This window comes from Manihot esculenta, chromosome 5 (assembly GCF_001659605.2).
Source record: "Manihot esculenta cultivar AM560-2 chromosome 5, M.esculenta_v8, whole genome shotgun sequence".
NCBI lineage: Eukaryota > Viridiplantae > Streptophyta > Magnoliopsida > Malpighiales > Euphorbiaceae > Manihot > Manihot esculenta.
Window position 1 is genome coordinate 30,975,608 of NC_035165.2, and position 144,179 is coordinate 31,119,786.

The window sequence follows — 144,179 nt, forward strand, 5'->3', positions numbered from 1 at the left end:
ACGTTAGGCCCCCGAAAGCATGAGTTAGGGAAGTCCAGGTTCGGCCGCCGAAAGTCAAGTTCGGCCGCCGAACATTGCATGGATGCGGAGGCACTTTCGGCCCCCGAACGTGGCCTGGCCAGCCACCTATAAATGGGGCACTTAGCCGAAATGGGCGAGCTTTCTCCCATTTTCGGCCACAGCAAGCTTCCGACCTTCCCTTTGCAACTCTTATGTTCTTCTTCCAAATCTCTTCCATTTTTCTTGAGTTTTAAACTCATATTTGCAAGTTTGAGCATTTAAACCAAGTTTTGGAGCTTTGGGAACTCAGGAGCTCATTTTCGTGGATCTCCAAGTTTAGGTCGTCTCCCTCTCGATCTTCAAGAGGTAAGAGCCGATCTTAAGCTCCTTATGTGTTTTAAATAAGTTTTATGCAAGATCTATGGGTAGAAATGCATGTTAGGGTATATGTTGAGTTTATGGGTTAATATTGATGTTTTGAACAATGTGGCTTGCTTGAGTATGTTTGAAGTGTTGTAGTTGGGGTATTTGATGTTTTGAGGCCCCTAGGAACTTGTATGCATGTTTTAGTTGAGATTTATGCATGATTTGAGGTTTTGGGAGGCAAGAGGTTCATGTGAACCAAGTTTCTGCCCTTCTGGCAGAAACCAGGTTCGGCCGCCGAAGGGAGTTTCGGCCGCCGAACCCCCTTGTGGAGGCAGCATTCGGCTGCCGAAGCTTGCCCCCGAAAGAAGACTTTCGGATCTGTCTGGGAGGTTTGGCCGCCGAAGGTGCCGCCGAACCTGCCTGACTTTCGGCTCTGGAGGGACTTTCGGCCGCCGAACCTGCCGCCGAAAGTGCCCTGTTCAGCCACTTCTTGCATGTTTTTATGTGATGTTTTCAGGATGTTTTAGGGGGTTTTTGGGGAGTATATTAGAGTTGTATTTAGGTATGTTTGGTCCCTCATTTGAGTCCACCTGTGTAGGTTCGGACCCGAGGAACCGAGGACCCCAGCAGTGAGTTCAGCTGCTTCGGTGTTGTCAGAGTCAGCCAGAGGTGAGTGGAACTAAACTCAATCTTTTAAATTAAATGTTTTATCATGTTTCATGCATCATGATTATGCAATAGGATGATTGCATTAGTTTTCACGAATATGCCGCATTGCATAAATGGTTGTTGTTGTGGGTGAATGTCGGATGACCCAGTTAGTCCATGACAGGAAGACCAGGCCCCATGCTACAGGCCTGGCACAGAGTAAGAAAGACCAGGCCCCATTCTACAGGCCTGGCACAGAGTAAGAAAGACCAGGCCCCATTCTACAGGCCTGGCACAGAGTAAGGAAAGACCAGGATCCCATCCTATGGTCTAGCATGGTTACGGGACTCGAAGACCAGGAGCTCAGAGGAGGCCCTGGGAAAATGGTAAGTAATGTATGTTCTGACAGGAAAGACCAGGACCCCATTCTACAGGCCTGGCACAGAGTTAACTTGGACTAATTGGTGACAAGTTCACCCAACCCTTATGTGAATTGTTTGTGTTATGATGCATTTCATAGAGCATAGTGTTAATGTGTTTTAATAGCTCTACTCACTGGGCTTTTAGCTCACCCCTCTCCCTTTACCCCCAGGCTTACAGGTACAGGATACAGCAGGAGTCCGGATAGAGTAAAGAAGTCATGTTTATGTAATAGCTAGCAATGGACATGATCAAATTACAATGTAAAAGTACAGTATAGTTATGTAATGAGTTTTATGGATGTTAGTGTGTGCTTGACCATAGATTGTTGTTATCCCTTGTTAATTACATGATCTTAGAGATTTTTGTGATGTTTATGTAAACCAACTCAACAGATGTTATGTCACCATTGGGGACACAGATGAGATCCCACAGAGGGATCAAAGTTATGTTATGTTTATACACAGGTTGAGTTTGGTTGATGTTCATGGAATAAAAAGTTTTAATTTTTATGCATGTTGTTGATCATGTATGGGATTATACAGGTTTACAGGTTTCATGTCAGGCTTGCTACGGGTCCCGGCGGCCTTAAGCCGATCTGGATCCTAGCGCCGGTAGCGGTCCGATTTTCGGGTCGTTACATATATCATCACCCTTATGACTTATAATGGGACGAAAATTCAAAACTTTTTTATGCAGTGTCCAATCATCATCAATGTAATGTGAGTGATACACATATAATTTATTTTTTGCAACGAAGACTATGTATCTGTTGTAATACAAATCCTTTGACTAGACTTATTAAAAATATTCTTTAATTTTTTTCTCTAATCTAAGTACAAGTCATAACAATCCCTTGAAACTATTCAACGAGATGAAATTCAAACATTGGTTGTATACACTCAACCCATTGTGTAACGACCCGGAAATCGGACCGCTACCGGCACTAGGATCCAGGTCGGCTTAAGGCCGCCGGAACCCGTAGCAAGCCTGACATAAAACCTGTAAACCTGTTTAATCCCATACATGATCAAGAACATACATAAAAATTAAAACTTTTCTTTCATACACCGAACTCAACCTGTGCATGCACTGAACATAAACATTAACTCCTCTGTGGAGTCTCATCATTTCCCCAAAGGGGGACATAACATGTGTTGAGTTGGTTTACATAAACATCATAAAACATATGAGATCATGTATTAAAAGGGATAACAACATTCTATGGTCAAACACACCTCTAACATCCATAAACATCATTACATATCTATACTGTACTTTTACATTACATCATATTCATTTATCATGTCCACACTAACTATTACATGATCGAGACTTCATTACTCTTGCTGATCTCCTGGTCTACCCTGTACCTGCAAGCCTGGGGGTAAGGGAGAGGGGTGAGCTATAAAGCCCAGTGAGCAGAATAATAAAACGTTTAAAACATATGATAACATGGAATGCATCACATTACAATCATATCACAACAAGGATGAAGTTGTCACCAATAGTCCTCTACATGGTCCAACTGTGCCAGGGGCATAGAATGGGCCTCACTGGTCTTTCCCTTACATAACATAGCATAACATAACAGTCCAACTGTGCCAGGGGCGTAGAATGGGCCTCACTGGTCTTTCTCTTACATAACATAGCATAACATAACAGTCCAACTGTGCCAGGGGCGTAGAATGGGCCTCACTGGTCTTTCTCTTACATGGTGCAAGGGGCGTAGAATGGGCCTCACTGGTCTTCCGTACCGTATCATCATCATCATAACATACGAGGACTAAAGGATCATTCAACATTCATTCGCATCATCAACATATTATGCAATGCAACATATTCGTGAGTTCTAATGCAAACACCCTATTATATCTCATGGCATTCATGATGCGTGAATCATGCTAAAACTGATTTATTTACTTTAAAACATAAAGAGTTATTCCACTCACCTCTGGTTAGCTCTGACAGACACAGAAGCAGCTGAACCCATTGCTGAGGTCCTCGGGTCCTCGGGTCCGAACCTACACAGGTGGACTCAAATGAGGAACCAACCATACATGAACATGACTCTGGAATACTCCCCAAAAACCCCCCTTAAAACTCCTCAAAACATTCATGGAATACATGCAAAGGAAGGCTGAACAGGGCACTTTCAGCGGCAGGTTCGGCGGCCGAAAGTCCCTCCAGAGCCGAAAGTCAGGCAGGTTCGGCGGCACCTTCGGCGACCGAAACTCCCAGACAGAGACGAAACTCATGCATGTTCGGCGGCCGAAACTGCCCTCCAGAGACGAAAGTCCTCTTTCGGGGGTAGGCTTCGGCAGCCGAAGGCTGCTTCCACAAGCGGGTTCGGAAGCCGAAAGTTCCTTCGGATGCCGAACCTGAGTTTCTCCAAAGTGGCAGAAACTCAGCTTCACATGCACAAAACGCCTCCCAAACTTTTCAACATGCATAAACCTATTCTACAACACCCCCAATCATACAACATCAAGCATACAAGCTCCTAGGGGCTTCAAACCATCAAAAATCCCAACTACAACACATCAAACAACTCACATTGTTCAAAAACATACATAAACCCATAAACCTAACAATAACCTAAACATGCATTTCTACCCCATAGATCTACTTAAAACTACTTAAAACATGCAATGAGCTTAAGATCGGCTCTTACCTCTTGAAGATCGAGAGGAAAACGACCCTAGCTCGGAGATGGGAGAGATTTGAGTTTCTTGAACCTCAAAGCTCCAAAACTTGCTTTATACTTGAAAATCTTCAAAACAAGGTGAAAACTCATGAAAATCTTGAAAGATCTGAAAGAAGAACTCAAAGATTGGTGAGGGACGGCGGAGAACTCACCTTGGCCGAAAATGGGGAGAAAAGCTCGCCCATTTCGGCTAAGGGACCCCTTTATAGATGGCTGGCCAGGCCACATTCGGGAGCCGAACGTGCCTCCGCATGCATGCCATGTTTGGCGGCCGAACCTGGACTTCCCTCACTTATGCTTTCGGGGGCCTAAAGCACTCCCGAAGTGCATGCATGTTCGGCGGCCGAACTTAAGGTTCGACGGCCGAACCTGGGTCTTCCTCCAAGATTGTTTTCATGCAAAAATTCATTTCCTTTTTACTTAAAACCATGAAATACATTGAAACATTTTATGAAAACATGTTTCTACCCTACTAGAGGCTTCCGACATCCGAGATTCCACCGGACGGTAGAAATTCCGATACCGGAGTCTAGCCGGGTATTACACATTGTCTAAATCATTCCCCTTCAACAAATATAAACGGAAACTCATCAATAAAAATTATTTTAGCTAATTTTGGTTGCAACCTCTTGATTAAAACGCCAAGTACTTAATGTACCTAATTGGGGATTCTTCCCTCCATCTTGTGCATTAGAAGTTGTTTGCAAAGACAATTTGGATTATTTTATACTCACTATGAGGGATTTTCATGCATCTAGACAGGATTTGTAAGTGAAGTATTGCCTTTTTTTTGAATCACAATAAAATTCTCCATTATAATAATTGCACTTGCCTTTTTGAGCACCAACATTATCAAAAAACTTAGTAAAATGATCCCAAACCGCCGATCTTGGCTTCATGCTCTTCCTTATCATTTTGGAAGTTGCTTCTCTAGCTCTCATTTGGCTTGAAGCAATAGGAGGAGCTACATCGGTTGATCGGTTGACGTCGAATGAGGATTACTTGGTACTCCTTATTGAGACTCTGCCATCTTTAAATAAAGAATGTCCTGTATAAATTGAAATCATAAATAGGTAAATATAAGTTGTATATACCAAAAAAATGTATCTAATATATCAATTCAACATTTTAGCTCCAACCCCCTTGACTAGGAAAATAAGTTCAAGCGTAAAATTATTATATATCACTCTTATCAATGACAACAATTTAAGATATGAAAAAAGTAAATAAAGTAAAATATAAGAAAAAAGTAGCCAAAATGACATAATATAATAGATATAATTAGCCCTATTATATGTCACCAACATGATATATGCATTATTAATTGTCATTGTAAATGCATTATGGCCTAGTTTCTTTCATTGCAATGAAGAGCTTACTCACAAAACATTATGGCTCAATAATATTAGCACTATTGTTTCTTCCAATCTAGAATTCAAAATCAACAACCAATACTAGTCAAACTAAATAAATAACTTCATCAATTACATCACATTCACAGTATTGATAAGCGGTTGTCGAAGCTGTCAAAAATAAACCTATTAAACAATCAACAATAAACTTGTAGATAGTGGCAATAGGGTCGAACCACAGGGAATTGACACCAATGATTTTCCTAATAATAACTAGGTCAAGTAAATAACAAGTAATTAAAAGAGGGGGGTTTTGATTTGATGATTAAAATTAAATAGCAAAAGAAAGCAATAATTTAAATAGATGAGAATTTCAATGAGAAAGAGATTCTAGCTGAAGTGTGAGTCTAATTCAGTTTGTTCAGAATTGATCATTGATTATTAAAGACTCCTATTTGATTTCAATAAATCAGTTTTGGTTGTGGAAGACGCTTCTCACAATCCAAATTCTTCCTTAGTTCTAGTTTGATTAGGAAACGTTCGCTAATCAAACACTAATCAACAAGTTGCCAAGGAACGTCCTTGGGGCATTGTAGCATCGAACAACTGTTGACTGCATTAAGACTTAGAAAAATCCAATTCTATCCTTGCCAACCGCGTGGTCAAGTTTAGATTATGCAACTTGATTAAATGTGTATTTGAACAACCTAAATCATTCAAACAATATTACTTAAGCAATTTAAAAGCAATGGGCCCTTATTGATTCTAAAAGCAAAGTAATAATTATGGAAAAGATCAGTTTGCATAAATATTGAAACAAACAAGAGTTCAACAATGGAGTATTAAACCTCCCAATTCATCACAAATCTGAATATTCTCAACTTCAACTAGAAAAGGAAGGAAATTAGCCACTCATGGTGGACAAAATACACAAAGAAAAGATGAAAAGAAGAAAAGAGAATTTCTGCCGAGTTTCTGGTGCTGAGAGATGATGCTGAGTTGCTGACCAGATGATGCCTTTGCTGGTTTGGAGGCTCTCCTTTTATAGCTGCAGAATTTCTCTCCATCTAGGGTTTTAATATCCCTCTTTGATTTGGTGTTTGACTCCTCTTTTGATGTTGATTTTAATTGCAATTGGAATTCCTTGGATGAGAGACTCTTTCGTGGCTCTTGGTTTTGTGTTGGAAGTGATTGGATTGGATTTGGACTTCTGAAAATTCGGATTTCTGTTTTCTGCCCATTTTCCCGCTCTGCTGTAAGTTTCTGCTGTCAAAGTGATTTGCCCGGTGATTTGAGTATTTTGGGCAAATCACTGCCGCAATCACTTCTCTGTGAGTCAGTCCCCTATGTCTCTGCGAGTGATTTGGCCAGTGATCTTCGAGTGTCTTGGGCAAATCACTTGCCATATCACTACTGCCTGTTGCCTCCGGGTTTCTACTTCAGCTTGATCTGGGCAGTGATTGGAGCAGATTATCTGGTGATCTTGGGCAAATCATCCTTTTGTAAATTTTCTGCACTTTTTCTCCCATTTTCCAATTTCTTCCTTTTCTGTAAAAACAAGATAAAAACCATAAATTAAACTGAAAAATGTGTAAATAAGCAATAATAATTATGATAAAAATGTGGCTAAATTATGCTTGATCAAGTATTTACATAAATCACACACTCGAGTACTAAGCTAAAGATAATAGATTGATAATGATAACCACAAAAAGGAAACCATAGTCACATAACTCATTCACAGACTCTTTAGTGAAATGTTTTTTTAAACAACCAGTACTCTAGAAGTGATTTAATGCAAACTCTATACTACAATCTTATTAGCCGATGCATGGCCATATTTATAGGCAGCGACTTATAATGCATAAAATGAAAATAAAAATACAATTCTTGTTGCTAGGAAAATTCTAAAAAAATAGATAAGAGATTTGAACCACCCAATGTGAGGGATTTGTTATCCTTGGATAGCTTGTTACCAACACAGGATTTTAGGTTTGAAATTGCTAAATTTGATATCAACCTTATCACTCCAATGCTAAGTGCTAAATTTGATTTCAACCTTATCACTCCAATGCTAAGTGCTAAATTTGATATCAAATTTATCACTCTAAGATAGGGGCTCCTTATCACTCCATGAATCAATATTGTAATCATCCCCCTACAAACTAAGGCTGAAGGCACAGTTTGCTTCGAAAGAATGGAAGGCTTGCTTTAGAAATAGACTTAGTAAAAGTATTAGCCACTTATAAATTCGTAGGCACATGCTTAGTAACTAGAAACCTAAAAGCAACTCATTCTTGCACATAATGGTAGTCCAATTCTATATGTTTACTCTGTGCATAAAAAACAGGATTGATAGTCATAAACAAAGCACCGGTATTATCACCATATAAAACTAATGTAGTAACCATAGGAAGCTGAAGATCATTCAAAATATATGAAAGCCAAGTAATTTCTGCAGCAACATGCACCATTGTTCAATATTCTGCTTTTGTGCTAGGACGAGAGACAATTTGTTGCTTCTTGGCACACGATGAAAAGATATTTGATCCAAGAAAAGTGCAATAACTGGAATGGCGCGTAGTTGGACATCCTGCCCAATCAGTATCTGAAAAAACTGACAAATCAAAAGACGTATTAGAACGGAGATATAAACCAAAATGAGTTGTTTCTTTTAGATTCCGAAGAATTTGATGAATAATCTTAAGATGAGCCATTGTAGGAGAATTCATAAACTGAGAAACATAATTAACATTGTAGAAGAGGTCCGGATGAGTGAGATTGAGATATTGAAGGGCACCAATAATCCCTCGAAAATGGCTAGGATCACTAACAGGAGTAGAATCCTTCTCAATTGTAGAGCAGGCTTCGAGAGTTGTGGGCATAGGCTGACAATGAAGGATATGAGATTGTTCAAGTATGGTATGGGCATAATGGGATTGAGATAAATGTAAACTATCGAAATGAGATTGTATCTCTACTCCTAAAAAATGATGTACTGGGCCAAGATCTTTTATAGAAAATTCACTGCTCAAACCCTCAACAAAAGAGCTAACAAGATCCAAAGAAGAACTTGTGAGAAACATATCATCAATATATAACAACAAAACAAGTATCCCATTAGTTCAATGATAAATAAATAAGGACAGATCATCCAAGCCACAAAAAAAAAAAAACAAAGGAAATAAGGAACTTGCCAGCCTATCAAACTAAGCTCGTGGTGCTTGCTTGAGCCCATAGAATGCATGTTGAAATTTACTCACATGTGAAGGAAATTGAGGGTCAATCATACTTGGAGGTTGATTCATATATATAGTCTTCTGTAATATAATCATGTAAGACATTTTTAACGTCAAGCTATCGTATAGGCCAATTTTTAACAAGAGCAGCAGAAAAGATCAAACATATGGTACTTGGCTTAATAACAGGAGAAAATTTTTTTGTGTAATCAACACCATCAAGCTGATGGAAAACTTTAACTACCGACCAAGCTTTAAGACGATCTAAAGTTTTATTAGCCTTAAGTTTAGCTTTACATACCCATTTAGACCCTATGATATGTAAATTAGAAGTGCGAGGAACTAATCTCCAAGTGTTATTTTGATGCAATTTAGCTAGCTCCTCTAGCATAGCTGCCTTCCAACTAGAATGCGAAAGTACAGTTTTAACAAATTTTGGCTCATAAGGAATCATGGATGAGACTGAAATAGTTAACCCATAGCGAGGATTTGGCTTTACACCCCAAGTTCGGACCGAGTAGTCATATGATGACCTCAATGCAGAGTAACATTTGAATTATTTGAAGAAGAATTTAGCGGTGAGAAATCATCATTCATAGCTAGAACCAAAGGCAATATACTATTATCAAATACTGTAGTTGAAGATGCAGACAGTTCAACAACCGTTGGTTTTTTTCTTAAGCCAGATTCTGCTAGAACACCATCAACAATTGATAATGTTGAAGAAACAAATAATTCAGTAGCTACTGGACCTGTTTCTGAACCAGTTGCAGCTAAAAAAACCTTCAAAAATTCCAGCTGAAGAAAAACTCGTATCTGCTATTGGTTCTGCTGCTGACGTAACTTCCATTGGCTGACCACTAGTAGAATCATCCGGCTCTGTCACAGCCGCTTCTCTAGATGAAGCGAAACTAGTTTGCAAATCAGCAGCAGCAGGTAAAGGAATTGAAATGTTCATCTCATATTGATGTTGGGCAGAACCTGGGACGCGATGATCATTTAAATTTGATAATTAAGAATCAAATATTATTAAAACATATGAGTTTCCAATAGAAATTGATTTAGGCTTAAAAGGAAAAATTATTTCATCAATGCTAACATGGTGAGAAACAAAAAACATCTTAGTCGATGGGTGGAAACATTTGTACTCTTTATGCTTCTTAATATATCCTACAAAGACACTTTATAGTTTTAGGATAAAACTTATGGCTTTGTATATCCCACGTATAAGGAAAACAGTTTGAGCCAAAGACCTGAAGTGATTTATAATCAGGATGTGAACTAAACAACTTAAAATAAGGCGTATCAAAGTTAAGCGACGAAGATGGCAACCTGTTTATAACAAACACAACAGTAGAAAATGCCTCAACCCATAAATACAGTGGCACATAGCTATGAAACAATGTTGTCATACCCAATTCACGTATTATATGATGTCGCCTCTCAATTATACTTGTCTATTTTGGTGTATAAGGACATGAAAATTGATGAACAATTCCTGATGTAAGAAAATGTGCAGATAATCTAGAACTAATAAATTCGCCTCCTCCATCAGAATGAAAAATCTTAATTTTTTTACCAAATTGTCTATCTAACATAATGCGTAAATGCTAAATAAGCTGGAAAAAAAATATGATTTATGCTTCAAATGAATAATTCAAGTATATTTAGAGAAATCATCTACTAAACATGCATAAAATTTAAACCTTATAATAGATAGAATAGGAGCAGGAGCCCATAAATCATAATGAATTTTATCAAAAACAGCAGAGCTAGAATATTCAGAAAGACTAAATGAAAATTTACTGAGTTTTTCTAACGAACAACTATCACATAAATGCTTAGGTTGCAAAGAATCAATAACATCAATTAATTTTTTATCACTTAATAATTGTACTGTTGAAGCCTGAGGATGTCCCAGTCCCTGATGCCAAATATCTACTGTACCAAACTTAAAACGATGTGAAAAGTGTGCTTTCGAAACATGAGACAAAACATACAAGTTATACTTCCTTGATCTTGTCAGCAACAATTGTCATATTTTTCGTTCCTTAACACAAACGCCAACATTAGAGAACTCACAATTAACAGGATATTTTGAGGTTAATTGACTTATTGAAAGCATTTTTTTTCATATTAGGAACCAACTTCACCATGTAACGGTAGTAAACTTTTCTGTTTAATAATTGAATTACCTACATCTGTTATAGGAAGAACCGTTCCACCTCCTATAATTATAGAATTAGAACCATAACATTGATGAACATCATTTAGCATATCAATCTTACCTTTCATGTGACTAGAGGCACCTGTATTAGTAGTCCACTATGTATCAACAATTGAGTTGTCCAAGGAAAGAGCAACAAGTGCTTGTGGAATTGAATCTTGTGAATTCGATTGTTTTTGAATCCACCAAAAAATCTTTGCTATATGGCCAAGTTTTTCGCTGAGCTATCATGTTCCGATGCAGTACATATCTCGCTCATTAGCCGTCATATAACGCTGTCCAAGAGGCGGTGGTCGCCTCTGTTGAGTAGTTGGGGCAATATTGTTCTGGTTTGGGCTTCGAGATTGTTGAGCCTGAAATCCCCACCCTAAAGAGCTAAAGGAATTATTCCACTTGCAGATAGAATTTTGAGCCGACTGTTTACTATGTTAACTATAAAAGGCTAAGTGTGATGAGAGCTGTGATAACGACACATCTGCTTAATTTGTATTCCAGCTGCGTTATTGATTATGATTCTGTAATTGTGAAACTAATTCGGAATAAGAATGTAACGACCCCAAAATGGACCGTCACCGGCGCTAGGATTCAGGTCGGCTTAAGGCCGCCAGAACCCGTAGCAAGCCTACTAAACTCTCTGTGTACCTGGAATACATACTCATACATGATCATACATTTTCTGTGAAAATAAAAAAAAAACTCTTTTCTGAACCAAGGCTTAACCTGTGCATGCACTATCTCTGTACGCTGTACTCTGTACTCTGTACCCCTGACTAGAGCTTCCTCTAGATGGGTGATCTCATACCTGGTAAGCCTGGTTTTCACATACAGGAAAACATATACATAGACAGATCATGTACAAAACATACATCATTAGGTCAAGCACATTTCTAACTTTATACACAACTATTACATCTCTTTCATATGACATGTCCACTCTAAGCTATTACAGATCTCTTTACTCTTCCTGTACTCTGCTGGACTGTCCCTGTACACTGTACACTGAACCTGCAAAACTGGGGTTAAGGGAGTGGGATGAGCTCTATAGCCCAGTGAGTAGAACAGTAAAACATCTCAGTAAAATATGATCTCATGGAATGCACCATATCACAGACAAGCCACATCAAGAGTAAACCTGTCACCACATAGTCCCAGTAACTCTGTGCCAGGGCGTAGAATCGAGCACCTGGTCTTCCTGTCATATATGTATATGTGTATATAACACCTCTGTACTTACCATTGCCAGGGCGTAGTCAAAGGCTCCTGGACTTTGCTATACCTGCCAGGGCGTAGTCAAAGGCTCCTGGACTTCGCTATACCTGCCAGGGCGTAGTCAAAGGCTCCTGGACTTCCTGTCTGAGACTATTGGATCATTCAGCATTTACCCACATCAACAAAGAACTATGCAATGCACCATATTCGTGGTTACTAATGCACTCAACCTAAGGCATAATCATGATGCATGAGATATGCTAAAACATTCCATTGTGTGCAAGTAAAAGAGTTAAGTTTAGTTCCACTCACCTCTGGCTATCTGGACTGACTGACTCTGCAGGCTCTGAACCTCTGGAGCAGTACTCACTGCTGCTCTCTCTGGTTCCTCTGGTCTGTACCTATACAGATGGACTCAAATGAGGGACCAAACAAGCATAGGAATAACTCGCTTAACCTCCCCAAGAATCCCCGTAAACTCACTCAACTATCCATGCAAAGCATGCAAAAGAAAGCTGGATAGGACACTTTCGGCGGCAGGTTCGGCGACCGAAAGTCCTCGCCAGAGACGAAACTCAAGCACCTTCGGCGGCCGAATCTCAAGCTTCGGCGGCCGAACCCTTTCGGGGGCAAGTTTCGGGGGCCAAAAGGCACTCCAGAGACGAAAGTCGCTAACCTTCGGCGGCACCTTCGGCGGCCGAATCTCCCAAACAGAGCCGAACATGCAAAACTCGCGGGGGCAAGCTGTGGCAGCCTAAGCCACCATGCAAGAGGTTCGGCGGCCGAATGAACCTTCGGCTGCCGAACCTGAGTTCATCCAGAACTCAGCCCCGACGGAAAACAAGCTCCTGAATGCCCTTCAATCTCGTAAAACATGCAAACTCAACTTCTCAACACACCTATACTCATATATATGTCCAAAGGGGTCCAAAACTACCTAAAAAACCCCAACAAACACATCAAACAGAACACATAATCATGCCATCAAACACACCCTTTGTCACCTAAGCATGCATCTCTACCCAACCCTGCATAACACTTCTGTAACACAGTAAAACATGTTCAAGATCTTCACGTACCTCCTGTAAACACGAAGATGAACGGTCTGAACCAAGAAAATGGATCACCTTCTCTTCACACTCATAAACACTCAAAACTAAGTTTGTTTTCACTTCAAAACTTTCCACACCTGTGAAAACCTTAGCCTGAGCAGCTAAAAGCGTGCAGATAAAGCATGGGAGATGTGACCAACTTCTGGACATGATCTGGTGATAACACCTGTCCAAAATGCTGACTAAGGGATACAAAACTGCTGGCTAAGCAACTCAGCTTCGGCTGCCGAATCGCATGCAAAACCATGCAACATTCGGGGGCCGAACCTGAATTCGGAAGCCGAACATTGGGCACTTTCGGCGGCCGAACTTACCTTCGGCGGCCGAACTTGGCTCCTCTGCCTTGGTTCATTTCAACTCAAAACTTGGTTCCATTTACCTGTAACACAGTAAACCACACAACATTTCTTGAGAAACTCATATCTCCTACCCTCTAGAGGATTCCGACATCCCGGAGTCCACCGGACGACAAGAATTCCGGTGCCGGACTCTAGCCGGGTATTATATTCTCCCCCCTTAAGAACATTCGTCCTCGAAGGTTCCTAAAACACACAATTAACACATGAAACGGAGAAAACTAACCTCAAAACAAATATGGATACTGCTGGAGCATAGACTCCCGCGTCTCCCAGGTGCACTCTTCTAGATTATGGTGGTTCCATAGAACTTTCACCATCGGAATCTCCTTGTTCCTTAGCTGTCTGATCTGCGTGTCCAAAATCCGCACTGGCTGCTCGATATAGGTGAGATCCGTATGAATCTCCACCTCAGGCTCACTCAGAACCTGATTCGGATCTGATACAAACTGCCGTAGCATAGAAACATGAAATACCGGGTGAATTCTCTCCATAGAAGCAGGTAAATCCAGCTTATACGACACATTTCCGATCCTCTGCAACACCTCAAAGGGTCCAATGTACCGTGGAGCCAATTTACCTTTCTTCCCAAAACGAACCACTCCTTTCATTGGAGACACTTTCAGCAATACCCAATTACCCTCCTGGAACTCTAACTACTTTCTGCGAACGTTTGCATAACTTTTCTGTCTGCTCTGCGCTGTTCTGATTCTCTCTCTGATCATGGGCACCATTCTACTGGTAATGTCTACTAACTCTGGCCCTGCAAGAGCCTTCTCTCCTACCTCTTCCCAGCAAACAGGGGATCTGCACTTCCTCCCATACAAAGCTTCATAAGGAGCCATCCTTATGCTAGCATGATGGCTGTTATTGTAAGCAAACTCCACCAAAGGTAGATGCTGCCTCCAAGAACCGCCAAAATCTAACACACATAATCGAAGCATATCCTCTATGGTCTGGATGGTCCTTTCTGATTGTCCATCAGTCTGTGGGTGGAAAGCAGTACTAAAATCCAATCGCGTGCCCATCGCACTCTGCAGACTCCGCCAAAAGCGGGAGGTAAACTGAGGTCCTCTGTCTGAAACTATAGACACTGGAACTCCATGTAATCTCACGATCTCATCCAGATAGACCTGTGCCAACTTATCCACAGAATAGTTACTCCGTACTGGAAGAAAATGAGCAGATTTCGTGAGTCTGTCCACAATCACCCATTAAGAGTCTATCCTGTTGGACGTAGCTGGTAAACCCACTACAAAATCCATAGCTATGTTCTCCCATTTCCACTCTGGAATCGGTAATGGGTTAAGCATTCCGGCTGGTTTCTGATGCTCTAGTTTCACCCTCTGGCAAACCTCACAGGCTGTCACGAACTGCGCCACTTCCTTCTTCATGGCTGGCCACTAATAGACCCTTTTTAGATCCTGATACATCTTGGTGGCTCCTGGGTGAACACTATATCTTGCATTATGAGCTTCCCTCATAATGTCTTCCTTTATACTGCTCCTATCTGGCACACAAAGTCGATTCCCATAGCGAAGGATCCCTTTACTGTCAAATCTGAATTCTGCACTGTTGCCTGACGGAACAGTCCTGGCAATTTTCATCAACTCAGGGTCCTCATGCTGTCTCTGAGCTATCTGCTCTAGAAACACAGGTGTCACTCTCATCTGTGCTATCAACGCACCTGTACCAGACAACTCTAGCTGTAATCCCTCGTCAAAGAGCTTATAAAGCTCCATCACAACTGGTCTCCGCTCTGCTGCTATATGGGATAAACTGCCTAGTGACTTCCGGCTTAGGGCGTCTGCGACCACATTCGCCTTACCCGGATGATACTGGATTTTACAATCATAATCACTGAGCAATTCTACCCATCTCCGCTGCCTCAAATTCAGCTCTCTCTGACTCAAGATGTACTGTAAACTCTTGTGATCAGTGAAGATCTCGCATTTAACCCCGTAGAGGTAATGCCGCCACATCTTAAGTGCAAAGATAACTGCTGCCATCTCTAGGTCATGGGTAAGGTAATTCAACTCGTGCTTCTTCAACTGTCTAGAAGCATAAGCTATCACTCTATCACTCTGCATCAATACACAACCCAATCCCACTCGAGATGCATCACAGAACACTGTGAACTCTTCATTACTGACAGGCAGAGCTAACACTGGTGTTGTTGTCAATCTCCTCTTGAGCTCCTCAAAGCTCTCTTGACACTGATCTGACCAGATAAACTTCTGGTTCTTCTGAGTCAATTTGGTCATAGGAGCTGCTATCTTTGAGAAGTTCTGAACGAACCTCCTGTAGTAACCTGCCAGTCCCAGAAAGCTTTTAATCTCAGTCACTGTCGTGGGTCTAGGCCAGTTAGCTACAGTCTCTATCTTCTTGGGATCAACCTCAATACCCTCTGCTGATACCACATGTCCCAAGAAAGCAATGCTCCTCAACCAAAACTCACACTTTGAGAACTTGGCATACAAACCATGCTCTCTCAGTGTCTGCAGAACGATCCTCAGATGCTGGGCATGCTCCTCTGCATCTCTGGAATACACTAAGATATCATCGATAAACACAATGACAAAGTGATCCAGAAACTCACTGAATACCCTGTTCATGAGATCCATAAATGCTGCAGGGGCGTTAGTCAACCCGAACGGCATCACTAAGAACTCATAATGCCCATATCTGGTCCGAAAAGCTGTCTTAGGCACATCTGCCTCTCTGACTCTCAACTGATGATACCCGGATCTCAGATCTATTTTCGAGAAACAACCTGCTCTAGCTAGCTGGTCAAACAGATCATCAATCCGAGGTAAGGGATATCTATTCTTGGTAGTGACCTTGTTCAACTGTCTGTAGTCGATACAAAGTCGGAGGGATCCATCCTTCTTTCTAACAAAGAGCACTGGAGCACCCCAAGGTGAGGTACTAGGGCGGATGAAACCCTTATCTACCAAGTCCTGCAACTGTTCTTTCAACTCTTTTAACTCTGCTGGCGCCATCCTGTAGGGAGGAATAGAGATAGGTCTAGTACCTGGCAGTAATTCAATTTCAAACCCTATCTCCCTATCAGGTGGTAGTCCTGGCAAATCGTCTGGGAACACATCGAGAAACTCTCGGACTACTGGTACTGTGGCTGGTTCCCTCACCTGACTGTCTAGCTCTCTCACATGAGCTAGAAACCCCTGACAACCCCTCCTAAGCAAACGGCGAGCCTGAAGGGCTGAAATCATACCTCTGGGTGTACCTCTCCTGTCTCCTCTGAAGACACACGCTGACCCATCCTGGTCTCTGAGACTCACTAGCTTCTCTCGACAGTCCAACGTAGCACTATATGTAGATAACCAATCCATCCCTAGAATGACATCAAAATCCGTCAAATCTAGAACCACAAGGTCAGTTGGAAGGTATCTACCCTCTATAAACACTGGACTGAAACGACAGACTGACACTGCCACTGATGGGTCACATCTAGGTCCACTGACCCAGAGAGGATACTCTAACTCAGAACTGATCAAACCCAATCTCTCTATGGCTCTCGAAGCAATAAAGGAATGAGAAGCACCGGGGTCCATCAAAGCATACACATCTGAACACCCAATGATGAGATTACCTGACACCACTGTGTTCGACGTGTTAGCCTCCTCCTGTGTCACTGTAAAAATCCGTGCTGGGGCTACCGGATTTCCACCTCGGGAACCTGCTGCTGAAGTAGAGGCTGCCCCTCTCCCTCTACCTCTGCCACTAGTCTGAGGCATGACTGGAGCTGCTGGCCGTACAACTGGCTGTACCACACTGCCTGAACTCATCTGCTGAGATGGTGCAAATGTCACCTGCGGACAATGCCGAGCGATATGCCCTTCCTGTCCACAGCGAAAACAAGCTGTAGATCCCAACTGACAAACTCCTCCATGTGGTTTTCCGCATCGTCTGCATACTGGAGCTGTGCCAGAGCTTGAGCCACTACCTATTCCCAGACCTGACTTGACTTTACTCCAGAACTTACTCTTTGTTCCTTTTGCTCTATCCCATCTTTTACTGCTTGGAGTGGGGGCTTTCGAACCCGACGCCTGTGCCTTTGACTGTTTCTGAATATTGGCACTAGCTTCCATTTTCCTGGCTGCGTCTACGATGGTATGGAAACTCTCCTTTTCTGCTGGAAGAATCAAGGAAGCATACCTGGGATGCAGTCTCATAGTATATCTCCTTGCTTTCTTCTGATCAGTATCATAGGCTTGACCCACGTACTGAAGCAGATCCAGGAACTTATCTGTGAATTCATCAACACTCATCTCATCTGTCTGTCTCAACTGTTCAAATTCAATGACTTTCATCTCTCTGGAACTATCAGGAAAAGCCCACCCTGCAAACTCATTGGCGAACTCTCCCCATGACATACTGTCCATTCTAGGCTCCACATAATTCTTAAACCATTCTCTGGCTTTCTTGCATTTTAATGTGAAACCTGCCATCTCAATGGCTCTCCTATCATCTGCTCCCAATTCACTGGTTATCATCCTAACTGCTCTGAGGTAATCAAATGGATCATCTCCCGTGTTGTATTTCGGAGCATCCAATTTCAAGTACTCCGTCATTTGGACTTTACCTCCAGATGAGCTAGGTTCATGTCTGTCAACAACAGGGGCTACTGGTTCTGGTGGTAGTACTGGTTCATTTGGCTCTAGGTGTGCTGCACTTGGATGGATAGGGGAAGAGGGATACATAGGATATGGTGGATAGTAAGGATAAGGCATATAAGGCATGTAAGGAGGATATGGCACAAAACTCGAGTACTCTGACATACCTCCCATCGGATACTCTGGATAGCCAAAACCTGAGGTCTGAGCACCTCCCTGCGACTCTCCCATACCTTCCTCAAAGCTGCCAATACCCATGCTGTCATCTCTAGACTGATCAATCTCCATAGCTTCCCTCCTTTCCTCTGATCCTCCTCCCCTAGCTGTTCCTCTTCTGCTCTCGTCAACAGACCTTCGAGGGTCTATTGACATACCTTCCCTGCTAGATCTCTGAGACCTTGCCCTTGGCAATGCAGGAGGACGAGCAGCTGGTCTCTCATTCTCTGGTGGGACTCCAGTCAATCGAGCTGATCGACGAGTTCCTCGCATCTTTACTCTGGAAACACAACATATAAATAGCACATAAACATCACATATCAATAATACACATGCAACACTCATGGCATATCATAGCAGATAGGACTCAAGACCCTATCCTAGTGGACATGATTTCCTATTGTGCTTGACCACTTCTAACCTGTCTGAGCCCAACACTGTCTCTATAGGTCCGATCATGTGAACCTAGGGCTCTGATACCAATCTGTAACGACCCCAAAATGGACCGTCACCGGCGCTAGGATTCAGGTCGGCTTAAGGCCGCCAAAACCCGTAGCAAGCCTGCTAAACTCTCTGTGTACCTGGAATACATACTCATACATGATCATACATTTTCTGTGAAAATAAAAAAAAACTCTTTTCTGAACCAAGGCTTAACCTGTGCATGCACTATCTCTGTACGCTGTACTCTGTACTCTGTACCCCTGACTAGAGCTTCCTCTAGATGGGTGATCTCATACCTGGTAAGCCTGGTTTTCACATACAGGAAAACATATACATAGACAGATCATGTACAAAACATACATCACTAGGTCAAGCACATTTCTAACTTTATACACAACTATTACATCTCTTTCATATTACATGTCCACTCTAAACTATTACAGATCTCTTTACTCTTCCTGTACTCTGCTGGACTGTCCCTGTACACTGTACACTGAACCTGCAAAACTGGGGTTAAGGGAGTGGGATGAGCTCTATAGCCCAGTGAGTAGAACAGTAAAATATCTCAGTAAAATATGATATCATGGAATGCACCATATCACAGACAAGCCACATCAAGAGTAAACCTGTCACCACATAGTCCCAGTAACTCTGTGCCAGGGCGTAGAATCGAGCACCTGGTCTTCCTGTCATATATGTATATGTGTATATAACACCTCTGTACTTACCATTGCCAGGGCGTAGTCAAAGGCTCCTGGACTTTGCTATACCTGCCAGGGCATAGTCAAAGGCTCCTGGACTTCGCTATACCTGCCAGGGCGTAGTCAAAGGCTCCTGGACTTCCTGTCTGAGACTATTGGATCATTCAGCATTTACCCACATCAACAAAGAACTATGCAATGCACCATATTCGTGGTTACTAATGCACTCAACCTAAGGCATAATCATGATGCATGAGATATGCTAAAACATTCCATTGTGTGCAAGTAAAAGAGTTAAGTTTAGTTCCACTCACCTCTGGCTATCTGGACTGACTGACTCTGCAGGCTCTGAACCTCTGGAGCAGTACTCACTGCTGCTCTCTCTGGTTCCTCTGGTCTGTACCTATACAGATGGACTCAAATGAGGGACCAAACAAGCATAGGAATAACTCTCTTAACCTCCCCAAGAATCCCCGTAAACTCACTCAACTATCCATGCAAAGCATGCAAAAGAAAGCTGGACAGGGACTTTCGGCGGCAGGTTCGGCGACCGAAAGTCCTCGCCAGAGACGAAACTCAAGCACCTTCGGCGGCCGAATCTCAAGCTTCGGCGGCCGAACCCTTTCGGGGGCAAGTTTCGGGGGCCAAAAGGCACTCCAGAGACGAAAGTCGCTAACCTTCGGCGGCACCTTCGGCGGCCGAATCTCCCAAACAGAGCCGAACATGCAAAACTCGCGGGGGCAAGCTGTGGCAGCCTAAGCCACCATGCAAGAGGTTCGGCGGCCGAATGAACCTTCGGCTGCCGAACCTGAGTTCATCCAGAACTCAGTCCCGACGGAAAACAAGCTCCTGAATGCCCTTCAATCTCGCAAAACATGCAAACTCAACTTCTCAACACACCTATACTCATATATATGTCCAAAGGGGTCCAAAACTACCTAAAAAACCCCAACAAACACATTAAACAGAACACATAATCATGCCATCAAACACACCCTTTGTCACCTAAGCATGCATCTCTACCCAACCCTGCATAACACTTCTGTAACACAGTAAAACATGTTCAAGATCTTCACGTACCTCCTGTAAACACGAAGATGAACGGTCTGAACCAAGAAAATGGATCACCTTCTCTTCACACTCATAAACACTCAAAACTAAGTTTGTTTTCACTTCAAAACTTTCCACACCTGTGAAAACCTTAGCCTGAGCAGCTAAAAGCGTGTAGATAAAGCATGGGAGATGTGACCAACTTCTGGACATGATCTGGTGATAACACCTGTCCAAAATGCTGACTAAGGGATACAAAACTGCTGGCTAAGCAACTCAGCTTCGGCTGCCGAATCGCATGCAAAACCATGCAACATTCGGGGGCCGAACCTGAATTCGGAAGCCGAACATTGGGCACTTTCGGCGGCCGAACTTACCTTCGGCGGCCGAACTTGGCTCCTCTGCCTTGGTTCATTTCAACTCAAAACTTGGTTCCATTTACCTGTAACACAGTAAACCACACAACATTTCTTGAGAAACTCATATCTCCTACCCTCTAGAGGATTCCGACATCCCGGAGTCCACCGGACGACAAGAATTCCGGTGCCGGACTCTAGCCGGGTATTACAAAGAAGGTCTTGGTGGTTTCAACATTGTTGTTGGAAGGTCTCATATTGAGGTCCAAGACTTGTAAGAAGGTAGAAGACTTTCTCCTTATCTGGAACTGGTTTGCCGATTGTTGCTAAATTGTTGCACAATCCTTTAAAACCACAAATATGCTCTGTCATGGTCTTGTTGTCATCTTTATGCAAGTAACTCAACTGTTGACGTAGCGTGAACTCTCTCTCTTGTGAGTGCTACGCATATGCATCTTTCAAGGCTTCCCAAACCACACAAGCTATGTCAAGTTCAATAACAAGACCAAGTGTTTCTTCATAGAGGGTATCAATGATCCACCCTCGAACAAGACGATTAGATTTCTGCCAAGCTATGAAATCTTTTATGAGTTGTGAAGTGGAATCTTCTTCTGTTGTGGAAGTTGGAATAACAAATTTCTGTGGAACTAATGATTCATTCATTATATGATCAATTAGACCTTGACTCTTTGCTAAACTTAGAATTTGTTCTCTCCATAATGGATAACTCATTTGGGTGAGTTTCAAGGTAACAAAATTACCAACATTCAAGGATAGATTAAACGTTATCATAGGAGCTTCCTGCTCTGATACCAAGAAAGAAATTGGAAAATGAAAGAAAAACTGAAACATGTTTTAGTGAAACGTTTTTGAAACAACTAGCACTCTAGAAGTGATTTAAAGGAAATTTTATACTACAATCTTATTAGTCGATACATGGCCATATATATAGGCAGCAACTTATGGTGCATAAAATGAAAACAAAAATACAATCCTTATTGCTACGGAAATTCTTAAAAAAAAATAAGATAAGAAGAGATTTGAACCACCAGATATGAGGAATTTGTTATCCTTAGATAGCTTGTTACCAACACAGGATTTTAGGTTTGAAATTGTTGAATTTGATATCAACCTTATCACTCCAATGCTAAGCCTTAACAACCTTATCACTCTAAGAAGAGGGTCCTTATCACTCCATGAATCGATATTGTTATTAACTATTACATACATCATATATAATTTCACAAAATGACAATTAAAAAATTTGCACAATTAGTCTATTACTAATTTACTATATTACAACATACATAATTTATAAAATTTAGCAAATGAAAATTTAAAAAATCATACACTGTTACTTCATGGCAACAATTCTCAATTTGTGTTATACCATTACATCACAAACTCTTTTAGTGTATAACCATGGGCTTGGGCACGCACAGGTGAAGGAAAAGAGAAGTAGAAGGAGAAGAAGGAATATCGAATAGCGCCAGTGTAGCTTGGTGGCGCAGAGTAGCTGCAGAGGGATTGAAGTTTGAAATCTGAATGTCACAATCTGCAATTTGGGGCTGGCTGGCTGGATATTGAATCTATTGAGGACATGCAGTGCAACAATATAGGTTATAGACTGATTGAATCTCCACTCTGCAGCAATAGATATTAGAGTTGCCGCGACAGATTACAAAGGAGGGCTGGAGGGAGAAGGGTTGAGATTGAATATCGTTGTCGGGAATTTTTTCTACCATTCTGGGGAGCCGAGAGATTGTCGTCTGTTGATTGTTGATTGTCGAACTATGATCGAAGGAGAATGATTGAATTTGAAGTCAAAATAAAGACTTAATTTCAAAGACAAAGACTAGGGTATAACCGTATAAGTAATAGCATCTAAAACGTAGCATTTATGAAACAACGGTTCAACCGATATTTTTCTTCTCTAGAACTGAATCGAACCGATTTAATCGAAAATTCAAAAAATAAAAACTGAACTGAACTGAACCGAACCATTTTATTTTCAAAACTGAACCAAATTACCGAATTACATTCCTTTAGTCGGTTTATTCGATTTGAACCAAATAGTGTTCACTCCTAGCCTACACCACCCTTCCCCTCTCCCAGCTGAACCCCCCAACTTCACTGTTGAGTGTTGACAGTCCCTTCTCCCTCTTCCCAGCCGGCAACAACCTTTCCCCTCTCTCCTCATCGACAGCGACAATATTTCAGTCACCCAATATTAGCTTTTCCTCCACTCCCTAGCAAAAGCTTTTCCAAACCCGCGACAGCCCTTTCCCCTTTCTCCCTCACTCAAATATTGACTTACTTTATATATTGCCTTTAGATATTGTCTTTAATTCAATTCTTCTATAGTCTTAATTTATTTACTTTAGATATTGTTAGATTTAAAGGAATTGATTAAGCTTGCGGTTGTGTATTAACTTAAAAAGTTTGATTTGTTGATTAAGCTTGTGGTTGTATATTGACTTAAGAAACTAATTTGTTGAGCTTGTGTTGTGAATAAGTGTATTGACTTGAAGAAATATATAGTATTGCTCCTGCATATAGTTACTGCTTGCTAAAATAAGTTATTATTCTTCATGTTTTGAACTGAGTTCGGGTGGCATGTGATATTGTTAAACATGTTCAGGACATGTATTAAAATTAAAATATTAAATGGTTTTGAGACGAATTTAAAAATTATATTTATAATCGGATTCAGGTTTAAGTACTCTCAATTTTATAAATATCGTGTCTATTTACATATTTAGTTTACTTTAGATATCATAAGATATAAATAATGCTTGACCGTGCAAAACTTCACTTTATTTTTCATTTTATTCTCTCGTATCAATAACTGTTTAATTTTATATTTAAAATTTATGTGTGAATCTTTGTTTATAATAAAAAGAATAACCCAATGCATAAAGCAATCCAATAATTTTATGAGTTTCGGTATGTAAAATATTTATTGGCGCTTGTATAAATAAAATATTTATTTGTCAATTTAGATGATTTAAGGAATTTTAAATAAAACATTTTTGTTATTTTTAGAATTTTTTAATAGTAAAATTAAGTTTTCATTTGTTTATAAAAAATAATTTATATTTTATATTTAAAAAATATTTTTTATATAAAAAACATTCTTCATGAAATTTTTTTTAAATAAAATAATTTATTTTTTATTATTTAATTTTAATATAAAAATAAAATATATTAAAAAAATTTATATATAAAAATTAATAAACATCTCAAAATACAAAAATAATTTTTTCTTTTAAAGAGAAAAAATAAATTAAAAAAATATTTTTTATTAACTAATTTTTTTGAATACCTTAAACACTAATAAACAGAAAAATATTTCTCAAAAAGCAAAAAAACCTAAAATTTGAATAAAATGATCTACAAATAATAAAAAAGCTATGATTTTTTATTAAAAAAATAAACTTATTAATAAGCAAATATTCAACAACATAACTTCATTCAAAAAAGAGAACAAAAAGAAATGTAACTGTGATTTATCCATATTAATTTTTTAACCCTTTTTCGTTTGCAGGATAAATTATTACCACATTTTTATATTTTATTAAAATTAATTATTAATTGTTATCTTTTTTTACAGCCCAATTAAATCAATAATTTTGTTAAGGGCATATTAATTAATTTATTTTAGTTTTTAATATTTATAGTTTTTAATCTATTGTAATTTTAAGAATCATATTATTTCATATCTATAATTTTATTATATATTATATTTTTAAATAAAAAATTAGGGATATAAAATTCAGTTTAGAACTCTCAGATATATTATTTGTGTAGTCAAGATTAAAATAAGTTGATTATCTCTTCCTTTATTATAGAACAATCGAAGAACTAAAGATTTTGAATTTAGTATATAAACGTTTTAATTATTTTTTTTAAAAATATGTATTGTGCAATTCATTTTGATAAACTATAGAGATCTGCGAGTAATTTGCCCTGCAAATTATTCAAAACAAAATATCTATTTGGTTCAGATTTAAAAAAAAAAAAAAAAATCTATTTGGTTAGAAAAATAGGACTTATTTTGCCTCTTGGCTGAAATCGTTCTAGGGTTTTACTTCTCTCCAATTCAACTTTCTCTTCGCCCCCGGAATCCTCCAGAGCTCATCAACATGGCTAGTACCAAGGTCCAGAGGATTATGACCCAACCCATTGTACGTGTAACATTTATGCTTCTTTCTGCTTTTAGAATTTGCTTCTTGTTGTCTTTAATCCCCATTTTTCGTTTTTTTGTTTTTTTTTTTTTTATTCTTTTTCCTTCTTCTTGTTCGTCTCATTTGTTGCTTTACTTTGCTCTTACTGGGATATGCTGCATCAGAACCTGATTTTCAGGTTTCTTCAAAGTGTAAGTCAGTTCTTCGCTTATTCCATTCTTTTACTCATTTGGGTTTTGCTTAAATTAGCTTGTTCTTAATGGGAAGCTTAATATTTGCTTCTTCTTCTTCTTTCTCTCTCTTTTTTGTCATAGAAAGCTCGCATTCAGATATGGCTTTTTGAGCAGAAGGATCAGAGAATTGAAGGCCGAATCATTGTAAGTTTTGCGCCTAATTTTAGTTGTTTTATTTTTTATTTTCCCCTTTGAAAACTATTGTTATGACTATTGGTTAACTTCAAAGTTATTCGTATTTTTCTAGTTTGGTTTCATGGGATAAACTTTCAATATGTGTGCTAATTAAAGAAAAAATGTTGAAGGTTTTTGGAGGATGTACTCCATGCAATTCTATTTACATTATTGCACTGCTTCATTAGTCTTAATTTGAGTTCTTCATTCACTTGTATTGAAATTCAGTATGCAGGCACCTGCAAATTGTCTTAATTGCTGCTAATAAACTCAGTGACGTTATATTGTAATTGATTCCAGAATTATCAAGAATAGTACTTTCTATTATCTTCTAACGAATTCTCATCTTTTCTCTAACTAAACTCTCTCTATTCTTCTTTTTCCTCTGTGCATTGTCTGGTTGGGTTTCTGAAACCCTAATGTATTCTCGGCATAGTATTTGAGTTGGAAGGTTTCTTGATTAAGAGTATCTAGAACGAACTAAGTTAAGTTTCTATAATTTGGGAAATGGTGGTTGATCTCGTTGTTAATAGAATTCCATAAAGCCTATGGAATTTTACTTTTTTTTTTTTTTTTTTCGTTTTCTTTCTGGTTTGTTGTACTTGTACTCTTCTTATTTACACTATGCCTTGCCTTCTTGGGTTTGCATTTGTCATTCCATTGGCATCATTCAGTTGCTTGGGAGTATTGGAATCTAAAGCCTTCTCTTGTCTACATCTGTTCCTGCATTATCTGTCTGTTGAGGATTTAAGCCAAAAATAAAAATGTAATGAAAGGAAAAGGAAGTTGTATGAAGACACATGTAGTTTTTCTATTTAGTCATTTTCTTATCTTAATTAATGCCATGTTTGTCTAAGGTGAAAGGTGCTAAATTGCCCACAGCAGTAGTTAGAAAAAAATAATTGTTAAATCAATAAACATCATCATAATATTAATATTTCATTCATAAGCATAATATCAATATTTCATTCAAAAAAAAAAAGGGAAGAAAAAGAAGAAAAGTTGCTGATCATGATTGTGCATCCTGTTTAGGAAAAATAATATTATGTAATAAAGTATTGAACACAAAAGAATAAAACATCACGCACCTAATCTACTCAAGTTTCTAGCTTGAAATAACCTATGTTATGTCACCCTTCTTCTACTAATGTGCTTCCACTGCCCTCCCTTTACTTTTCTCTTTTGTCTGTAAAAGCTGGATGCCTTATGCTCTAACAGAAAATTATGGAGCAAATAGATGCTATCTTTTTTTATTTTACTACTTGTATCTCATGCTTTGACACCCTTGCGTCCAAAGCCCATGATGTAGAAATAATTAATCATTTAGCATGCATTTTTAAGTTGAAGAAGCTTCATTTTTTTGGGATTTGTTAACTGTTATAATCCTTGTTGTAGTCGAGTTTGTTAGCTTCTTAATGGTGAGGATTAAATTGAGTCACGGAGCTTGATTGCTTTCTTATTTTATCCATTTTTCTCTTTTCCATAATATTTGAGGATCTTTTCTCTCTCTGTCTAGCTTCTGATGTTTCTTATTACTGCTTGACTTGAATGTAATCTTGATGCCACTTTGCTGCTTGGCTTTTTCACTTTGCCTTGTGCCTAATGACCAAATCTGACAGAAGCTTTACCTCATTTAATTGTTTAGTGCTGTTACAATAGGTGTTACATTATTCATTTGGTGCCTCCTTTAGCATTATCCTTTCTTGTTTTCAGTTGGTAATTTTATAGGGAGAGTCTCTTTGGTTTAAAGTAGTTTAGATTTTTTTTTTCTTTTTTCCAAAGGTAAACGGTACCTTTTTAAATTTATATGGAAAGAGATATAAGAGTAATGATGGCTTTTGCAGCAAAAGATTTCATTTACGATGAGGTGTCTCTTTTAAGCAATGTATTTGATGTCTTAATGCCTATTTGATGTTCTGATATGATATTTTTTGCTTTTGAATTTGTAATAATGGGAGAGTCCAAGATGTTACAATATTTGATCTGGTGAAGTGAGTAAAAGAGAGATTTTTGGAAACTAAAGAGGGAAGAACTGACTGTATCGATGAGCAACAATATCTACACAGCAGGTTTAGAATCAGGTTCCTCCAGTTAGGGAAGGAAAATAACGTGGCAAGAAAACTCTCAATACTCAGATAAAAAAAAATGAAAAGAAAATGACAGGAAATATACAGCCCCCAGGAATAACTTTCCTGTGCAGATGACACCACTCTGCCCTCCCTATTCCAGAGAATGTACTGAATGCCAAAAGATGTCCTCTCCCTCTGCCCATTCCATCTGTAAATGCTGGGAAGGAATCTTTTGTTGCAACTAATTCCTGCCATGTGTCTTTTTTCCATAATTCAGGGGGGGCTGTTATGTGTGTTAAGTGCCATCTGTCCATTCTCTTTCTTCCTCCTTCTGAAGTACACCTCATAACTTCTTGGTTTTGAGCCTTCGTCCTTGTCAGAATTGAACTGTAAAGTGAGCAACATGCAGGCCTGAAATTTTTACTTAATGTTCCTATCCATAGTTCTCTCTTTCCTCTTAGTGATTATAGATGTGATTATTTTGGGACCATGACTCCTCTCATGTAGAAGAGGTTCTAGTTCATTAGGTTGAACAAGTTCCTCACATGCTTGGTTTTAAATAACAGTGCAATGACCTTTATTTGCATTTTCTTTTTTGCGCGGGGGGAGGGGGTGGTGGGGTTAATGATACCCGTTTCAAATAATGGAGGGAAAAAAATTTATAATGGATAATACAATGGTGACAAAGTGGGAATGGCGTTCCCTTAATTGGTAATGGCCATTATCCACATATGTAGATGGGGATTCTTTTAGTTGTGGTGCAGAGAGGCAAAGAACTCATTTTGTTTGTGATGTCTACAATTTCCATCTGTTAACTCTCAAATTTCCCATCTCAACTTTCAGATCTTCATTTCTTGAGTTAAGATCGTCAAACAGTGGAAGTTTATTTGAAGTGAAGGAGAACAATTAATCTACATTTCTATGTCCATCTCGGTGTCCCATCCCAATGTTCCTAGTTATTTTAGTTTTAAATTAATTATATTAATGATGTTTAAGAATGATAGATTTAGTGTTTTTAATTTATATATTTATACTTATTATTTAGTTGTGTTCTTAGTTATAATTATTTATTTAAATATCTATTTATTTCATGATCTGTATATATTTTTAGAAGAATTTGCTTTGCAATAGGCCATTTTCATTATGTTATGGCTGCTAGTGGCTTGTTCCGTTGCCTGCAGCCCATGCTTGCATGTAACCTTTCATCTATCCAACACACTCGTGGTTGGCTTTCTCTTTTGTTTTATTACTAATTAATACAGGATGAGAACTACTTTTGCTTGTTAATATTTTCACTGTTTGCGTGACTTGCATGAATAAGCATATAGATGCCTATGTGGTATTTTTAGTTAAATAATTAGCATCTTTAATGTATTTGGTGTTCATATTAATTGACAGGGCTTTGATGAGTACATGAACTTGGTTCTTGATGATGCTGAGGAAGTCAATGTCAAGAAGAAAACCAGAAAGTCCTTAGGTAAATCACCATGTTCAACTTAACTCCTCCCTCGTTTGTGCATGATCTAAATTTTATCTTTTACTTGCTCAGGAAGGATTCTTCTTAAAGGAGACAATATTACTCTGATGATGAACACGTGAGTTAAACACCACTATCCATGGTCCCTGTACTTTCATCAGTTCCCCATGCTCTTTCTTCCCTCCTTCCTTCTCTCTCTCTCTCTGATCATTATTGCCTTGTGTATTGCAGAGGGAAATGATGTCACCCGGCAATTATCGAGGCCGCGTTGCGTTTCAATCTGGGAGGCCTTGTTTTGAGCTATGTAGTGTGTAGTGCTACATTAAACACTAAAACATGCTTTTTTGGACCGACTGTAGGGTTAAATGTAGTTAGATATGAATGTTGAAGTTCAAATGGTGATTTGTCTTTTTCAACTTGGCAATATCCCCAAGTGTTGCATTAATATTGCAATGCTTGGTTGGATAAGACATGGACAATTTGTACAATTTGATGCATCTTTTTGGAGGCTGGATGAAATATGCTGCTCCTAATTGCTTTGCATAGGTGCTGTAGATTTCATGTGTGCATGCGTACGTGTTGCAGACTTGTCTATCATGTGAAGATAGATTTTTTTTTAAAAAAAAAAAAAAACAAAAAGGAGAGAGTCGCTCATGAGAAAGCAAAGATTGTCTCGACAATTATAAGAGAAGAACGAAATAGGTGGAAGAGAGAAGAAGATATGAAAGAAATAGGGGAGAGACAATTCTATAAACAAGGGAAAGCCGGAACCTTTCACTCCTACGCATAAAATGGCTCCAAAGTTTAAATTGCTGCCATATACAAATAGCCTATAAGCCATAAGACAGACTTCTCTCCTTCCATTTTTTTTTTTCACCCTTCTCTTGCTCTAAATTCGCTTGCTCTGCCGCCTCTACGTGTAGCCGTACTCTGCTTCTTTCTAGGCAGGGGACGACCAATTGTCTTCTCCTCTATCTAGAGATGTGGATTGTCCCTCCCACCTCTCTGCGAAATTGTGCGCAAATAATTGTTGTGTTTTTTGTTGGCTTCTTTCATAGATCTGTGCTTCAAGGGAGAAACTTTCTTTTTAGATCTATGGTTTTCTGTGTTTTGTGTGCTTCTGTACTCGTGTTTCTTACATGCATGTGTTTTCCCCCCTTGGGTTCATCTTCAACGGCGTCGCTTACATGCGGGTGAGAATATGGTCTCCCTCAATAGGACGATCGACTTTCTTCTATATCTCACCCTCTTTGTCTTCTGTGCTTCAGTCGGTAGTTCATTTTTTCTAGTTGTGTGAAGAGCTTCAAATTGCTACTTGATATTGAGATTCTCGGGATCCTTGTCCCTCGTCTTTCTTGGTTGAGCGGCTGATCCTCTAAGCAAGACAATATTCATTGATGTGTCCTCTTCCATGACTCTAACGAAAGAAGGCGATGCTTCATGGTTTTGGCTTCGGTGGTCTTCTTTCTTTTGGGAATTGTTGGCTTTCGATGCTAGTGTTTCATCTATGTTTCTTGGTTTGTCAGCGAAGCCTTGGTTCCCCTGTGAGCGTCTCTCCCAAGCAACGTGTCACGGGCTTAATGATTCCAACCCCGAAAATCGCTTAAGCCGTGCGGCACTCAGCTCAGTCCGTCGAGCTAAGTCAGCCTTAACCTCACTTGACACAGCGGAAGACAAATAAAGGGGCTGATTCCAGCAATCAATAGATTGCAAGTGCACACAGTGGTCACAAGCACAACCTTGGGCAATTGGGACCTCAAGGTGTTGTGGAAGCCAATCACACACACAAGAAAGGAAGCAAGGTAAATAAACAAGCAAGCAAGATTGGGAAGAGTATTTGGGGCTAAGAGAATCCACTAAGTGATGGAAAAATACAATGGAGGTTACAACAATGCCTAGCTGAATATTGGCTCTCTCTCTAACCAGTCCTAAATGAACCTCTTAAGGGGTATTTATAGGGCTGCCACATCCCCCATTTGTGGCTGAGATTGGAAGCTTGTTGGGGAAGCTTTTACAATAAAATAACAATTAGAAATCTCCAGAATTTGTGCTCCCCAAGCTGCTCCTTGGAGAAGCTTCCTTTGTCTCCATTTTGGCCCCATTCTGCTGCCCTGGACGTTTCCCAGCAAATCTGGGACGTTCTGGAATTTTCTGCCCAGTTTGAACCTCTTCTGGGCTTGTCTGGCGAGTCTGGCAGGCCTGGGGGCGCGCCAGCCCAGTTTGCTGCGCGCCTGCCTGCTGCGGGCCCGTTGCTGGTCGCCTCCTGTGCGCTACAGTGCCTCCGTGAACCTCGTTTGGGCTCTGGGCTGCACGTCCGCGAACCTCTTCTGCCTGTTGGGCTGCTCGTCTTCCAGCATGCTGGGCCAAGCGCCTCCAATCCTCATTTGGGCGCTGGGCCGCGTGCGCTGCAACTCCCACGGGCCCGACGCATGCTGCACCACCACTGCAGCCATGAACCTCTTTTCTGCAGTGCTGGGCCCGTGCCCGTTTCTTCCCAGCGGCCTGCCATGTCCCAGTTGGCCTTGCCTCCAGCGGCCTACCACTGCTCCAGCGGCCTATCAACACGTCCAGCAGCTTTGCCAACTCCTGGCAACTCCCCCAGTGAACCTCATTTCCCTGCTGGCCTGCCATGCGCCCCAGCCTCCTGCCAGTCCCAGCGCAACTCCCTCTTGGCAGCCTAGCAGCTCCATCACCAGTCAGCGATCTACCCAGCCGCTGAACCTCATTAGCCCCGGGCTGAACCTCATTCAGCCTACTGCCAGCTTGCGACACCAAATCTGCCCCCGTTGCAGAATTGGCCCGTTGGCCCACCAATTGGCTGCCGCATGTACCGCTAGCAATACTTCGCCGATTTCGCCTCCGCGACCTCCTCGGCTCATATTTCCTCGAGTTGTGGGGTTTCTCGGTCTCACTACTCTTGGACCGTGACAAACGACGACGATTTCTAGAAGTCTCTTTCTGCAAGCTAGAGTTTTTTTAATTGGGCTTGGGCCTTTTCCCTTTAGAGGTTTGGATATACATGTTTTGGCTGGCTTGTATTATTTTATTTTTGTTGTCGTACCATAATTAAATAAATAATTTACTCTTTTTTTTATTTTTTTTTAAAAAAAAGCAATGTATTAAAATATGTTGGTACATTTGAAAAAATAATTTTTTTTGTAACACTTTTAAATTTTTTGCCATATTATTTATTTTAATAATATTAAAATAATAATTTTACACTTACTATTAAAATATCGCTATAGTGTTTTATAATTCTAGGCGATGTAAAAATATTTTTAAACATTTCATTATTTAAACTAATTTTGGAGTTTATATAATTATCAATTTTTAATCCCCTTTGTCCTTGAATATTACTCTAAATTATAATTCTAAGTCAAGTTCTATACAAAATATGTGAAATAATTATTAAAAAAAATCATAATTTTACTTAAAAGCATTACTTTCAATTAAAAAAGTTGAAACCCATTTTTATAAAAAATCTTAAATACTTAATTTTTTAACTTTCATTGCCTTTATTCTATATATTAATGAATAAAATAAATTATATACTTATTTATTTATTATTTATTAAATTATATAATTGAAAAAATAGCATTTCTTTAATCGATATGTAACATCAAATTATAACTTGAATATATGTCCATAATTAATTTATAATTATGAATCCAATCTCTCATAACTAAGACATCTTTCAGAGAAACTTTTTCATGGTTAGAACCATTAACTATTAAAAAATAGATTTAAAATAATCATAATAAATTATTATTTTATATACTTTAATAATAATTATAGATCATTGATATCAATATCAATGATTTGATAATAGCTGCATTTGTTTTAATTTTTTAAATTTAAGATAATAATTTATTTATTTATTTATAATAAATAAAAAATATGTTTAAAAATTTTAATTTTATTAAATAAAAAATAAATTTATTATAAAAATATATTATTATATATAATAAAAAATATTTTTTATATAATAATTTTTAAACTATTACTTTATTAATATTAAAATAATAATAATTTTACGGCCGCTGTTAAGATATACTTGTCTATTTTAAGTGACTAATAGTTGCATGAATTATACAAGTAATGACGCATTATTAGCCTTACCAAAAATGACTTCAAAGCAGCGAAAGGGACTAGGAACCGGAGGAAAACTACCTGTTGCACTATTTACTTGCTCAGGCGAGTGGGTCCAATTATTGAATATTTGACTTCTGCCAGTATCAACATGGAAACTTGCTTGGTTCCTTAATGTGGAGGTCAAGTTTCGTGGACAAAAAGTAGAAACCCACATGAAAGATATAAAAGAAAAAAGAGAGAGAGAGAGAGAGGAGCACATTCAAACTAACCAATGAAATGTTTACAATTAGATGGCAACATGCCAACAAATTACTACCTTTCAAATCATAAATTTTTAGCTGAACTTGATTCATCTTACATTCAAAATCTGAGTCTATTTATTTATTTAATGAACAATTAATCTATTTATATTTTAAAAAATTTTATTTCACGATGAATCAAATTTAAATAAATATTATTTTATTTAATATAATAATATAGAAAATATTTGTATAAATTCAATTCATTATAAATTAAAATACAAACAATTGAGTCTATAAAAAAATTGAGGTTACATGTTTAACATAATTAACATCCAATATAACTCTAAAAATGTGAAATTAATGAAGTTCAATTATTTCAATATATATGTGAAGCATATGATATTTAGGTCAAAATATATAGCTATTATCCATCTTGCAAATTAATCTCAATTGCCTTGGCTGAAGCTATATTGCCATTCTTTTACGCTTTCATCCAGCCCACCAAACTGTAGTAGTGGCGAGTGGCGACGAAGTAAAGAGATTACAAAGAGAATAATAGAGCAAACAATGCTTTATCTCCAGTTTAAGGAAGCTATAGCCTAAAGCCCAAACACGTCCTTTGCAGGAGAAACACATATACATATATATTTTTTCACATTCTCTTCAAATTTCTTTCTCAACGTGATATTAAGATTTGATCAATTGCTTACAAATTACAAAATACTACAGTAAGAAGGGCATCATATCATCATGCCACCTCGAGGGGTGCAGCTCATTATTCAAGATCGTCATGTAAATGAAGTTTGCTTGGTCTTCTAATTGGCAGCTTTATATAATTTTTTAACTTTGATTTCTCGTGCAGGTGATGATTGATAATGGAATACTGCAAGTCACTCTTTCGAATCCAGAAGGAATCGTCACTGGCATACGTTATAATGGAATCGACAATTTGCTTGAAGTTCTTAATGAAGAATCTAATAGAGGGTAACACCATGTTCTTTTTCTTGTGCTCTTGTTTCCTTAAGAGAGAGAGAGAGATGAGTTTGTTTTATATGGATAATAATTAATAGTTAGATAGTTGATTTAATGAGCTTTAATTAATTCTATAATTTGGAAAAATTGTTAGGTATTGGGACCTCGTTTGGAGCACACAAGGAACTACGGGAACGACTGGGATTTTTGATGTGTATGGTTCTGTCTTGTTTTTCTTGCTCTAATTCTTTAACCCTCCGCTCCGCCAAGTAAATTGTCTGATCTATGTTGAACGGAAGTGTGATGAAAAAGCTTTTTCTTTTAAAAAAAAAAACATTTGCTGAAAGCTGAAGGAAAATGGTGGAACAAAAGGAAAATGGGCAAGTTTTATATGTTATGCATAAAATAAAGTTGGCCAATAATGAAGTGTTGATCCAATCCCCTAAGCCTAACCCGATAAAACCTAACAAATTAGCATGGGCAGGATTAAAGGAACAAGTTTAAAGGTGATAGTAGAAAGTGAAGAACAAGTGGAGCTCTCATTCACTCGATCATGGGATCCCTCTCTGGAGGGCAAGCTCGTTCCTTTGAACATAGACAAAAGGTCATCACTTCTTCTCCTATAGTTTATTATTTCAATAAAAATAAATACCATTTTAATTTTTGTTTGAAAAAAAATTTATCTGGACCGGATCTACCTATAGAATCATAGTGTAGATATATGTGTTTCATGTGGATCCATTATCATTTTATACTAAGGATTACATGGACTCAGTGTAAGGAAGAAATTCAGATTTGACAAGATAGAAAATGATTTCCCTCTACCCTTATAGGTTTGTAATGCTTCGTGGCTCCTCAGGCTTCTACTCGTACTCCATCTATGAGCACTTACAAGAATGGCCTGGTTTCAATCTTGGCGAGACCAGAATTGCTTTCAAGCTTAGAAAAGACAAGTAATAATAATAATAATAATAATAATAATAATTTATCCTCTTTTTGTTTCCTTTCAAATTGATAAAAATTAATTCTTAGCCTGGTTGAGTTTGGTTACATAGGTTTCATTACATGGCCGTAGCAGACAACAGACAAAGGTACATGCCCTTACCCGATGATCGTTTGCCGCCGAGAGGGCAAGCTCTGGCCTATCCTGAGGCAGTGTTACTTGTGAATCCTGTTGAGCCTGACTTAAAAGGAGAGGTTGATGACAAGTACCAATATTCATCCGAAAACAAAGACAATCGTGTGCATGGCTGGATTTGCATGGACCCACCTGTGGGGTTCTGGCAAATCACACCTAGCAACGAGTTTAGATCTGGTGGACCCCTCAAGCAGAACTTGACCTCCCATGTTGGTCCCACCACCCTCGCAGTAAGTGCTTAATTTGCATATTAATAAGCCCAATTTTCACGGTATATAATTTGATGTTGGGTTGTAAATGTGATGATCAGATGTTTCTCAGTGCTCATTATTCCGGCGAAGATTTGGTTCCAAAATTTCAAGCTGGTGAAGCCTGGAAGAAAGTGTTTGGTCCCGTTTTCATGTATGTTAATTCTGCCATGCTTGGAGATGATCCGCTTTCACTTTGGGAGGATGCTAAAGAGCAGGTTACGCATACATATATATAAATTTTATGGGTAACTTTTCCTTAGACGCAATCCATCGTGAATTAAAGAAACAAAGATATTTTCCATCCATATAAAAATTATATTACCGCACAAATATAAATTTAAGAATTAAAAACGTGAATCTCTTTATATAAATATTTCATGAGATCTACAAATTTATGCTTTAAGTTTTTATACCGTGTTTGGATTTTTTTTTTTCTCTGTAATTAACTAATGTCACCATTACAAGAGAACTAAGAAATCGAGAATGATTAATTTAGATGGAGATTGAAGTCCAAAGTTGGCCCTATTGTTTCCCAGCCTCTGAAGATTTCCAAAAGTCAGATCAACGAGGCAATGTTAGTGGCAGACTGCTAGTGAAAGATAGGTAGCCATACTTTTCTTTTTTAATATATATATTATAAAGATTTGCTTTGATGGTCTCACAAGTTAATTAACATAAAACGACAATGGTGTAGGTTTCTTAGTGATGACTACATATCAGCAAATGGGGCTTACGTTGGATTGGGTCCACCAGGTGATGTTGGCTCGTGGCAAAGGGAATGCAAGGTGATCATCCATAATTACATGTTCGTTATAGCATTTGATGTAGTGGTAAATCAATAATAGGTTAATAATTTGGCCTTTTTCTTTGCAAATTACACTGACGAGCATGGACTGTTTCTAGGACTACCAATTCTGGAGTAAAGCAGATGAGAATGGGTATTTTTCAATTAATGACATACGAACTGGCGACTACAATCTTTACGCCTGGGTTCCTGATTTTATCGGTGATTATCGATATGAAGTTGTTATTACCATAACTACTGGTATTTTTTAATGATCATTACTGTTCATATAATTAGTTATAATTTTCATTTTGAAAGTATAAGTTTATTAGACATAGGATTTTATAATTAATTTAATTAACATAATGGATGATATAGGTTGCGATATTGACATGGGTGATTTGGTGTTTGAGCCTCCAAGAGATGGCCCCACATTGTGGGAAATAGGAATTCCTGATCGTTCTGCTGCAGAGTTCTATGTTCCTGATCCAAATCCTTCGTACATCAATAAACTCTATGTTAATCATCCTGACAGGTTTGCAAATATTTAATTTATTCTATAAAAATCATTTTGTGTTGACATCAACTTTATAATAAATGCATTTAGTTATTATGATTTTCTATTTAATTATGCCAAATTTCACGATTTTTGGATTAATAATCATTAATGGCATTGGCTCATGGTTCTATTATTGAAATGCAGGTTTAGGCAATATGGATTGTGGGAGAGATATGCTGAATTATATCCCAATGGAGATCTAGTTTACACCATTGGTTCTAGCGATTTTACTAAAGATTGGTTCTTTGCCCAAGTTACCAGGTCTATTTCAAGTTCTGCTGTTGATATAAATGTTTTTTTTTTTTTTTTTTTTTTTTTCTAAATATGTTAGTAACATTGTATTAAAAATAAAACTAAATTTGATAAATTGTAGTAATTTAAAGATTGTTGCCTTAACTTATAAGTTATAAGCTCACATATTTATTTATAATATTTTTTAAATTTATAAGATAAAAATTAAGGAGACTAACCTGTTCATTATAAGCACCAAATATATAACTTAGTTTGATTAAGTACTTTATTATATTACATCCATTTAATTTTTAAATTTTCATCATATCTTTTTTAATATCATTTTTAATTAGTAATTTTAACAATAAATATATTTATATGTTACTTTTTACTGGATATGACGGTAACTTATTAGTCTTTTTCGTGCATTTTAAACTATTAATTAACTAAAATTTTAAATATTTATAAATTTAAAATAATTTAAGTGCCAATCATGGGATAAACTTTATTGATTTTATTTACACTTTTAAAATATTTAAATTAATAATAGAAAAAAAAATATTGTCTCAGCACTAAATATTTAGAAGCTAAATTTTATATGATTTAAATTAAGACTATAGATTTAGAGTCTGCCTTATCAAATCAATCATATTGCAGGAAGAAAGATGACAATACATACCAGAGAACGACATGGCAAATCAAGTTCAAACTTGATAGTGCTGATCAAAACGGCATTTACAAACTGCGAATCGCACTTGCATCGGCAACAGTTTCTGAATTACAGGTATACAGTTTTTTTTTTTTTTTTTTGAATTACTTAAAGGTAATCTTTAGTTTAAAAAAATTAAAAAAAAAATCAGACTGCTAAATTTAGCTTAATGATATTAAAATCGTTTGCTGAAATTGTAGGATAAAGATCCAACTAGAGTCGTGCAAAAGAACATTCATCTTAATCTTTTTGTGTAAATCAGGAAGGAAAAAAGCATTATTTCAAAGATTATGAAATTGAGATAATTGGTTTTTTTTTTTCTTATTTAAACCGATAAATCAAGAAATTAATTTTAAAAAAATATTTTCAAGTTAAGTGGTTCGAATTAAACATTTGTCATAAAGTCAATTTGCCGTTAGCTATTGCCACCTAGGATTTAATTAATTAAAAAAATAAATAAATACCATGTTATTAAAAATGAAAATTTGATATGATGAAGGTTCGGATCAACGACCCAAAAGCGAATCCAATATTCTCGAGCGGACTGATAGGGAAGGATAATTCAATAGCGAGACATGGAATTCATGGGCTCTACTGGCTGTACAACGTTGATGTCGGAGGCACTCTGCTTGTTCAAGGAGATAATACTTTGTTTCTCACGCAGCCACGAAGCGCCAGCCCTTTCCAGGCCATTTTGTATGATTATCTTCGTTTTGAAGCACCTTCATCTTCTTCTCCTTAACTCCTTTTATATATATATATATATATATATATATATATATATATATTTTTTTTTTTTTTATTTTTTATTGTAGTGTATGCATGTCATGTGAGCTCTCAAGCTAACTAATTATTTTCCAAATGTTACAACTTTATGATAAATCAATTATTATTTTTTTATTTAAGTGTGTATTCAATCTATTAATTTGTTGTATAGTATATGGAAAACTAAAATATCATACTCACATATGTTTCTCATAGCGTCCTTAAATATAAAATAATTTCTCATTAAAATTAGAGGCGACTATTTAGTCGATTTAATTTAAAATTAAAAGATTAAAATTTTTATATTTATAAAAATTAAATTAAATTAAATTTAAAAAAAATTAATTTGATTCTAACTAGTCGTATTAAATAAAAATACACATTATTTTTAAAATTTTATAATTAAATTAAACTGTTTTAATTTTAATTAAGATTTGACCTCTCTAGTTATCAAAATAAGATGATATTATTAACTAATTGATTTCGTGCAATTTTTCAAAATTTTTTTTAATTAAAATCAAACAAAATTAAAATAATTGAATTTTTTAAAATTTAAAATTAAATAAAAAAAAATATAAAATTGAACTGAGTAATCCTTATTTGAGAGTGCAATGAATCTTATCAATTATTTTTTAATTTATTATAAATATTTCCATTTTATTTTAGATTATACTATTTTCTGCGAAATCCAAAAGATAATAACAATTACTCTTAGAAAAAGATACGAATTATTTAGTTTATGGTCCCATCAGAAATTGATATCTAAGTAATTATTTAGTTCATGCTCCCATCAAAGACTGCTGTAGATTATTAAAGTTTGAAGAAGTGCATAGGATCAGAATTTAGGGAGAGGATTAAAAGTTAACTATGGTTAACAATGTGTTAGTTAACTCCACATGATTATTTAAAATAATAATAAATAATTTTATACCATATATGCCATATAAATAAGATATACTTTCTTTAATTTCAATTTAAAATCATAATTTTATCTTACTAAAATTAAAAAATAAATAAGAATTGTGGATTAGGGAATAGACACTTACCATCAGACTAAATCTATAAATATAAATTGAAATTATCTTTATCATGCTAAAATATACTCTATTTAAAAAATAATCATGATTTTATATAATTTTAGCATGATAAAATAATTTTATATGGTATATGCCTTTTTGTGAAATAAAGTTTTGGAGAATTCTTTTAAAGCCAAATTAATGTTTTAATAATCCAAAGTCTTAAAAGGTAAATATTTTTCTTTCGCGAATTTCATGTAGGCCACACAAGATTCTAGACCTTTATGGACATAGCTGACTATTCTGTGAAAACAGCAAATTTGGGAAAGAGGAGTCCGTTAGAACATTATGATGGGAATTCTATTCTTTGTAAACATAAGAGATGGATTCCAAAATCCTTCCTCCGACTTTCTAGAGTCAAGTAGAATGCAGATAATTCAATTCATTGGGTCTCTCAATTAATTGATGCCTCTTCCAATACATGGAATATTTGGCACTTAAGAGCAGTCTTTGAAGCACAAAATCGGGGTATTCATTGGCTGGGTTGGTACAGAATGGCAAAGCACAAATCTGATGGTGGGCTAGGTTTCAAAATTCTTCATAAGTTTAACTTGGCCATGCTTGGAAAGTAGGGCTGGCACATTATCAACAGGCCTCAGTCCTTAGTGGCTCGTGTCCTTAAGGCCCGCTATTTTTCGACACAATTTTTCTTTGAAGCTCCTTTGGGAAGTAACCCTAGTTTTTTGTGGCGCAGCATATGGGAAACTCGGGGTTTGATTCGAGCTGGGGCTTACTGGAGGATTGGGAATGGTCAGTCAATTTCAGTCTGGGGGCAACCCTAGTTGAGAGAGCTGCCTGAGTCCCTGGTTTCCACAACCCCTCCTTTGAACTGTGCTAGAGTTGTTGTTTCAAATCTCATAATTAACCACAGATGGAACGAGAGTTTAATTGCACAGATGTTCAACGAAAGAGATAGAAGTTGTATTTTGAACATCCCTCTTAGTCTTTCATCGTGTTCTGACATATGGTGCTGGAAATTTGAGTCCAAAGGTCACTATTCGGTTAAGAGTGCATATAGGTTCCTGGTTGATGGCTTTCAACATAGGGAAGGGAGCGAGATATGGAAAAGGTTCTGGAAAGCTAAAGTTCCCCCAAAAGTGCTCAATTTCTGCTGGCAGGCTCTAGTTAATGTTGTTCCTTGCCTCTCGTCACTTCAGTCCAAGAGAGTCCCAATTGATCCTTCATGCCCGTTGTGTCATGTAGCCCCTGAGAATGTCTTGCATATTCTGATTCAGTGCCCTTTTGCCCGCAGCTGCTGGTTAAGCTCGCCGTTGGGTTGGCCTACGCCTTCTGCATCTTCTTTAAATGAGTGGTTTTCTTTAGCCTTCTCTTTTGCTTTTGTGGAAAATGCCTCCCTTATGCTAATGATCTTATGGGCTTTGTGGCAAAATATGAACAATGTTGTATGGAAGGGCCAGGGTCAGACTGCGAGTGGTGTGTTCTTCATGGCTCTGAATTTTTTGCAGCAATGGAAAGCAGCCCGGGTCGTGTCCTCAGTAAGCACCATTGTCGACCCGGCTCGTCCGTTCTGGTCTCCTCCGCCGCACGGTTGGATCAAGGCGAACATTGACGCCTCTTTAAGCTTGCAACGAGATTCGGTAGGTTTCGGTTGTGTAATCCGGAAGGATGATGGGAGTTTTGTGGCTGCTAGAACAGGCTCTTTTTATAGCCAGATGGATGCAAAGTGTGCTGAAACTATAGCATTCCGGGAAGCATTGAGCTGGATTAAAGAGTGTGGATAGGATCGAGTTCTTTTCGAATTGGATGCTCAGGTACTTGTGATGTCAGTTAATTGTGTTTTGTTAGATGATTTATCGTCTTTTGGCCTTTTGGTTCAAGATTGTAAACTGTTTCTATCTAGTTATGAGGAAGCAAAGTGTGTTTTTGTTCATAGATCTGCGAATGATGTCGCTCATGTTCTAGCAACATCGGCTCATTCTGAGTCAGGTCAAGGAGTTTGGATTGATATCCCTCCTCCTCATATTGTTTCTTTGTTCTCTTTGAATTAATGAAGTTTTCTTGTTATTTCAAAAAAAAAAAAGCAGTCTTTGAAGATGAGAAGATCCATAACATCCTAACAATACCTGTAAATTTATTCAGGCAACGGGATGATAGAGTTTGGCACTAGATTGTGCAGGATTAGGATCCAAACCGAATTAAATAACAGTACCATAATAAAAAAGAACATATATTATAAGAATTATATCGTACCAATCTAAACTTATTTAGCTATTTGTTTTTAGTTTAGAGTTTTTATTAAAAATTATATCAATACCGTATTGAAATTGAACTAAATCGGAATCATATGTCAAAACCAATTTTATGCATGTGTTTTTAAATAATTTTAATTATATTATAATTTCATTATATAGTTTCAATAATATGTTTTATATTTTATATAATTTTAATATAATCATATAAATTATATTATTAAAAAATATATAATTCTATTTAAAGATTCTAATATTAATTTTATAAATTGTTAAATAATATATAGTAAAAAATTATAAATATATTAAAATATAAATAAAATAGTTAATTTTTAGTTATTTGAAGTGTAAATTAATAAAAATTTAATTTATTGTGTGTGTATATACATTCTTTTTTATTATTTTTATATTTAGTATTATTTAATTATTTTTTAAACTAAATATTCATATTTATATATAACTCTCTTTTAATTATATATTAATATTGTTATTGTTATATAAAATATATATAATATATATATATATTAATATTGTTATTGTTGTTTAATTGTTAATATTATTATTTCAAGATTAGGTTATTTACTATTTTAAAATAAAAGTAAGAATATTGTAAATTTATTTAAAAGAATTAAAGTTTAAACTGAAACTAAAACTAAAATAAAAATTAAAAAAAAAATCAAAATCAAATGAGGAATTAAACTGAAATTGTACCAAAATTGTTTAGAATTATACTGAAATTTAATTTTAAATATAATTTTTAAAAATTAAAAAAACCAAAAGTCTAATTCAAATTCGATTTCGATTTGATTCTTATGAAAAATCATCTAGTACAAATCGTATTAGAACCAAAAATGAATAGCACTAAAATTAGCAACAAATTTTTCAAAATCATGTTTGTGTATTTAGCAAATTTGTTACTAAATAAAATTTATTACTATTATTCTCCCATTTCTCAATAAATTTCAAAACTTATTGTCTAACTCAGATAACATTAGCAACATATTATAAATCCATTATTAATTGATTTTCTAATGAGTTTCGCTGAAGTTGACTAGTTCAGTTTGAACTAATCTATTGTTACTGATTAACAACATATCATTTATGTAGTTTGATAATTGATTTTTTGGTTGCTACACTGTAAATTTTATAGTGTGTATGTATGCATAAGTGGAAGAACATTTAAGTATACGTTTTGTTGATAATTGGAGAAAACAATTCATATTCTTCTATAAACCCTTCACCTCGACACCAGGTTTTATAAAATAAAAGATGAAAAAATAAGAAATTTCTAAATGATATAAGAATAATATCCATAAGCTTAAAATTTTCTTTTTAAAAAATATATATATATACTCATAAGATAGAACATTTCAAATATACAATATATAGATACACGTTGGGAAATTTTTTCATGCACCCGAGTGTATACACCTATTCAATATAATTTTGACACGTAATTTAAAATTAAGAAAAATATTATTTAAAATATGATAAGACGTGTATTTTAATATGAAATTTTTATTTTTTTTCTTGGTTGAATATATAAATAAACTTATACAATAGGACGTATGTAAGAATTTTCTAATATATAACAAGTAATTTATTTCCTTTATCGTCTTTAAGATTGATCATATCTCAACACATAATAGTTCTAAAACATTTTAAAGCACCTGATCACTTTGTTATAAATGGGACAGACTTGGCATTTGCAACTGTAAACCTTTGTTGATTGTTATAGTTAGGATTTGCCCCACTTAAACCTGTCTGGATGAAAGAGGCTCCATTTTCAAATACATCTCCCACAGAATAAAAATTCCATGGCTTGCTTTTTTCATTTATACCGTTTCTCCATGTTATCTGTTAAATATCAATTACACTACTTATTAGTTGCCCATTCTTGTGCATGAAGTTCACATATGATTATAGTATTTATTTAAATCAAAGACACGAAAAGCAATTAAAAATCATCAAATTTTACACTACGCATCAAGTATATATGTGTTCAATACTACATAATAGATCTAAGACTTGGCTTGGCATAAATATTTAAATTATAAATATAAATTCATAAACACAATTTTTATCTCCACCATTATAGTGTACACAATAATTCACTTAACTATTTATGAAAAACAAAAATCGTTGTTGAAAAATAATTTTGTCAGACATAAAATTAATTATTTATTAAAATATGTTATCATATATAATAAAAATAATTAAATTTTTATTTATAATAATTTTAAATTATTATCCATTTATATTCTTAATATTAAAATAATAATTTCATAATTACTAAGATATCGTTACCTAATTCCTAAGATACGATGTAAATGTAAAACCTACATTTTCATAATAATGGCAATCCAAACGGGTGTAAGAAATACTAATGTTCTAAGCTCAATTTGGGGATATAAAGAAGGCTATTACCTCTTTATTTCCTGATTTTGGTGCAATGAAGTAGTTGGCTTCACTCTTAATGCTAGGATTCATGCTTCCCCCAATTGCATACTGTTCCCATCCTTGGTACAGGTTGTTGGCTACGTGTGCATATCCATGGCGAACCCTGCAATTTTTAATAACCCAGTAAAGATCATTGATTCAAATAATAAGAAGATTTTCCTTTTGGTTGTTGTCTCATGCTACTAAAGAGAAAGGACCCATTTAGAGAAATCACCTTGGCATCCGCTGGTTGCAATTTGGACCGAAGTGGTTGAACACAACAGTAACTCTCATGTTCTTGTCTCTCAAGTACCCATCATCGTGTCCAAGAAGCATAACCTTGTCTTGGTCCTTGAACCAGTTGTTAGAGATGGTAACGTCTGTAGATCCTCGAGTCACGTCCAGAAGACCATCTTGGCATGAATATAGGGTATTGTGGTCTATCCAAACCTTTGATGCAGTAACCAATCTGATTGCATCCCCATCCATCTGACCTAGAGGCACCATTTCTCCATTTGGTCCCCTTACCGATGCAGGGCCTACGGCCTTGCAATGGTGAATCCTTAGCCCATGGATGATCACATCTGTTGCCTGAAAAGTATATAAACAAATATATTCATCCCTTTAAAAGAATTTACATTACTTGAAAAAAAAGTTGAAATTTAGAAATAAAATATAAAATTATGCAAATAGTACAGCAGTTCTATAAAAATTTAATACACGGTGTTAAATAAATTAAAATTATGGCCAACAATTATAATGCCATATTGTAAAACATGTTATTTTTATTAGTTAATTAATTAATTTATCATCAAGACATCATTTTTTTATATATACCATCCAATTAAATTAAATTTACATTTTGATAGAATTCAAACTCGAAACTCTATAAAATTCTATTAACAAATTGCATATTTCCACTTCTATATTTTAATATTTTTACTTATCATGTATCTCGACTTTAATTATGACCTAATAAATATTTAAAAAACTTTTAAACACTTATACTATAAAAAATTATTATTTTAAACACTTAAACTTTAAAGAAAATTTTAAACACAAATTTAAAATTATAAATTTAAAAAATTACTTTTAAATACAATTTTCAAATTATAAATTTAGTTAAAAATAATATTTTTTTAAACTTCAGTTATTTATTAGGTCACGATTAAAGTTGAGATGATTAATAGTTGAAAACCAAATCTCATTTCACTTTTTAAAGAAGAAATCTTTATTATGTATAGAACGATTGTATTATAATAGGTCATAATAATATTTAACACGCAAATCTTATATTATATAAGGATTGCGTAGAATAATCTTAGGGATAGTCATCCGCCCTCATTAACCGGGCATTACTGTTAATAATTAGAATATTCACCTTGTATATGCCTAGAAAAAACAAAAAAAAAAAAATACCTTGTAGACCAGAAGGCAAGCGTTGCCAGTGATGTGAATGTCGACACCACGGCCGTCGAGTGTGGTGAAGCTGCTAATGAGAAGTGGCTTGACAAGCTGAATGTTCATGTTCTTTTGGAAAGTTATCCACACTTTTCCAGTGATCATGGTGGCTCCATATCTCAGAGTCCCTTGCTTAGGGTTCAGTGGATCATCACTAGGATCACTCACTTTGTAGCGGATAGTATCTTTCCCAATGTTGTTAGTCATCTTCCCTGAAAACCCCACGGAGCAAGTGGCCAGTTGCTGCCTGCTTCTTCGCCAATTACGGTTCTGTCTCCAGCAACTATCAATGGGATTCATCTTTTGGGCAACGCAAAATGTCGGAGAGATGAAGTTGAAGATGACAATAGAAAGAGCTAAAGCGAAGTTCCATTGTACGGCCATCTACGTAAACTCCTTATTGCTTTGGATTCAAATGCCAGAAAAGATGAATAAGAAGCTAAAGTTGGCTGGAAGAGATGGTGAGGATGGGGTTTTTATAATGAATTGTTAATGCTTGGCTTGCTGATTTGGTTTCAATGAGATGGTTGTACTAGAAGTGTTTAGCTGTTCATAAAGGTCAGTTGCAGCTGGTTCAGTCCTGGAATGTGGTGGCTATGGAGTTTTTGGTTGTGATATAAACTATAAATAGGAAATATGAGAACTAGAAACTGAACTAATTTGCCATATTTGTACACACTTTCGAAAATTTGCTTGACGTACATACACTAAAAAATTGTAAATTTAATTAAATACAAAAAATTTTACCCTTTTGGATAAAAAAATATATTAAAGGGTATTTTAATAATTTTTAATAGAATTAACAAGTTAACTTTGATTTTGGGTCTAAATAATAATTTTTTTTCAAATATCAATGATTCAATAATAAAATTTAAAAAAAGTACAAGAACTAAATTATATTTTATATTATTTAAAATTATGATAAAAAACCACTCATTATTATAATATACTAATTTTATTAATTTAGTGTACATTCACCTATATATACACTAGAAATTCTCCCTTAATATTTGTGAACTTTTAACGTGAATTAATACCTCGACAATAAGAACCAATAAAAAATTTAAAAATATGTATTACCTTGATCAAATTACTGCAGGGTTCAAATCAGAATTGATGGGTCCATGAATGCTTCTCTCATTAGACCAGTGATTCGAGAAGAGACTAAAGAGAGCTGTTTTTTCTATTAATCCCTTTAAGGCCCCAGGTAACTCATAATTATTAGCATATTACGGGAAGGAGGTAATTGAGGCAGTGAGCAGCTTCTTTGAGATAGATAAAGTGTTAAAAAGTATTAATCATACTATTATCTGTCTCACTCCTAAGGTTAAGAATATATGTACTATGAAAGATTTCCACCTAGTCGGTCTGCATACTGTATCACATAAAATCATCTCAGAAGTCATGGTTCATTGACTATAGCCATTAATGTCATCTATCATTTCAGAGGAGCAGAATGCATTCACTAAAGTTATATTGATAACGAATAATATTATCATTAGCCATATGAGGTAATGCATTACTTGAAATAGCACTAGGAAGGGGACAAGACATGTTTTGCACTGAAGTTAGACATAAGCAAGGCTTTCGATATTGTTGAATGGGTCTTTTTGCATCATATGTTAATCTGTTTTGGCTTTTATGCTAGATGGATAAAATGAGTTATATATGGAATTTGTCTTCTCAGTGTGTCCGACTTAGTACAAATAAATGGCAATTACTTTGGTCTTATCAAGCTTTCGAGGGGATTAAGACGGGACTCATTATCATCGTCCTTATACTTGTCCTATGGAGAGGATCTATCTCACTCTCTGAATAATTTGGCTTTAGAAGGAATATTCATATCTCGGTATAGCCCAATAGTTAAGCATCTTCCTTTTGCAGATGACTCAATCATCTTCACTAGAAATACTATAAAAGAGGCAAGAACTTAAATTGCATTCTCTATGATTATTCCATGGCAAGTGGATAAGTAGTAAATCTCACAAAATCGTCCATTTTCTTTAGTTCTAATACTCCAAGGACTACTCATAGAGGCATCATGCTCAGGATTCAAAGCATAGGAGGGTAAGATAAGTTTCTAAGTTTATCAGCGACCATTTCCATATCAAAGTCACTCTCCTTTGAGGTAATCAAAACCTGTATTCAGAACAAAATTGCAGGTGGAAAGGGAATCTCTTATCACAAGGGGAAGAGAATTGCATATCAAAGTGGCTGTATCAGCAATACTTGAGTATACCATGAGTTGTTTTTGCTTTCAAGCTACCTTTTGCAATTCTCTCCTCAGTTTAATGGCTAATTTCTGGTGAAGGCAAAAAGAGAATGAAAAAAAAAAATCACTAGATTAGATAGAGAAAAATATGTCAACTAAAAGTATTGGCTGGTATGGGATATTGAGACTTTTAACATGATCCTTTTTGCGAAATAAACCTAGAGAATTCTTTCAAAACCAAATTAATGCTTCAATGACCAAGTCTTAAAAGGCAAATATTTTCCTTTTTCAGATTTCATGCAGACCACAAAAGGTTCTAGAACTTCATAGACATGGTAGAATATTTTATGCGAGTGACAAATTTTGAAAAGAGGAGTTCATTGGAACGTTAATGATGGGAATTCTATTATTTGCAAATATGAGAGGAAGATTCCGAAATCCTTTCCCTAACTTGCTAGAGTAAAGCAGAATGTAGATAATTCAATTCATGGGGTCTCTCTATTATTTGATGACTCCTCCAATACATGGAACATTTGACAGTTAAGAGCCATCCTTAGAGATGTGGATATTAATAACACCCTAACAATACTTGTGAATTAATTTAGGCAGGGGATGATAGAGTTTGGCTAGTTTAGGAACAAATTTTGCAACATCATGCTTGGTTGTAATTAGCAAATTTGTTAATAACTGAAATTTATTATTGTTATTAGTATTGATTTTTCAATAGATTTGAAAACTAATCGTACCCTTAGCAACACATTATAAATCTTGCTAACTAACTTCCTAATGAGTTTCGCAAAAGTTGACTCGTTCGTTTCTAATTTGTTGCTACGGATTAGCAACAAATCATTTATGTAGTCTGGCAATTGATTTTTTACGTTACTAAACTGTAAATTCTGTAGTATGAATGAGAGGAAGAATAATTTTAATATATGTTTTGTTGATAATTGGAAAAAATAATTTATATTCTTCTATAAACCCTTGCACCTCTAGACTGGATAGTATAAGATAAAAAATGAAAAATAATAAATTTCTAAATAATATAAGAATAATATCCATAAGCTTAAAATTTTCTTTTGAGAAAAAAATATTGTAAGGTAGAATATTTCAAGTGGAGATCATATATATATATAGATACACAGTATGAAATTTTCTATACACTCGGGTGTATATATCCATAAAATGTAATCCTCACACGTAATTAAAAAAAATCTTATTTAAAATATGGTGAAATCCACATTTTAATTTTTTTTTTATTGGTTAGATGTACAAATCAACTTGTACATCTAGATGCGTGAAAGAATTTTTCAATACACAACAAACAGTATCTTCTGTTTCCTTTCGCGTCTTTCAGATTGATCGTGTCTCAGCACATAATAGTTCTAAAGCACTTTAAAGCACCTGATGACTTTGTTATCGACCTCACAAACTTGGCATCTACAACCTTGAACCTCTGTTGATCATTATAATTAGGGTTTGCCCCACCTAAACCCGTCTGAATGAAAGAGGCTCCATTTTCAAATACATCTCCCACGGAATAGAACTTCCATGGCTTGCTATTCTCATTGATGCCATTTCTCCATGTTACCTGTTAAATACCAATTACACTACTTAGTAGGTCTTTCTTGTACATAAGACTATAATATTCCTCCAATTATTGAGTTGGAGATGCAAAAAAATAGTATTTGTCAAATTTCACTTAGTATTTAAAGTAATAATTCACACCGGATCGGCCCACTAAGGGATAAAGAGCTTCCAAGTGAGTATTTGCTCCATTCATGAGGATTGAAGCGAAAATAATGTTGAACCACTCATTTCAATACTCATTGATATTTTTATGTAAACTCTAAAATGTAATAGTAGAGCCTTCACTATAAAATATCAACTCTAAAATGTAATAGTAGAGCCTTCACTATTCATAAACCTACTTTCTATGAGTTTTTTTTAATGTGGAATGGGCATCCGAATGGATGTAAGAAGTACTAAAATTTAGTATTATAAGCTCAATTTGGGGTTACAAAGTAGATTAATCACCTCTTTATTTCCTGATTTTGGTGCAATGAAGTAGTTGGCTTCACTCTTAATGCTAGGATTCATGCTTCCCCCAATTGCATACTGTTCCCATCCTTGGTACAGGTTGTTGGCCACGTGTGCATATCCATGGCGAACCCTGCAATGTTTTAATATGCCAATAAAGATCATTGACTCAAATTAATAAATAAGAAGATTTTCCTTTTGGTTGCTGTCTCATGCTACTAAAGAGAAAGGACCCATTTAGAGAAATCACCTTGGCATTCGTTGGTTGCAATTTGGACCAAAGTGATTGAACACAACAGTAACTCTCATGTTCTTGTCTCTCAAGTATCCATCGTCGTGTCCAAGAAGCATAACCTTGTCTTGGTCCTTGAACCAGTTGTTAGAGATGGTAACGTCTGTAGATCCTCGAGTTACGTCCAGAAGACCATCCTGGCATGAATACAGTGTATTGTGGTCTATCCAAACCTTTGATGCAGTAACCAATCTGATTGCATCTCCATCCATCTGACCTAGAGGCACCATTTCTCCATTTGGTCCCCTTACCGATGATGGACCTACGGCCTTGCAATGGTGAATCCTTAGCCCATGGATGATCACATCTGTTGCCTGAAAAGTATAAACAAAAATATTCATGCCTTTAAAATGAATTTATAATACTTAAAAAATTGAAATTTAAAAATATAATATAAATTATGAAAATATATTAAATCTATAAAAATATAACGCTTCGCGTTAAATAAATTAAAATTATAGGCTAACAATTATAATATCATATATATTATAAAATATATTATTCTTTTAATTAATTAATCGATCATCACTCGTCATTTTTTTATATATATCATTCGATTGAATCATATTTGTAGTATTCGAACTCGAAATTTTGTATAACTCTAACTCATTTTTTAAGAAAAATTTTATAATATTAATATTATGTATACAATAGTTATATTATAATAAATCACAATAATTAATAATTAATACCTGATCATTATATTATGTAACGGTTCTATAGAATAATTTTAGGATAGTGATAAAAAATCATTAATCGGGCAGTGCTCCTTAGTAATTAATTCACCTTGTATATACCTAAAAAGGAACAAAGAAGAAAAAATTCACCTTGTAGGCCAGAAGGCAAGCGTTGCCAGTGATGTGAATGTCGACACCACGGCCATCGAGTGTGGTGAAACTGCTAATGAGAAGGGGCTTGACAAGCTGAATATTCATGTTCTTTTGGAAAGTTATCCACACTTTCCCAGTGATCATGGTGGCTCCGTACCGCAGAGTCCCTTTCTTAGGGTTCAATGGATCATCACTAGGATCACTCACTTTGTAGCGGATAGTATCTTTCCCAATATTGTTAGTCATCTTCCCTGAAAACCCCACGGAGCAAGTGGCCAGTTGCTGCCTGCTTCTACGCCAATTAGGGTTCTGTCTCCAGCAACTATCAATTGGATTCATCATTTGAGCAACACAAAAGCTCGGAGTCATGAAGAAGAAGATGACCAAAGAAAGAGCTAAAGGAAAGTTCCTTTGTACGGCCATCTTTGTACGTAGTAAACTCCTTGTTGCTTTGGATTCAAATGCCAGACAAGATGAATGAGAAGCTAGAGTTGCCTGGAAGAGATGGTGGGCTTGGGGTTTTTATGATGAATTGCTAATGCTTGGCTTGCTGATTTGGTTTCAATGAGATCGTTGTACGTAGTAGAAGGGTTTAGCTGTTAATAAAGGTCAGTTGCAGCTGGGTTCAGCCCTGGAATGGTGGCTATGGAGTTTTTGGTTGTGATATAAACTATAAATAGGAAATAAGAGAACTAGAAACTGAACTAATTTGCCATATTTGTACACACTTTCGAAAATTTGCTTGCAATTGGAAAATTTTACATATATACACAATTAAAACTTGTGGATTTAATTAAATAGAGAATTTTATTGTTTTAGATAAAAATATATATATATTAAAAGTATGGGTGACAAAGACTAAATTGTAAATTTTTTTAAATGTCAATAATTTAATAATAAAATTTTAAAAATATGAGAATTAGACCTTACATTTCAATAGTATATTTTATCCTATTTAAAATTATTACAGAACCACTAATTATTATACTATATTAATTCTATTAATTTAACTAATTATTAAACTATATTAATTCTATTAATTTAACTAATTATTATAATATATTAATTCTATTAATTTAGTGTATATATGTATAAGAAATTGTCCCTTATTTTATGCCAGATTTTAACGTGAATCACTTCCTCACAATGAGAACTAACAAAAAAAATTAAAAAATTATGCACTAACTTGATCAAATTCCTGTAGGGTTTCAAACCAGAATCGATGCCTCCATGAATGCTTCTTTCACTAGACCAATGACTCACGAAGAGACTAAAAGAGCTGCTTTTTTTATTAATTCCTTTAAAGTCCATGGTGATGATGGGATGACTGGGCACTTCTTTCAGCATTACTGACATATTATGGGAGGAGGTGACTGAGGTAGTGACCAGCTTCTTTGATACAAGTAAAACTTTAAAAAGCATTAATCATGCTATTGTTATCTGTCTCACTCCTAAGGTCAAGAATGTGTGTATTATGAAAGATCTCCACCTAATCGATCTGCACAATATATTATATAAAATCATCTCAAAAATCATGCTTCATCAACTATAGCCATTAACACCCGCTATCATTTCAGATGAGCAGAATGCATTTACTAAATGCAAATTAATAGCTGATAATATCAGCTATGGGATAATGCATTATTTGAAATTGCACAGGGAACAGGGCAAGACAGGTTTTACACTAAAGTTAGACATAAGCAACGCATATGATAGTATTGAATAGGGATCTTCTTGCATCATATAAATAATGGCAATTATTTTGGTCTAATCATGCTTTTGAGGGGATTGAGACAATATTTTGGTCTAATCATGCTTTTGAGGGGATTGAGACAAGAGTACCCATTATGATCATTCTTATACTTGTTCTATACGAAGGGTCTATCTCACTCACTATAAAATTTAGCTTTAAAAAGAATAATCATATCTCTGTATAGCCCAACAATCAAGTATCTTTTATTTGTAGATGACTCGATCATCTTCACTAGAGCTATTATAAAGGAGGCGAGAATTCTAAAGCGCATTCTCTATGATTATTCCATGGCGAGTGGAAAGGAGTAAATCTCACAAAATCATTCATTTTCTTTAGTCTTAGTACCCCAAGGACTACTTGTAGAGAAGGGCATCGTGGCTTGAGATTTAAAACATAGGTGGGCAAGATAAGTTTCTAGGTTTGTTAGTGACTATTTCCAAATCAAAGCCACTCTCCTTTAAGGTAATAAAAACCCATAGTCAGAATAAAATTACAGGGTGAAAGGGGAATCTCTTATCACAAGAGGGAAGAGAAGTGCTTATTAAGGTGGTTTCTAAGTAATATCTATGCATACTATTAGTTGCTTTCACTTTCCAACTACCTTTTGCAATTCTCTCAACAGCTTAATTACTAATTTTTAGTGGGGGCAAAAAGAAAATGAAAGAAAGATTCACTGGATTAGGTGGAGGAAAATGTGTCTGATGCTGTGAAATTTTGCAATTATTCATATATTTTTTAGTAGATTTATACTGTAAGAAGATTATATTAGTTAGTAGATTTTTTTGAGAATCTGATTTGTACTGGCTAGTAGATAAGAAATTCCGTGATAAATGAGATTCTAAGAATCACTTTGTAACAACTATCAACGGTAAGTAGCATGACCCTTTAAGACTCTGCCAACGCACTAGGTTGAGTCTTTATCATAACCGAATATCCTGGTCATGAGTGTAACGATCCGGAAACCGATACCCCTCTGTAACGGCCCGAACCGCCACTGGCGCTAGAATCCAGATCGGCTTAAGGCCGCCGGGACCCGTAGCAAGCCAAACGTACATTCTATCACCTGGTCAAATCCCATACATGATCAAAACTTTAACATAAAAACTTAAACATATGATGCAAACACCGAGCTTGACCTGTATGCAACATAACTGAAAACATAAAAGGACCCCCTACTAGAACCCTCATCAAAACTCTAGCTGGGTCAACACAACATACATCAAGCCGGAGTCACATCCAAAGAACTAGAATCTAACCTGTGCATGCATCAAACCACAAACACAAGACCTCCACTAGAGTCCTCATCAAATACTCTAGCGTGGTAAACAACACATGCCACAAGATTAGTGTAACAGCCCGGAAACCGAACTGCCACCGGCACTAGGATCCAGATCGACTTAAGGTCGCCGGAACCCGTAGTAAGCCTGCTATCCTGTCTGTATACCTGTGAAATCCCATACATGATCATACAATTGCTGTAAAAACATAACACTTTTCTTCATTCCAAGGCTTAACCTGTGCATGCACTCTCTCTGTGCTCTACTAATCCCTACTAGAGCTCCTCATGGCTCTAGGCGGATCAAACTCATACTGTTAAGCCTGGTTTTGCTCATAAACGTACACGAATAAAGAAACATACATAAACTGATCATGTGACTCCACAAAGGGATTACAAGTCATATAAATCAAGCACCATTCTATACATATACACTATCTCTGTACAATTACATGTCCACACTAGCTATTACAAAACTATGTACTCTTCCTGTACCCTGCTGAGTTCTCTCTGACCTCTGAACCTGCACAACTAAAGTTAGGGGAGAGGGATGAGCTACGATAGCCCAGTGAGTAGAATAGGCAAATAACAGGTGATAAAACATGCTCTCATGGAATGCAACATATAAGCACATCACCTCGGCCGGACGGATCAAAACTCCCTCTATCTCATCTGGGGTACCTAAGTACCATGTGCCTGGTCCCCGTAGGGCTGTTCCAGGTCTTTGTGTTGTGCCTGGTCCCCGTAGGGCTGTTCCAGGTCTTCCTCTGAGGGCTAATGAATCCTCACGAAGTCCGTGCCGTCTCACATAAGCAATGTACAAGGAGCAATGCCAAGTACAAGGATAAATGCAATGCATCATCTTTGTGTACACTAATGCACTCACCCTATAGCATAGTCATGATGCATGAAGCATGAGAAAATATCAGTTATCATATTAAAACATTAAGTTAAATTCCACTCACCTAGTTATCTCTGCACTGACACTACAGGTTCTGACACTGAACTCACTGCTGATTTCCCTGATTCCTCTGGTCCGTACCTACACAGGTGGACTCAAATGAGGGACTAAACTCACTCAAGAACATCGCTACGAAACTCCCCAAAAACCCTCTAAACAAACCGAAAACCATCACATAAAACATGCAAAAGAAAGCTGGACAGGGCACTTTCGGCGGCAGGTTCGGCGGCCGAAACCCCTCTCCAGAGACGAAACTCATGCATGGTCGGCGGCACCTTCGGCGGCCGAAGGTCTCGTCCAGAGACGAAACTCACACACTTTCGGCGGCCGAACTCCCTCTTTCGGTGGCCGAAAGTCTCTGTCTAAACCGAAAGCCTAGCTTTCGGGGGCAACCTTTGGCAGCCGAACTGCCTCCACAAGGGGTTCGGCGGCCGAACCTTCCTTCGGCGGCCGAACCTGGTTTTGCCCGAAGGGCAGAACCCTGCTCTGTTTCATGCAAACTTTGCCCAAAAACCTACAAACATGCATAGCAACTACTCCCAACTAGCATATACACATATATATGCACAAAGGGGTCTAAAACTACCCTAAAACCCCAAACAAACATAGCACATAACACTTAAACATGCTGGAACACCACAAATCACCACAAATCTCACCTAACCCTAAACATGCATACTACCCATACAAACTTTCTAAAACCTTTCAAAATCATCAAAGAAGCTCAGGATCTTCACTTACCTCTTAAAGAACTTGAGGATGAAGGATCCTAACGTGGAGATATGAAGAAAAGCTCTTCCAAAGCTCCAAGCTTCAAAACTTGTTTCTTTTACTCAAAACCTTCATACGTCACCAAAACTCTTAAAACTCTTGAAAGATTTGATGAAAATCATGGAAAACATAAAAGTCAACGTGGAGAGGCTGAAACTCACCTCTGGCTGCAAGTGGAGGAGAAAATACCCTTCTCTCACCGACCTTTGGCCCTTTTATAGGTGGCTGGCCAGACCACCTTCGGCAGCCGAACGTGAAGCCGCAACCATGCAATGTTCGGCGGCCGAAAGGGACCCTTCGGCGGCCGAACCTTTGCATTTCTCCCTTGTTGCTTTTCTTTCAACACTCAAGTCTTTTAACACTTCAAAACATGAAAACCAGTGAAAACATACCTTGGAAAAACATACGCATTACCCTTCTCGAGGGTTCCGACACCCGAGATTCCTCCGGACTACAGGAATTCCGATGCCGGACTCGAGCCGGGTATTACAATTAGTTCAACACAACTCAACATTAAAACTTTACATACATCATGTACTAAAAAGGGACTAACCAAGTCTTAGGGCCAAGCACAGTACTAATCCATAAACATAATTCTACTTTACTTTTCATTACAATTCATTATCTTACAATACATTATATCAATTTATAATACATGTCCACACTAACATACTAAGCTATTACAAAGCCACAACCTTAACTCTTAAGACTTCCCAATCTTCCTCAGACCTGCAACACTGGGGTTAGGGGAGAGGGGTGAGCTAAAAAGCCCAGTGAGTAGAAACAATGCACAATAATAATCATATGCTATCATGGAATGCGTCACAGCACAAACATTTTACATAACGGATGGACATGACCACCAAAACTCCCTCTGTCTGTAACATATCATGGTGCCCGGCCCTTCGGGCTCCTCAGGACTTCATTATGCCCGGCCCTCAAAGGGGCTCCTCAAGACTTCATTAACGTAACATAAATAGGGCTATTGGGGTCGCCTTGGTCCATCCACATCAACAGTAAGTAATGCAATGCATCATATTCGTGATTTCTAATGCAAGCAACCTATTACATATACATGGCATTCATGATGCGTGAAACATGCTTAAAACATTTTATTAGTTAGTTCTACTCACCTCTGGCAGACGCTGGACTGACTCTGCAACAGCTAGCACTGCTGGCCTCCTAGATCCCTCGGGTCCGATCCTACACAGGTGGACTCGAATGAGGTGCCAAACACACTCCAAACAACTCATAAACAACTCCCCAAAAATCCCTCTAAACATCACTTAAACATGCATAGAAAATAACCATGAAAGGGCTGGACAGGGCACTTTCGGCGGCCGAACGTCCCTTCCAAAGCCGAAAGTCATGCAGGTTCGGCGGCCGAAGCCTCACTCCAAATCCGAAAGTCAGGCACCTTCGGCGGCTGAAAATCACCTTCGGCGGCCGAAAGTCTGCTCCAGATCCGAAATGCAACTTTCGGGGGCAAGGTTAGGTGGCCAAACCATGCATCCACAGGCAGGTTCGGCGGCTGAAACTACCTTCGGCGGCCGAACCTGAGTTCATCCAGAACTCAGCCTCTTATGCATACAAGCCTCCCAAGCCTTCCAAACACCCCAAACAAGCATCCAACCTTATAAAAACATGCATAAACCCTCAATCATGCACAAAGGAGCTTAAACAAGCTTAAACTCCAACAAAGAACATCATAAAACATGCATCAATAGCTTATGACCCACATAAGCCAAAACCATCAAAACTACTCAAAACCTCACTTACTCTCTCCCAATCATGCATACACTCTCCCACATGCATAAAGGAGCATAAACTAACATAAACCTTCAACACTACATCATTTAAACATACATAAACATACATTGGGCATAAAACCCACATAAATCTTAACATGCATATCTACCCATACTCCACCATCAAAACATCTTTAAACTTACTTAAAACTCCATTAAAACACAAGGAAAGCAAGGATCTACACTTACCTCTTGAAGATCGAGGGGTGGTACGATCCCTAACTCGGAGGTGTGGAGGATCCAAGCTCCAAAAGCCTCCAAGCTCCCAAAACTCCTATTTAAGCTTCAAAACTTCAAAACAAGGGTAGAACTCATGAAAACTTGAGGGATAGGTAGAGAAATCATGAAAAACGACCAAAGGAGTACAAAAACTCACCTGAGCTCGAGAATGGGGAGAAAACTCGCCCATTTCTGATCTGAGGGCTCTTTATAGGTGGCCTGGTCAACAACCTTCAGCAGCCTAACGTGCCCTCTAAACTCATGCATGTTCGGCGGCCGAACTTGAGGTTCGGCGGCCGAACCTTGGTTCGTTCAAACAAAGCTTTCGGAGGCCAAAAGAGCTCCCAAAACTTACCCATGTTCGGCGGCCGAACCTCACTTTCGGCGGCCGAACCTGGCAAATGCCTCCTTGGTCTTTTCTTTTCAAAACTCATTTTTTTTGCATTAAAACTATAAAATCAAGTGAAAACATTTTAGAAACACCTTTTACCCCTCTAGAAGCCTCTGGCATCTTCAGAATTCCCGATTCCAACGGAGATTCCGCCGGAAGGCGGGGATTCCGATGCCGAAATCTAGCCGGGTATTACAATGAGAGTCCCAGGTTCTACGTCTTGGATGGTTAGGCATGGATGACTAAGCTTTCTAATCACGGACATATCAACACTTGAACTAATAGAAGTCTTCCATTGTCTAATATGTCTTGGGTGAGTTTTGAGTCATATAAAATATCTCTCCAAAATTTATTAATTCTTTATATTCGTATTTTCATTGTTGGCGCCTATCACACTTGTCTGCACACATGGTCTTCCTAGATTGGTTATCAATCCTATGTCTTCTCCCCTGCCCGGGACGCTTCATTTTTCGAGATCCATTTAAAGCCAGGCATCATTCTTGCCCTATAAATTCTCCATTTCTTTCTCTATTACCACTTTTGCTCTCGCATTCCCTTGCTTGAACTCTCTTGGTGCTTAGAGGTCTTCGTCGTCTTTTCTTAGCTGATCACCGACGGTACTTCCTTCTCCAAGATAATCCCCTTCTTGTATTCATTTTCCCATTCAAGAAAAATGAGCCAATCTTCTTCTTCTTAGGACAACTCCTCCACCAGCTTCTCCTCTGGCGGCCCAATCCGTGTTCTAGCACCTATAGTCCCTTTACGAGCCGTCCATGATAATGAATCCCTACTGGTTAATGATATTCCATCAATATTGTCGAAAAGGGATATGGACCGCCTATATAACACATATCACATCCCTCGAGAAACTTTTCGAACCTACACTCCTATATTGAACATTCGTGCTGATGACTATCCCTGCTGAAGATATAATCATCGTATACAATGAGCAGCTAAAGGTGGGTCTCAAATTCCCAATTGACCCATTTTATTTTGATGTCCTCAACTTTCATAAACTCTCCATTGCCCAACTCCATCTCAACAACTGAAGCATCCTTGTAGCATTCTGGTTCATTTGTTTCAACAGCAACATTAAGCCAACCATTGCTTTTTTATCCCAAATCTACAAGCTACGCACTCGAGTTAAAGAGGAGTATTTTTTCTTTAGTGGCAAAAAGCGTCGTACCCTTTATGACCGTCTTCCCTCATCCTTGAACGATAGAAGAACAAATTCTTTATCGTCCATTTCCGAGTGTCTAGAGTTTTGAGAACCTTTAGACAAATTGGAACCTGTACGTGGAACTAAGAAAGTATAAGTCAGGCCAATGAGGGAGGAAGAGGAAGGCTTGGCCTTTCTTCAAAAGATGGCCAAAGCATGAAAATGGACATTAACGAGGCTATAAGGAATGCCATGCTTGCTTGACAAACCAGATCTAGACCAAGCAGGCCCATGAGCCTTAGTCAACTACCTACCAAGCCCAGCAAGTAATCTTACCTCTGCCCCCTGAACTAGGTATTTATTTCTAAAAACCATTATTTTTGCTCTTCTATACTTACTCCTCTTTCTGTGCGAATAGATCTGGCAAAGGTACGCCAAAGTGACAACGTTGCTAGGAGGAGCTTACTGTATTACCTCTATTCAAGCTTCAGTCACTACCCTTGCGGCCTCAACCAAGACTTTCAACTCCCAGCTTGAGGATCCAGTTTTGGGGCAGTCCCCCCTGCTCAGTCGATCAGATCCTCCAGTCCGCCAGGAAGCTGGCAATGGAGCCCTTTGGCTCCGAAGCATCCAACACTTAGCCTTGGCATTAACTCGGGTGGATTCTCTCCTCAAGGAGCCCCGGCTATATCTCCTCATCACCGAGAACGCTATGTGAGCTAGTGACGCCAGCGATTTAGGGTGGTTGAGACTGACGAGTTGTACGACAACGCTATATATTCTTTCATGGAACGCGTCTTGTCAGTATACCTTACCTAGGAGAGGGATAATGCCCTTAGGAGGAATTTTGGGCTACTGGAGTGAGAAAAGAACCTCTATCTGGAGGAGATCCGGTAGTTGAAAGCCTAAGTGGACGAGGTGGAGAGCACAATGAAGGAGACATTGGAGCCTGTAGACAAGCTCTAGGCAAACTTGGGCAAGGCCAATGATGCGAAGGCCACCTTGAAAAATCGGACAAAAGCTACTGAGGATCAAGTGGCTGAGCTTTAACCATAAATCCATGTACAGCAGGCCCACGCCTAGGAGAACCGAGCTACTGCTGACAAAGTTGTAGAACTGGAGAATGAGCTTAAAGTGGTAGTGGCTCGAGGGGGAAGACTTTATGTGGAAGCATAAGATGTTGACAAAAAGTAGCTGACTGTGCACTTCCTTGGAGGACTTCTCCTAGGTTGACAACATCCTACTTGAGGATGATGAGGAGGAGGAGGAGCAAGAAGGGGAAGAAAGCCCAAAAGATGAAAACAACCCTTCCAACCTGATTTTTACCAGAGATAATGTAATAATTGTAGATGACAATATAATAGAAGCTCAAGAGTACTCTCCTGCCTTATAACTGTATCTCCTCCTCACTTAATGAAAAAGATCCTCTTTTTGTTCATTATTGTCTGTTTTATAATTTTTGTTAACCTTGAATAAGAATCGATACTCAGAACCTCACCAAACAATATATATAAGTAAAAATAACTTGGTAAAAAAATAATTGCAAGGGTCTATCACCCAAAAACTCATTTGATGAAAATAAATAAAAAAAATGACCAAGTAAAAATATCTGAAGTTAATGCTCAGCCTGGCTTACCACAAATAAAATGTTGTAATAGACTTTTATGTATTATTAAGGATCTAACACCCAAACGTTTATTTGACGGCAACTCGCCTTTTGGCAATTTTCTAGCACAACTACTTTAATCATTTCAAGGGACTAACACTCCAAATGCTAGTTGCCTTTTGGCAATTTTCTAGCACAACTACTTTAATCATTTCAAGGGACTAACACTCCAAATGCTCACCTGATGGTGACCTGTCACGTGACAGTCTTTGACAAAAATTGCCTTAAATCATTTTTATTATGGGACTAACGTCGAGAGACTAACCTAGCAGTGACTCGCCTTGTGGCGATTTTGATAGAGTTTTCCTTAATCATTTTATTACAGGACTAATATCTAGAGACTCGCATAGAGATGTCCCGCCATCTTGTGATTTTTTTTTACAGAGATTACCTTAAATCATTTTATTATATCTAACACCCAAAGACTCACTTAGTAGTGACCCACCTTGCGGCGATTTTTGACAATAGATTCTTCAAGTCATCTATCTCTTTTCCCTTGTAGTTTTGGCAACTCACTGCTCTGTCAATTCTGATGCAAACACAAATTTAAAAAAATACCACATTGACTTTATTGATAAAATTTTCATAAATTATTATAGGAGTGAAAGATAATACGGCCATCTAATTTGACCAATTTATAAGCACAAGAATAAATGACCTTGGAGACCCTATATGGTCCCTTTTAGTTTCTGACTATCTTACCAAACACAATATCCCCTCGCGTTATATAAGACTGTTTAAAGATTGGATCCCCCACGTTAAAAACTCGAGATTTGACTCGGGAGTTAAATAATTGTGACATCTTATTTTTATAGAAGACACATTTTGATAAGAGCTTATTCTCTTAGATACTCAGCTTGATCAAGATTGAACTGCATCTTGAAAGGTTTCCCTGACAAGTCTGGGTACTGAACTCTGAACTACTCACTTGGACCTCAATAGGGATGAAAACTTCAGCCCCATATACCAGTAAGAATGGAGTTTCTCCTGTGGCTGACCCTGGAGTTGTTCTGTAAGCCCAAAGGATACGAGGCAATTCCTCAGGCTTTCAGTCTTTAGCTAGGTTGAGCCTTTTCTTCAATCCTTAGAGAATTAATATATTCGTAATATTTGTTATGCCATTAGTCTGGGGGTGGTAACCTGAGCTGAACCTTAGGTCAATGCCCCATTTCTTGTAAAATATTTTGAATTTTGGAACTAGCAAATTGCATTCCATTGTCAGTAATAATTATTTTTGGAATGCCAAAATGGATGAAATACTCTTGCTGATGAACAAAATTATTTGTTGTGTTGTGATGGATTAAACTACCTTTGCCTCTACCCCTACCCCTTTCCTTTAGACCGGGCATTGGTTGCCTTCATCCGAGTCTTTAGTGTTCTCAAAGAGGTCTCCTCTCTCATCCTGACAACCTTTTGGGAAGCCTCCTCTCAAGCTTTATATTTCTCAAAAGTTGCATGCAGCCTTTTAATTATTTAGATTATTTAGGTCCATCTCTGTTACCATAGGGGTGTTTTGCCCACTTTCTAGTGTGTAAGAAACAATAGCTCCCCTATTGGCTGCAGATTTGGTAACTGCTAGTGAATTTTCAGCCATTTGGAAGTGAACAAGAGATGAATTATGTTTTAAAAAATAGAACAAAAAATATTTAGTAAGTCGGATTCCCTAAATGATCAAGAAAATTCAATGGAATCCCAGCAATGGAATCAAATAATATTGTCTAAAATACTCTTGATGTGACCTGAAAACCTGCAAAGAATAAAAGTAAGGTGGCTGGTGTCTAGAAGCAACCACTCCGATGCTCAAATCAGAAAAATACTCAAGTAGGCAAGTGAAATAAGTATTACAAGTATTGATTAGTGCATAGTAGAATGCATACCTTGAACTTGTATCCTCCATGCCTTTTATGCTGTAAGAATATTAGATTAGTTAGTAGGTTTCTCTGAGAATCCACTTTATACCAGCTAGTGGATAAGGAATCCCATAATAATTGGAATTATAAGAATCGCTTTGGTAGAAACCTTCAATGGTATGCAGCAGGACCTTTTAAGACTGTGCCAATGCACTAGGGCTAGTCTTTATCATAATCAAATATCCTGGTCACGAGAGTTACTAGGCTCCACGTCTTGTATGGTCAGACCTAAATGTCCAACCTTTTTGATCGTGAACATATCAACACTTAGACTAATAGAAGTCTACCACCGAGACACGTTTTGAGCGAGTATTGAATCATATTAATTATTATTATTGATTTCGCAATAAATTTGAAAACTTATTGTCAAGTCAATTAACATTTGCAAAATATTATAAATCGATTGCTAATTAATTTTCTAATGAGTTTCGCTGAAGCTGACTCATTAAATTTTTTATATGATGTTGCGAATTATCAATAGATCATTTACGTAGTTTGGCAATTGATTTTTTCATTGCTAAACGGTAGAATTTGTAGTTTATATGCATAAATGGAAGAACAATTTTATTATAAGTTTTGTTGATATTTAGAGAAAATAATTCATATTCTTCTATAAACCCTTGCACCTCCACACTAGATAGTATAAAATAAAATATGAAACAATAAAAATTCCTGAATAATATCCACAAGATTAAATTTTTATTTTGAAAAAAATATATATTATAAAGTATAACATTCCAAGTGGATAACATGTAGATACACAATGGAAAACTCTTCCATACACCCGAATATATACACATCCAATGTCATCTCGACATATAATTTAAAATTAAAAAGAAATTCTTATCTTAAATATTTTGGGACTCAAATTTTAGTCTGAAATTCTATTTCATTGGTAAGGTGTATAAATCAACTTGTGTATTCAGATACATGTAAAGATTTTCGAATACACAGTAAGCCATCTATTGGCTTCTACCGTTTCCTTCATTGTCTTGCTGATTGATTGTGTCTCAGCACATAATAGTTCTAAAACACTTTAAAGCACCTGATGACTTTGTTATCGACCTCACAAACTTGGCATCTGCAACCTTAAACTTTTGTTGATCATTATAATTAGGCTTTGCCCCACCTGAACCAGTCTGAATGAAAGAGGCTCCATTTTCAAATACATCTCCCACGGAATAGAACTTCCATGGCTTGCTATTCCCATTGATGCCATTTCTCCATGTTACCTGTTAAATACCAATTACATTACTTAGTAGGCCATTCTTGTGCATAAGACTATAATATTCTTCCATTTACTGAGTTCAAATTTAGATGCAAAAAAAATAGTATTTGTTAAATTTCATAATACATATGGAGTTCTTTTATTAGTATTCAAATTAATAATTTTACATTGGATCGGCCCACTAAGAGGTAAAGAGCTTCCAAGTGAGTATTTACTCCATTTATGAAAATCGAATCGAAAGAGTGTCGAACCACTCATTTCAATGATCGTTGATATTTTTATGTAAACTCTAAAATGTAATACTAGATCCTTCACTATTCATAAACCTACTTTTTATTATTTATAATTTGTGGGATGGCCCATCCAAATGAATGTAAGAAGTACTAAAATTTAGTATTACAAAGTAGATTAATCACCTCTTTATTTCCTGATTTTGGTGCAATGAAGTAGTTGGCTTCACTCTTAATGCTAGGATTCATGCTTCCCCCAATTGCATACTGTTCCCATCCTTGGTACAGGTTGTTGGCCACGTGTGCATATCCATGGCGAACCCTGCAATGTTTATATATGCCAATAAAGATCATTGACTCAAATTAATAAATAAGAAGACTTTCCTTTTGGTTGTTGTCTCATGCTACTAAAGAGAAAGGACCCATTTAGAGAAATCACCTTGGCATTCGTTGGTTGCAATTTGGACCAAAGTGATTGAACACAACAGTAACTCTCATGTTCTTGTCTCTCAAGTATCCATCGTCGTGTCCAAGAAGCATAACCTTGTCTTGGTCCTTGAACCAGTTGTTAGAGATGGTAACGTCTGTAGATCCTCGAGTTACGTCCAGAAGACCATCCTGGCATGAATACAGTGTATTGTGGTCTATCCAAACCTTTGATGCAGTAACCAATCTGATTGCATCTCCATCCATCTGACCTAGAGGCACCATTTCTCCATTTGGTCCCCTTACCGATGATGGACCTACGGCCTTGCAATGGTGAATCCTTAGCCCATGGATGATCACATCTGTTGCCTGAAAAGTATAAACAAAAATATTCATGCCTTTAAAAAGAATTTATAATACTTTAAAAAGTTAAAATTTAGAAATATAATATTAGTATTAGGTACATAATAATTATTATAATTATATTATAATAGATCACAATAATTAATAGTTAATACGTAACCATTATATTATAACTGTTCCATAGAATAATTTTAAAATAGTAATGGTAGATTATTAATTGGGTATTGCTATTTAATAATTAATTCACCTTGTATATACCTAAAAAGAAAAAAAAATAATTCACCTTGTAGACCAGAAGGCAAGCGTTGCCAGTGATGTGAATGTCGACACCACGGCCGTCGAGTGTGGTGAAACTGCTAATGAGGAGGGGCTTGACAAGCTGAATATTCATGTTCTTTTGGAAAGTTATCCACACTTTCCCAGTGATCATGGTGGCTCCATATCGCAGAGTCCCTTTCTTAGGATTCAATGGATCATCACTAGGATCACTCACTTTGTAGCGGATAGTATCTTTCCCAATATTGTTAGTCATCTTCCCTGAAAACCCCACGGAGCAAGTGGCCAGTTGCTGCCTGCTTCTTCGCCAATTAGGGTTCCGTCTCCAGCAACTATCAATGGGATTCATCTTTTGGACGACACAAAAACTCGGAGCGATGAAGAAGAAGATGACCAAAGAAAGAGCCAAAGCGAAGTTCCATAGTTTTGCCATCTACGTCAACTCCATATTGCTCTGGATTCAAATGCCAGAAATGATGAATAAGAAGCTAGAGTTGCCTGGAAGAGATGGTGGGGTTGGGGTTTCTTATAGTGAATTGCTAATGCTTGGCTTGCAGATTTGGTTTCAATGAGATGGTTGTAATAGAATTGTTTAGCTGTTCATAAAGGTCACTTGCAGCTGGGTTCAGTCCTGGAATGGTTGCTATGGAATCCTTGGTTGTGATATAAACTATGAATAGGAAACAAGGGAACCAGAAACTGAACTAATTTGCCATATTTGAACACACTTTCAAAAATTTGCTTTCCATAATAAGCACTATATTGGGAAAAACTTGTCTGGATTTAATTCATTCTAGACTTAAAGACATTGGTAAATGTATCTTTTCATGAAAAAATTCACATCAAATCCACTACCATGTGACAGGACGAATGAGTACTTTCTATAAATTAAGTTCTACCATATAAATAAAAATATATTGGATTGATAATTTTTTTTTAATAAAAATTAAGATGGGAGAGTAGAATATGAGATCTCTCAGATTTATTTAGGTACATTTACCATCAGGCTAAATATCTAAATGCATAGTGAAATATTTTAATAATAAGATAATAAATATTTTAATTATATTAGTTAAAAATACTACATTATTTATATCATATGATACTTCACGATTAAATAATAATAAAAAGCAATTCAAACTTTGGAATAAGTTTATAGTTAAATTTCGTCCAAAATCATAATATAATGTATTAATAATTATAATTATATTAATTTAATATATATTCACCTAGATATGTGTAAAAACTTCTCCTCTAATATATGTGAGCTTTTAATTAACATGAATCACTGCCTCCACGACGAGAATCAACAAAAGAAAATTAGAAAATATGCACTACCTTGAAAAATTAATCCAATTAATTAAGGTATAATTATTGTTTTTTTATCATTTTTATATATTTTATTAGGAAAAAAAACTTCCATCGATTGACAAAAATTTCTTATGATATAATGAGGAGTAAAGTTCTTCTACATTTTATTATATTAATAAAAAAAAATCGATCTAAAAACTATGACAAGCACATCAATACAGATTAAGTTCAAATACATTAGTCTTAAAAATAAAATTATTTCATATTTTAATAGTCTCTAATTTCTATAACTACTTATCCATTAATTTATTTATAGAAAAATAGAATAATTTACTGTGAGAAAAAAAAAGAAATAATAAGATGGCAATTATAGAAATAATTATTAATTTTAATAAAAATAAAAGGTTTTTTTAACATTAAATTTTATTAATTAAATACTGAAAAATCATAATATAAAAAATTCTAATTATTTCATCAAAATGGATTCCTTCTTCATGCTTGCTGCAGTTCTATATTGTGCTTTTTAAGCTTGAATCTCGCGAAAGCAGTTTAGTTTTGATAAGCTCTAAATTTAATTAAAAATAAGAGTTTTCAAAACATTATTTTTGAACTTGACTCTCAACTCTTGACTCAAACTTTTTTTTTTTTTAATGATTCTGAACTTTTTCTTTTTGATATATATGATTTTCGATCGAATTGAAAATCAGTAAATATCAATCCATTGTCATCTCTGTTTTCATCTTTGAAATGTGTTATCGGAATGACTGAGAAAGAAACTGCTCGATTGGGAGCCGACTCTGAAACAACAAGGATCACTTGTTTGGGTTATTGAATGCAATCGTTCCTTTTATCTTTGGAGAGGAAAAAAATGCAATCGGTCTGACTCGCACGTAACAGTAAATTTATCCTTTATTTGATATTATTTATTTTGTATAATTTTATTTTATAATAAACTTTAATAAAATTATACATAATTTTTATTTTATTTGAAAATAATATTTTATAAATTAAAAGAAATAGATTTTTTATTCAAAAATTAATAAAAAAATAAACGAATCAAATTAAATTCTCATAAAATCTTTAATTCTAATCAAAGAATTAACCATTGGAAAAACTTTAGATTTTAGCCTTAAGATGCCTATTGGTTTTGGAGAATATTATAATATATGATATAATTGAATTTAATATTTTATGAAATTTATATCTCTCTCCTCCCTTAATTTACTATCTCTTTCATTTAATTGTTATTAATTACTTAATCTTATTTTATGTCAGGCGAACAAAGCCTAAAATTAAAAAGATAAATTTACGTCATTTCATTTATTGTTTAAATTCTTCACCAAACATGTAGCTGGATCATGCGAAAACAAACCCACCAAACTAACTGCCCCAACGAAATTTTAGCCCAAAAAAAAAACTTTTTATCTCAAGATTGAGGAAAATTTTGGAGCAGACTTCCCTAATATTGAAGTTTATAATTATCTTCAACAAAAATTTAAAAAAAAAAAAATGTTAATAGTCATTGGTAGTTACATGACACTTGATAGAAAAGGCCTGAAGGAAACAACTCTCAACCACATACACGTGCCCGTGATTTCTACTTTTTCTTCTCTAGTAGGAGATTGTTACTTCACGCACCAAGCAGTGGTCCCCACTAAAAAAATATTTAATCCATTTTTAATTTTTATTACCCCTAATTTTTATTACCCCTATTTTTTTTTTTAAATATGGGTTGGGAAGTCGAACCTTAAATCTCTCGAGGTTACAAGGATGCACTTTCCACCAGACTAAGCCTCGGAGTGCTATTACCTCTAATTTATTACCCCTAATTTCTTGATTTACATTTGGATTAAATTTAATTTAAATTTAAAATTTTAAACTGATTTAAATAGAAAGTTAAAAAATGACTAAATCAAATATTGGACATTAAATCTAAGAGATATCTCACATGCACAATATATATATATGTAATTAATTATCATACTCCAATCTATAATAATTAAAATTTTATTTCCTCATCAATTAGGATTTTCTTCTTGTATACCTAACTCAATAGACTTTTTAATTAAAAGGGTAAAAAAGAAAAAAGAAAAAAGAAAAAGGGAAAAAAAGAATAAGGAAGGAAGGAGAAAATTGTGTGTGATAGTGTATAGTTGGCATGTTTTTGTGCAAAGTTGGCATTTTTAACAAAAGGCTTAAGGAAATAATAAGGGCGAGAGAAATGCATAAATTCCGTATCTCAACCTTCCATTAACAACATTACTTCCTTCTATAGACTGCAAATTATCAAAGATTCGTTCCCCTTTCTCAAAACTGGGGAATGCATATAAAATAAATAATTATTATTATTTTTTATTTTTATTATTATTATTATTTCCATATTTCTTTCCTGCCATCTTCGCTATATAAGCAGAGGAACTGGAATTTGGAGTTTCTGCACAGAGGCAAGAAAATTTAAAAAAAAAAAAAAAAGATTGAATTTTTGTTCTTGTGTATCATGGGTTTGCGAGGATACTTTATGATTTTTTTATTTTCTGTCTTTTTCATCCTCTCAGATAACTTCCCTGCTTCATTATCTTCATCTCACCAGCAGGTTCACAATTCAAGTTCATCAGGCTTTCATGCCAGCCGAGAAACTCCAGAGGCGGTGGTCGGCGAAGAAAATCCGGAGGCTGTGCGACTTCAATTTCAAGATAACTATGTAATCACATATCTGTATAAATAAATAAAAATAAAGAAATATGAACAGAGAGTGAAGATTAAGATATTTGTTGTTTTTGTAGGTGGTGGTGGATAATGGGTTCATGCAGCTCACAATTTCAAACCCAGAAGGAATCGTCACTGGAATACAGTACAACGGAATCAGCAATTTGCTTGAAGTTCTTAACGATGAAAATGACAGAGGGTATGCTTATGCTCTCTCTCTCTCTCTCTGTGCATATGCTTGGAATTTTTGTTTTTTCTTATCCTTGGAAATTAGCCAAGAATTTTAATCATTTATTATGTTATATATTTTTCTTGACATGGGAAGCTGTCCTTTTAAAGTTTTTTTTTTTTAAAATTAGATATTATTCTTTTTATTTAATTAAAATTAATTAAGTTAATAAATTTTAAATATCGAAAGGTATTAAGAGAGAATGTTGGAACTTGAAAATAGGATGAGAAAAGTTGTCGCTAAGCTTATGGGTTGTTGTTATTATTGTGGGGAAAAAAGAAGAAAGCTTTATTCCTTATTAGTTATGTGAAAGGTAGGTGATGAGAATGTGAATATGACCTCAAAAGTCTATTTTCTAATTGATAGCATGATGAGGCAGCTAGGATGAAATTCAATGTCATTCTTTTAAAAATAATAATAATAATAAATAAATTTCCCTATTAAATTTTGTAAATTATGATGCTATTTTTCAATGATTTATAAAAAGTTCTTGATATTTTGTGATGAATCTCGGTATTTTGAAAATCTCGTATACACTTTAACCATTTTATTCTTTTTATATTATATAATTCAGTATATTCTAATTCCATTACTTAAATTGCACATAAATAAATATTTAATTAGTCTTTATATTTTAATTTTATCAAATTAAAAAAATACATTGCTTTCACAAATGGATTTTTAGTTCGATAGAATAAAAATATAAAAATTAAAATTTTAAATTTTAAAATTTAAAGAGATATATATATATTAATTTTGATATATTTTAAAATAATAAAAATAATTTTTTCAAATATCTTAACGAAATTAAAACTTCAGAAATATTAATAATTGTTGAAAATACAAAATTCAATTTAGTAATAATAGCATTCTCCATGACTAATTTTGTAATTCACCCATTTGATTTAGAATTTGTTTATGCAGATACTGGGATCTCGTATGGAGTGACGAAACAACTACTCGGAAAAAGGGCAATTTTGACAGGTACAAATTTGCACTTTTTGTACCTACTTAATAAAAAAAAGTTTCAATTAATTATTTATATTGAATTTTTTTTGAATTTTGTAATTATAAAGTATATTTGTACCATAAAATCATGAAGTAATTGTTAATACTTATTATGCAGGATGGAAGGAACAAGTTTTAAGGTAATACAACAAAATGAGAAACAAATAGAACTCTCATTCACAAGAACATGGAATTCCTCCCTACATGGAAAGGTCGTTCCATTGAACATTGACAAAAGGTCAAATTCCAAAACTACCCTTTAGTCCTTTTATTATTAATTAATTAATTAAAGTTGGTGAAAAATTATTCTACGTGGCATTCCTTTACAGGTTTGTGGTACTTGGTGGTACGTCAGGCTTCTACACATACGCCATTTATGAGCACTTGAAGGAGTGGCCTGCTTTCGATCTTGATAATACCAGGATTGTTTTCAAGCTTAGAAACGACAAGTAGATAAATTTTCTTTTTCCCTTTTTTTTATTTTAATATAAAATTATTAGATTGCTTGTTTAGAAATATATTGCTGGGATCTAAGAAAGTGGAAGATTCACGAGAGAGGCAAGTAAATTGACATTCTAACAAGCAAGTGGGTATACCGAGGGAAGGAAAGAATGAAGTAAATTGCTTTGATATTTACTATCTTTGCCATTCATTTCATTCCTCGAGATATTGATGATTTTTTTTTAAGTATATTACAATGAATTACGAAAATATGAATGGTAATGTCTTAGTCTATTCTTATAATTTTTTTAAAAAAATTATTATTTAATTTAAGAATATTTATCTTTTAAACTCGTATAAAAAATATATTTATTGATTCGTTAATTTTTTAAAAAAATATTAATATTTTATGAAATTTTAAAGGTTTACTGATTAAATTCTTTGTTAATTTTTTAACTATAAAATGTTTTATTATTTTATTTTATTAATTAATTTTTTTATAATATTTAATAGTTGAAATTAATAAAATAATTAATTATAAATTTTAAAAATTTTAAAAATATTTTAATATAAGAATTAATTGATATATTTTTCTGTGTCATAAAATTCAAATATTAATTTTTGTAGTGTGTTTTTTAATTTTAAAAAATATATTAAAATATATTTTAATTTTTTTTAAAAAAATCTACTATTAGTTTTAGTTATATCTCAAAGATGTGACTTTGTTGATTCAATATTAATTATATGAGGGTAGGCAAAAAATTTGACAAATTTTGATGCTCATAGGTTTCACTATATGGCCATAGCGGATGACAGGCAAAGATACATGCCGTTACCTGAAGACCGGCGGGAGGGCAGAGGCCAAGTTCTAGCCTATCCAGAGGCTGTCTTGCTCGTTAATCCTGTTGAACCTCAATTTAAAGGAGAGGTATCTCTCTCTTCTATTATATTTCTTTCCCTTCTTTTTTTCTTTTTTAATATATTCTAAAAATATATTATTATATATATCCCTTCTCTCCTGAATTTTTATCTATTTTTTTATTATTTTAAAATTATTATTCACTTTTTTAAATTATAATAATATATAAATTAATTATTTTAATTCTATTTTATTTTTAAAAATTTCTCAAACTATTTTTTAATATTTAATAAAATAAATATAATTAATAAATTAATAAAAAATGATACGTTTAAATATATATAAAAATGTAAATTGAAAAAATTATGAAAAAAAAATATTTAACTTTTACTGGGTTTATGTTGTATACATATGAAAAAATTAAAATTTATATTGTGGATAGGTAGATGACAAATATCAATACTCATGTGAGAGTAGGAACAACGGAGTTCACGGGTGGATCTGCGATGACCCTGCCGTGGGTTTCTGGCTAATTACTCCAAGTTACGAGTTTAGGTCTGGTGGGCCCCTCAAGCAATTTCTTACCTCTCATGTGGGCCCAACAACTCTTTCGGTAAGCAACAACTCCCTCTTTTCTTTTCCTTGTTTTATTTTCTGGTAGCTTGCTTTTCTTGTTTGGTAAACTGCAAATATTCTCGTTACTTAACTTGATTGAACGACTAGTGCCTTCTTTGACGAGACTAATCATTTTAAATAGTAATTAATTATTTTAATAGTGATTAGTTAAACATATTTTTTTATAATTTATTATATTATTTTTTAAATATTAATATTTTAATTATATCAAAATACTTAATTTTATATTTAAAATTATTATCTAAACTCGCTATCACTCGCAACAATATTTTATATTAAGAAGGGTATGACCCATTTTTTATAAAGAATTTTTACAAACAGTCTATATTTCAATTTCTTATGCCAAAAACCATAAAATTTTAATTTAAAATAAATAAACAAAAATTTAAGTGGGTTGAAAGTTCCAGTTAGTAATTCTATGGCAGGTATTGCACAGCACTCATTATTTGGGAGCAGACATGATAGCAAAATTTGTAGCCAATGAGCCATGGAAGAAAGTATATGGCCCTGTTTTTGTCTATCTTAATTCACTGTTGGACCATGGTGACCCTCTTTCCCTTTGGCAGGACGCTCAGAAACAGGTTTTTTCTGAAAATATTTTTCATATATATTTATCTGCGTTAATTTACATGCAAATTCACATAAAATAAAATTAATCTAGATGATGAATGAAGTTCAACGCTGGCCCTACGATTTCCTTGCTTCCCAAGATTTTCCACCATCAGATCAACGGGGTAAAGTCAGTGGCAGGCTACTAGTCAAAGATAGGTATGTTACTTTACCCTTGTTCTTCCCGCGCACTCGAGTGTATATATTCAATACTTTTGATTGGCTGGATTCACTGTGGTAAAAATTAAAGGTACGTCAGCGATGGGAACATTTCTGCGGATGGAGCTTACGTGGGGCTGGCATCTCCTGGAGATGCTGGCTCCTGGCAATTAGAAGCTAAGGTGCCATAAATTTTCTGTTTGGCATTTCAACAAGCAACTGTCCCGTGATATTTTATATATGACAAACCGAGTTTCCATCTTCTTCTCAGGGTTACCAGTTCTGGACTGAGACAGACAAAGACGGGCAGTTCACAATCAATAATATAAGGCCTGGTGTTTACAATCTCTATGCATGGGTTCCTGGATTCATCGGAGATTATAAATATGAAACTCTTATTAACATATCTGCAGGTCTCCTTCTTAATGTCCTCTTTCTAGGTTTCTCTTCTTGCATCCTTTTAATTTGTCTGGAATTGTAAAAGCAGGTGGTAATATTACTGTTGATGATATCGTCTATGAGCCTCCAAGGAATGGCTCCACACTGTGGGAAATAGGAATTCCTGATCGTGTTGCATCAGAATTCTACATTCCTGATCCAAATCCAAAATATGTAAACAAGCTTTACCTCAATCACACTGACAGGTTAAAAATTCTTGTAGTGAAATTTCAATTTGAATGATTTTGTGAGATGAATTTGTTGTCAAATTGAGTAGTGGTGATCACAGAAAAAAATTTTCATCTTCTCTATAAATCCTGTTTGCAGGTATAGGCAGTATGGATTATGGGAAAGATATGCAGAATTATATCCTGATGGAGACTTGGTCTTCACAATTGGCACAAGTAATTACACAAAAGATTGGTTTTTCCAACAAGTAACCAGGTTCATCTCCTAAGCCAATTTCTTGAATTATAGTGATGGATTGTTGCTTAGGTATAACTACATTGTCTAGTGGTTGAACACTTTTTTTCTATGAACAAAATTTAGCATGTAATATCTAACTAGTTAGAATCCTGACGATATACCTCCCAAGAATACTCAATCTCAGACAAAACTTGGTAAGTGAAAGTGGCTAAATTGTTGCAAATAAATGCCGAGTATAACTGATATACTACACAATGGAGATAAGGATTTTCTTTTTCACCATGAACGTGAATGTTCCAGAAATAAGTAAAGATCTCACTCACATCCTTTATAAGACCAACCAGACTACCCTGATTAGCTAAAATTTATTATTTAGTGCATTCAGTGCATAGAATCCCTTGATCAAAAGGGATGGATCCCACTATTATTTAAATTTTTGTGAGTGAAGGTGTATATAGACATGGTATATTAAGTGTACTGTAGAATTTGCCGAATTTTTTTATACGCATATTTGCATTACAGGAAGATTAATAACAGCACATATGAAGGAACTACATGGCAAATCAAGTTCAAGCTTGATGAAATTGATCAGAATTGGACTTACACAATACGATTGGCACTTGCAACAGCAAACAACGCAAATTTGCAGGTTAATTAATTTGCAGAATCAAGATTCTTGATTTAGATCTAGCAATTTTTCTACATAGAAAGCTTAAATGTAGCCTAAACTAATAGAAAATTTTCTATTACAGGTAAAAATTAATGATCTTAATGGGAATTCTTCTCTGTTATCAACTGGAGTGTTTGGCAAGGACAACACAATTGCAAGACATGGAATTCATGGGCTTTACAGGCTGTTTAATATTAGCATACCAGGAGCTCAGCTCCTGCAGGGAAATAACACCATTTTTTTAACGCAAGCAAGCGGTACTAGCCCTTTCGAGGGGATCATGTACGATTACATTCGTTTTGAAGGCCCTCCGTCTTCTAATACTATAAAGAATACCAGATTTAGATAGATTTTTTTTGGAATGATTGCTATGATAGAATTTAATTTTTTTATATTAAAAATTTTTAATTTTATTTAGTTTGATATTAGAAATTTATAAAAGAAATGATTGAATTCATTTTGAATTTTGTTATTTGAAATAATTGATAATTGAAATGAAAGTTTTTTTTTATATATATTTTGCTCTTATTTGCAAATAAATAAATATAATTTAAGTAGGGTGGTTTAATTTGGGTTTTGTTAAAAATTTTCATTAAATAAATACAGTTGGTGCAAATTATGTATTTTGGACATGAACATTTCTTTCTAAAATTATTCTTTTTTTAATTTAAAAAAAATGAATACTATCTGAAAACATGAGAATTTATCAAATAGAAATTCAATTAAATTTTATTTTATTTTATTTTATTTATGTTTTTGTCAATTGGACAAAATGAGTAGTTTCAATTTTCAATTCGACTTATATATTTTAAACAAGAAAAATAAAAATTAATGGAACCCATAAAATGGGTCTTTTCAATTAAATATTTCCATTTCCCAAGGTCCAAGCTTGCAACTCTACAGAACCTGATCCATCCCTTCTCCTGATGATTGATGAATATATTGTATTCTTGATAGGCGTGCAGCTGAAGGTTCTGCACCAATCAATTTTTCTGATCGTCTCCAATTTGATAAGCTCTTGCATATGTTGATAAATCCTTTTCTATAGGCATCATCCAGTTAAGCATGTGATGTCGTCCAAAGTCTTTTAACTGCTTGATTAAGGAGACTATCTGTAAAGATAAAGTTGGCATCTAATGTAAATAATTCTAATGCTCAACTAGTGATGATACTTCAAAATGTAGAAATTGTCGTTGAGATTCAAAAATTGCGTGTTTAAATATTGATTATCAGTTGCTTATATGATATAAAAAAAATAAAGTTAGTTATTTATAATTTATGAAATCTACCATTATTGGCTAATGGATTCCTTAATTGTATAGGTTTTATTAATCTTGTATTGACTAACATACTATTAATAGTTTTTTTTTTTTTTTTTTGAAATGGGGGATGGGGATTCGAACCTGAGATCTATCAGGTTTAACCGGATGCACATACTATTAATAGTTACTATTAATAACTACTCATTAATGATATTCTGATGAGACTTCTTGTGTTTTCTAAGATAATTACTCAATTAATAAAAAAAATTGATTTTTGTAAAGTTATTAGTCGTGAATCAATCAATAAAATTTAGTCAAAAAGTCTTCTTTTGCTCTGTGAGGTAGGAGTAGTGTGAACATCAAGTCGGTGTAATTCAAAATCAATTTGAACGGAATAATTTAAAAATTGAAATTTTAATATTTGTGAAAATTGAACCGAATTTATTTTAAATAGAAATTGATTTGAATCGAACCGATTTAGTTTTATTTAATTGATTAAATTTTTTATTTTTTACACTTTATTTTATTCTAAAATTAAATTTAAGTGTTTCAATTTTAATTATATTCTAATATTTTTATTTATAAAAAATAATATAATATTGCTTATCTAATCAATTTTATTTAATTTTATCAATTTTTTCTAAGTAAAATTAAATTTAACTAAAATAATTAATTTTTTAAAATAAAAATTGAATTAAATTTAAAAAAATAAAAATTAATCAAAATTTTAAATTAATTTAATTTAATTAATTTTTACCATTTAAATCGAATATGTATATAAAAAAAGAAATTTTACTGCACAAGGCATAATCATTTTATTATAATGATTCATAAAATTTTATCATTATTAATGTTAAACATTTAAGCATTTTAAATGGCTTTCAGAGTTGTATCCATAGGTATTTAATTTATTCTTTTAATGGCATATTGTACTCCTTTTTCATGTGGGTGCTAATTGGCACATTTATCATTCCAGAAGCAGCCTGCTTATAAATAGTAGATTTGCATAAGTTCAACACCGTTGCCAGCTTGTGGTTTTTGTCACTTTTCATCTGTATTTTGGATTTATTAATGGAATAAAAATTTGAAATGTAATTTTAAATTAAAAATAAAAAAGAATTAAATAGAAAAATTTCACAACTCTAAAGTAATTTACCTTAAAAAAATAAGTTTTAGAGGCTTATAAAATCTTTTTTTTTTCTAAATTCAAATAAAATATAATTCATTTATAATACACTAAATAGTAAAAAAACTTTTAAAGAAAATAATAGAGATTAGAGCGGTAATCAAATCGAGTCAAGATGAGTTTTGATAAGTTCATACTCGATTAAAAAATAAATTTGAAAGTTCGAATTCGAACTCGAGGTCGACTTGAATTTTATTTATAAGTTCGAGTTTTATTCATAAAATAAATATTAAACTCGATCTCGATTCGAACTCGATTCATAATAAACTCATTTATTATATTAACGAGCAAATTCAAATTCCACTCAAAAAATTCAAATTTAATCTATTTAGACTTAAATTTAAACTCGATTATATTATAAGCACGTTCAATATAATTTAAATTTATTTAAATTATAAATAAATTTAAATTATAAAATCATTAAAATATTTTTAAATTAAATTTTTTTATTTAATTGAAATCTCTAAAACTCAAAATTAAAAAAAAATGTAGAAGAGTTGTTTTCTTACAGAGAAGCTACATTTTTCCATATCCCTTCAACTTTCAATGTGAGATTGTATTGGCGAACGAGCATGTTTATTAGTTTGTTCACGAATTTGTTCACGAGTTTGTTCACAAGTCTATTTAAAAACTTGTTCGCGAGCCTTGCTCACAAGTTTGTTCGTGAGTTAGCTTGCGAATTTATTCGTAAACTTGAAAACGAGCTGAGTTCGGAAGTCAAATACTGATAAGTTCAAACTCGACTCATTTATTAAACTAGGTTAAAAAGTGAGTTTGAGTTTGTCTCATTTAGAAAAACGAATCGAGACCGATCGAGTTTTATCAAGTCGAGTCTTAATAACTCACAAACGGTTTAGTTTATTTACACTCCTAATAAACACTAGGGCATATATATCATTTAAAGTAAAAGAAGCATATATATATATCCATCAAAGTAAAAGAATGAGGACTATATGTAGGGTTAATTTTTAGATAAATTCGATTTAAAGTGAATTCTATTATTTTTATAGCGGGATTCATTTATTTAATTCAGGATGGACTGAATCCCAATAAGTAATTGCTATATATTTAGATTGACCATTATTACTTTCTAGTTTCAATACATGCATGCATATGCATATGCATTTCCCATGCTATCTTAAAATATGACTAACCAAAGAGAGGACTTTTCTCCCTTAATCAACAATTTCAATCTTCAAAATTTAGGTATGAAGCACTAGGAGAGCTTTTTACCTCATTTATTGGACATGCTTAAAAGGAGCATGAATTATGTATAAATTACGGCTAAATCATGCATCACAGTCACATACTAATGAAAATCGATTAAAACGAATTCTCTCTATTTACGAGACATAAATTATAAAAAACTATTATATAATTTTATTCATTTTCATTTTAAAATATATAATTTAATTTATATCAAAATATTTTAACATCATGCAGTTAGTAAATAACATAATAAATGAAATATAATTATTAATTAAAAATATAAAAAATATTATATAATTTCACTTATTTTTATTTTAAAATTTACTATATTAAATTAATTAATATATCGTGATATAATTTTCATATTAATATTTTTAATTATAGTTAAAAATTATTATTATTTATTAACAGTTTGATATTATGATTACTATTTTAATATAAATTAAATTATAAATTTTAAAATAAAAAATTAATAAAATTATAAAATATTTTTTAATTTATAAAAAATCGATAAAATTATAAAAAAAAATTATTTTTTTTTCTAAATCATATTACTGTGAATATAAAGGAAGAAGCCTTATGATACAATTATTATATGCAGAGAGATTTTATTATAATAATTTATTAGATTTTATTAAATGGCTTGAGAGTTGTATCCCTTGGCATTACAAATTAAAAAAAAATTAATTAAATTGTAAGTTTCACATATCTAAAGTATATATTGTAATTTACCCTAAAAATTAAGTTCTAGAGGCTTCCAAAATCTTTAATTTTTCTTTAAATCTAAACAAAATCGACCTTAATTTGTAATAGCCAAAATATTTTTTTAAAAAAAAATAAATTAAAGAGTATAGGGAGTTTTAAAGGAAACCATGGAGACCGACAACAAATATTCCCATTAGAATAAAGGAAATGTCTTGGTCAATAAAGAGAACTATATATTTAGATTCACGTGCATTAGGTTGACTTTTTTTACTCTCTAGTTCCGACACACGCGTGCATGCACATGTGCATTTTCACTGTTGTCATTCTTTCAAATCTTACGCTGCGTTTGGTAGTTAAAAATTGGAGATTAAATATTATTACTATTGTATATTTTAAATGAGTGATTATTATAAAAATAAAATAATTAATGGTTTTTGATAAAGTTAATCAAGAAAACTTAAATAAAATTATATAAATATCTATTATTATGTTTTTTTATAATAAATAATAAATTTATTGTTTATTTGTAAATAAATTAATTTTAAAAAGTATAATCAATAAAATTTTTATTCTCAAAGTACTGGTAAATGTTAAAGAAATTAAATATTATTCTATTTTATAATTAATATCTAAACACTATTAACAAAAGCTTAAAGATTAAGAAATAAACAATATTCGATTTAAATCGAAGAAATTGATATAATTAAATTAATTTAAAATTTTAGTTTGATTTTTTATTAATTTTGATTCGATTTAATTTTTAATTTTAAAATTTTTAATTATTTAAATTTAATTTTAATAAAAAAATTGAACTGGATCAATTAGTAATAATAATATATTACTTTTGATAATATAAAAATATTAGACTATAATTAAAGTTGACATATTTTAATTAAATTTTAAAATATTAAATATAAAGTATAAAAAATAAAAAAAATTATTAAAAAATTTAATCGATTAAATCGAATCGAATTGAATTAAATTAAATTAATTTTATTTAAATTAATTTTTATTCAAAATCAGTTTAATTAAATTTTTATAAATTATTAAAATTTTAATATTTAATTTATTTAATTTGATTTGATTTAAAATTAAAATGATTAAATATTTACATTTAATTATAAATAATAATTATTCTTTTTAATCTCACATCAAACATCCCTTAAAATATGAATTAGTCAATGGATAAAATTATGACAATATTTTTTTTTAATAATAGTCTCGATAATGTAATAATTAATGAGGACTTTATGCATTGGAAGATTTTCATATACGTTCTTGACTAAATGTGAAGAGGAAGCAAAACTATATATATATATATATATATATATATATATATATATATATATATATATATCAGTCCTTTGACATATTTTTAAAAGTGATATAATTTATTTGTCCCATTTTTTTATTTGAAGGGCTTATATGTTTTTTGATAATTTAAAATTTAAAGGTTTTATTTATTTATTTTATTTTAATAATCGTAGAAATTGTTTCAATTGAAAAAAAAAAGTTTAGATGACTTTGATCCATATTTAAAAGAGCAAAACAGGCATTTTTCACTTACAATTTTTCCTCTAGAGACTCACATTTTTTTTTATTAAAAAAAACCTTGCCTATTCATTTTATTAGAATGCAAATCTTTATTATTATTATTATTATTATTATTATTATTATTATTATTATTATTATTATTATTATTATTATTATTAACTCTTCCTATAACCCGAAATAAAGACCGGAGATTTTAATGAGCATTTTATTTTATTTTTTTAAAATTTATTTATTATAAAAATAAACTTAATAACTTTTACGTTGAATATTTATATTTAAATTTTTGTATTTATTATACATATTTTAATTAATTTCATATAAAATTTAGATTTTGTTTATTTCATGAAAATATTTTTAATTAAGAAAAAAAATATTTTTCTAATTAAAAAGTATTTTTTTATATTTTTGAAAATATTAGTAACAAGAATTTATAAATTTATTAACAACATTTATTTTTTAACATTGGAATTAGATAATGAAAATTATTTTTTTCTTAAAAATATTTTCTAAATATCATATGAATTCACGGATAAACTTAAGCTTAGATTAGATTTAAAAAAAATCAATGAAATACCATATTAAAGTCTAAAATTTTTTATCGCTTCAATTGCAAGAAAGAATAATAGTCGAGAAAAAAGGGAAAAAAAAAAAAATCCTACACTCATTACATATCTCCAATGGGGAGAAAATAATAAATAAATAATTTTTTTATTCTTATATTATAAAAAATTTTTTAATTAATTTTTTATTTTTAAAAATACATGAAAATATCTTTAATATTTTTTAAAAAATATTAATTAATTTTTTTATTAAATATTATTAAAAAAATATAAAATATTTTCGATACAAATGTTATAAATTTTATAAAATTAAAAAAATAATTAATGAATTTTTTTAAAATTAATATAAAAATTAATTAATAAATTTTTTTCATAATATAAATAATAAATTTTGCTAAAACATAAGAAACCATAGAGCTCATCATTAAGAAAATTACTTTACTTAATTTAAGTCCAAAGAGACTCACTCTTAAGAGGGTCTTGAATTATTACATTGCTAGGAGATTCAAAGTTAAAACAGTGGGATTGGGGAAACGTGTTAAAATTGGTGGCTGGATAAACTGATGAGGACTTCACATCATGGTTAAGATGGTTTGGTATGGTGGGTTTTTCCAGCATCTGGATGCATAGTATCTCAGCTCTAGCTTCTGAAAGCTGCATTTGTAACTGCGATACTTGATTTTGCAAGATAGATATTGCACCAACACATCCATACACTGGATCTTTAACTCTTGCATTAGCTTCGTATACTAAACTTCTCGCAGCGTCTTCTCTCTGATGAGCTGGGATTGCCTGTGTCATTTTCATTAATAAATTGTTAGAATTTCTACAAACATTGGATTGGTATTAATTTCTCCCACTATTTATTGGAATATTCAATTTAACTTTACTTTTAACATTTTATCTGAATTAACCTAAAAACTTCAGGTTTATTTTAATCTAAAAATCAACAAAATCAAAATTATATATATTATTTAGTATGATTTATCATTTGAAACAAAAAATCCGGTAAAAAGAATTAAATTAAATTTTTAATAATATTTTTGATACTAAATATGGGAGAAATTTAATTAAAAAATATAAATTGAATTAAATTTTTGTAAATAAAATCATTAAATTTTATATAAAAAAAAGCAAAATAGAAACAAACAAACCTGCAACATTTTGCTGACATTGCTAGCTCCAAAGACCTTATGAACAATGGCGAACTTGCAAGGCTCATTGGAAGGGAAGTAAGGGGCAAATACACAGTCCTTGGTGCAGCGGCGCCTCAATAGCCTGCAAGACGCACAAGGAGATGAACCGACCATACCCTTCCTTTCCTTTAAACGACACCGTTATTGCAGGATGTGCAGCTTCGTCGTTGTTTGTTGCAGGAACAAAACAAGGAGATGAATTCACGCTTTCACAGGCTTGCTTTTGAAGAAAAAATGAGCTTAAAATGCGTATTTATAATAATTTAGTATGGATGCACATGGGAGAATTATGCTTTTACAATTTTACCCTTGTGTGACTTCGGAGTTGTATAATGCTGACTAGGGCATTTAGGTCACATGGGACAGTGCAGAGATTTAGTATGAAAATCAAAGGGGGTGGTTGACCACCGCCTCGGCGCGTGATGGGTTGGCAATTGCATTTGTGAAAGCTCTTAAACCACGCTCTTTGCCTTGGACTTTTTATCAATCTAATTGCTTGTTCATATTAGTGTAAACTTAATTAATTAAATTATCTATAATAAATTAATCACATAAATCTAGAACATCTCATTCTTCCTCTCATATATATAATATCTTTCATTAATTGTAGCAAGTGAATTTTATATTTATTCAGAAAAAAAAATTAAATTATCCTCAGATTATATTGTAATTATTAAAAAAATATTTATATAATTAACGAGTATTAAAATAAATAATTTATCACTATTTTCTTTTAAATAAATAATTTATCTCAAGCTCTAATATTAGTTATTTGATCTAAGTGAAAATACTTTTAATGAAGTCAATAGTTAAGAGAATACTAAAAACTTTCTTAAAAGTTATTCTCGAATAGGGTAGTAATCTCGCCGATCCACCTTCTTTCTGTCCGGCATGACTATCTCTAAATATAAAACCATAAGGAAGATATAAGTAAACAATTATCTTTAACTAAACAATGAAATCCCATACTCACCACAGCTTGCATAAAAATTAAAAAATAAATAAATAAAATAAAATCTGAGTTTTGATATGGTTGATTGTAATGTTAATCACTCTGTTTTAAATTCAATATATAATCTTAAAAAATTGCAATTCAAAATAATTTTATAAGAAAATTTATATATTTCTAAAACATTTTATGCAAACAAAATCAAATTTTTAACTTTTATTATTTTAAACAATTGATAATTGAAATAATTTAATAATGTTGTTGAGATTAGATTGATTATATGACCGGAATGAAACTGCGCTATAATTGGATAAAACCTATAAAGAAGAAAATGTAAAGTAGTGGTGGGTGCCAACGGCAATTATTTCGACACTCAAGTCAGTATTTCGAAAGATAGGGAGAATGTCAGGAATTACTTAGAGTTTGAGTAGTATTAGAGAATAGTGTACATTTATCACTATGATTCTTCTCCTTTTATACCGTAAGAGGTAGAGATGGGTATGGTATTTTTTGAAAATTCGGCGGTGATGTAGTCGTCCGCTTGATAAGGGGTATCGCCAGCTAATAGGTGGAAATCCCACAATCATAGGCATAATGGGAATATGCTGGGTTATACTTGGTAACGGTAATTTCGTGCCGAGACTCGCCCTGTCGAGGGAAGGACAAGTCTTTTAATGATGATCTGGGTGTTTAAGATGTCAAGATCTTCCTTTCCTCGTGCTGGACCGCATTTTTCATTTGTCAGATTCCTGCCACGTGCCCTTATTCTATGGTGACAGCACACAACTTACTTTGAGTGATTGTTATGTAGCACCAGAGGTCCCCCGCTGGTCTCTGATTCTTCATATTCGGAGGAGATTGCTATTATCGAGGTTTGAGGCGCTAGGTTCTTGATATTATTTTCTTACTGCTCACGTCGTTTTGCCTATCTAGCCCATCAATAATGACTGCAATGCTTATCGTGCTGCATTTAAAGCCCGCTGTCAAAATTGTCCTATAAAAGTCCTTCATCTTCCCCAAGTACCATTTTGTCTTTCTTTTGCAACCCTTTGTTTTCAAAGAAACTTGCTCCGCGACTCCTTTTTCTTCTTTGCTCCTTACAGACTTATTCTCTTTACGGTAATTATGTTTTCCTTTTTCTTTGATATGAACATGAATACTTCTTCTTCTCTTTTCCCTAGCAGGGAGTTCTTCTTCTAGCTCCTCCTCTGATGACCCCATCTGAGAACCGACCCCTATCGTTCCATTGAGGGAGACTCTAAAAAATGAGGGTGGCTTAATTAATGAGACCCCATCTGTCCTCACAGAGCATGATGTAGACCGTTTATATGACGCTTATCACATTCCTCGAGAGTCTTTTCGAGTCATGGCTCCTTCTCCCCGCGTCCACATTAATGACTTGATCTCTACTGAGATATCTATCATTGTCTTTGAAGAGCAATTAAAGGTGGGTCTCCAATTCTCCCTATACCCATTTTTCGTGGAAGTCCTTCGGTTTCACAAGTTTTTGGTTGCCCAACTTTATCCTAATAGCTGGAGAATCCTAGTGGCTTTTTAGTATGTGTGCCTTAACAATCACATTGAACCGAGTGTAGTACTTTTCTCCTAGCAACACCAGTTGGGTACTCGTAAAAATGAGGAGTTTTGATACTTCAGTAGTTGAAAGTACTTAAACATGTTTGATCAGATGCCTTCCTCTTTGAAGCGGTGGAAGAATAAATTTTTTGTCCTCCATCACTGGATGCCGAAGGGTTATGGGCATCTTCAAACAAGCCGACATTATTAGGTGGAGTTGAAGAAGGATGGAGTCCGTCCGAGGAGAGAGGAAGACGAAACTTTAGCCCTTCTCCTAACAATGGCTCAATCCCTAAAGAAAATTCACATCACCTAGGCGATGAGGAACATTATTTTGTCTTGACAGAGTCATCTGCAAAAAAACCAGACCCGGGGTCCTCACTTTCCCAACCTTCCCAGCCTTGGCAAAGGCACTTTCCTGGCTTGGGATCAAGGTACTTCTCTTTCTATATTTTTTGAATTGCCTTTTCTTTCTTACTTTTTTTTTCCAAATATAGTTGGGTCAAGCAAATTTGCTGAGGCAGCATGTGCTGCTCACAAAGGCAAGACTGTTGCCAGGATTGCTAGCCCCCTACTAAACGCGCTCATCTCACGGAAGAGCTGATCATGCTTCCTCCTCCCGCGTCCCCGCTTGCGATAGAAGAGTCGGCCTACCTTTAGCCTGAATCTCCTGCCCTAGGCACTTCTACTTCTGCCCCAGCTTCTGAGCTTTCTACTGATGTCCCCTCCCCCTCTGCACTTGCTCTTGCAAGTGTGGGGGCGAATCTTTCTGGCCTCTGAGCATCCAAATTTTGCAACATCATGGTTGGTTATAATTAGCAAATTTGTTAATAAATGAAATTTATTATTGTTGTCGGTATTCATTTTCCAATATATTTGAAAACTCATTGTAACGTTAGCAACATATTATAAATCTTGTTAACTAATTTCCTAATGAGTTTCAGTGTAGTTGACTCGTTTAGTTTCTAATCCATTGCTGCGGATTAGCAACAAATCATTTATGTAGTTTAGCAATTGATTTTTTATGTTGCTAAACTGTAAATGCTGTAGTATGTACGCATAACACGAAGAATAATTTTAATATATATTTTGTTGATAATTGGAGAAAATAATTCATATTCTTCTATAAATCCTTGCACCTCCAGATCGGATAGTATAAGATAAAAGATGAAAAATAACAAATTCCTAAATAATATAAGAATAATATTCATAAGCTTAAATTTTTCTTTGGAGAAAAGAATATCGTAAGGTAGAATATTTCAAGTGGAGATCATATATATATATATATATATATAGATACACAGTATGAAATTTCCATACACTCGGGTGTATATATCTATAAAATGTAATCCTCACACGTAATTAAAAAAAAATATTTAAAATATAGTGAAATTCACATTTTAATTTTATTTTTTATTGGTTGGGTGTATAAATCAATTTGTACATCTAGATGCATGTAAGAATTTTTCAATACGCAACAAATCAATTCCTTCCGTGTCTTTCAGATTGATCGTGCCTCAGCACATGATAGTTCTAAAACACTTTAAAGCACCTGATGACTTTGTTATCGACCTCACAAACTTGGCATCTGCAACCTTAAATCTCTGTTGATCATTATAATTAGGCTTTGCCCCTCTTAAACCAGTCTGGATGAAAGAGGCTCCATTTTCAAATACATCTCCCACGGAATAGAACTTCCATGGCTTGCTATTCTCATTGATGCCATTTCTCCATGTTACCTGTTAAATACCAATTACACTACTTAGTAGGCCTTTCTTGTACATAAGACTATAATATTCCTCCAATTATTGAGTTCAAATTGAAATGCAAAAGAAGTAGTATTTGTCAAATTTCACAATACATATGGAGTTCTTTTATTAGTATTTAAAGTAATAATTTCACACCGGATCGGCCCACTAAGGGGTAAAGAGCTTCCAAGTGAGTATTTGCTCCATTCATGAGGATTGAAGTGAAAATAATGTCGAACCACTCATTCTAATACTCGTTGATATTTTTATGTAAACTCTAAAATGTAATAGTAGAGCCTTCACTATAAAATATCAACTCTAAAATGTAATAGTAGAGCATAAACCTACTTTGATTTTTTTTAATGTGGAATGGGCATCCGAATGAATGTAAGAAGTACTAAAATTTAGTATTATAAGCTCAATTTGGGGTTACAAAGTAGATTAATCACCTCTTTATTTCCTGATTTTGGTGCAATGAAGTAGTTGGCTTCACTCTTAATGCTAGGATTCATGCTTCCCCCAATTGCATACTGTTCCCATCCTTGGTACAGGTTGTTGGCCACGTGTGCATATCCATGGCGAACCCTGCAATGTTTTAATATGCCAATAAAGATCATTGACTCAAATTAATAAATAAGAAGATTTTCCTTTTGGTTGCTGTCTCATGCTACTAAAGAGAAAGGACCCATTTAGAGAAATCACCTTGGCATTCGTTGGTTGCAATTTGGACCAAAGTGATTGAACACAACAGTAACTCTCATGTTCTTGTCTCTCAAGTATCCATCGTCGTGTCCAAGAAGCATAACCTTGTCTTGGTCCTTGAACCAGTTGTTAGAGATCGTAACGTCTGTAGATCCTCGAGTTACGTCCAGAAGACCATCCTGGCATGAATACAGTGTATTGTGGTCTATCCAAACCTTTGATGCAGTAACCAATCTGATTGCATCTCCATCCATCTGACCTAGAGGCACCATTTCTCCATTTGGTCCCCTTACCGATGATGGACCTACGGCCTTGCAATGGTGAATCCTTAGCCCATGGATGATCACATCTGTTGCCTGAAAAGTATAAACAAAAATATTCATGCCTTTAAAAAGAATTTATAATACTTAAAAAATTGAAATTTAGTAATTAATTCACTTTGTATATACCTAAAAAAGAAAAAAATAATAATTCACCTTGTAGACCAGAAGGCAAGCGTTGCCAGTGATGTGAATGTCGACACCACGGCCGTCGAGTGTGGTGAAACTGCTAATGAGAAGGGGCTTGACAAGCTGAATATTCATGTTCTTTTGGAAAGTTATCCACACTTTCCCCGTGATCATGGTGGCTCCGTACCGCAGAGTCCCTTTCTTAGGGTTCAATGGATCATCTCTAGGATCACTCACTTTGTAGCGGATAGTATCTTTCCCAATATTGTTAGTCATCTTCCCTGAAAACCCCACGGAGCAAGTGGCCAGTTGCTGCCTGCTTCTACGCCAATTAGGGTTCTGTCTCCAGCAACTATCAATGGGATTCATCATTTGAACAACACAAAAGCTCGGAGTCATGAAGAAGAAGATGACCAAAGAAAGAGCTAAAAGAAAGTTCCTTTGTACGGCCATCTTTGTACGTAGTAAACTCCTTGTTGCTTTGGATTCAAATGCCTGAAAAGATGAATGAGAAGCTAGAGTTGCCAGGAAGAGATGGTGAGCTTGGGGTTTTTATGGTGAATTGCTAATGTTTGGCTTGCTGATTTGGTTTCAATGAGATCGTTGTACGTAGTAGAAGGGTTTAGCTGTTCATAAAGGTCAGTTGCAGCTGGTTCAGTCCTGGATTGTGGTGGCTATGGAGTTTTTGGTTGTGATATAAACTATAAATAGGAAATAAGAGAACTAGAAACTGAACTAATTTGCTATATTTGTACACACTTTCGAAAATTTGCTTGACGTACATACACAATTAAAAATTGTAAATTTAATTAAATACAAAAAATTTTACCGTTTTAGATAAAAATATAAATGATTCAATAATAAAATTTTTAATAGAATTAACGTTAACTTTGGTTCTGGGACTAAATAATAAGTTTTTTTTTTAAATATAAATGATTCAATAATAAAATTTTAAAAAAGTACAAGAACTAAATTATATTTTATATTATTTAAAATTATGATAAAAACCATTTATTATTATAATATATTAATTTTATTAATTTAGTGTACCTTCAGCTATATATGCATAAGAAATTCTCCCTTAATATTTGTGAGATTTTGACGTGAATTAATACCTCGTCAATGAGAACCAATAAAAAATTTAAAAAATGCACTACATTGATTAAATTACTACAGGGTTCAAATCAGAATGGATGGATCCATGAATGCTTCTCTCATTAGACCAGTGATTCGAGAAGAGACTAAAGAGAGATGTTTTTTCTATTAATCCCTCTAAGGCACTTCTTTCAGCATTACTAGTAGCATTATTAGCATATTGTGGGGAGGAGGTAATTGAGGCACCGAGCAACTTCTTTGAGATAGATAAAATGTTAAAAAGTATTAATCATACTATTATCTGTCTCACTCCTAAGGTCAAGAATGTATATGCTATGAAAGATTTCCACCTAATCGGTCTGCATCCTGTATCATATAAAATCATCTGAGAAGTCAAGCTTCATAGACTATAGCCATTAATGCCATCTATCATTTCAGAGGAGTAGAATGCATTCACTAAAGTTATATTGATAACGAATAATATTATCACCAGCCATATGAGGTAATGCATTACTTGAAATAGCACACGGAAGGGGACAAGACAGGTTTTGCACTGAAGTTAGACATAAGCAAGGCTTACGATATTGTTGAATGGGTCTTTTTGCATCATATGTTAACCTGTTTTGGCTTTTATGCTACATGGATAAAATGAGTTATATAGGCTCGAGTCAATGAATTTAAGGGTACCATGAAGGAGACCTTGGAGTCGGTGGATAAGCTTTGAGTTGATTTGGATGAGGCCAATACTTTCAAGTTGTGCCTTGAGAATCAGGTAAAATCTGCCGAGAACCAGGTAGCCCTATTGCATCGCCAAGTCCTGGAGTTACAAGCTCAAGCTGAAGGGGCCCAGGATGCTTCAACCAGGGTTGTTGAACTGGAGGCAGAGCTGTAGGAGACAATAGCCTAGGATGGAAAGATGTTCATTCAAGGTCAGGATTTGGCAAGGAAGGAGCTGGTAAAGTGATTTCCTTCCGAGAATTTCCCTGGATAAACGACATCTTCCCTGAAGAGGAGGATGCTATTGAAGAGGAGAAGGGGCATGTTGAGGACGCTCCTAACGATTGGGTCTCTACGGATAATATAATAGATGTAAAAAATACCAATGTAACGGAGACTCAAGCGGGAGAATCTATGGATATCCCTCCTCCTATATAATCTTTTGATGAAAATATATTTTCATTATTTTTACTGAGTATCTGTATACCTTATGCTCGTTTATAACCTTCTTTCAAGATTTTAACAATTTATTCTTTTCAAGGAATTGCCAAGAGTTAACACCTGTCCATCATAGTAAAAATTAACTTGAAAATTCTTGAACAATGGGAGTAATACCCAGACACATGACCTGGCATATATTTGCCTTGAGCTTGATCTTAAGGCTAATACTCGCCCATGAACGCTCGTCCTGTAGCTTGGGCCTCGAATGTCTCAAAAGTCTCGCACAAGGCTATCTCCCAATAATCGAATTTGGCAAAACCCATCTCGCGGCCTAGCACAAAGCTCTCAATTAGTGGGGCCTTCTCCTGCTTTTTTGGCATGATTTATATCTTCCTCATGGCCTTGGGCCTGCCTTAGGATTTCTTGTGGGGAATTAACACTAGTCGAGACTCGTCCTATGACCTTTTGTAATCACTTTGGATTAATGGGACCAACGCCCGAATAGTCTGACAGAACCCACCTTGTGACCTAGTGATAGGCAGTTGTCGAAGCCGTCAAAAATAAACCTATTATCAATCAACAAATAAATTTGTAGATAGTGGCAATAGGGTCGAACCACAGGGAATTGACACTAAAGATCTTCCTAATAACCAAGATAAGTAAATAACAAATAATTAAAAGAGGGGGGTTTGAGTTGATGAATTAAAACTAAATAGCAAAAGAAAGCAATAATTTAAAGATGAGTAAATCAATGAGAGAAAAGCTTCTAGTTGAAGTATGGATCTTATTTCAGATTGTTTAGAATTGATCATTGATTCTTTAACTCTCCTATTTATTCCAATAAATTAGTTTTGGATGTGGAAGACGCTTCTCACAATCCAAATTCCTCCTTAGTTCTAGTTTGATTAGGAAACGTTCGCTAATCAAACACTAGTTAACAAGTTGCCAAGGAACGTCCTTGGGGCATTATAGCATCGAACAACTGTTAACTGCATTAAGACTTAGAGAAACCTAATTCTAACCTTGCCAACTGCGTGGTCAAGTTTAGATCATGCAATTTGATTAAATGTGAGTTTAAACAATTTAAGCAATTACGGACCTAAATCATTCAAACAATTTATCACTTAAGCAATTTAAAAGCAATGGGCCCTTATTGATTCTAAAAGCAAAGTAATAATTATGGAAAAGATCAGATTGCATAAATATTGAAATAAACAAGAGTTCAACAATGGAGTATTAAATCTCCCAATTCATCACAAAATCTGAAATTCACCAACTTCAACTAGAAAAGAAGGAGTTTAGCCACTCATGGTGGACTAAATACACAAAAGATGAAAAGAAAAGAAAAAGGAAGATGCTGGAGAGTTTCTGGCGAGTTGAGTTGCTGATCAGAGGATAATCCTTTGCTGGTTTGGAGGCTCTCCTTTTATAGCTGCAGATTTCCATCCATCTAGGGTTTCAAAATCCCTTTTTGATTTGGTGTTTGACTCCTCTTTTGATGTTGAATTTAATTGCAATTGGAATTCCTTGGATGAGAAGTTCTTTTCGTGGATCTTGGATTTGTATTGATAGTGATTGAGTTGGATTTGGACTTCTGAAAATTCGGATTTCTGTTTTCTGCCCAAATTCCCGCTCTGCTGTAAGTTTCTGCTGTCAGAGTGATTTGTCCGGTGATTTGACCAGTTTTGTAACACCCCGGAAACCGGTACCTCTCTGTAACGGCCCAAAGTGCTCGGCACTAGGATCCAGATCGGCTTAAGGCCGCCGGGACCCGTAGTAAGCCTGCTATGAACTCTGTGTCCCTGATGAAATCCCATACATGATCCAACTCGACTCCTAACTTTTCTGAAAAAACTTACCAGACTTAACCTTTAAAACATCAGACATCTCAATCTGAAATAGCCCTCAGGGCTAAACCAGTGATACTCTACCAAGGAACCTCCATGCACTATGCCTTGAAACATAGAACCCACTCTGTAGGGTCAGCATATCATAAGTTAACCTTGGCTACCATAGAGTCACAGGAATCAAACCTGATCTTCTCTAATGGCCTCTCTATAGGTCACAGGAATCAAACCTGATCTTCCCTCGGCACTGGTCTTGGGTCAAGGGACTTAAACCCTATCTTCCCTCACAGTTATCATTCACTGGGTTTTCGAAACACCACATCTGTTAAGCCTGGTTTGACTCATTTCTCATCAAGAAACTATAAAACAGGATACATGTATATACAAAGGATTAACATACACTAGGCAAAAGCACATTCTATCTCATATACACACTGACTTACTATCTATTACATCTCTTTACAATTATCTCTTTAATCTTACATCATGTCCACACTATGCTATTACACATGCAATACTGAAATCTACACTCTGCTGCTTCTCACTTCCCAGCTAACCCTGTACCTGCAAAACTGGGATTAAGGGAAAGGGATGAGCTATAAAGCCCAGTGAGTAGAAACACTGAAAACAGTTCATTCATACGCACTTTATATGAAAATGCATCACAACGCATACATTCCACATCATTGATTGGACATGACCTCAAAACTCCCTCGACGGGCTATTGATGTCGCCTGGGTCCAATCATCTGGAATTAGACATGACCTCAAAACTCCCTCTAAGGGCTATTGATGTCGCCTTGGTCCAATTCCCACTATCACTGAATAATGCAATGCAACAACTTCGTGATTCTAATGTAAATCACCCTACTATAAATCATGGCATTCATGATGCATGAACTATGCTCAAACATTCTGTGACTGTAATATAAAACATTAAGTTTAGTTCTACTCACCTCTGCTCCTCTGGCAGAAACTGTACTGACGCTGCAACTGCTAATCCTGACGACCTCCCTGAACTATCGGGTCCAAGCCTACATAAATGGACTCGAATGAGGTGTCAAACAAACTCTAACCAACTCATAAACAACTCTTAACTAACTCCCAAAAACCCCTCTAAAACCTTACAAAACAAGCATAGGAAACATGCAAAGAAAAGCTGGACAGAGCACCTTCGGCGGCACCTTCGGCGGCCGAATGTCCTCTCCAGAGCCGAAACTCATGCATGTTCGGCGGCACCTTCGGCGGCCGAATGTGCATGACAGATCCGAAAGTCCAACTTTCGGAGGCAACCTTAGGCAGCCGAAACCACCTCCACAAAGGGTTCGGCGGCCGAATCTTCCCTTCGGCTGCCGAACCTGAGTTCATCCAGAACTCAGCTCTGATGGCAACCTCCCTCCTTCAACCACTTCCACCTCTCTAAACATGCATACGTCAACTCCTTATCAACATATACTCATGTATATGAACAAAGGGGTCTAAAACTACCTAAAAACCCCAACACAACAACATACCATAACACATAACATGCTTACACCATTAAAACATCAAAAACTAAACTTTAAAACCTATATATGCAAATCTACCCTTAACCTCTTTGGCATTAAAACAAGTTTAAAAGCTTTCCTTACCTCTTGAAACCAGAAGAGGAACAACCTGAACCTAAGGATATGCACCAACACGTCTTCAACTTCACCAATCCACCAAAACTCTCTTTTTCTCTCAAAACCCGTGAAAACCACTTGAAACATACCAAACTTATGCATGGGGTAACTAAAACACAAAGCTGACTCATGGGAGACGTGGCTTAAACCTCTGTCTGTGATCTGGAGGCAACACATGTCCATTTCACCGACTGAGGAGTGCACAATAGCTGGCTGACCAGCTCAGCTTCGGCTGCCGAATCGCATGCAAAACCATGCAACGTTCGGGGGCCGAACTTGAACTTCGGGGGCCGAACATTGAGCACTTTCGGCGGCCGATCTTTAACTTCGGCGGCCGAACCTGGCCTTTGCTCCCATAGCCTTTTCTCCCCAAAACTCAATCCTATTCCATTCAAAACCTTCAAATACTTAACCACATTTTAGAAAACCTTTCTATTATCCGTCTAGAACTCGGACATCTTCGAATTCCACTGGACGGTAGAAATTTCGATGCCTGATTTCACCGGGTATTACAAGTTTCTTCAAGTGATTGGGCAAATCGCTGACCAGATCGCTTCTCTGTGAGTCAGTCCTCTATGTCTCTGCGAGTGATTTGGCCAGTGATCTTCGAGTTTCTTGGGCAAATCACTGGGCAAATCATCCTTTTGTAATTTTTCTGCACTTTTTCTCCCATTTTCCAATTTCTTCATTTTCTGTAAAAACAAGATAAAAACCATAAATTAAACTAAAAAATGTGTAAATAAGCAATAATAATTATGATAAAAATGTGGCTAAATTATGCTTGATCAAATACCCCCACACCTAGTTTTTTGCTTGTCCTCAAGCAACAAATAACTTAGCCAATCAAGCCTCCTTTTTCCTTAGAGCCTAAGTTCCACTTAATCAGCCCCCCCTAGACTCCTAAACTGAAGTATCACAGTATAGAGTACATGCACTAAGGTCATCCTCTCCTTTCCTTGTTTCCTTTCACCTACCATGGTCAAGAGAAAGGTTTTTGACTCAATCATGCTTATTCCTTTATGTTAGTTTTAATGCAACCCCTAGGAGTGACTTGCCCCTTTTCTTCTCTATTTCTTTTTATTTTTTGTTTTTATTTTCAGCAGCACTTGAAAAAGTCACTAACCTTTTTACGCGATTGTGTACATGGGTGATACACCCCCGGTTACTCAGTTAGTCACTTGTTCAAGTGGCTACTAGCTCTGTTCATAGTCTAGACCATCGAAACTTATTTGCTTGAAAAAGTTACTGATCTTTTTACGCGATTGTGTACATGGGTGATACACCCCCGGTTACTCAGTCAGTAACTTCTCCAAGTGGCTTTTAGGCACAGTTCATAGTCTTAGACCATTGGAACAGGTTTATAATTTGTGCTTTGTGCTGGTTTTTCATGATAGTCTGGGCAAATCAACTCATAGGGAGTTACATTAGCTTTGTGTTTGCATGCATTTGTATTTTTATTTCTCTTGACCTTAGCATATTTAAGGATTCAATTCAAGAGAAAAACTCCCTAAGTGAAGGTAACATACTGTGAATGATTCAATTTAAGCTTAAAGGGGTGGCAAATCAATGGGGTCATGAGATAAGGGCACTCTTTCAACCTTGTTATCTATGTTGAGTAAAGCAATTAGCTAGAAAATTCTCTGTGTGTGTGCTAGGAGTGTGAAAAAAATTCTGGTGTGTGCAAAAAAAGGGGTAAAAATAATGCAAAAAGAAATCAAAAAGATGATGTGAAAAAAATTCTGGTGTGTGCAAAAAAAGGGGTAAAAATAATGCAAAAAGAAATCAAAAAGATGATGTGATCAGATCAGTGAATAAATACTCTCCAGTACCCCCACACCTATCCCAAATATTGTCCTCAATGTTTGAATATATATATAGAGAAATGAAGGAGAAAAGGGAAAGGGACTTCCTGGCCTGTGAGTGATTTGACCAGTGACTTGGGCAAGCACTGGGCAAATCACTAGGCAAATCGCTATCTGTCACGGTGCTGGGGCAGAAAATGGTCCACCAGCAGGTCCAACAAGTGCTCCATCCTGTGCATTCGATCCTCAATTCGACTGAGACGAGCCTCTACTGTCTGGTTGGGGGCTTCGCCTTCAGGTGGCTGATGGGCATCTTGTTGGGGGGCTGCTGGAAGAGTATTTGCTGGTTCTTGCCCTGTTTCCTGTTCTGTCTCATCTGCAGGGGCTGCTATGGAGGCTGGCTGCTGAGTGGTGGCTTTCTTTGCCGTTTCTTTTGCCAGCGATATGTCTGGGCGGCCGGTGAGTCGGTGCGTCCTGTTGCTGTATTTGTGGCCGGTGGTGTCTCGGTGTTGATGGTGGCTGGTGGAGGTGTGTCCCACGCTTCATTGTCACTGTCCGAGGGATTTGATGGTCTTGGTAGCCCTATTTTCTTCCACATGAATGGTCCGCCGGTGGCCTTCATCTTGATTCTTACCATGGTGGTCTTGAGTTCGCCGGTGGGTGAGTGGTTGTCGGAGAAGAGAGATCTTGAAGAAGAAGAGATAAAAAAAAAAATAGTAGATAGCGTAAAAATTAAAAGAATAAAAGAAAAGAACTACTTAAAGTGATTTGGGTATGTGATCTGCCCTGATCATTTAATGCTGGCCCTCTGGATTCTTGACAGGGTGATTTGCCCAGTGATTTGGGCAAGCAGTGGGCAAATCACTTTGGCCAGATCACTCCTCCTTTGCAGTTGCTGGGCTGGTACTGTTCACGCCCTTTGCTGATGGTGTGCTTGATTTTGCGATGGGACCGGTGATCTGGTCACATTATCTGGGCAATTGGGCAAATCACTGCCCTGATCACTTGTGATTATGGTACATTCAGTCGATTTGCCCGGCGATTTGGGCAAGCAGTGGGCAAATCACTACATCTGGGCTGCCTCCCAGTAGCGCCCTGTTTTCTGTCTTGGGCTGGACTTCAGTGTCTTGCTCAGCAGTCTTGGGAAGGGGGATCCAAGGGAACCTCCTCCACAACATGGACAATAAAACCTTCATAGAATCTTTTCAAACGATGCCCATTAACCTTGAAAACCTTGCTTGTTTGTGGACTCCGTATGTCAATAGCTTCATGTGCTGTATCCTGTCTCTGATTCTGGTGAGATGAGCCTCCACCGAATGGTCTTGAGGTGCCTTTTATGTCCTCCAAGGTCCACCCAATTGCTTTTTTGTGCTTCTTTAACACATCAAGGAGCTTTTCCTCTTCTTCTTGGCTAAGCTGGTTAGAAATAATGACTGGAAGTGAATTTCCAGCTCCCAAGTAGGCATATTTGAGGTGGCTTGGCAATTGTTTCAGTTCTAGTGCTGATTTCTGCTGTTTGCTGTCTGATTTGGGCTGTGATTTGGGCAGATTATCTGGTGGTCTGGGCAAATCACTTTCTGTCAAGTCTGTCTGCTCCAGTGATTTGGTCTGTGATTTGAGCAGATTATCTGGTGGTCTGGGCAAATCACTGGGCAAATCACCCACATCCAGCAAGTTACAGCAGTCTGCTGTTTTTTCTGCTTCAGTGATGTTGCTGTCCACTTCTCCTTTCCTGCAAAGACCTTCATAAAGTAAGTTTTCTTGATCAAAATCAAAAATTTCTTGACTTAAATCATCAATAACATCAAGGCCATAAACAGGAGAAACATCATTGGGGAATTTCATGACATCATAAACATTAAATTTGATAACTTCCCCTTCAAACTCCATAGTCAATGTGCCATCATGCACATCAATTTTTGTTCTTGCTGTGCTCAAGAATGGTCTCCCAAGTAAGATGTCAGAGGTGATTTTGCCCTTATCCTCCTCCATGTCAATCACATAAAAATCTGCTGGGAAGACTAGTTGGTCAACTTGTACCAACACATCTTCTAGCACTCCCTTGGGATGGACGATGGATCGGTCAGCCAATTGGATCACAATACTGGTGCCCTTGAGTGTACCTGCATTCAACAAGTTAAAAATGGAAAGTGGCATGACATTTATTGAAGCTCCAAGGTCACACATGGCCTTCTTTATTCCCACATTGTCTATCTTGCATGAAACCGCGAACATCCCTCTATCCTTGCATTTGGTTGGAAGTTTCCTTTGGATTACAGCTGAAACACACTCCCCCACACTTACCTTTTCACGTTCAGCAAGTTTCCTTCGGTTGGTGCATAGCTCTTTGAGAAACTTGGCATACCTTGGAATTTGCTTTACAGCATCAAGTAGGGGAATGTTGATTTCCACCTTGCGGAGTGTCTCCAATATCTCTTTTTCCTCTTTCTCCTTTTGGGACTTTGCAAATCTCTTTGGGAAGGGAGGAGGTATCTTGAATTTTTCTGCTGGTTGCTGTTTCTGCCTTTGACTGGATTCTGCCTTCTCTGGTGATTTGGGCAAATCACTTTCTGCCTTCTCTGGTGGTTTGGGCAGATCACTACTGGACAGCTCAGTTTGACCAGCGATCGGGTCAGTTTCTACTAGTGAACTGGGCAAATCACTGCCCTGATCACTTTCTGGCAGAATTTCTTCCATGCCCTGTTTTTGCAATTTTTCAGCCCTATTGTCTTGCAACTCCTTTCCACTCCTTAATGTGATGGCGCTAACATTTTGTCTTGGATTTATCTCAGTTTGGGAAGGTAGCTTTCCTTGTGATTCAATTTTGTTCAAGGATGAAGCCATTTGCCCCATTTGTTTCTCAAGATTCTGCACAGTATTTGCCAAATTTTTCACAATCTCTTCAAGAGATGCATTGGAATTCTGAGGTGCAGCTTGAGCTTGATTCCTTTGCTGGTAGCTTGGATATTGATTTCCCCTTGCATAACTGAAATTTGGATGGTCCCTCCAACCTGGATTATAAGTATTAGAATAGGGATCATACCTTCTTTGCCCATTGAAGCCTCCAACAGCATTGACTTGCTGGTCCTCCTCTTGAAGGGAAGGACATAGATCAGTTGGGTGGTTGTTGGCACATATTCCACATGTCTTGGGCTGCTGAATCTGCTGGACTTGTTGGGTTTGACTCACAACAAGGCTACGGACAGCATTGGTGAGTTCAGAAAGTTGGGATGATAAAGTGGAATTACTCACCTCATTTACATTCCTTGTTGGCAGCTCTTGGTCTCCAAATTGTTGAGAAGCTGCAGTCATGGAGGAAATTAAGTCCCTCATCTCTCGAGGTGATTTTTTTTCAATTGTTCCTCCACAGGCTGCGTCAATAAATTTTCTCTCTGAGGGTAGCAAACCTCCATAGAAGTACTCAATGAGAGATTGGTCAGAAATATCATGCCGAGGGCAGCTTGTGCACAACTTTTTGAACCTCTCCCAGTACTCATACAAGCCTTCAGAGTGCTTTTGCTTTATGCCACTTATTTCTCGACGGATGCCTATGGCTTTTGAGGTTGGAAAGAATTTTCTCAAGAATGCTCTTACCATATCAGCCCATGATGTGATGGATCCGGGTGGTAAGTAGAATAGCCATGCCAATTCTTTGGCATAGTCTTCAAGGGAAAAAGGGAAGGCTCTAAGCTTGATATCGTCTTCTGGAATGCCTTGGGGTCTCATGGTTGAGCACACAACGTGGAATGCCTTCAAATGCTTGTGAGGATCTTCATTCTCTAGGCCTCTGAATTTAGGAAGGAGATGAATCAGACCTGTCCTTAGCTCGAATGGTGCTGTCAATAGGGGATATTCAATGCATAAGGGTGCTTGATCTCCTGCTGGTTCAGCTAACTCTCCAAGAGTTCTCTCCCGTGGCTGTGGTGCTTGGATGGGCACGTTTCTTGCTTGATTTTCAGCTTCTACATGTGCAGCAGGTGGTGCTGCCATTGCTGGATTTTCTGCCATGACCAGAAATTCGGTTTCTGGTAAAAATTCTGCTGTAGCAGGTGCGGTGGTGGAAGTTTCTGCTGGTGCAGAAATTTCTTCAGCAGGGGCAGTAGCTGGTCTGTGAGATGGTGTTGTTGATGAAGATGGTCTTGAGGCTTGGTTCCTCAAATTTGCTTGCTTCCTTAAGTGCTTGGCAGTCTTTTCAATCTCAGGGTCGTAAAGAAGAGTGTCTTTACGGCCAGACCTGGTCATAAAGGGAAAATACGTTAGTTTTAATCAATTCCCCGGCAACGGCGCCAATTTTTGATAGGCGGTTGTCGAAGCCGTCAAAAATAAACCTATTATCAATCAACAAATAAATTTGTAGATAGTGGCAATAGGGTCGAACCACAGGAAATTGACACTAAAGATCTTCCTAATAACCAAGATAAGTAAATAACAAATAATTAAAAGAGGGGGGTTTGAGTTGATGAATTAAAACTAAATAGCAAAAGAAAGCAATAATTTAAAGATGAGTAAATCAATGAGAGAAAAGCTTCTAGTTGAAGTATGGATCTTATTTCAGATTGTTTAGAATTGATCATTGATTCTTTAACTCTCCTATTTATTCCAATAAATTAGTTTTGGATGTGGAAGACGCTTCTCACAATCCAAATTCCTCCTTAGTTCTAGTTTGATTAGGAAACGTTCGCTAATCAAACACTAGTTAACAAGTTGCCAAGGAACGTCCTTGGGGCATTATAGCATCGAACAACTGTTAACTGCATTAAGACTTAGAGAAACCTAATTCTAACCTTGCCAACCGCGTGGTCAAGTTTAGATCATGCAATTTGATTAAATGTGAGTTTAAACAATTTAAGCAATTACGGACCTAAATCATTCAAACAATTTATCACTTAAGCAATTTAAAAGCAATGGGCCCTTATTGATTCTAAAAACAAAGTAATAATTATGGAAAAGATCAGATTGCATAAATATTGAAATAAACAAGAGTTCAACAATGGAGTATTAAATCTCCCAATTCATCACAAAATCTGAAATTCACCAACTTCAACTAGAAAAGAAGGAGTTTAGCCACTCATGGTGGACTAAATACACAAAAGATGAAAAGAAAAGAAAAAGGAAGATGCTGGAGAGTTTCTGGCGAGTTGAGTTGCTGATCAGAGGATAATCCTTTGCTGGTTTGGAGGCTCTCCTTTTATAGCTGCAGATTTCCATCCATCTAGGGTTTCAAAATCCCTTTTTGATTTGGTGTTTGACTCCTCTTTTGATATTGAATTTAATTGCAATTGGAATTCCTTGGATGAGAAGTTCTTTTCGTGGCTCTTGGATTTGTATTGATAGTGATTGAGTTGGATTTGGACTTCTGAAAATTCGGATTTCTGTTTTCTGCCCAAATTCCCGCTCTGCTGTAAGTTTCTGCTGTCAGAGTGATTTGCCCGGTGATTTGACCAGTTTCTTCAAGTGATTGGACAAATCGCTGACCAGATCGCTTCTCTGTGAGTCAGTCCTCTATGTCTCTGCGAGTGATTTGGCCAGTGATCTTCGAGTTTCTTGGGCAAATCACTGGGCAAATCATCCTTTTGTAATTTTTCTGCACTTTTTCTCCCATTTTCCAATTTCTTCCTTTTCTGTAAAAGCAAGATAAAAACCATAAATTAAACTAAAAAATGTGTAAATAAGCAATAATAATTATGATAAAAATGTGGCTAAATTATGCTTGATCACCTAGCCTGGCGGAACCCGCCTTATGGTCTTCTTTAGTGGGACCAATGCTCGGATGGTTTGGCGGAATCCACCTTGTGACTTGACCTAGTAGAACCCACCTTATGGCCTTGTTTAATGGGACCAATACTCAGATGGTCCGGAGGAATTCACCTTGTGATCTGGCCTAGCAGAACCTGCCTTGTGGCCTTGTTTAATGGGACCAACACTAAGATAGTCTGGCGGAACTCACCTTATGACTTGCCTGGCAGAACCCGCCTTGTAGCCTTATTTAGTAGGACCAACGCTCGAATGGTCTAGCGGAATCCACCTTGTGACCTAGCTTGGCAAAACCCTCTTTGTGGCTTTGTTTAGTGAGACTAACGCCTGAATGGTCTGGCGAAATCTGCCTTGTGACCTAGCCTGGCGAAACCCGCCTTGTGGCCTCTTCTTGGCTCCTTAAACTCGTTTCTTATCACTGAAGAACACAATATATGAAAACACCTTGTTATCTTTATTATTGAAAGAATTTTCCTATGTTACAAATATACTGGGAGTGGGGAATCACTCGGGTCTCTAACTTGGCTAGCTTACAAAACTTTCAGAACGACCTCCGGGATTTTTAAAAGATCTTTTTCATCTTACTGAACCGGCAATTATACCTGTAGTCTGCCTACTTTTCCCGATCATCCCTAGGTCTATCCCCAATTACATGTATGACCCCTAAAGGCTCTCGATCAGGGATGGTGATAGGCGGTTGTCGAAGCCGTCAAAAATAAACCTATTATCAATCAACAAATAAATTTGCAGATAGTGGCAATAGGATCGAACCACAGGGAATTGACACTACAGACTTTCCTAATAATGACTTGGAGAAATAAATAACAAATAAATAAAAAGATGGGGGTTTTGTTTTGAAGATGTACTAAAGCTAATTAACAATAGAAAGCAAATAATTTAAAGATGAGTAAATCAATAAGAGAAAAGCTTCTAGTTGAAGTATGGATCTATTTCAGATTGTTTAGAATTGATCATTGATTCTTTAATACTCCTATTTATCTCAATAAATTAGTTTAGGATGTGGAAGACGCTTCTCACAATCCAAATTCCTCCTCAGTTCTAGTTTGATTAGGAAACGTTCGCTAATCAAACACTAGTTAACAAGTTGCCAAGGAACGTCCTTGGGGCCTTTGGCATCGAACAACTATTAACTGCATTAAGACTTAGAGAAACCTAATTCTAACCTTGCCAACCGCGTGGTCGAGTTTAGATCATGCAACTTGATTAAATTTGTGTTCAAATAATATAAGCAATTACGGACTTAAATTATTCAAACAATTGTTACTCAAGCAATTAAAAGCAATAGGCCTAAATTGATTCTAAAAGCAAAGCAATAATTATAGAAAGATCAAATTGCATAAATATTGAAAATAAATAGAAGTTTAACAATGGAGATTTAAATCTCCCAATTCATCACAAATATGAATTTTCCAACTTCAACTAGAAAGGAAAGTGTTTAGCCACTCATGGTGGACAAAATCACAAAAGAAAAAAAAGAAAGAAGAGATTGCTGCGTTTCTGGAGAGTTTCTGAAGCTGAGAGATGATCAGAAGATGCTCTGCTGGTTTGGAGGCTCTCCTTTTATAGCTGAAGAATTTCATCCATCTAGGGTTTCAAAATCCCTTTTTGATTTGGTGTTTGACTCCTCTTTTGATGTTGAATTTAATTGCAATTGGAATTTCTTGGATGAGAAGCTCTTTCGTGGCTCTTGGTTTTATGTTGGTAGTGATTGGGTTGGAATTGGACTTCTGAAAATTCGGATTTCTGTTTTCTGCCCAATTTCCCGCTCTTCTGTCAGTTTCTGCTGTCAAAGTGATTTGCCCGGTGATTTGAGTGTTTTGGGCAAATCACTGACCCAATCACTTTTCTGTGAGTCAGTCCAGTTTTTTGCTCTCTGTCTTCTGCGAGTGATTTGGCCAGTGTCTTCGAGTGTCTTGGGCAAATCACTTGCCCATATCACCTCTGCCTGTTGCCTCCAGGTTTCTGCTGTCAAAGTGATTTGCCCGGTGATTTGAGTGTTTTGGGCAAATCACTGACCCAATCACTTTTCTGTCAATTTTCTGCACTTTTTCTCCAATTTTCCAATTTCTTCCTTTTCTGTAAAAACAAGATAAAAACCATAAATTAAACTAAAAAATGTGTAAATAAACAATAATAATTATGATAAAAATGTGGCTAAATTATGCTTGATCAGATGGTTACAGAAGTTGTTTTTTCAAGCTCAAGTCTCCTCTCTTCCCTGCCCTTCTTAGTAAATTTCCAGAGAATTTCATCCCTTATTAGTCTCTCAATTTCATCTTTTAGCCGCCAACATTCTTCTATCGTATGCTCGTGATCTTCGTGGAAGCGGTAATACTTTGTCCTATCTCATTTCTGTGCTTTTTCGGGGTTGAGCTTGGGTGGCCACCAGATTTATCTATCATTCTTTCTGATCCACATCAAGATATGAGTTCGTGAATCATTTAGCGATGTGTAATTCTTATACTTACTCTGGTCATCCCTTTTTTGGGAAATGTGATAACTCCTATGATCTCCTTCATGCCTCGCCACTCGGGCTTTTGACTCTGCTTTTGATTCGCCCTCTTATCCTCTTTTAATGCTTGGATTTCTTCATCCAACTTGATATACTTCTGAGCTTTGTCTATGAACTGTTGATACGTCGCGGCTGGATTTTTTATTAAGGAATCCATGATGTTGACGTTACAAGTTCTTTTCTTCAATGCTTCACACACTATCTCATGATTTAATTCCTCCACCTGTATAGCCTAAGCATTGAACCATGAGATAAAACTCCTCAAAGACTCGCCCTCTCCTTAGCAGATATTTCGCAAGTCAAAGGAAAGTTTTTAGGAGATATGCAAGTAATAAACCTAGAATTAAATAATGTAGCAAACTGCATAAAGTTTTGAATTAAACCCGCGCTCAGATGTTGGTACCATTTTTTAGCCAAACCTATGAGTGTTAAGGGAAAAACTCGGCACAATACAAAATCGTTGACATCCTGAAGCTGTATAGTCATACTGAAGATTGCCATGTGGCTTTTGGGATCTGCTGTTCCATCATACTTGTCCAAGTTAGGCAGTTTGAACTTGGTTGAAAAAGTTTCTGTCAGAATATCTTCCGATAGAAGCGAGGCTCCATCTAAGCCAAAAATTTTCTCTTATTTCTTTTGGTACTTTTGCATGGCCCGTACTAGCTTCCAATCAATATCTTTCAGAACTTCGTCTGATTCGTCTTTGGACTCTGCCTTTACCTTAGGCCGTATTTTGACTGTTTCTGTTGGAGCCCTTGGGGTATCTATGGAAGCTTCCTCCCTTCCTTCGAGGGCCATATTTGATGCCTCTTCTCGAGCCTTATACTGCCTGAGGGTAGCCTACAATCTTTGGATGTATTGGAGTACTTGTTTGTTGCTTAAGTTATTAAGATATGCTTTATTGACTACTAGGAGCGTGTTTTTTCTATTGTCAGGGGCGGAAGAAATAATGACACCCTCATTAGAAGCAATATTAGCAGCAGCTCGTGAACTACCGGTCATTTAGAGAGTGGAAGGTGAGAGAGATTTCTCTTCAAGTAAATGAGTAGGAAACCGGACATAATCCAAATGAACAGTGGGGATTAAAAGGATCTCCCGACAGCGGAACCAAATGATGTTACTGAAATTAAATTGATGATGTGGACAGAATAGAGCTGTGCTGTGATTAGATAGAATCTGTAAAAAAGAGAATATGAGATGGTAGTGGGTGCCCACAGCAACCACTCTGACACTCAAATTAGTATTTCGAAGGATAGAGAGGATGTTAGAAATTATTTAGAGTTTGAGTAGTATTAGAGAATAGCGTCCCTTTATCTCTGTAATTCTTTTCGTTTTATACTATAAGAAGTAGAGATGAGCTAGTATTTTTCGATAATCCGGCGGTGATGTGGCCGTTTGCTTTATAAGAGACATCGCCAGCTAATAGGTGGGAATTCCGCGATAACAAGTGTAATAGAAATACGTTTGGATTGTATTTGGTAACAGTAATTTTGTGTCGAGACTCGCTCTGTCGAGGGAAAGACGAGTCTTTTGATGATGAATCAGGTGTTTAAGGTATCTGAGTTTTCCTTTTTTTGTATTGACCGCATTTCTCATTTGTCAGATTCCTGCTACATAGCTTTATCCTGTGGTGATAGCTCACGACTTATTTTGGACCATTTTTATGTAGTATCACGGTATGTAATTTTTTCATACTATTACTAATTATAGCTTTTTATATTTATTTTTTTATTTTTTATAAATTTATATATTTATTTATATATTATATTGTCATTCTATATTTAATGACTAATTTAATATTTATTTTATACAAAATACTCCTACTTTAAACATTATATAAACAATTAACTCCTACTTTAAACACTATATAAACAATTAATCGTCAACCACTAACTTCTAATAATTAATAATTAATAACTAACTGCTACTAAAACTACTAATAACTAATTAAATCGCTAATATACCGAACAAAGCCATAATATAGGATTTAAGCTTTTCGTAAGTAACTTCCAACTAGGAATTAAATACTTATAAAATAACCACTCTTAACATGAATCATATTTTCGAAATTATTTCAAAAATAAATTAATGTAATTTTATACATTAAAGCATGAAAATCAATTAAACAAAGCCCAATTAAATTAAAATGTTCATTTAATTTTAAAATACAATCAGATCTAAAATGAATTGGATAATTTAACATAAATTTTAATTAAATTTAAAACGAATTTAAATATTATATTTATAAGTTTTCCTATTTGGTCTCACATTTCTCTCTTTCTTAAACCTAACTTCTTCTTTCTCCTTCTTCATAAAAGACGATCTGCGTCAATTGACTATCGATCAATGAAAAAGAAAATGTTGTTGTCCCTAGTAAGAGCTCCGGTGATATTCCGATCGTCACTTATGATTTATTTATGGTGGAAATGTTTCTCACATACAATCCAATTCAGAATATGTAGACCTCTTTGACAGATTTATAGCGGCAATTCTCGGACAGTTAATGTATTAAAGGATTTGATTTCTAGTTACAAACTGGATATTTTATTTTTTATGAAAACAAAAACTCTTAGTTCTCGCATGTAATTTTTTCGTAATTTTTTACATTTTGATGGTTGCTTCTCAGTCAACAGACAAGGATTGAGAGAAGGTTTTTCGTTAATATGGAAGAGTCATGGGTCTGTTTTTGTAGTTGGCTTTTCTTCAAATTTTATTGATTTAGTTGTTTCGGAAGGTAATGTTCAATGGAGGTTTATTAGTTATTATGAGTTTCCGGAATCGCAATAATGACGTCAATTTTGAAACATTATTAAAGTTTTATCTCGTAAAAACTCTCATCCGTGGTTTTATTCGAAAAATTTTAATGATTTATATTCGAGAGAGATGAGAAAGAAAAAAAAATATCTATACCAAATTATTTTATATAGGGATTTAGACAGACTCTTGAGAAACATTTTTATCAAATATTAAATAATAAAATATTTAACTATTAAAATTAATAAAAAAAATTAATTAATAAATTTTTTAAAATATTAAAAATATTTAATATATTTTTTAAAATTAAAAAATCAATTAAAAATTTTTTATAATATAAAATTAAATAATAATTTTTCCCAAGGAAAAATAAGATGTTATTGACTGGTTGAGGTCCTTAATGTTCCTTTCCTTCATCTTTATTATTGCTCTTCTAGAAGTCTCTAGACCCCCTACCCTGCTGCATCCCACGTTTTGTATACAGTGGCCCTTCAATTTTTTTTTTTATTTTTTATTTTTTATCAATTTTATCTTTCCATTTTAAATTATATTTTCTCCACCTTATCCCCATAATTACTAATGAACAATTAATTAAATTAGGCCTCTTAATTTAATTGATAAAATTAAAAAAAAATTTAGAAAAACTCAATTCATTGAATTATAGGCCTAAAAAATAATTTTAATGTCCTTCAAAATTATTTTTGCCGAAATCATTAGTGCAATGAAATGATTTTTTATGAAAAAAAAACTGAAAATTCAGAGTCTGAAAAATAATATTTACTTAGAAAAACAATTTATTATATAGATTCTTGAACTTAGCATAATCTAAATGGTATCTATTGGGAAAATAGTATGCAATATTTGTGTGATTTGATATTTAATGTCTTATTTCCATGAATAAATATCTAATAACTCTATCATGTAAAGTAAAAAAAAAATTATATTATTTTATTTAATCAATCACATCATTAATTTAATTTTCGCTATATTAATTTTTTTTTATAATAGTGTTGAAAAAATATAATAAATGGTTATTGAACAGTTATGCCCGGTACCCACTATTTGTAATTACATTGCATTGCTACATAATTTAAAATTTAAACTATTTTTATTTTTTTAAATTAATTTAAAATAAATTAAACTGGACTTTTATAAATAAAGTACTGGACTTTGTTTTGAGTGAGTTAATTTCTATCATTTTCCACTCACACAAGATAGGGCATTGATAATATATACACTATAATTTTTATACTTAATAAATAGACGATGAGACTTGTACATATTTTGAGAGTTGAATTGTTATATATTTGTTAAGATAATATAATCACATGAATGGTAAAATTCAGAGTAATTGTAGGGTGCAATACCTAAATCATTTATCACTATATGATCTCAATTATTTATTTTTATATTCATAATTATATTCTAATTATTGACCGATCAATGAATACAAAAATAATGTGATACATCTATATAATCTTCCTCTTATCTTGATACTCTCAACTTTAATAGACATATTCTATAAGCTTAGGATAATACTCATCAGTAATTTTCATAAAAGCTTTCACAACCTTGAAATTTAAAGAACTCTCGAGTGGATCAAAATCCAAATCTAAAAAAGAACTCCATTGGATATACCTGGAAATGAAGATATTCATTTTTAAAGAGGAAGGCTTATTCGTTGTTCTTGATTTCTTAGTGATGTGACTGAAATAAAACTGTGTCGCGATTGGTCATTCTGCAAGAAAGATAACGTAAGGTGGTTGGCGCCTATGATAGCCACTCCAAGCTCAAGTCAGTAAATTGAAAAAAATGACGAATGTAAGAAATTGCTTAGGATTCAAAAGTAGTTGGATAAAAATGTATACCTTGGTTTTTACTATCATTAATTTTTATACTGTAACAATATTGTAATACCCGGCTAGACTCCGGTATCGGAATTCCTACCGCCCAGTGGAATCTCGGATGTCGGAAACCTCTAGAAGGGTAAAATCATGTTTTTATAAAATGTTTTAATGTATTTCATGGGTTTAAACAAGAAAGAAATTTAAGTTTGAATGAAAATAGTCTTGAGAGGAAGACTCAGGTTCGGCCGCCGAACATGCATGCACTTCGGGAGTGCTTTAGGCCCCCGAAGGCATAAGTGAGGGAAGTCCAGGTTCGGCCGCCGAACCTTATGTTCGGCCGCCGAACCTTATGTTCGGCTGCCGAACATGGCATGCATGCGGAGGCACGTTAGGCCCCCGAAAGTGGCCTGGCCAGCCACCTATAAAAGGGTCCCCTTGTCCGAATGGGCGAGCTTTTCTCCCCATTTTCGGCCAAGGTGAGTTCTCCGCCGTCCTTCGCCGATTTTGAGTCCTTTTCTTCAAATCTTTCATGATTTTCATGAGTTTTTACTTTGTTTTGAAGATTTTTGAGCAAAGAGCAAGTTTTGAGGCTTGGAAGACTCAGGAGCTCTTTTCCTTTGGTTTCCAAGTTTAGGTCGTCTCTCTCTCGATCTTCAAGAGGTAAGAGCCGATCTTGAGCTCATTGTATGTTTTAAACAAGTTTTAAGTTGATCTATGGGGTAGAAATGCATGTTTAGGTTAGTTGAACTTTGTTAGGTTTTATGTGATTATATGGACAATGTGTGTTGGATATGCATGTTTGATGTGTTTGAGTTGGGGTTTAGGATAGTTTGAGACCCCTATGTGTTGATGCAAGTGTCTATGCATGATTTGAGAGAGTTGGATGCTTGATTGGAGGGTTTGGGAGGAAAGTGTGCATTGAAAAGCTGAGTTTCTGCCCTTTTGGGAGAAACCAGGTTCGGCAGCCGAAAGGACTTTCAGCCGCCGAACCTGTCTGTGAGGCAAGCCTTTCGACTGCCGAAGCCTGCCCCCAAAAATGGACTTTCGTCTCTGGAGGGCACTTTCGGCCGCCGAAGGTGCCGTCGAACCTGCATGACTTTCGGCTCTAGAGGGACTTTCGGCCGCCGAACCTGCCGCCGAAAGTGCCCTGTGCAGCCCTCCTTTGCATGATTTCTATGATTGTTTTAAGGTATTTTAGGGGAGTATTTTAGAGTCATGTTTATGTATGTTAGGTCCCTCATTTGAGTCCACCTGTGTAGGTTCGGACCCGAGAAACCGAGGACCTCAGCAGTGAGATAACTGCTTTAGAGTCATTAGAGCTTCAGCCAGAGGAGAGTGGAATAACTCGTTATGTTTTACAGTAAATAAATCAATTCTTAGCATGATTCACGCATCATGAATGCCATGAGATATATTAGGTTGTTTGCATTAGAATTCACGAATATGTTGCATTGCATAATATGTTATTGATGTGGATGGATATTGGATGATCCATAGCCCTCAATCTATGATGTGATGATATGATATGTACGGTACGGAATGAAAGACCAGTGGGACCCATTCTACGTTCGCTGGCACCATATAAGAGAAAGTCCAGGAAGACCCATTCTACGTCCCTGGCATCTTGGAATGTTATGTTATGTTATGTAAGAGAAAGACCAGGACCCATTCTACGTTCTGGCACCAATGGAATTGTAGAGGGCTATTGGTGACAAATTCATTCTTTATGTGATATGTTTGTGATGTGATGCATTTCATGGAAGCATGGACTTTAAATTTAATGTTTTATTATTCTGCTCACTGGGCTTTATAGCTCACCCCTCTCTCTTAACCCCCAGGTTTGCAGGTACAGGGTAAACCAGGAGGTCAGCAGGAGTAGAGTCTTGTATTATGTAATAGCTAGCTGTGGACATGAATATGTTGTAATGCAAAAGAAAAGTATTGATATGATATGTAATGATATTTATGGAAGTTTAGAGTTGTACTTGACCATAGTATTATGTTAATCCCTTTCTAGTACATGATCTTAATGTTTAATGATGATTATTGAAAACCAAACTTAATGTATGTATGTTACCCCATTGGAGCATTGTTGAGGACTCCAGTGTGGGTTGATGATTATGATTATGTATAGTGCATGCATAGGTTGAGTTTGGTGAATGAATGGAAAGAAAAGTTCAAAATTTTTATGTATGTTGTTGATCATGTATGGGATTAAACAGGTTCACAGGATGAATGTTTGGCTTGCTACGGGTCCCGGCGGCCTTAAGCCGATCTGGATCCTAGCGCCGGTAGAGGTCCGATTTTCGGGTCGTTACAAATATGGAGTTAATTATCACATTTACTGAAAGTTCGATTGGCACCGACTAATTGACAGGGGATCCCATGATTATATGTATAATAGGATATGCTTGATTACACCTGCTACTTGTAACTTTAGGTGAAAACTCAACTTATTCAGGAGAGGACGAGTCTTGATGAAGAACGGGGTGCTACTGGGTCTTTCTTTCTATGGGTAGGACTGCGTATCCACTTATCAGACATTTGCCACGTGACTCTATCTTAGGTGACAAGTTCATGGCTAAAATCTAAACTAAACATTTAAAATTTTTCACAATTTTATTATTTACTCAAATTAATTTTCACCAAAATTTAAAATATGTCACATGTCATTCTACTTGGACAATTTTATTATTTTTTAATTTATATTTATTTTATTAAATAAAATAATTTAAATCTTTTACTTGACTCATTATTATATCTTAATTTTTTTAGTCTATTAAATAAAATAATCTAAATATTTTTATAAAAATTCATATTTATATCTTAATCTTTTAATTTTGGATAATAAAATTACAGAAAATCAGTGATTGTATTTTGACAAAAATATCAACTTAGGGAAAAAAATCAAATTGATGAATAATTTTTTTCATAACTTTAATTACAATGGGAGGATACAACATAGAGTGATAATGAAAAAAAAAATGAGCAAGGGATGTTTGTTTGAATAATAAGATAATTAAAAAAAATAATTATTTTATTCTTTAAATTAACTCTTTTATATATTAATTTTTTATTGTTATTTTATTTTTTAAAATTTTATCATTTTCTTTGCTGGCAGAATTATGAAAGAAGTCATTAATGAATTTATTTTTTTCTCCTATGTGATATTTTTTGCTAAGGATATGACCGTTGTATTTTATTTTGTTTTATTTTCACTATTCAAAATTGAAAGATTTAATATATAAATGTAAATTTATAAAAAAATTTGAATTATTTTATTAAATAGATTAAAAATCAAAATATAAAAGTGAATTCATAAAAAAAATTAGATTATTTTATTTAATAAATTAAAAATATAATTAATTAAAATAATAAAAAATATATGAAATAACATGTGTTTGATATCAATTTTTAATTAAAATTAATATGAATTTATGGTTAAAATTATGATAAATATTAAAAAGTTAATTTTAATTTATAATTTTCTGTTGAAAATTTTTAAGAAATGTAACTGAATAATATATCGTCCGATAAATATAAAAAACCTTGTGAGCCTTGTTTGTTGTTGGTCCAATTTAACCTGAAACCATGATTTAATTTGTTAATATCCATTCAATTTCATAATTGGTGATGGAGCAAAGAAAATTAAATTGTGAAATTAGCGATAAAAAAATTAAAAAAAAAATCATACTTTACAAATTTTTTATATTTTATTATATATTTTAAAAATAACTAATTTAAATATATATTTTTAAACTTTTAAAATTACATTAATTTATTAATAAAAATATCATATCGATATCATGACACGTCATTATAATGTAATACGAATTATTATCAAAATAAAAATTATTTTATAATTTTTTATAATTTTCCTCTTAATTTTATATTTTTAAAATTTTCACTATTTATATCTAACTGTTAAAAACTATTAATTCACCATTATTTCATTAATGGAAGCACAACAATATCATTCACGTATTATAATATTGAATAAAAAATAAAATTTACCTCAAATTATATAATACGTTAAAATATTAAATTTTATCCTTTAAATTTAAATTTACTCATAAATTATTATTAAAAAATTAAATAAGATCATTACTCTTTTTTTTATCGTCAATCCATTTCATTTTATTTAACAATTTAAAATCCAATTTTTTAAACAAATATAAAATCCAATTTATTTTGATTTCCAATATAAGATACTAATTTTTATATTTTTATATATAATTTTTTGTTTAATTCATTATTTTTTAAAGGGAAAATTACTTCTTAGTCCCTCAGGTTTAACATAATTAACACTTCTGTCCCTCTATTTTGGCGACCCAACACTTAAGTCCCTCACTTTCTCTTCCGTCCAAATTCGTAGTCCTTCCGTCCATTTAAACCGTTTGGTCAAAGAGTTAAAAGTGAGAGGTAATAATTTTTTCCAGAAATACCCTTCTCTTAATGTGAAATTCCTTTTTTTTTTCTCTTTCATGCTTTCTCCCATTGCAGAAGAAGAAGAAGAAGAAGAAGAAGAAGAAGAAGAAGAAGAAGAAGAAGAAGAAGAAGAAGAAGAAGTTGCAGAAAAGAGTAGGAAGAAGAAGGAGAAGAAGAAGAAGAAGAAGAAGAAGAAGAAGAATAAGAAGTTGCAGAAAAGAGGGTAGGAAGAATAAGAAGAAGAAGAAAGAAGAAGAAGAAGAAGAAGAAGAAGAAGGAGAAAGAAGAAGAAGAAGAAGAAGTTGTAGAAAAGGGTAGGAAGAAGAAGGGGTATTTGGGTTTGGGTTTAGTGAGGGTTAATTTTGTCAATTCACGTGTCCCAAACGGCTATTTTGGACGGAAGGACTGCGAATTTGGACGAAAGAGAAAGTGAGGGACTTAAGTGTTGGGTCGCCAAAATAGAGGGACAGAAGTGTTAATTACGTTAAACCTCAGGGACTAAAAAGTAATTTTCCCTTTTTTAAAATAATTTAATTTGTGATAAAATTTCAATAAATAGAATTTAAATGTAAAAAAATCTTCTATAATAAAATTTAATCAAGAATAACTTCAATCAATTTAAATTTAAATAGACTAATAATATAATTAAATAATTAAATTAAAAATTTTTAAATAATAACAAAATATAATTATTTTTTAAAAAAATTATGTTTTAACTTATGATAAAATTGGAATATAAATAATTTAAATATAAAGAGAATTCGTTCTTGATAAAGTTTAATTTACTATAATTTAAATGTTAAAAGAGATTTTTTTTTTCAATCAATTTTAATTTAAATAAATTATTAATATAATTAAATAATTAAATTAAAATTTTTAAATAATAATAAATTTGTAATTTACAAAACATGGAGGGATAGTTTAGGAAGTCTCAATATTCCCTCCCTTTTCCCACTTAAAAAACAATATTTTTTAGCTATATTATTTAAATTACGTGGCCAATAATAGAGTTTAGTGATAATATATTAGTTATAAATACGTATATATTAGTTGCGAAACAATTTTTAGCGACATAATCTTTGTTAATATAATAAAGAAAATACATGGAAAAATATTAAAAACATAATTTAAATTAATTTTTATAAATATATTGTAAATTATTTATTTAAGTTATATTAGTAAAATATAAAAATTTTAACTTATATAAAATTTTCAGATTATATGTTTACATGTGCGAAATAAAATGATATTCGGAATGTAATATATATATATATATATATATATATATATATATATATAATTCTGCATATTAATGTTATACACGAATCACTTAAAAGTAGGCTGTGATTGGATGCGCAGTTTTACTTGAAAAACAGAAGATTCGGACGATGAAAGTGTCCGGCTCTTCATTAAGACTAACCCATTTCAGAGCAGATCGAGTCTTCACATTAAGTTATCGTTAGAGGTAATCTAGTAGATCCCATTATACCTGTAATTGTGGGAATCCCAGTCGATTAGCCAGCAAGACCTCTCATCAATTAGTCGGCCGCATTGTCACTGGATTATCAGGAAATGTTATATTTATCTCCATATTTCTACAGTATAAAAGGAGAACGATCACAGAGGTAAAGTGTAACGACCCCAAAATGGACCGTCACCGGCGCTAGGATTCAGGTCGGCTTAAGGCCGCCAGAACCCGTAGCAAGCCTGCAATACTCTCTGTGTACCTGTAAAACGCATACATGATACATTTTCTGTGAACATAAAAACTCTTTGCTGAACCAAGGCTTAACCTGTGCATGCACTATCTCTGTACTCTGTACTCTGTACTCTGTACTCTGTACTCTGTACTCTGTACTCTGTACCCCTGACTAGAGCTTGCTCTAGATGGGTTAACTCATACCTGTTAAGCCTGGTTATAAAACATATATACATATACAGACCATGTATGTAACAAAAGCTTTACAACACAATACAACTAAGGCAAGCACAATTCTAACGTTATACACAACTATAACATCTCTTTACATTTACATGTCCACTCTATACTATTACAAGCTCTTTTACTCTTTCTGTACTCTGCTGAACTGTCCCTGTACACTGCCCACTGAACCTGCAAAACTGGGGTTAAGGGAGTGGGATGAGCTCTATAGCCCAGTGAGTAGAACAGTAAAATATCTCAGTAAAACATGATCTCATGGAATGCGTCATAACACAAACATTTCACATCAAGAGTAAACCTGTCACCACATAGTCCCAGTAACTCTGTGCCAGGGCGTAGAATCGAGCACCTGGTCTTCCTGTCATATATGTATATGTGTATATAACACCTCTGTACTTACCATTGCCAGGGCGTAGTCAAAGGCTCCTGGACTTTGCTATACCTGCTAGGGCGTAGTCAAAGGCTCCTGGACTTTGCTATACCTGCCAGGGCGTAGTCAAAGGCTCCTGGACTTCCTGTCTGTGACTATTGGATCATTCAGCATTTACTCACATCAACAGAGAACTATGCAATGCAACATATTCGTGGATACTAATGCACATAACCTACGATATACTCATGATGCATGACTGATGCTAAAAGCATTTCATGTTCCAATTAAAAGATTAAGTTTAGTTCCACTCACCTCTGGCTAACTGGACTGACTGACTGAGCAGGCTTTGAAAACTCTGGAGCAGTACTCACTGCTGCTCTCTCTGGTTCCTCTGGTCTGTACAGATACAGATAAACTCAAATGAGGGACCAAACTAGCTTATGACCAACTCTACGAAACTTCCCCAGACTCCCCTTAAACTCACTCTAAACCTCATGCAAAGCATGCAAAGGAAGGCTGGACAGAACACTTTCGGCGGCAGATTCGGCGGCCGAAAGTCTTTTCCAGAGACGAAACTCAAGCACCTTCGGCGGCACCTTCGGCGGCCGAAGTCCCCAAACAGAGCCGAACATGCAAAACTCACGGGGGCAAACTGTGGCAGCCTAAGCCACCATGCAAGAGGTTCGGCGGCCGAATGAATTTTCGGCTGCCGAACCTGAGTTCTTCCAGAACTCAGCCCGACGGCAAACCAAGCTCTTCCTTCCCTTCAACATCTCCAAACATGCATATATCAACTCCTCAACACTCATATACATAAGTATATGTTCACAGGGGTCCAAAACTATCTACTAACCCCAAACAACAACTCAAACATAACACATAAACATATAAACATGCATACATCATCACAATCACCATTAATCACTTAAACAAGCATCTCTCTCCATAACTTCCATAAAACCTTCAGCAAACACATAAACAGGTTCAAGAGCATCACTTACCTCCTGTAAGAAGAAGCTAAACACGCTGAACAAAAGGAAAACGAACCAACTTCCTTCACTCTCTCAAACTCTTTTGTTTTTCGTCAAAGCTTTCAACACCTTAGAACTCACACACTACTCTTCTGCATGAGCAGCTAATACCACTTGCAGATGAGTCATGAGAGACGTGGCCTGCTCTAGGGCAAGAATCTGAGGCCAACATCTGTCAAACTACATGACTCAGCTGGCTGGCCACCTCAGCGTCGGCTGCCCAATCGCATGCAAACTCATGCAACATTCGGGGGCCGAACTTGCACTTTGGAAGCCGAACCTTGAGCACTTTCGGCGGCCGAACTTACCTTCGACGGCCGAACTTGGCTCATCTGCCTTTGGGTCATTTCCGCTCAAACCTTAATTCCCTTTGACTTTAACACATTCACACACATCATACACGTAGTAAAACATCAATCCTACCCTCCGCTAGAAGTCCGACACCCCGGATTCCACCGGACGACAGGAATTCTGATGCCGACTTCTAGCCGGGTATTACATTCTCCCCTCCTTAAAAACATTCGTCCTCGAATGATTCGAAAACAAATAACACATAAATTGGAGGAAACTAACCTCAAAACAAATATGGATACTGCTGGAGCATAGACTCCCGCGTCTCCCAGGTGCACTCTTCTAGATTATGGTGGTTCCATAGAACTTTCACCATCGGAATCTCTTTGTTCCTTAGCTGTCTGATCTGTGTGTCCAGAATTCGCACTGGCTGCTCTATATAGGTGAGATCTGTATGAATCTCCACCTCAGGCTCACTCAGAACCTGATTCGGATCTGACACAAACTGCCGTAGCATAGAAACATGAAATACCGGGTGAATCCTCTCCATAGAAGCAGGCAAATCTAGCTTATACGACACATTTCCAATCCTCTGCACAATCTCAAAGGGTCCAATGTACCGTGGAGCTAACTTACCCTTTTTTCCAAAACGAACCACTCCTTTCATTGGAGACACTTTTAGCAATACCATACTACCCTCTTGGAATTCTAACTGTTTCCTGCGAACGTCTGCATAGCTTTTCTGTCTACTCTGCGCTGTCCTGATTCTCTCTCTGATCACGGGCACTACACGACTAGTAATCTCCACTAACTCTGGCCCTGCAAGAGCCTTCTCTCCTATCTCTTCCCAACAAACAGGGGATCTGCACTTCCTCCCATACAAAGCTTCATAAGGAGCCATCCCAATGCTAGCATGATGGCTGTTATTGTAGGCAAATTCCACCAACGGTAGATGCTGCCTCCAAGAACCGCCAAAGTCTAACACACACAATCGAAGCATATCCTCTATGGTCTGGATGGTCCTCTCTGACTGTCCATCAGTCTGTGGGTGGAAAGCAGTGCTAAACTCTAATCTCGTGCCCATCGCACTCTGCAGACTTCGCCAAAATCTAGAGGTAAACTGAGGTCCTCTATCTGAAACTATCGACACTAGAATACCATGTAATCTCACTATCTCATCCAGATAGACCTGTGCCAACTTATCCACAGAATAGTTACTCCGAACTGGAAGAAAATGAGCAGATTTTGTAAGTCTGTCCACAATCACCCATATAGAGTCTATCCTGTTGGACGCTGCTGGTAAACCCACTACAAAATCCATGGTTATGTTCTCCCATTTCCACTCTGGAATCGGCAATGGGTTAAGCATTCCTGCTGGTTTCTGATGCTCTAATTTCACCCTCTGGCAAACCTCACAGGCTGTCACAAATTGCGCCACTTCTTTCTTCATGGCTGGCCACCAATAGATCCTTTTGAGATCCTGATACATCTTGGTGGCTCCTGGGTGAACACTATATCTCGCATTATGAGCTTCCCTCATAATGTCTTCCTTCACACTGCCCCTATCTGGTACACAAAGTCGACTCCCATAACGAAGGATCCCTTTGCTGTCAAAACGAAACTCTGCACTGTTGCCTGACTGAACAGTCCTGGCAATTTTCATCAACTCAGGGTCCTCATGCTGTCTCTGAGCGATCTGCTCCAGAAACACAGGTGTCACTCTCATCTGTGCTATCAACGCACCTGTACCAGACAACTCTAACTGTAACCCCTCTTCTAAGAGCTTGTACAGTTCCATCACAACTGGTCTCCGCTCTGCTGCTATATGGGATAAACTGCCTAGTGACTTCCGGCTTAGGGCGTCTGCCACAACATTCGCCTTACCCGGATGATACTGGATCTTACAATCATAATCACTGAGCAATTCTACCCATCTCCTCTGCCTCAAATTCAGCTCTCTCTGACTCAAGATGTACTGTAAATTCTTGTGATCAGTGAAGATCTCGCATTTCACCCCGTAGAGGTAATGCCGCCACATCTTAAGTGCAAAGATAACTGCTGCCATCTCGAGGTCATGGGTGGGGTAATTCAACTCGTGCTTCTTCAACTGTCTTGAAGCATAAGTTATCACCCTATCACTTTGCATCAAAACACAACCCAATCCCACTCGAGATGCATCACAGAACACTGTGAACTCCTCATTACTCACAGGCAGAGCTAGCACTGGTGTCGTTGTCAATCTCTTTTTGAGCTCTTCAAAGCTCTCTTCACACTGGTCTGACCAGACAAACTTCTGGTTTTTCTGAGTCAGTTTGGTCATCGGAGCTGCTATCTTTGAGAAGTTCTGAACGAACCTCCTGTAGTAACCTGCCAGTCCCAGAAAGCTTTTAATCTCAGTCACTGTCGTGGGTCTGGGCCAGTTAGCTACAGCCTCTATCTTCTTGGGGTCTACCTCAATACCCTCTGCTGATACTACATGTCCCAAGAAGGAAATGCTCCTCAACCAAAACTCACACTTCGAGAACTTGGCATACAAACCATGCTCTCTCAGTGTCTGCAAAACTATCTTCAGATGCTGGGCATGCTCCTCTGCATCTCTGGAATACACTAAAATATCATCGATGAACACAATGACAAAGTGATCCAGAAACTCACTGAAAACTCTGTTCATGAGATCCATGAATGCTGCAGGGGCGTTAGTCAACCCGAACGGCATCACTAAGAACTCATAATGCCCATATCTAGTTCTGAAAGCTGTCTTAGGCACATCTATCTCTCTGACTCTCAACTGATGATACCCGGATCTCAGATCTATTTTCGAGAAACAACCTGCTCCAGCTAGCTGGTCGAATAGATCATCAATCCGAGGTAGCGGATATCTATTCTTGATAGTGACCTTGTTCAACTGTCTATAGTCGATACAAAGTCTGAGGGATCCATCCTTCTTTCTAACAAAAAGCACTGGAGCACCCCAAGGTGAGGTACTAGGGCGGATGAAACCCTTATCTACCAAGTCCTGCAACTGTTCTTTCAACTCTTTTAACTCTACTGGTGCCATCCTGTAGGGAGGAATAGAGATAGGTCTGGTACCTGGCAGCAATTCAATTTCAAACCCTATCTCCCTATCAGGTGGGAGTCCTGGTAAATCGTCTGGGAACACATCGAGAAACTCTCGAACGACTGGTACTGCGGCTGGTTCCCTCACCTGACTGTCTAGCTCTCTCACATGAGCTAGAAACCCCTGACAACCCCGCCTAAGCAAACGACGAGCCTGAAGGGCTGAAATCATACCTCTGGGTGTACCTCTCCTGTCTCCTCTGAAGACACACTCTGACCCATCCTGATCTCTGAGACTCACTAGCTTTTCTCTACAGTCCAAAGTAGCACTATATGTAGATAACCAATCCATCCCTAGAATGACATCAAAATCTGTCAAGTCTAGAACCACAAGGTCAGCTGGAAGGTATCTACCCTCTATAAACACTGGACTGAAACGACAGACTGACACTGCCACTGATGGGTCACATTTAGGTCCACTGACCCAGAGAGGATACTCTAACTCAAAACTGATCAAACCCAATCTCTCTATGGCTCGCGAAGCAATAAAGGAATGAGAAGCACCGGGGTCCATCAAAGCATACACATCTGAATACCCAATGATGAGATTACCTGACACCACTGTGTTCGACGTGTTAGCCTCCTCCTGTGTCACTGTGAAAATCCGTGCTGGGGCTACCGGATTTCCACCTCGGGAACCTGCTGCTGAAGTAGAGGCTGCCCCTCTCCCTCTACCTCTGCCATTACTCTGAGGCATGACTGGAGCTGCTGGCCGTACAACTGGCTGTACCACACTGCCTGAACTCATCTGCTGGGATGGTGCAAAAGTCACCTGAGGACAATTCCGAGCAATATGCCCTTCCTGTCCACAGCGAAAACAAGCTGTAGATCCCAACTGACAAACTCCGCCATGTGGTTTTCCGCATCTTCTGCAGACTGGAGCTGTGCCAGAGCTTGAGCCACTACCTATTCCCAGACCTGACTTCACTTTATTCCAGAACTTACTCTTTGTTCCTTTTGCTCTGTCCCATCTCTTGCTGCCTGAAGTGCCTCCACTGGGGGCCTTAGAACCCGAAGCCTGTGCCTTTGATTGTTTCTGAATATTGGCACTAGCTTCCATTTTCCTGGCTGCGTCCACTATGGTGTGGAAACTCTCCTTTTCTGCTGGAAGAATCAAGGAAGCATACCTGGGATGCAATCTCATAGTATATCTCCTTGCCTTCTTCTGATCAGTATCATAGGCTTGACCTACATACTGAAGCAAATCCAGGAACTTATCTGTGAATTCATCAATACTCATTTCATCTGTCTGTCTCAACTGTTCGAACTCTATTACTTTCATCTCCCGAGAACTGTCAGGAAAAGCCCACCCTGCAAACTCATTGGCGAACTCTCCCCATGACATGCTGTCCATTCTGGGTTCCACATAGTTCTTAAACCATTCTCTGGCTTTCTTGCATTTTACTGTGAAACCTGCCATCTCAATGGCTCTCCTATCATCTGCTCCCAATTCACTGGTTATCATCCTAACTGATCTGAGGTATTCAAATGGATCATCTCCCGTGTTGTATTTAGGAGCATCCAATTTCAAGTACTCCGTCATTTGCACTTTACCTCCAGATGAGCTAGGTTGATGTCTGTCAACGATAGGGGCTACTGGTTCTGATGGTAGTACTGGTTCATTTGGTTCTGGGTGTGCTGCACTTAGATGGGTAGGGGAAGATGGATACATAGGATATGGTGGATAATACGGAGGATAAGGCATATATGGCATGTAAGGAGGATATGACACAAAACTAGAGTACTCCGACATACCTCCCATCGGATACTCTGGATAGCCAAAACCTGAGGTCTGAGCACCTCCCTGCGACTCTCCCATACCTTCCTCAAAACTGCCTATACCCATGCTATTATCTCTAGACTGATCAAGCTCCATAGCTTCCCTCCTTTCCTCTGATCTTCCTCCCCTCACTGTTCCTCTTCTGCTCTCGTCGACAGACCTTCTAGGATCTATTGACATACCTTCCCTGCTAGAGCTCTGCGACCTTGCCCTTGGCAATGCAGGAGGACGAGCAGCTGGTCTCTCATTCTCTGGTGGGACTCCAGTCAATCGAGCTGATCGACGAGTTCCTCGCATCTTTACTCTGGAAACACAACATAGCACTTTAGCACATAAACATCACATATCAGTAAGACACATGCAAAACTCATAGCATATCATAGCAGTAACCAGATAGGACTCAAGACCCTATCCTGGTGGACATGATTTCCTATTGTGCTTGACCACTCTCTATGAGCCCGACACTGTCTCTATAGGTCCGATCATGTGAACCTAGGGCTCTGATACCAATCTGTAACGACCCCAAAATGGACCGTCACCGGCGCTAGGATTCAGGTCGGCTTAAGGCCGCCAGAACCCGTAGCAAGCCTGCAATACTCTCTGTGTACCTGTAAAACGCATACATGATACATTTTCTGTGAACATAAAAACTCTTTGCTGAACCAAGGCTTAACCTGTGCATGCACTATCTCTGTACTCTGTACTCTGTACTCTGTACTCTGTACTCTGTACCCCTGACTAGAGCTTGCTCTAGATGGGTTAACTCATACCTGTTAAGCCTGGTTATAAAACATATATACATATACAGACCATGTATGTAACAAAAGCTTTACAACACAATACAACTAAGGCAAGCACAATTCTAACGTTATACACAACTATAACATCTCTTTACATTTACATGTCCACTCTATACTATTACAAGCTCTTTTACTCTTTCTGTACTCTGCTGAACTGTCCCTGTACACTGCCCACTGAACCTGCAAAACTGGGGTTAAGGGAGTGGGATGAGCTCTATAGCCCAGTGAGTAGAACAGTAAAATATCTCAGTAAAACATGATCTCATGGAATACGTCATAACACAAACATTTCACATCAAGAGTAAACCTGTCACCACATAGTCCCAGTAACTCTGTGCCAGGGCGTAGAATCGAGCACCTGGTCTTCCTGTCATATATGTATATGTGTATATAACACCTCTGTACTTACCATTGCCAGGGCGTAGTCAAAGGCTCCTGGACTTTGCTATACCTGCTAGGGCGTAGTCAAAGGCTCCTAGACTTTGCTATACCTGCCAGGGCGTAGTCAAAGGCTCCTGGACTTCCTGTCTGTGACTATTGGATCATTCAGCATTTACTCACATCAACAGAGAACTATGCAATGCAACATATTCGTGGATACTAATGCACATAACCTACGATATACTCATGATGCATGACTGATGCTAAAAGCATTTCATGTTCCAATTAAAAGATTAAGTTTAGTTCCACTCACCTCTGGCTAACTGGACTGACTGACTGAGCAGGCTTTGAAAACTCTGGAGCAGTACTCACTGCTGCTCTCTCTGGTTCCTCTGGTCTGTACAGATACAGATAAACTCAAATGAGGGACCAAACTAGCTTATGACCAACTCTACGAAACTTCCCCAGACTCCCCTTAAACTCACTCTAAACCTCATGCAAAGCATGCAAAGGAAGGCTGGACAGAACACTTTCGGCGGCAGATTCGGCGGCCGAAAGTCTTTTCCAGAGACGAAACTCAAGCACCTTCGGCGGCACCTTCGGCGGCCGAAGTCCCCAAACAGAGCCGAACATGCAAAACTCACGGGCGCAAACTGTGGCAGCCTAAGCCACCATGCAAGAGGTTCGGCGGCCGAATGAATTTTCGGCTGCCGAACCTGAGTTCTTCCAGAACTCAGCCCGACGGCAAACCAAGCTCTTCCTTCCCTTCAACATCTCCAAACATGCATATATCAACTCCTCAACACTCATATACATAAGTATATGTTCACAGGGGTCCAAAACTATCTACTAACCCCAAACAACAACTCAAACATAACACATAAACATATAAACATGCATACATCATCACAATCACCATTAATCACTTAAACAAGCATCTCTCTCCATAACTTCCATAAAACCTTCAGCAAACACATAAACAGGTTCAAGAGCATCACTTACCTCCTGTAAGAAGAAGCTAAACACGCTGAACAAAAGGAAAACGAACCAACTTCCTTCACTCTCTCAAACTCTTTTGTTTTTCGTCAAAGCTTTCAACACCTTAGAACTCACACACTACTCTTCTGCATGAGCAGCTAATACCACTTGCAGATGAGTCATGAGAGACGTGGCCTGCTCTAGGGCAAGAATCTGAGGCCAACATCTGTCAAACTACATGACTCAGCTGGCTGGCCACCTCAGCGTCGGCTGCCCAATCGCATGCAAACTCATGCAACATTCGGGGGCCGAACTTGCACTTTGGAAGCCGAACCTTGAGCACTTTCGGCGGCCGAACTTACCTTCGGCGGCCGAACTTGGCTCATCTGCCTTTGGGTCATTTCCGCTCAAACCTTAATTCCCTTTGACTTTAACACATTCACACACATCATACACGTAGTAAAACATCAATCCTACCCTCCGCTAGAAGTCCGACACCCCGGATTCCACCGGACGACAGGAATTCTGATGCCGACTTCTAGCCGGGTATTACATAAAGGTACGTTATTTTCTCACATAACTACTATTAAGTTCAAAACATTATACTCGCCATTCTCTTCAACTTACTAACTTGAGCGTCAAAGTGACTGTCGTAAGCGCCAACTACTTCACATTCCCTATCTTGCAGGTGGACTAATCATAGCACAATTTTGTTAGATCAATCACAATATAGCTCCATTTCAGCTACATCATCAATTTGGTTTCAGCAATATCATTTGATTCCGTTACCCGAAAATTTATTGAATTCTCTATATTCATTTGGATTAAGACCGATCTCTTATCCCCTTTTCTCTTAAAAAGAAATCTCACCTTTCTCTTAAAAAGAAATCTCACCTTTCTCTCTTGATAAAGGTTGTTATTGACAAGGACGCTATAATTTCTTTCACCCTTGATAGTGGGTAAAACACGCTCTCAATGGTCAATTAAGTAGATCTCAACAATATGAGCATTAAGCAAATGCTTTAGTACATAAGAAGATTGCAGGTTATTTTCGAGCAATGCAAAGCTCGAGAGGAGGTGTCGCTCATGGCTTCCAGGGGAAGGGAGCAAGTCTCTATTGATACCTCAAGGCTTCAGACAGAGGCAATCCAGACGCAGTCTAAAGGGAAGGACAAGTTCGTGGAAGATGAGTCATCAGACGATGTTTCGAAGGACGTCGGCTGGAAGCTAGTATGGGTTGCTCCAAGGTAACAAGGAGAACAGGATGAGGATAAAAAGACGAGCCTCAAGCAAGACTAGAAGCTGAAAAAGTAAGGATATGAGGGAGATTACAAAAGTTACTCAGTCTCTTAAGGAAGGGACGACCGAGGTAAATATAAGAATTATACTTCACTAAATGACTCACGGACATATATTTTAGTGTGGATCAGAAAAAATGACAATAAAGTTAGATGGCCTCCTAAACTCAACCCTAAAAAAGCTAGAAGGCAAAGTAAGACTAAGTACTGACGTTTTCATGAAGATCACGGACATACAGTGAAGGAGTGCCGGCATCAGAAAGATGAGATTGAAAGGTTAGTAAGAAACGATACATTTTGAAAGTTTATCAGAAAGAGTAGAAGAGATATGAGGCTCGAGCTTAAGGTAACAATTTCCGAAACCCTCCTGATAGTGAAACAGTAGGGGTTATTCATGTAGTTGCAGAAAAGACCGAATGTTAATAGGGGCGGCAATAAGGAGAGTGTCATAAATGTTCAGCTATTGAGTCAAACTCCAAGTTCTAAAATTGGTCAAGTCAGACGACCGATTCTTTTATTTTATCATTAGAAAAATGTTTGTGATTTATGAAAATGTTATAAAACTAGGATGCATTCTTCAAAATTTTTTTTTTTATAGAAAACGTTGGATGGAAACAAGACATCTCATGCCAGGCCATAATCCGAGAGTCAGACAGTAAAAACAGAAACAAACTCATAAAAGATCACAAGGCTATCCAGGCGTTAGACCCACTAAAATAAAATATTCAAAGTGGAAATCAGCTAGAAAAATGAGTATTGGACCCACTAAACTAAAGTTTAAAGGCGGAAACTCGCTAGAAGACCGGGCATTGGACCTACTAAATAAAAGTTTCAAGGCGGGAACCCACCAGAAGATCGGACGTTGGACCCACTAAATGAAAATATTTAAGGCGGGAACCTGCTACAAGACTAACTATTGGACCCACTAAACAAAAGTTTCAAGGCGAAAACCCGCCAGAAGACCGGGCAGTAGACCCACTAAATAAAAATATTCAAGGCGAAAACCTCTCAAAAGACCGGATATTAGACCCACTAAAACAAAAATTTCAAGGCGGGAATCAACCAGAAGACCGGGCGTTGGACTTACTAAATAAAAATATTCAAGGCGGGAACCCTCCAGAAGACCAGGTATTTGGACCCACTAAACAAAAGATTTAAGGCGGAAACCCGCCAGAAGACCGGGCGTTAGATCCACTAAACAAAAGATTCAAGGCGGGAATGCCCCAGAAGAATGGATGTCGGACCCATACAAATAAAAGTTTCTAGGTTATAATTCGGGAATCCATCTCGCTAGAAGACCGAGCTTGGACCCACTAAAACAAATCCATAAGTCAAGAATTCTTCAGGCTAGAAGACCGGGCATCGGACCCACTAATCATGACAACTCATGCTGAGCCATACGGCATGTTACGCTAGGTCGACCAATCGGGTGTTAGACCGATTTTACAAAAGGTTCCTAAGGCATTTCATGCCTAGGCTATAAGGCGGGTATACGCCAGGCCGATCAACCGATTGTTAGTCCCATTTCACAAAAAGTTTCTAAGCAATTCATGCCTAGGCCACAAGGCGGGTATGAGTCAGGCTACACGACCGAGCATTGGTCTTGTTTCACAGAAAGTTTTTGAGGCATTTATTGCTGCTCTTATAAGCATTCCTGGAAATCCAAAATTTTTTGCAAAGGAAGAAGGCCCATTGAAGGCGAGCGAGACTTTTTGACGATTGGCGAAGACAGACTGCTAAACAAATGAGTTGAGGCCGCAAGGAGGAAAAAATTGGAAGCTAGTCAGGCTAGAAAATACCCAAAAGCTCAATAGGAAAAAAAAATGCCCGGAAGCTCAGTACGGTTAGAAAATGTCCAAAAGCTCATCAAGGCGAGAAAATACTAGGAAGATAGTCAGGGTTAGAGAAAGTCCGGAAGATCTATAGGGCTGAAAAATCCCTGAAACCTCGAGTGAAGTCCGCAAGATAACCAAAAGCTTGTCAAGACTGGTCGAGGCAAGAAAATGCTTGGAAGTACGCTAGGGCTGAAAAATACCCGGAAGCTTAATAGGGTTAAAAAATGTCCGGAAGCTCAATGGGGCTAGAAAATGCTAAGGAGCTCACAAGGGTTAGAAAATGCTCGGAAGTTCGTCAGGGCTAGAAAGTGTCTAGATGATCCCTAGGGCTAGTTAGTGCTAGAGAGAGCCCAAAAACTCGTCAAGGTATTACTATATCACTTAGATCAATTATGGTCAAAGCACTAGACAAGATTTTGGACTGGGCTGGTCGGTAGGGCGAGGAAGAAGAAAGCAAGGATAGCGCACGCCCAGCTTGGATAGAAGCTAACCTAGTTCGACAGATTGAATTAAGGACGAACAATTCCACTCAGGACAGTCGGTATGATTTACACTTCAGGATTGTGACACATTTCACGGCCAAGCCACCAGAAGGGTACACGCTAGGATAATGACTGGGTGTCAGTCCGGATTAATAATATTCCCAAGTCATGACCGGGCGTCAAGCTCGGTTTATTATTTATAACCACAAGGCAATGGCCATTTGTGGGCAGGAGCAAGCAAAGCGATGCGAGTATGGAAGGCCAATCTAAAGAAGTTATGTGTCCCAGATCATGAAGACAACTGTCACCTTCAAATTTAAAGAATTGAAGACCAGCGGGGGACCTCTGATGTTACATAAGAATCGCCCAAAGCAGGCCATGAGTTGTTACCATAAGACAGGGCCATATGGCAAGGGTCTGGTAATCAGATGCACGGTCCCACCCAAAGAATGGAAGGCCCGAACCACCAAGGTGTCCTACTCTTCATCAAGACTCACCCATTCCAGAACAGACCTAGTTTTCACATTAAGTTACCGTTGGAGATAATCTGGCAGATTTCTATTATGCCTGTAATCGCAGGGTCCCCGACCGATTAGCCTGCAAGACCCCTCATCAATTAGCCGACCACATCGTCGTCAAATTATTAGAAAATATTATATTTATCTTTATATTCCTACAGTATAAAAGAAAAATGATCCCAGAGGCAAATGTACGTTGTTCTTTCACACAACTACTATTAAGTTCTATACATTATACTCGTCATTCTCTTCAACTTACTGACTTAAGTATCGGAGTGACTGCCGTAGACGCCAACAACCTCACATTCTCCGTCTTGCAGATAGACTAATCACAGCACAACTCCATTGAACCAATCACAGAACAACTTCATTTTGACCGCATCATTGACTTGATTTTAGCATCACATATAAATTAAATTATTATTATTTTTAATATAATAAAAATATATTTTATCTATAATATATAATATATATAAGTGGAAAGGAAAAATAATGGGTTGTAAATGTACATCACGATTTTGTAGATTAATAATAAAAAAATAATTTTATTTTATTTTTAAGTTTAATATTAATATTTAATTTTATGGTTCACATCCGGCTATAATTTCATTTTTATTATTAATATTATTATCATATAATATAGAGAGTTTAAAATGTAATTATTATTATTATTATTATTATTAGTAACAAAACTCAACAATAAAAAGTCATTAATATTGTGAAAAACTTTAAAATTTTTATTAATAATATTAATTTCAATTTAATTAAATATTTTATTATTTAATAAATTTTATTTAAAAGCTAAATTTTTTTTAAATGAGAATTAGAGATTGAAAAAGTAGAATATGAGATTTTTCAGATTTATTTAGATACAATTACTATCAGATTAAATCTGAAAGAGTCTAAAAACTAAAATTTATTCATATTTTAAAAAATTGTGACCATTTTAGTAATTTTGAACATCACAGTGAACACCATATTGAAGCAAATAGATTTATTATAGCAATATTATAAAAACTTTAAAAAATATATAAAATTAGAAGTGATAATATATAATTTTATATTGATAATATTGATATTATTTTTTTACCTTTTAGTAATACAATTAATTTGTAATATAGTATAGTATATAAAAATTAATATATATATATATATAAAATAAATTATAAATATGCATAATTTATAATTACATCGTTTCCTCTTTCCGTCAAAGCGCGCGAATTCAAGCCGGTGTTGGAGTTATTTCATGATGGCTCTGCGTTGGGTTCATTCCTTTCGCGACTTGCCCTTTGTTTTTTCCCTAATTTTATTTTAACGTCCAAAGGTAAACTTCAACGCAGCATTAAAATTTATCAGAATTTTAGTATTTTGGTACAGTATCATATTAAATAAATTTTAATATTATATTAGAGATTATTTGGCGTAACATTATAATAGCACCATTTATTTCTTTTTTAATTTATAATATAATTTAAAATTTTATAATCTTTTTCATGAAAGTTTTTTTTTACTATTTAAATATTTAAAATTTTTTAATTAAATTTTTATTTTTTTTACTTTCATAATATATTATATTTTTTTATGTTTTTATAATTATAAAAATTTAATTTAAATTAATATTTTCTTGATTATAAATAATATTTATGATAAAATTAATTTATTTATAAATAAAATGACACATATACAATTAAATATTTAAATATTAAATGAAATTGTAAAATTTTTAAATGAAAAGGATAAATAAAATTAAAATAAAATAAATAATATAATATTAAAAAAATACAAATAAAATATTTTTTAATATTAAAAATAATGTAAAAGTTCAATATTACACTATTTTAATATTTTGCACCAAATCAAAAACATGATGCGTAATTTTAGAGATAGCTCAACTGTGAGCATCTATGAGGCATCCCTTACTTTTTCTGAAAATGGAGGAATCTGAAAAGCAGAAGTGCCGTTCTATGGAATATGAATTTGATTCTAAATTCTAACTCTAGCGTTTGGTCCATGTTCATTTTGCCACTGAGGTCGATGCAAAAGTCGAATTACATTTCTCTTTCTGAAAACTTAGATTTTCAATCCAATTCCAAAATGTGGTTGAAAATCCCTTCGCCACTGAGATGGATGCATAATTGAAACCCTAACCCTAAGCCGACTCCCTTACGATCTTCTTTCAATCGTTTTCTTTTTCCTATGTTGCTTTTTGGTATAAAGAAATTGTAAATTGACCTCAATGAACCAGGAAATTTGTGTAGTGAAAAAGAAAACGATTAAAAGGAATTATATGATGTCATCTTTAATTGCAAATTTGATCGAACAATTGGTGCCTATAAAAGGGGATGCTGCCCATCATATTTCTCTTTATTTTACTGCTGGAGTACATTTGCTGTCATGGCATCCTCTAATACTGCGGGAGTTCGACATTTCCAGCTCGTGGATGGAATGGAACTCCAGGTGCTAGCTTCTGCGTTACCGAAAAAGTTATAATTTTCACATTTGAATGGACTTCAATTTTTCCTGAATATTATTTTTTCCCCCAATTTTTTCCCTATAGATAAATGTTTCAGGCTCTTCGAGTGGACCCAATGTCAGAATTGAACTTCGGATTAAGAACTGTACAAGGACTTGGATTCTTCACTGGGGTTTTGTTAATCGTGGAAACCCGTAAAGCCAGAACTTCAAAGCCTTTTTGTAAGTTACTCTTTCATATAACTACTGAGATTTCTTTTCCTATACAGGAATTGGTTCATCCCTTCTGAGCAATCTCCAGGATCAAAATCTTATAAGCAAGGGGCACTACAGACACCATTTACAAAGGTCTGATGCACTATGTTCCTCTTTATAGTTTACTTCAATATCTAGGGTAATGCCAACAAAAGAACCTGTAGTTAACCTCTGGGTGAAATTATTTTCGAATGGCAGAGTGGAGAATTATATGTGGTCAATATCGAGTTGAGAGGCCCTAAGTTCCATGCTGTAGAATTTGTTCTGAAAGATAGCTGCAGCAACAGATGGTCGGTTGTTTTCTTCAGCTTTTTACATTTTGTTATTTATCTCTTCCAAAACAATTCTAAATTCTGATGGTTCTTTACACCTCTTTCTAGGTTGAAATTGAACAATGGGAATTTCAGAATTGATCTGCCTGAACATGATGAAAGTAGTGTTCACCCCCCTATATCGAAGGACTCGATAGAAAACAAGGCATATCAAACCTGGGAAAGCAAGGGCAGACCAACTGGCACTCCCCAACAAAAGGTGCTTCTATTTATCTACTGTATGTCTACATGTCTGCATGTCCCATTCTTTATAATATGTCCAATTGTTTGGTTCAGTATCAAACACATAATAGGAACCATCACACCTTTGTTATGCCTAAAAATGGTCCATTTATTGTACATCTTGCTGGCCTTTTTTATTTATTAATGTACGGTTGAGGAATTAATGTATCACATCCTCTGTTTTGACATGAGCATAACATCTTATCTGTTTTGATTTGCTATTTAAGTTGAGACAGCTAGCACTAGCATAAAAAGTTTATGTACTACTAATTTCTTAATGAGATAAGTTCACTTAAGCTCATGAGTCATGCCATTATATTCTAACTGTTGAAAGAAGAAAGGATTCCACATATTCTTCCTGAACTATCTGTCATTTTTGGCTTCTTTGTTATTGTCACTATTTTCCCTTTTTATGCTCATCTTTATTTCTCTTGGTTTGCATTTTGTGCAGCAAGATTATGATGCTGCTGTGAGAGAACTCCAAAATCAACTGACCAAAGGAATTTCTTTGAATGAGTTGCAAAATAGTTGTATTTCTGAAAGAACCAAAACTGTAACTGATAATAAGGGACAATCTAGGTTTGCAGTACCACGTTCATATTTCCAAAGACATGATGTTGACCAGTGGTTGCATAAGCATTCTTTGGGCCATGCTAAGAGCACCAATATGACATTCCCAACTTTAATGGATCTTGTAGAGGGAACTACTGGAGGAGATAAAGTTATATCAAGGCAGACTCATCATGTTGGTAACTATGAGATAGTGGTTAGTATTCTTTGAATTCTAGGTGTTGCATTATTTGATAGAGGATTCTTTCGACAGACTTATTGTCCTTTTGGCATGTCTAACTATTTCATATCATTTAGAGAGAACCATGACTCATGGTATGTCTTTGCCATACTTTGGAGTTACCTTGTTATGAACTTCAGATTTTAAACACATTTTTTATTTCATGAAAAGTCATTAATCAATATTGACATCAAGTATACTTTGACTTCCTATTTTTATGAAAATGGTTTAGATTATTTTACATGACTGATGAATTTCTTGTGGAATTAATTCCACTTTTACCCTTTATATGATCTGTGTATATGTGCATGTGTGTCGAGAGAGGAACAGTATTTTCATAGTTTGAATGTCTCCTGAATCTTTTATGTCCACAGGTCATTACAAAAATCATCAATAGTGACCATCATGTATTGGTAGCTATAAACACAATGGGTGCTGTAGTTCTTCACTGGGGTGTCTCAAAGTTGTCCCCTGCAGAATGGTTGGTGAGTTTCATGCTTCCTTAGTTTTAAGATGTATATTATGAAAATTGAATGACCTTGAAAACATGTTTGCCAAATCTCATTTCACCCCAAAGTCAGTTTTTCTTACTCTTTTTAGGCCCCTCCATCAGATGTGTTGCCTGAAAGATCAAAACTTCTTGATGGTGCATGTCAGACCTATTTTAGAGAAATATCAACCCGAAAAGGATCCTTTCAGGTGGAATCACAAAATGAGCCCTTATGAAGTTTCTTTCAATAGGGCTTTTGACCAAAAGGTGTAGCTTGAAAAGCTTATTTATCTTTTGGTGTTGACTTAAAACTTATTTATCAAAAAGTGGTGTCTTTTAGCCCCACGCAAATTATAATTGTATCTGGCTATTTTTTTTTCGAAAATGTTCGTCACAATTTTATATCCCGACTATCTAAATTATTAAAAAAAAAAGTCAGCCTGTCCAATGCTGCTTTCTCAGGCATGCTGCTGCAGCTTTTAATTTTATTTTTTTTGCTGCTGGACACTGCTTTAAGAAGCGTCCAGCAGCTTCAATTTTTTAAAAAAAAAATTAAATATTAAAGTTTTAATAAAATTAATATAATAAGATATTTAAAACAAAAATAAAAATATTTTTCTTTTTTTTTTCCTGTAATTTACTATGCTTAAATTTTGTTTTTATTTTATCTTATTACATTTTAACTTTTCTTTAATTATTTACATATATATTTTTAAAATATATTTATCAAAATAAATATAATTAAAATAAAAATATAATATTTTACATGTAAATTAATTTACTTTAAATAACGTGTAGAAACTAAAGATCACCTGCAGTCATGATCATGTTTGAAAGCTAAAATGTGAAACATAAAGCTTACCAATGTATTTTTATAATAATAATATTAATAAAAGACAGAGAGAAAACAAAATAAAATTTTGTTTTTACTTATGTTAGAATTTATTCTTAGATGTCAAACACTCAGATAACTTATCACTACCCGTTAAACTTTAATAAGATTTTAGATATATTTTTTAATACGTGATATTGTTTATTTGTTAGGTTAAAATTTTAGTAGGATTACATATCCACTTGTACATCTTTATAACTATAGAAAACAAAACAACAACGCTAAATTTCTTATTGAACTGTTCGTAAAAAACTACTTTAGGAGTTCAGGACTCAATTTGCAACCAGACAAGCCGAGTTTATTTATTTAATGTTTTTATTTTATAACTCAATAAAAGGGATCTAATTTAATAAATTTAAACATTACATTTTTAATTAAAATATAATAAAATAAAATGAAAATTTGAGTGAATAATAAAATAAAAAATTTTAATAGATTAATTATTAATTTTATTAAGATGTTAATATTTAAATAAAAAAAATAAAAGTGTTGAACTCTACTTTAAGCAGTGTCCAGTAACATTTCCTGAGAAAGCATCACTAGACACTACTATAAGTAGCATCCAGGCTGACTTTTTTGTTTTTTAAATTAATTAGATACTGGTGATTTAGAATTGCAACTAGCATTTTTTACAAAAAAAAAGGAAAAGAAAATAGCCAAAGGCGATTGTAATCTGTGTCTAGCTAAAAAGCATCATCTTTGGGTAAATAAATTTCAATTCAACAACAAAAGGTAAATAAGTTTTTGAAGTCCACCTTTTAGTCAAAAGCCTTTTTCAATAATCCTATCTGTGTAAACAAATGAAAACATAGAGCTTTAAATTTATTGACCCCGCTCCCTCAAAAAAAAAAAAAAAGATTGTAGATATCAATCTGCAGCAAAGAAATTTCTTTGGCATCCAATTCGTGATCTGGACTGGTGGATCTTGGATAAAAAATAATGGAGCAAATTTTTCAGTTTTGCTGAAGTCGATCAATCCTAGTGGAAAGGTACTGCTCATTCACTGATCTTGGGTGAACTTGCGTTGCTAATAGACTTGTAAGCATCCTCTTGGCATAGTAGCTTCTCATAGTGATAAAACTTTATTATGGATAACCTATCAAATACCTTGTAAAATTTTCCTTGACACAGCAGGATCTGAAATTGAGAAATAGTTTACTGAAGATATTATTCCTTTTGGCTGACAGCAATAATATTTTATCTCATTGGTGTACTAGAAAAATTGAATGAATGACATATAATGGTGGTTACGCCTAGAAATTTGTCTAATATTTCCTTCATCATTTTAGCTGTGACAGAAGCCAGGTAAATTCCCAATATTAACTCCCTTTTGTTGTTAATAGTCCTAATATCAAGGCCTTTGTTCTATTGGCATTTATTGTGTGCAGGTTGATGGGGATGGGAGAGAAACTCTCAAATGGTTACTTGATGAAATATATAGAAGAGAAAATGAGGCTGAAAGGTCATTGATGCACAGGTTAATTTGAGATATTATCCTAAAGAGTGTTGTTTGTTCTTTGAATTTACTGAATTTTGCATGATTAAATTAGCTTTGGATCATATTTTAACATATGCCTTTTGATTTTAAATATATGTTCATTAAAAACGAGTAATCAGGAAATAACTCGGCATGCTAAAGCGAATAAGCTTTTTGCGGTACCTTCTTTGTGTTTCTTTGTCCGCTAAGTGTGCTAGCTTGTTCACTTTGGACACAGGTTTAACATTGCAACAGAATTGACAGAACGTTGTAAACTTGAAGGGGAATTGGGCCTTATTGGCATTTTGATCTGGTTGAGGTTCATGGCCTGCAGGCATCTTACATGGAACAAGAACTACAATGTGAAACCTCGGTAAAGCTTTACTGAAAACTTTTTCCCGCAGATTCTTGCCTGTTGATTTTAGGTTCTTTATGGATTCTGGTTTGATCGTTTGCACGTGCATATCAACATTACATCAAGAGCTCAGTATAATTGCTATGCACCTTTCCTTTTACTTGATTACTTTTATTTATTTGTACCAAAAGTAGGATTTGTATTATTTGGTTGGCTGTCTAATATGTTAGCTTTTCTCCATTGGTTCATTAAAGTTGGTGATTCCCCAATAGGAGTCTTCTATTGTGCAGAAGGCATAGTTGAGATAAGCAACTACAGATCATAAATGGAATGCTCATAAATGGCTGTTTCCTAGTAAAAAGAGGGGCAGGAATTCAATCTTTTGACTCGACTTTTGTAGAAAGGGACTGAATGAGGGCTTGCATTCCATAAATAGTTATTTCCAAATAAGAAGAGAAGGAATTTAATCTTTTGACTTTGACTTTGAAAGTTAGGGACTGCATGAGGGATGTATTGGGTGCAGGGTAAACCAATCAAAATTATCTGTGCTGAACCCCCCACTTTTTCTATAAGTTTACTATCTAGACAGTTATTGTAGATAATTTTAAACAGTAGGATCACAAAGCAAATAATTTTAAATAGTAGGATCACGAAGCAAATCCACAATTTATGACCTTGTAGAGCTTCACTTCGGTTTCCTCCTCATTAACAAGATAATTGATACTAAATAAAGACGGAAGCTTCCTAAGCAAAAAAGGAATGGACGACAAGAAGATCAACTATCCTCAAGGAAGAAACATTCCTCTCCTGCTTATTTTAAGGTGGTGGAATTCTAGGAAATATCGTGGCATGTATGCTATAAGTGCAGGGTTTGGGGGAATCTGCATCATCATCTAGCAGGTTTGATGTTTATTTACATGATATTCTTGGTATTCCATCCTTTGTTATAATAAGCCCTAGCATTAAGCCTTACTTTTACTATTTTATTGGTAGCAAATTATGAATCTGCCTCAGATGGTAATGATGTCAATTTGAAACCAAGACATTTCCATCACAAGATGAAGTTCAAATTGATATCTTTTGGACTTAGTCTCTTGGTCACAAATTGCATCTTCTCCACATGTTTTAGCTTTTTATCGCCTCCTTATCTTCCTTTTATTTTACACAAATTGCACTCTAGTTTCGCATATTTGATGAGGCTAGAATTTAGTATGGAGAACATGAAGAACAGAGAGTTGATACATACATTGTCTTATGATATAGTGGTTTTATTACCGTGTCTCCACAGTGAAATTAGTGAAGCCCAGGATAAGTTCACCAAGTTACTACAAAAAATATATGTGAACCAGCCAAATGATAGAGAAATTGTGAGATTGATTATGTTATGTGTTGGACGTGGAGGTCAAGGAGATGTTGGGCAAAGAATTCGCGACGAGATTCTTGTGATTCAGGTATATACTAAATTTTTTTGCATCCTCAGTCTCAGGTATATTTATTAAAACTATTTGCATAAGTTTTTTGCCTTGTATCCGTCTTGCCAAAGTAATTATTGTACAACCTTCAGAGAAATAATGAATGCAAGACTGGCATGATGGAGGAGTGGCACCAAAAGTTGCACAATAACAGTAGTTCAGATGATGTGATAATCTGTGAGGTATGGTAATTTATGAATTGCTATTCTTCAGTTGCAGTTATCTACTTTCAGTGATCAAGTGGACAACTGATAGATTAACAAATTTTTATGTATTTTAGATTTATACATAATATCCAAAAAAAAAATCTTGTATTTTGTTTATTTTTCTATTTTGAAATTCTATATGTTGTGCAATTATTATTGAAAAGCTTTCCTGGCTCATGTTTTACAGTCAAGTGACTATAATGGCAATCAGGTTAGACTCCCCTTATGATTTGAACGACTTCCTCCAAGGACCGAACCAACTTGTTTTAATTGGTAATAAGTTCAGATGAAATACACACTAACAAAGCCCCTAATCCAAAATCCAAACTAGTTACAGCTGAAGGTTATTCCTGGGTTAATCATATAATTATATGGTTCGATACTTCCAACTTTGAACATTCAATTTTTCCCCCTTTCCACAGGCACTCTTAAATTATGTAAGATGTGGATTTAGAATTGATGTCTATTGGCAAACATTAAATGCAAATGGTTTGACAAAAGAGAAGCTTGCAAGTTATGACCGTCCGATTTTGTCAGAGCCTCGTCTTAACACCCATGCTAAGGAAGGTCTCATTCGTGACCTTACAATGTACTTGAAGACATTAAAGGTATGCTGTGAGGCTTCATTTTCCTTTTCTGATTATTGAAGTATGAGCATAAGCAATTAAATTGTGTTTATTATCGATTATGCAGTCGGCATGAAATAGTTTGCGGAACATCTAAATATCTAAAAATGGGTAGTGAACAAATGTTGTATTATACATGGAAGTTCCATGATGAATTAATCATCTTTGCAAGTTGTCTTTCAAAGAAAAAAAGATAACTTTTATAAGTTAGACAAAGCATTTGCCATTTATGACCACTTCTTTTAGCTTAATCTATAGACTTGGAAGATTATCTATGTGATGGAATTTTTATGATGACCTAAGTAAGACATGAGAATTATTTAGCTTAAATCATATCATGTTCTTGCACAACCATGTTATTTAGATAATATTTCAGTAAATTTCAAGTCTAGCTATCTCATGTCCTTCATCACAGAACTTAGTTGTAGGCTTGATGAATTACTTTAATCTGACCCAACTATACATTATGCATCGGAATTCCTCCTTGAAATTCTCATTACTTTTATCCAAATGCCTTAGGCTGTTCACTCAGGTGCTGACCTTGAATCTGCCATTGAAACTTGTTTGGGTCCTTCTTCAAAGGTAACTGCTGTCTTTTTATGCAAGAAATCAGAATTTAGCCCTCATTTTCTTCTTCTGCAATTAGAAATTGCTAACAAGTCCAATCACTCTTTCCTACTCATGTTCAGAGTGATTCCACAAATGCAGAGAGATTTAATTCTCCCGGTGGTATATCACTAGAGTTGTGGGTAAGTCTCCCTTTGACTTTCACACTAACTTGTGTATAGAAGATCTTTTGTTTACTGACTTTTGGTCCATGTGATTGCATTTTTGGTGATGCGTATGCGTAAGATATGCATGTGTGCATGCGTATGCATATGTGATTGTGAGTGCATGATAGCATGAGCATAAATTTTCTATGATATCTGAAAGGGAAATGTTAGATATCTTATTTTGTTTTACTCGTATTCTCCAATGATAGGACTCTTTGAACTCTATCAGAGCAAATGTGGCTGATACAAATATTGCTTCACTTATGGAGGTTGTATTCTGCAAACAAATTTTGTTATTTATTTGTCTACATTAGAGCAATTGACCTTACACGGTTTAACTATATCTCCAGAATTTAGTGGATTCTCGCATTGAGCTTCGTCCTGTTTTGCTCACATCTTCTGAAAGAGCAAAAGATTTACTTTTTCTCGATCTTGCTTTGGATTCTGCAGTTAGAACAACAATGGAAAGAGGACTGAAAGAGCTTAGCTTTAATCAGCTGCCAGTAAATTTTCCACTTATATTGCCTGCATATTTTGTTGGAAAACTAGCTTTTAATGTTTCATGTTTATATAAGGAAAAGAAGCATATACGAAAGAGAAGGGGGAAATTTTTATTTATTTATTTCTCTTGTAATTGTGAATAGGACATTATCTTCTACATTTCCTTTGTGCTTGAAAATTTATGCCTATCAACTGTCAATAATGAAGACCTGATTTATTGCACTAAGGTAATTCTTTCCTTTAGGTTCAAAGTTTTGCTCTTTCCTGTTTGTACTTTTATGAATGATGATGTGTGTATATATATATATATATATATATATCTGGAGATGAACTTCAAATCTTCAATTTTCTTGAGTTAGAAGCTTACTAGAGTACTTTTCTCCAATTGTTGCTTCTGCTGCTCAAAGGATTGGTATCGTGTCTGTGAATCATATAAAGCCAATGATGTTCAGTGGGCATTACAAGCAAAGGCTATTCTTGATCGGGTGCAGCTAGTACTTGCTGATAGGTCTCTGAATTTCCAGAAAAAAGTACAGCCCAGTGTGCAGTATCTCGGTAATTTGCTTGGTATCAAGAAATGGGTGGTGAGTTTAACTGAATGCATTTTGAGTTGGCACTTATTACATGGTGTCTTCCAAAGAAGCTATTCATTCCCCAACTTCTTTTGACCTGTTTCCAGATTGATATTTTCACGGAAGAATTAGTCAGGGCAGGGTCAGCAGCTATCCTCTCCACGCTTATCAATCGTTTGGATCCTACCTTTAGAAGAGTTGCAAATTTAGGCTGGTAAGAATTTAATTGGACCAACTAATTAATTAGAGAGAATGGTGCTAAGATTTGATCTAAGCTTTTCTATCTAAGAAATGTCTATTCTCATTTTTTTTCTCATTCCTGCATTTTAAATTGCAACCTTAACAGAATTTGGGTTAAGGTTTTACAATATACTGTTTCTGCTGGTTTATGGGTTTTAGAATTTTATCAATGTACAAAAGCTTGTGTTCGGCAGTTGGCAGGTTATCAGCCCAGTGGAGGTGTGCGGTTTTATAACCTCTGTACATGAGTTGCTTACTGTTCAAAACAAAGTTTACAGAAAACCAACTGTTATTATTGCAAATAGAGTAACTGGGGAGGAGGAGATTCCTGATGGAGTTGTTGCTGTGCTAACACCTGATATGCCAGATATTCTTTCCCATGTCTCCATTAGAGCAAGAAATAGTAAGGTGTGTAACTTTTCACTACTTGCTACATATCCGTTTCTGAATATCATTTTACAAAGTTGCTTTGTCTATTTCACATGATAAGCAATCTTTAATTCCTAGCTTAAGAAAGAGAACCAGCATATGATGTCTAACTAGAGAAGCATGCGGCAGGTATGCTTTGCCACATGTTTTGATCAGGATATTCTGAGGAATCTCAAGCTGAAGGAAGGAAAAGCCATATCGATAAGCATGAAATCAATGAATTTGATTATCAGGTAGGTTAGTTGGGTGTATGATTGGCTATTTGAATTTCCAGTCTTCAAACATCAACCACCACTATTTCTTGTTCAATTGCAGAGACATCAATGGCTCAAATTTATCACTTAATACCTCTGCTTCTACCTCCATCCCTCGAGCAGTATCGTTTAAAAGGAAGATTTTTTGTGGGAAATTTGCTATTTCAGTTGAGGAATTCACTGCTGACATGGTATGCAGATGGTGATCAAATTAATTTAGCTCCAGAATTAGGATAAGATGTTTGCTTATTATTTTCCACCTCCATGCATGTATAATCGCACTTCTTAGTTAATTCTATTTGCAGATGCACCAAAATCATATGCTTTAGTTGTTGTTGTTGTTATTGTTTTTTTGGCTTCTATGCACTATCTAGTTATTCTCATACTCTTTTGGAGGAAATACAAGACACAACTGGATCTTCTAGCTACTTTGTTGATCATCCCATTTTTGTATTAATATGTGCTTGTGATTTTTTAAAAACAGTACTTAGACATCCATCACGTTACATGTTAGTTTATTGTGCTTAATTAGTATCAATTCACTAAAAGCCTCAATTTGATGTGATTGTGGTGACTTTATTTCGTAGGTTGGTGCAAAATCTTTCAACATCAAATTTTTAAGAGAAAGGGTGCCATCGTGGATTAAGATTCCAATTTCAGTTGCCCTAACATTTGGAGCCTTTGAAACTGTTATGTCAGACAATATTAACAAGGTACTGCTCACATTTTAGAGGAGACTTTTGCCATTCCTTATGATCCATTAGGGGTGTAATTATAAACGAACCATGCTATTCACGAGTTTTTCGAGGTTCGGCTCAATAAAAACTCGATTGGACTTGGCTCATTTTCTAAATAAGCTGGGCTAGAACTCACTTTTTAGCATCATTTAATAAATGAGCCGAGTTTGAGCTCAGCAGTATTTGATTCGTTATAGCTTGTGAGTTTGGCTGGTTTTCAAGCTTACGAGTAAGCTCGTGAGCTTGCTCATTGAGTAGACTCGCGAACAAACTCGTTAGTTAAGATCATGAGTAGGCTCATTTATAACGCTCATAATAGATTCAACAATAGGCTCATTTATAGATAATTAAATAGAGACATAAGTTATATCATTTGTAATTCTCTCAAATATTTATATTAGTTTTATTTTGTATTTTATAAATATATAATAATATTTATTTTAATGCTAATTGTTTTCTAAAGATAATTTGCTATTTAAAATTATAGCATAATGATTACAAAAATATATATTTACAAAATATAATAATTTATAATTTAATTTTGAATTTGTAATAAAAAAAATTACTGCTATCATATATGTAGGAATAAATTTAATATATTAAATATAAATATGTTCTTAATATAAAATAACAGAATAATAATAATAAATATTAAATAATATTTCTAGAAAAAATTAAGTAATGTTATAAATACTCCTTGATAGGAAAAAGTTATAAGTACTATACCAGTGATGATACTAGTGATATTATTAGAGATAATGGCAAAAAAGATCCTGAACTATTCACGTTTTAACAGATATATCCCAAACTATAAAAGTTAACTAATATACTCTAAACTAACCATTGAAATTTATTTATACTCTACCATTAAATTTGACTATTAGATTTAATAAAAATGTCCCGTTATCGTCCTAGTCAGCACTAAAAATTAATATTTTAATATAACATAAATAGATAATTGTTAAAAAAACTCCAAACCTTACCAATTTCAATAATTATACCATCAACTTGTTCTTAACAAATATATAAAATCAATTTTTATTTATTTATTTAATTTTTAATTTTGATTTGATTTACTTATAATTTTGGATGGCACATTTCTAAGAGTCAATAACTCATTTTCTATCTTTTTTTTTCATTGACAAGTATAACATTTTGCGTAATTATCGATTACAAGTATTGTGATAACAATACCACTAGTAAATCAATAATCACTATTCTCGCTACCTTGAAAATTAATTATACTTATCCAATCCACTTTAATAGAGTTGAAAGTCAACAATCAGTCTAATTAATCGAAAATGACTAAGTTCAATTGTATGACTACAATTTATATCTTGTCTAATGAATATTTTGGATTTGTTAAACTGATTATTGATTTTCAGCCTAATTAGAGTGAATATAATAAATATAACTAATTTTTTAAGTAGGGAGAATCGTGCTTTTTGATTTATTAGAATTAATGTTATTACTTGTTGATGCCAAAAGAAAATATTGAAAAGTGAGTTATAGGTTATTAAAAATATGTCATTTAAAATTATATTAAAATTTGGAGTTTGTTTAACAATTATCAGTTATATTAAAATATTAATTTTTGGTGCTGACTAGGACGATGACATGGTATTTTCGTTAAATTTAACGGTTAAACTTAATGATGATAGGGTATGAATAAGTTAAGTGGTTAGTTTAGGGTATATTAGTTAATTTTTATAGTTTAGGGCAGGATTTTTTATTTTCTATTATCCCATATTATTATAATTTCTCTCTTAATTTTTAATCTTTTAAGAGTTTAAAAATTAAGAAAGAAAAGTAAATAATAAGAAACTTTATAAACATATATATTGCTGTTCTATAAATCTCTCTCCCTCTGATCGAGTAACTTTACTATTAGTTTATATATCACTCTTCCACTATATATCTCTTTAAGTAGAGATTTTTTTGTATCTTTAAAAAATATATCCCTTAAACCTCTCTTAATCCGATATTGTTATCGTAATAACTTTCGTATGCTTATATATATGTGCTTTTATTGTTATTCTCATACTTAATATTGCTTTACCTACTTAATTTTATAAATTAAATTGTTCATAAAATATAAATTAATATAATAATGTCGATGAAGTTTGGTATAATGTATGTTAAATTTGGATAAGATCTAACTCACCCCAAAAGCTAGCTCAAGGGGGGAGGAGTGTCTATGGCCCATATAAGGGGCACGTTACCCCTTTCCACAACCGATGTGGGATTCAACAATGTATATGTATAATTATGTAATTAAGTAGACTATACTTATATTAATATATTCATTTCAAATAATATTTTATATTCATATTACAATAGCAATTTTTGTATTGAATGTAATAATTTAAAGTAAATAATATGTTTGAATTAAAACTAAATAATAGTATATTAGTAATTAAATGATATATTAAAAATCAGTGATAATAAATTTAGTATAAAAATATCTCTTAGTACCAGCAGTAAAACCATCTAGTTTTAATCAAAATTATGTAATTCAAATGAAACTCTCTCTCCCTCACTTGGATAGAAAATTTGTATATGGATTTATACATCAGTATATACACTTTAATTAATTTTGCATGAAACTTGATATAAACATTTGATGAAATGATTTTTGAACTCATTATTATATGACATCGAATTTATACTAGATACACTTTATATAATTAATTAAAAGTTTTATAATTAGCATTTGAGTCAACAAATATTAATATTTAAAATTATAAATGATAAAAATAAGAAGAAGAATAAGAAATAATGCAACCTTAAAATATTTAATATATTACCATATAATAATTTTTTAGCTAACCAATAAGAAAATAAAAAATAAAACAAATTAAATACAAAACTCG

The 144,179-nt window shown here is 35.5% G+C and overlaps 11 protein-coding genes and 1 long non-coding RNA gene across 14 annotated transcripts in view; 6 read left to right on the forward strand and 6 right to left on the reverse strand.

Moving 5' to 3' along the window:
* Positions 1-7,970: 7,970 nt before the first annotated feature.
* LOC110615441 (uncharacterized mitochondrial protein AtMg00810-like) lies at positions 7,971-8,579 on the reverse strand. The gene has a single exon (XM_021757281.1). The coding sequence runs from the start codon at positions 8,577-8,579 to the stop codon at positions 7,971-7,973; it is 609 nt and encodes a 202-aa protein (XP_021612973.1).
* Positions 8,580-25,016: 16,437 nt separating this feature from the next.
* Positions 25,017-29,723, forward strand: LOC110616167 (small nuclear ribonucleoprotein E). Its single transcript, XM_021758513.2, has 6 exons — positions 25,017-25,227; positions 25,392-25,418; positions 25,542-25,604; positions 29,102-29,180; positions 29,253-29,298; positions 29,412-29,723. The coding sequence occupies exons 1-6, from the start codon at positions 25,186-25,188 to the stop codon at positions 29,419-29,421; spliced, it is 267 nt and encodes an 88-aa protein (XP_021614205.1). The 5' UTR covers positions 25,017-25,185; the 3' UTR covers positions 29,422-29,723.
* A 4,255-nt stretch (positions 29,724-33,978) lies between these two features.
* Positions 33,979-38,939, forward strand: LOC110616059 (rhamnogalacturonate lyase B). Its single transcript, XM_021758369.2, has 14 exons — positions 33,979-34,306; positions 34,377-34,498; positions 34,641-34,700; positions 34,971-35,090; positions 35,320-35,439; positions 35,542-35,854; positions 35,935-36,090; positions 36,372-36,478; positions 36,570-36,660; positions 36,779-36,920; positions 37,038-37,194; positions 37,363-37,479; positions 38,107-38,233; positions 38,658-38,939. The coding sequence occupies exons 1-14, from the start codon at positions 34,265-34,267 to the stop codon at positions 38,898-38,900; spliced, it is 1,917 nt and encodes a 638-aa protein (XP_021614061.1). The 5' UTR covers positions 33,979-34,264; the 3' UTR covers positions 38,901-38,939.
* A 1,956-nt stretch (positions 38,940-40,895) lies between these two features.
* On the forward strand, positions 40,896-43,350 carry LOC110615442. Its single transcript, XM_021757282.1, has 2 exons — positions 40,896-41,731; positions 43,317-43,350. The coding sequence occupies exons 1-2, from the start codon at positions 40,896-40,898 to the stop codon at positions 43,348-43,350; spliced, it is 870 nt and encodes a 289-aa protein (XP_021612974.1).
* A 533-nt stretch (positions 43,351-43,883) lies between these two features.
* Positions 43,884-46,493, reverse strand: LOC110614340 (pectate lyase 1). The gene is made up of 4 exons (XM_021755857.1): positions 46,068-46,493; positions 44,884-45,239; positions 44,637-44,772; positions 43,884-44,066 (listed from the first exon to the last, which is right to left on the reverse strand). The coding sequence occupies exons 1-4, from the start codon at positions 46,491-46,493 to the stop codon at positions 43,884-43,886; spliced, it is 1,101 nt and encodes a 366-aa protein (XP_021611549.1).
* Positions 46,494-49,687: 3,194 nt separating this feature from the next.
* On the reverse strand, positions 49,688-51,834 carry LOC110614408 (probable pectate lyase 4). The gene is made up of 4 exons (XM_021755930.1): positions 51,478-51,834; positions 50,609-50,964; positions 50,356-50,491; positions 49,688-49,909 (listed from the first exon to the last, which is right to left on the reverse strand). The coding sequence occupies exons 1-4, from the start codon at positions 51,820-51,822 to the stop codon at positions 49,688-49,690; spliced, it is 1,059 nt and encodes a 352-aa protein (XP_021611622.1). The 5' UTR covers positions 51,823-51,834.
* Positions 51,835-59,945: 8,111 nt separating this feature from the next.
* LOC122723648 lies at positions 59,946-61,256 on the forward strand. The gene is made up of 2 exons (XR_006350643.1): positions 59,946-60,144; positions 60,237-61,256. It is a non-coding gene; the product is annotated as an uncharacterized LOC122723648 (long non-coding RNA).
* A 2,887-nt stretch (positions 61,257-64,143) lies between these two features.
* On the reverse strand, positions 64,144-66,667 carry LOC110615040 (probable pectate lyase 4). The gene is made up of 4 exons (XM_021756748.2): positions 65,925-66,667; positions 65,292-65,647; positions 65,039-65,174; positions 64,144-64,626 (listed from the first exon to the last, which is right to left on the reverse strand). Exons 1-4 carry the CDS (start codon positions 66,348-66,350, stop codon positions 64,405-64,407), a joined length of 1,140 nt encoding a protein of 379 aa, XP_021612440.2. The 5' UTR covers positions 66,351-66,667; the 3' UTR covers positions 64,144-64,404.
* A 2,774-nt stretch (positions 66,668-69,441) lies between these two features.
* On the forward strand, positions 69,442-75,799 carry LOC110615039 (rhamnogalacturonate lyase). Of its 2 annotated transcripts, none has more exons than XM_021756746.2 (15): positions 69,442-69,929; positions 70,012-70,133; positions 71,073-71,147; positions 71,290-71,409; positions 71,501-71,620; positions 72,399-72,540; positions 72,914-73,084; positions 73,533-73,688; positions 73,769-73,875; positions 73,967-74,057; positions 74,147-74,288; positions 74,363-74,519; positions 74,641-74,757; positions 75,262-75,388; positions 75,492-75,799. In XM_021756746.2, the coding sequence occupies exons 1-15, from the start codon at positions 69,726-69,728 to the stop codon at positions 75,756-75,758; spliced, it is 2,118 nt and encodes a 705-aa protein (XP_021612438.1). In that variant the 5' UTR covers positions 69,442-69,725; the 3' UTR covers positions 75,759-75,799. The 2 variants fall into 2 exon arrangements, with proteins under 2 accessions (XP_021612438.1, XP_021612439.1); XM_021756747.2 differs by having other exon boundaries at positions 71,088-71,147.
* Positions 75,800-82,306: 6,507 nt separating this feature from the next.
* Positions 82,307-83,287, reverse strand: LOC110616092 (LOB domain-containing protein 12). The gene is made up of 2 exons (XM_021758413.1): positions 83,040-83,287; positions 82,307-82,677 (listed from the first exon to the last, which is right to left on the reverse strand). The coding sequence occupies exons 1-2, from the start codon at positions 83,193-83,195 to the stop codon at positions 82,333-82,335; spliced, it is 501 nt and encodes a 166-aa protein (XP_021614105.1). The 5' UTR covers positions 83,196-83,287; the 3' UTR covers positions 82,307-82,332.
* Positions 83,288-87,122: 3,835 nt separating this feature from the next.
* Positions 87,123-88,888, reverse strand: LOC110616093 (probable pectate lyase 4). The gene is made up of 4 exons (XM_021758414.1): positions 88,532-88,888; positions 88,056-88,411; positions 87,803-87,938; positions 87,123-87,344 (listed from the first exon to the last, which is right to left on the reverse strand). Exons 1-4 carry the CDS (start codon positions 88,874-88,876, stop codon positions 87,123-87,125), a joined length of 1,059 nt encoding a protein of 352 aa, XP_021614106.1. The 5' UTR covers positions 88,877-88,888.
* Positions 88,889-130,081: 41,193 nt separating this feature from the next.
* Positions 130,082-144,179, forward strand: part of LOC110615518 (alpha-glucan water dikinase 2) — a 19,156-nt gene continuing 5,058 nt past the window's right edge. The window contains exons 1-25 of one of the 2 annotated variants that reach the window (XM_021757399.2): positions 130,082-130,668; positions 130,769-130,878; positions 130,953-131,031; positions 131,137-131,228; positions 131,319-131,469; positions 131,944-132,258; positions 132,657-132,767; positions 132,883-132,981; positions 134,522-134,653; positions 135,053-135,141; positions 135,380-135,514; positions 136,785-136,947; positions 137,061-137,150; positions 137,597-137,782; positions 138,320-138,382; positions 138,490-138,549; positions 138,783-138,842; positions 138,924-139,076; positions 139,218-139,301; positions 139,482-139,658; positions 139,754-139,860; positions 140,081-140,294; positions 140,445-140,548; positions 140,631-140,760; positions 141,157-141,282. In XM_021757399.2, coding sequence (XP_021613091.1) covers positions 130,606-130,668; positions 130,769-130,878; positions 130,953-131,031; positions 131,137-131,228; positions 131,319-131,469; positions 131,944-132,258; positions 132,657-132,767; positions 132,883-132,981; positions 134,522-134,653; positions 135,053-135,141; positions 135,380-135,514; positions 136,785-136,947; positions 137,061-137,150; positions 137,597-137,782; positions 138,320-138,382; positions 138,490-138,549; positions 138,783-138,842; positions 138,924-139,076; positions 139,218-139,301; positions 139,482-139,658; positions 139,754-139,860; positions 140,081-140,294; positions 140,445-140,548; positions 140,631-140,760; positions 141,157-141,282 — 3,093 coding nt within the window. In that variant the 5' untranslated portion in view covers positions 130,082-130,605. The remainder of the gene's footprint in view (positions 130,669-130,768; positions 130,879-130,952; positions 131,032-131,136; positions 131,229-131,318; positions 131,470-131,943; positions 132,259-132,656; positions 132,768-132,882; positions 132,982-134,521; positions 134,654-135,052; positions 135,142-135,379; positions 135,515-136,784; positions 136,948-137,060; positions 137,151-137,596; positions 137,783-138,319; positions 138,383-138,489; positions 138,550-138,782; positions 138,843-138,923; positions 139,077-139,217; positions 139,302-139,481; positions 139,659-139,753; positions 139,861-140,080; positions 140,295-140,444; positions 140,549-140,630; positions 140,761-141,156; positions 141,283-144,179) is intronic. The other variant, XM_021757400.2, reaches the window with a different exon arrangement.

Coding starts and splice junctions, on each gene's coding strand:
- LOC110615441 (XM_021757281.1), bottom strand. CDS start 8,579: ATGTTTCTCACAAGTTCTTCTTTGGATCTTGTTAGCTCTTTTGTTGAG.
- LOC110616167 (XM_021758513.2), top strand. CDS start 25,186: ATGGCTAGTACCAAGGTCCAGAGGATTATGACCCAACCCATT. Junction 25,419..25,541: donor TTTTCAGGTTTCTTCAAAGT/GTAAGTCAGTTC, acceptor TTTTTGTCATAG/AAAGCTCGCATTCAGATATG. Junction 25,605..29,101: donor GAATTGAAGGCCGAATCATT/GTAAGTTTTGCG, acceptor ATTAATTGACAG/GGCTTTGATGAGTACATGAA.
- LOC110616059 (XM_021758369.2), top strand. CDS start 34,265: ATGCCACCTCGAGGGGTGCAGCTCATTATTCAAGATCGTCAT. Junction 35,091..35,319: donor CCTTTGAACATAGACAAAAG/GTCATCACTTCT, acceptor CTACCCTTATAG/GTTTGTAATGCTTCGTGGCT. Junction 36,921..37,037: donor TGTTATTACCATAACTACTG/GTATTTTTTAAT, acceptor TGGATGATATAG/GTTGCGATATTGACATGGGT.
- LOC110615442 (XM_021757282.1), top strand. CDS start 40,896: ATGTTCAACGAAAGAGATAGAAGTTGTATTTTGAACATCCCTCTTAGT. Junction 41,732..43,316: donor GCATTGAGCTGGATTAAAGA/GTGTGGATAGGA, acceptor TCATTTATGTAG/TTTGATAATTGATTTTTTGG.
- LOC110614340 (XM_021755857.1), bottom strand. CDS start 46,493: ATGGCCGTACAATGGAACTTCGCTTTAGCTCTTTCTATTGTCATCTTC. Junction 45,240..46,067: donor CTTGCCTTCTGGTCTACAAG/GTATTTTTTTTT, acceptor TATACTTTTCAG/GCAACAGATGTGATCATCCA. Junction 44,067..44,636: donor CAAAATCAGGAAATAAAGAG/GTAATAGCCTTC, acceptor GATATTTAACAG/ATAACATGGAGAAACGGTAT.
- LOC110614408 (XM_021755930.1), bottom strand. CDS start 51,822: ATGATGAATCCAATTGATAGTTGCTGGAGACAGAACCCTAATTGGCGT. Junction 50,492..50,608: donor TGCAACCAACGAATGCCAAG/GTGATTTCTCTA, acceptor AAAACATTGCAG/GGTTCGCCATGGATATGCAC. Junction 49,910..50,355: donor CAAAATCAGGAAATAAAGAG/GTGATTAATCTA, acceptor GGTATTTAACAG/GTAACATGGAGAAATGGCAT.
- LOC110615040 (XM_021756748.2), bottom strand. CDS start 66,350: ATGGCAAAACTATGGAACTTCGCTTTGGCTCTTTCTTTGGTCATCTTC. Junction 65,648..65,924: donor CTTGCCTTCTGGTCTACAAG/GTGAATTATTTT, acceptor TATACTTTTCAG/GCAACAGATGTGATCATCCA. Junction 64,627..65,038: donor CAAAATCAGGAAATAAAGAG/GTGATTAATCTA, acceptor GGTATTTAACAG/GTAACATGGAGAAATGGCAT.
- LOC110615039 (XM_021756746.2), top strand. CDS start 69,726: ATGGGTTTGCGAGGATACTTTATGATTTTTTTATTTTCTGTCTTTTTC. Junction 71,621..72,398: donor TTCAAGCTTAGAAACGACAA/GTAGATAAATTT, acceptor TGATGCTCATAG/GTTTCACTATATGGCCATAG. Junction 74,758..75,261: donor TTTTTCCAACAAGTAACCAG/GTTCATCTCCTA, acceptor TTTGCATTACAG/GAAGATTAATAACAGCACAT.
- LOC110616092 (XM_021758413.1), bottom strand. CDS start 83,195: ATGGTCGGTTCATCTCCTTGTGCGTCTTGCAGGCTATTGAGGCGCCGC. Junction 82,678..83,039: donor ATGTCAGCAAAATGTTGCAG/GTTTGTTTGTTT, acceptor AAAATGACACAG/GCAATCCCAGCTCATCAGAG.
- LOC110616093 (XM_021758414.1), bottom strand. CDS start 88,876: ATGATGAATCCCATTGATAGTTGCTGGAGACAGAACCCTAATTGGCGT. Junction 88,412..88,531: donor CTTGCCTTCTGGTCTACAAG/GTGAATTATTAT, acceptor TATACTTTTCAG/GCAACAGATGTGATCATCCA. Junction 87,939..88,055: donor TGCAACCAACGAATGCCAAG/GTGATTTCTCTA, acceptor AAAACATTGCAG/GGTTCGCCATGGATATGCAC.